The sequence below is a fragment of the Capra hircus genome, chromosome 17 (genome assembly GCF_001704415.2).
Source record: "Capra hircus breed San Clemente chromosome 17, ASM170441v1, whole genome shotgun sequence".
Taxonomy (NCBI): domain Eukaryota; kingdom Metazoa; phylum Chordata; class Mammalia; order Artiodactyla; family Bovidae; genus Capra; species Capra hircus.
Window position 1 is genome coordinate 6,627,067 of NC_030824.1, and position 142,712 is coordinate 6,769,778.

General features: G+C 49.7%; 4 protein-coding genes across 6 annotated transcripts in view; 2 read left to right on the forward strand and 2 right to left on the reverse strand.

The window, feature by feature from the left end:
- FICD (FIC domain containing) lies at positions 62,853–68,052 on the forward strand. 2 transcript variants are annotated; one of them, XM_018061078.1, is made up of 3 exons: positions 62,853–62,947; positions 64,312–64,670; positions 65,495–68,052. In XM_018061078.1, the coding sequence occupies exons 2-3, from the start codon at positions 64,370–64,372 to the stop codon at positions 66,568–66,570; spliced, it is 1,377 nt and encodes a 458-aa protein (XP_017916567.1). In that variant the 5' UTR covers positions 62,853–62,947; positions 64,312–64,369; the 3' UTR covers positions 66,571–68,052. The 2 variants fall into 2 exon arrangements, with proteins under 2 accessions (XP_017916567.1, XP_017916568.1); XM_018061079.1 differs by having other exon boundaries at positions 62,864–62,947; positions 65,498–68,052.
- On the reverse strand, positions 69,269–108,931 carry SART3 (squamous cell carcinoma antigen recognized by T-cells 3). Of its 2 annotated transcripts, none has more exons than XM_018061081.1 (19): positions 108,580–108,931; positions 97,800–97,926; positions 96,589–96,693; positions 94,343–94,527; positions 93,006–93,057; positions 91,657–91,781; positions 84,731–84,886; positions 83,904–84,042; positions 83,338–83,445; positions 82,588–82,665; positions 82,190–82,248; positions 81,180–81,289; positions 76,617–76,729; positions 75,632–75,708; positions 74,845–75,013; positions 72,469–72,923; positions 71,830–71,982; positions 70,943–71,133; positions 69,269–70,329 (listed from the first exon to the last, which is right to left on the reverse strand). In XM_018061081.1, exons 1-19 carry the CDS (start codon positions 108,889–108,891, stop codon positions 70,152–70,154), a joined length of 2,892 nt encoding a protein of 963 aa, XP_017916570.1. In that variant the 5' UTR covers positions 108,892–108,931; the 3' UTR covers positions 69,269–70,151. The 2 variants fall into 2 exon arrangements, with proteins under 2 accessions (XP_017916570.1, XP_017916569.1); XM_018061080.1 differs by having other exon boundaries at positions 93,006–93,111.
- Positions 110,235–116,401, forward strand: ISCU (iron-sulfur cluster assembly enzyme). The gene is made up of 5 exons (XM_018061082.1): positions 110,235–110,404; positions 111,863–111,976; positions 112,780–112,890; positions 114,349–114,427; positions 115,870–116,401. Exons 1-5 carry the CDS (start codon positions 110,291–110,293, stop codon positions 115,953–115,955), a joined length of 504 nt encoding a protein of 167 aa, XP_017916571.1. The 5' UTR covers positions 110,235–110,290; the 3' UTR covers positions 115,956–116,401.
- TMEM119 (transmembrane protein 119) overlaps positions 137,634–142,712 on the reverse strand; it is a 6,442-nt gene continuing 1,363 nt past the window's right edge. Inside the window, exon 2 of the mRNA XM_018061083.1 lies at positions 137,634–139,773. Coding sequence (XP_017916572.1) covers positions 138,892–139,761 — 870 coding nt within the window. The 5' untranslated portion in view covers positions 139,762–139,773 and the 3' untranslated portion in view covers positions 137,634–138,891. The remainder of the gene's footprint in view (positions 139,774–142,712) is intronic.

Here is a 142,712-nt window from a genome sequence, read left to right on the forward strand (position 1 = left end):
GACAGTTTCCCCAAGCACCCAGGCAGTGTACCAAGATTGGCACCTGGGGTGCTTAACCAGAAGTTAAATGCGCTCTAACATCAAGGGAAGAATGCCTCACATTGACTGATTCTCTTTTATCCAAACTTGTCCCCCTTGATCCTGCATGCTCCCTGGAGTCACTCCAAAATATACTCTCCCAATTCAAGCCTTTACAATTCCTCTGGAGTCCATTGTCTCTCCCCACTGAGCAGTTCCAGCATTTTCCTGGTTAAACCTTCTTATAGGCCTGACATCCAAGAGTAGTGGGGTAGGTGGGACAGGTGCTGGGGAGAGGAAAGATTATTTATAGGTAGCTGTCTCATTTGAGATTTCTGCATAAGTTTCAAGCAAAGGAGGGGGGGCTCTTCTGACAAGGAAGAGTGAACTGCTTTTGCAGGCATGGAGGGCTCAGGAAAATCAAGGGATTTGAGGTTCTCAAGTGCCCCTTCTCAGACGTCCTCATCCCAGTTCTCAGGGTCTCTCTCCCTCCCTCCCTATCTATCAGGGTCCTGACTCTGGCATAGATGACCTGCCTAGGCTGAGACTTCAGCTTTCTCTGAAGTTCAGAAACTTTCACAATTGAATCTGGTACTTGGTCTTCAGCTTGGTCTGCCTTCCAGCTGGGGCCTTTTTTTAGTATATAGTTTTATTTATTATCTATCTATTTTTGGCTGTGCCGGGTCCTTGTCTCTGCGTGGGCTTTTCTCCAGCTGCCACAAGCAGGGGCTCTTCTCCAGTGGCGGCCCCTCCTGTTGCGGAGCACGGGCTCTAGGGTGCGCGGGCTTCAGCAGTTGGGGCTCCCGGCCCTAGAGCGCGGGCTCAACAGTTGTGGCGCACGGGCTTAGTGGCATATGGGATCTTCCCGGATCAAGGATCGAACCCATGTCTCTTGCACTGGCAGGTGATTCTTTACCACTGAGCCACCAGGGAAACCCCAGTTGGTGTCGTTAAATTTCCCCAAGGAGATGCTCTGTCTCATGTGGTTTTCCATGATAACAGATCGGAGGCTGTCATTCTCTCTCTTCAATGCATCCAGCGATTCAAGGGAACGGCTACTCGGTTTTCTGATTCCTACAGTTTTTATTTCCCCCATGTTGTTCGCATGCCAGAGACATGTGAACATTGTGTCCTCTTCCTCCCAAACACCCCCCAGATGAAAGTCTTACCAACAGCCCTGCTGTACTCAGCCCGGGTCCATTAATATCCCTTGCCCTCAGTAACGGGTTCCCCACTACCCTTAAAGCAGCAAGTGCTTCAACTCGAGAGTTCCAAGCTTAAAACTGGCTTCTAGGTCCATGCTGTAAACCGGGAGGTGTTTATATATTTACATATTGAAAATGTGTGTTTCTCTTATCTCCCCTACTCAACTGTTAGCAGGCACCAATCTGGGTTTCCCCATATTGCTTCTGCTGAGTTGACTAGCTTTCCCTCAAAATTTATGTCCTCCCAGAACATGTGAATGTGACCTTATTTGGAAATGAGGTCTTTGCAGATGTTACCAAGTTAAGATGAGGTCAGACAGGGTCAGGGTGAACCCTAAACCCAACATCTGGCGTCCTTATAAGGAGAGGGAGATTTAGAGAGACAGAACCACAGAAAAGACGGCAATGGGAAGACAGAGGTGAAGGCTGGAACGAAGCTGCCACAAGCCAAGGAATGCCTGGGGTGATGAGAAGCCAGACGAAGCAAGGAAGGATTCCTCCCTAGAGCCTTCAGAGGGTGTTAACACACTTAATTTTGGACTTGTAGCCTCCAGAACTGTAAGAAAATTAATTCCTGTGATTTTAAGCCAACTGATTTGTAGTATTTTGTGAGAACAGCCCTAGGCAATTGTGCCAGGTAGCTCAGTAGTAAAGAACCCACCTGCCAATGCAGGAGACGCCGGAGACTCAAGCTCGATCCCTGGGTGGGAAGATCCCCTGGAGAAGGCAGTGGCAACCCACTCCAGTATTCTTGCCTGGGGAACCCCATGGACAGAGGAGCATGGCGGGCTGCAGTCCATGGGGTCGCAAAGGGCAGGACATGACTGAGCATGTGCAGACAAAGGCAACTCTAGAGTACTTAACACAGCACCTTGCATATGGTCCATTCTCAGTAAATAGTGAGTGAGAGTGAGTGACTGAGCGAGCGATGAAGCAGTGACATGAATTGGAAACAGAATCTGACAGGGCTTAGCCAACAGCTATGCCAGCCTCTTTGGCAACCACAGCTAATGTTTAATGGTCTCTCCCAATCCAGGCCCATCCATCCATCCACTTACTCATTATTTATCATTCATATTTACTGAGTCCCTGACTTGGGCCAGGTCCTAGGCACTGGGTAGCAATCCCATTGTAACTAAAGCAAGGATATGGGAACTGGCCTTCTTCAGTCCCCACCTCCCCACACACCTCTGTTTTGATCGATGACTCCCCAGAAGCCACCCAACCATGCTCACACAATAAAAGGAGAGAAGAAAATTTAATAAGATTCTAAATTGCCTTCCCTTGAATTCAAATTGCTTCATATATTATGTTCATGATAACTACTGGAGTCTCTATTTTTTTCCTCAAGCCACCCCCCCCATTCCATTTCTTTCTAATACGAGACAAGTTCTTGTGTTAATGAATTCTAGATTTTCATTTAATAAATGTTGTGTGGGAAGCTTCATTATTTGCAACTTCATCCATCTAAAGCAGACACATAAATGCCCCCTCTCTAAGTACCTGGGATCAATAGAGCATGAGTCTCACGTACTGTGGCCCCGCTCACTGCCACCAAGAAGAATTCAGTAATTGAAAAGACCTTATAAATCAATACAGCCAAATTGAAAACTCCAGGAGACCTCCACATCATTCACTGAGGTGCTTGTAAAGACTTCTCTTTGCTTTTAGAGGGGAAAAAAAAGACACTGGGAAAAGGTTGACAAGGGCAGGGGGCAAAAGAAAACATATCTCTGTTTAATCCTAATTACTTGGTAGAGCTGGTGGAGCTTCTATTTAGCACGCGGATCTCATTTAGTTTTGATTACTTGTCCTGATTAATTTTTTTGTCTTTGCCACTGTTCAAATATACGGTTCCTCCATCCAGGCCACGTACGGATGGTTTCCGAATCTTTTCCAGGGAGGCACCGAGAAAAAGAATTCCTTTGTTCACCATTAAGCCGGTCATGTGCTCAACAAGGGGTTCCCATGTGGCTCAACAGTAAAGAATCCGCCTGCAATGTAGTAGACCTGGGTTCAGTATCTGGGTCAGGAAGATTCCCTGGAGGAGGGCACAGCAACCCACTCCAGTATCCTTGCCTGGAGAAGCCCATGGACAGAGGAGTCCATGGAGTGGCAGAGTCAGACGTGACTGAAGCAACTGAGGGCGCACGCACATACTCAACAAATGCTGTGGATTTCCGGTGATTTGCATTGAGCTGAGTGACCGTTACCCTCCAGTCTTTCAAGAGTGGGACTAAAGCAGAACCCCTCTCTCTGTCCCGCTGCACCCTTCCCTTGCCTGACAGTTCTCTACTGCAGCTCCAGGAGTTGAACAAAATGTATCTTGAGTGTCCACAATGCAGTTTCTTCTCTTTTTCCACCCTCATCTTTGCTTCCTGCTTGCAGTGAGAAAATCAGCTTTAGTAATTGTAAATTGCCCACCCTGCAGGGAGGGGAGTAACCTGTCCGTTGACCACCGCACCTGGATGTTTGGATGTTTAAAGATGCCTCGAAGGCAAGCTGCGCAAACCTAACTTGATCACCTACATCCCCACTCCAGACCACCTCCCCCAGCCACGTGCTTCCCTTGGCGGGTCCCTGTCTCCATCGTCCACAAAGCCGAGCAGTTCCCCGCTACACACCCAGTAATGCCCAGCCGAGTCCCCAGCTCCACTCTCCTCCCTCAGTGTTTCCATCCGCCTCTCCATCTCCTTGACCAACGCCTTCTGCCGGTTATAGGATCTCTGCCACTGTTTCCACCCCATCTCCTGCCTCCGATCTTGGCTCCGCGCGCAGCCCACGGGCTCTTCCCAAACTGAATAGCTGACTATGTCCCTTGCCTGTTTTCAAGTTCTTTAATGGCTTTCCATCTTTTTTTTTTTTTTTTTTTTGGCTGTGCTGGGTCTTCGTTGCTGCTTGGACTTTTCTCCAGGGCAGCGAGCAGGGGCTACTCTCCAGGGGTGGTGTGCAGGCTTCTAATTTCTGTGGCTTCTCTTGCTGTGGAGCACGGGCTCTTGGTTGCGCGGGCCTCAGTTGTTACGGCTCATGGGCCCAGTGGTGGCGGTTCCCAGGCTCCACAGCTGGGGCTTATGGGCTTAGTTGCTTCGCGGTATGTAGGATCTTCCCAGATCAGGGATTGAAGCCATGTCCCCTGCATCGGCAGGCGGATTCTTTACCACTGAGCCACCAGGGACGCTCTCCCTTGATTTTGATTAAGGACAAATTCTTTGCACTTTATAAAGTAAAAAGACACCTGGGCCCTGCCCTTCTTTCCTACCTTGTGTTGTTTCATATCCCACCCTCCACACCACCGCAAGCTCTATCTGTCTCTCTCTCACACACAGACACACACACACATACACCACCCACATCCACACCCACCCTCACCCACACCCACCCCTTGCTCATTGCCCGGCAGCTGCACTGGCCTGTTTCTCAGACATGTCCTTCCGCCTCCTTTGTACTTGCTCTTCCCTGGAAAGCCCTTCCTGGCATGCTTCTGCTTGCTAAGTCCTACTCTAACTTGGGTCTCTATTTCATGGTCTCCTCCTTGAGGGAACCCTCGCCTGATCCTGAAACCATTCACTTCTGATTGAGACTTGAACCTCCATGCTGGGACTCACACACAGCCTAAACTCAGATTGGAACTGGAGGGCTTCTCCGATAGCTCAGCAGGTAAAGAATCCGCCTGCAATGCAGAAGACCCAGGTTTGATCCTTGGGTCGGGAAGATCCCTTGGAGAAGGAAAGAGCAACCCACTCTAGTATTCTTGCCTGGAAAACCCCATGGACAGAGGAGCCTGGTGGGCTACAATACAAAGGGTCCCAAAGAGTGGGACGCGACTAAGCTTGTACGCATGTTGTTCTGTGAGTTCTCGTAGGACAGATTGGGATTTGAACCCACGATCTCTTTTCTTCTTTTTTGAATGGTTGCTCTCTGTTGCTGCGTCCAGGCTCTCTCTAGCTGCAGAGAGTGAGTGGGGGCTACTCTCTAGTTGCGATGTGCAGGCTTCTCACTGAAACGGCTTCTCTTGTGGAGCACGCGCTCTAGGGCTCTCACACTCAGTGGCTACAGCTCACAGACTCCAGGGCGCAGGCTCGGAAGTTGTGGCGCATGGGCTTAGCTTCCCCGAGGTATGTGGGCTCTTCCCAGAGCAGGGATCGAACCAGTGTCCCCTGCATTGCAGGGTGGATTCTTAACCTCTGGACCACAAGGGAAGCCCAAACCCATGGCCTTTTAATTGGAATCACTCACCAGGTGTCTGGACTTGAGGCTCAGGTTCTTTGTGTCTCAGCACAGAAGGAATTCAGCAAGAAGCAAAGTGATAAGTGAGAAATGTATTAATATAGGACACTTGTGAGAGATGCAGGCAGGCGAGGGGTCTCTGCACCAAGGATTAAGTGGGCTACAATTTTATAATCAAAGGAAAGTGGGGGAGGGAGGGAAGACCACCTTCTTCAAGTAGATGTCAGGCTTACATCACCAGCTCCTCCTTCATATGGGGCAGGAGAGTGTCTGACCCTATGAGGTAAAACCAGGATTATCTTCGTGCATATTCAAATCCGTAGAGGGGTGGTGACATTTTTCTTTCCCCTGATGGCCTGGATCATATCTCATGCTTTTGTTTATGGCTTTATAGTTAAGCAAATCTGCTTCATTGAACGATGTTCCAGTAGCTTTCTTGAGCAATCATTAACCTACATGGTCTCCCGAAGCTTCCAAGGTTTCCCTTTCTATCCATAATCCCCGGCTGGGACTTCTACAACAACCTGTATGACTATCCCATTTTATCCCTGTCAGAGAGAGGGAGCGACCACTTGTACTTTGCATCCTATACAAAAAAGGCGGGGGGGGGGGGCAGATCTAAGCAGAAAAAAAATACAGAAATAAGGAAGGGAAATGGTTTATTATCAGTTAAAAACTTTCCCCTTACAATGCCATCTCCCATGATAATAAGGTAGATTCGGGGCCTAGTTTTAAATATTCGGAAGGCTTTCAGACGTACGCCTTGCTTTGTCTGCTCTGCCCAGTCCTGAAGCCTGTATCTCCCTGGCCTGCATCCGTTACAGTTTCCCTGTGGGGCTGTGCTTTTCACCACAAGGAGCCCTAAACAGAGAGAAGGTCTAGGCAGAATTTACAGTTACAGTGTGGCACCATTTCCCCCTTGTGTCTTGCAAATCTTTCTTTGTTTTGTTTCCCTTTAAGGGCACATTTTCTCCCTTTCCAGACATGTTTCGCATCAGCTACTGTACCCTTTAAGACTTTCTCAGTTGCAAGGGAAAGAAGCTAAGCAAAAAGTGGAATTTATTTTAAACCTTCAGTAAATGTTGCTTGTTGCTGCTGCCCCTGCTGTTGTTATTAAAGGCAAGACTTGATTGGGTTTCAGGAACGGCTAGATCCAGGAACTGGTAGCTGGATAAATGTCTTTATCTCTGTCCTTTGCTCATTTCTCCTTCTGTTTCAGTGGGGTCTCTTTCACTTGTAAGTGAAACCCAAGTCACCAACTTTAGCCAAAAAAAAAGTGATGTGTGTGTGGGAGGGGGGGAGCTACTTATTGTCTCATATAACTGTGGCTTCAGATACTCCTTCAGTTCAGTTCAGTTCAGTCACTCAGTCGAGTCCGACTCTTTGCAACCCCATGAATCTCAGCACGCCAGGCCTCCCTGTCCATCACCAACTCCCGGAATTCACTCAGACTCACGTCCATCGAGTGGGTGATGCCAGCCAGCCATCTCATCCTCTGTCGTCCCCTTCTCCTCCTGCCCCCAATCCCTCCCAGCATCAGGGTCTTTTCCAATGAGTCAACTCTTCGCATGAGGTGGCCAAAGTACTGGAGTTTCAGCTTTAGCATCATTCCTTCCAAAGGAATCCCAGGGCTGATCTCCTTCAGAATGGACTGGTTGGATCTCCTTGCAGCCCAAGGGACTCTCAAGAGTCTTCTCCAATACCACAGTTCAAAAGCATCAGTTCTTCGGCCCTCAGCCTTCTTCACAGTCCAACTCTCACATCCATACATGACCACAGGAAAAACCATAGCCTTGACTAGATGGACCTTAGTCGGCCAAGTAATGTCTCTGCTTTTGAATATACTATCTAGGTTGGTCAGAACTTTTCTTCCAAGGAGTAAGCGTCTTTTAATTTCATGGCTGCAATCACCATCTGCAGTGATTTTGGAGCCCAAAAAAATTAAGTCTGACACTGTTTCTACTGTTTCCCCATCTATTTCCCATGAAGTGATGGGACCAGATGCCATGATCTTCATTTTCTGAATGTTGAGCTTTAAGCCAACTTTTTCACTCTCCTCTTTCACTTTCATCAAGAGGCTTTTTAGTTCCTCTTCACTTTCTGCCATTAGGGTGGTGTCATCTGCATATCTGAGGTGATTGATATTTCTCCCGGCAATCTTGATTCCAGCTTGTGTTTCTTCCAGTCCAGCGTTTCTCATGATGTACTCTGCATAAAGTTAAATAAGCAGGGTGACAATATACAGCCTTGACGTCCTCCTTCATGTAGGCACAAAAACTATGTAAGTTACACACACACCCTGGAAGCAGAGTGTGGAATCAGTTCTACCCAACCCACAGGAACTAAGAGTGGGAAACAGGTGGTTCCTGCCAAAGCAAACCAGGGCGTTGTCACTGAAAGAGGTAGAAGGGATCCTAGGTAAGAAGAAATAGCACTCCACTGACCACAGATCGTCTCCGTCCTCATTCTCCTTTTCTCACTCTCTTGCTCTGAAAATTGGCTTCTTCAAACACACTGATCTTTATGGTGGTACATATGGCTGCCAACAGATCACAAATCCGCTTGGCCTGACTCTCAAGCCCAAGCCTAAAAGTCTCAGAGAAGGATCTTGTATCAGCTATCTAGGTGAAGGTGAAGTCGCTCAGTCGTGTCTGACTCTTTGCGACCCCATGGACTGTAACCTACTAGGCTTTTCCGTCCACGGGATTCTCCAGGCAAGAATACTGGAGTGAATTGCCATTTCCTTCTCCAGGGGATCTTCCCGACCCAGGGATCAAACCCGGGTCTCCCGCATTGGAGGCAGACGCTTTAACCTCTGAGCCACCAGGGAAGTCCAGGTCAGCTATCTACTGATGCGTAACAAATTACCCCAAAACTGAGTGGATTAATACAACAAAGACATTTATTACTTTGCATAGTTTCTGTGGGTTAGGGATCCAGGGGCAGCTTAACTGAGTGATGGTTGCTCAGGGTTTCTAATATGCTGGAAATCATTTGCAGGTTTGACTGGGGCTGGAGAATCCGTTTTCAAAATAGTTCACTCTAATGGTTGACAAGTCTGCGCCAGTTTTGTTGCAGTTCCTCACCATGCAGGCCTCTCTATGGGCTGCTTGGGCGTGGGGTTCCCCTGAAGAAGGTGGTCCAAGACAGGGAACACCAGGCAGAAACTACACTTTTTATGACCAGCTTCCAAAGTCACATACCATCATGCTACTAACTAAGGCACTAAGTCCAGCCCACGTTCAAGAGAACGGGGATGCTTGAACTCTTGGAAGAATACCAGAGGACTTGTGGATATACATGTAAACAACCACAGAACTGATGAGTCCTTCTTGGGTCCATTTTTCCATCCAGTTTCATCAACTGTGATCAGAGACAATCATGTCATAATATGGCTGCTCCCTCCATAATCTCGTGGAAATGCTGGGAAAGAAGTTTCTAGAAAGGAGAGCTGCAGAACTGGAGAAGAAAGGGCTGTTTCCCTCCAGTTCTAGAGAGAAAAATCCCCAGGGAAGGATTCTGATTGCCTCAGCTTGCATTACATGCCCCTCTCAAGAGCCGTCAATCACAGTTGTCAAGGGGTAGGGGCAGGTGTCAAGGGGTAGGGGCAGGTGTCAGGAAAGGGTCCCAGATGATCACGCATGATGGAGTCTGTACTGCATGACTCTGGACAAGCCGCTTCATCTATTTGTGTTGTAGTTTCAACATCTGCTAAATAGGGTTTGAACACCTTCTGCAATGAGTTGCTATGACTATTAAATTAGGCAATATCTGTAAAGCACGTTTAGCTACATGAAAATCTATTAAGATCCTTACTGCTACAAATACATAAAACTCATCTCAAACTGGCATTTTAAAAAGAGTAATATATAATCAGAAAGTCTCAAGGCCCACTCTTCATTTCTTATTCTCTTGGTCCTTGGATAATGTCATCTGCAAAAAGGCTTTCCTCCTAATAGCAAAATAGTTGCAGCTGTTCCAGCTCTCGTGTTCAAAACTCACACAGTCCACAAAGGAAGAATGTCTTCCTCCCAACTTTACAAGCAAGAGTCTTGGCATTCACTTTGATTGCACTGTGGTCGCATGCCTGAACCAACCAGTGTCCAGGAAAATGAAATGAGCTAATTAGCTTCAGCCAGTCAAAATCCACCTTCAGTGTCTGGGGCTGGAGTCAGTCTCCCAGGAACACAAGAGAGGTAGAATGAAAATCAGGTCCTGTAGAAACGAGGAAAGTGCTGTTATAGGCCAAGGTCAACTGATCTGCCAGACCCAGTCCCCTGCCTGCTTTTGTAAACAAAGTTTTATTGAAACAGACTGACAGTCATTGACCTACATGTTGTCTGATTGCTTTTGTGTTACAGCAGCAAGATTAAACAATTGCCACAGAGCCTAAAGTATTTGCAATCACCTGCAAAGCCTAAAATACTTAACTCTCAGACCCCTTATAGAAAAAAATTTGCAGACCTCTGCATATAAGCAAACAATTACCATTGCAATAGTACTTTAAAAATATATTCCTTTAACTTCCCCCACACCACCCCCCCATCCCTTCTATTTTGAGTAACATCATGGCAAGCCAGCAGAGTAGGCATCTGTAGGCAGGAGAATCCTCCCAGGGTCCATCAACTCACACCCCATTGCCAGCGACTAAACGCAGAAGCCTGTGAATTCAAATCAGGCGGAGGACTGGGTTGAGAAGAGCCTTCAGAGCTGCTGGAGCGTGAGGGCTCTGACTCCATTCATTACCCATCTCGGAACTTCACCATTCGAAGATCAGCAGCGTGCAGCCTGGATGGTGCTGGCAGCCCAGGAGCTGCGGGTTCTGATTTTTCCCCTGTGATAAATGGGGAGCAATCTCCAGGAGCTCTAGCCCAGAAGACAGCCCCAGTTAAATTACTTTATCGCCCAGCTGAGAGATGGCCAGCCTGCAGGAGACGTACTCGGGTAGCATGCTAACTAGAGTCAGTATCAGCACCCAGGCGCTTCCTCGGAGCAGCAGGACCCTCCCTCCTCCTGCCCCGCGAAGAGTAGAACTCCACCCTGGGGTGGGCCTGGAGGAGCTACACTTCAGGCCACTTGGATGGCAAAGAAGACGGGGGGGTCTGCATAGTCAGTGCTCGCCTTACATGCACACGTCCTGCAAGATCACTGCCTTCAAGCTTGTTGAGTGGCAGAGAACTTGAACCTCATGGCACCCTTGCAGACACCCAAAGTGCAGGCCCATAGAGCTTAGAAGAGAGCTCTAATGCTGTGGCTAAGTGCACAGGCAGCAGAGAGAAGCAGGACAGGGTTTCAAAACCCAGCTCCTCCATTTGCTACCTATCATGGGCAAGTGTCTCTGGCTGGGATCCCACAGAAACTTATTCTGAGACAAGGGGGTCAAGTGCAAGTAGCTGATTTGGAAGGTGACCTCTCAAAGCACCAGCCAGGGGCTGGGGAAGAGAAGGAACCAACGCAGGGTGAGTATCAAGGAAGCCATCAAGGGATCTTGTCCAGGGAGCAAATGGTAGCTCATCTAAGGAGCAAGAGGGCCAGGGGACTTATCCTATGGGTCTTTATTTGAGAGCTGCCCCCTGGGGGCATTCATTCCCTGGCACTGCTGGCCTGTTGGGCCTGTGGTCGCTGGAGTCCTGTGAGAGCCTTCAGGCAAAGAGGTGCTCACGCTGGGGGTTGGAAGACCAGTCCAGGAACCCTGAAATGGTAAGACCCAAGGGGTAGGTCCAAAGGGGCACCAGCAACGTTTGCTACAGCAAGCAACCTAACCTCTCTGAGACTCAGCTTCCTCATCTATAAAATGCAATAATATCTAATAGCCTGGGGTTGCTTTGAGGGATGAAGACAATACCATAAGTTAAAATATTCAACACAGTGCCCAGCACTAGGAACCATTCAGTAAGCGATAGCTCTGTTTACAAGACCCAGCCTGCAAAATCAAATATACAATGAATGCTGTGCTTGTATGTTTAATCAACTCTGAGCCCCTTCCTGTAGAGTCAACAAGAAATTCAATCTGTATTTTGGGATGGTCCTTCCCTCTCTAAAGTTACATTGGAATCTCAGAGGCTTAACAGGGAGCTCAGGAAAAAATGCCAGGCCTCTGGTCTCCAGTCCCCCACTGACCCTGACGGTCTGTCATCCAACCCCTACAGAGCTGTTTAAGCTTGACTGTAGGAATCAAGAGCTCCCGTATCCAGGGTCCATCTTTCTTCAGGGAACCCCAGCCATTCTACACCTCCCCATTCTGGCCCCCAGTGGGGTTCCAGCCATCACCCCAGAATTCTGTGTAGGATCATGGCCCCTACAGAGCTCCAATCAGCCCCCTTCTGGTGTTGGGGAATCTCTCTGTTACTCTCTTCTGCCTTTTCCCCACACTTCAAAATCACTACTCTCCTCCCTGTTTTGGAGACATCAGCCAAGAGTGGCCAACTGGAGGATGAACAGAATGGACCGAGTTTCCTCTCTGAGATAACAAGTGCCTTCTTGGAATGAGCTCCCAGCATCATCTGAGCTGCCCATCCTTGACTTATAAATGGTGACAGGATATAGTAGGAAGAGCATCAAAGCCCAGCATTCTACAGCATCCCTGAAATCTCTCGTCAGCCCAGTCCTCTGCCTGAGGTGGGTTCACAGACTTCTAAATATGTATTTATTTATTTGACTGTACCAAGGTCTTTAGTTGCAGCATGCAAGGCCTTTACTTGCAGCATGTGGGATCTAGCTCCCCGACCAGGGATTGAACCCAGGTCCCCTGCATTGGGAGTGCAGAGTCTTAGCCACTGGACCACCAAGGAAGTCTCATCACAGACTTTGTATGTAGGTCACTGGCTACAAAGTAGGTTTGACTCTCTCTAGGACAGTTCTGCCTGCACATGACTGCTCTTGCAGTTTGTCACGGTGTCTAACAAGACACAGGAGAGAGAAATGGAAACAAACCACTTCTGAGCACCAGTAGTAGCAGTCATCACTTATAGGTTGTGAGAGCTGGACCATAAAGAAGGCTGAGCACCAAAGAACTGATGCTTTCAAATTGTGCTGGAGAAGACTCTTGAGAGTCCCTTAGACAGCAAGGAGATCAAACCAGAACATCATAAAGGAAGTCAATCCTGAATATTCATTGGAAGGACTGATGCTGAAGCTCCAATACTTTGGCCACCTGATGTGAAGAGCTGACTCATTAGAAAAGACCCTGATGCTGGAAAGATTGAGGGCAAGAGAAGGGGGTGGCAGAGGATGAGATGGTTAGATAGCATCACTGACTCAATGGACATGAATTTGAGCAAACTCCAGGAAATAGTGAGGGACAGAGGAGCTTGGCGTGCTGCAGTCCATGGAGTTGCAAAGAGTCAGACATGATTTAGCCACTGAATAACAATAAACAGTAGCAGACGTTGTCTGTCTGCCTGCCCATTCGCTTTCCCCCTTTCCTCATAGTATCCAACACAGAGAAGAATTTACAGATAACTTTCATGATTATTTTCCTGTGCAAAACAAAACACAAATGAGTATCTCAATGAATTATACTGCCTCATAAAACTTTGTGCTAAATCCACTATCATCTTACACCAAGTCAGTAGCAAGAGCCAGTGATCTAGCAGGAAAATGATGGAAGGAAAAGCCAAAACTATAAATTCTATTCATTCAGGATTTGGTTGTTTTTTTCCCCTAAGAATTGGAAACAAGTTGATTTTCGTAGAGGGGAATGTCTCGTATTCAGTAAAAGCAGTCACATATGCCATTCTAAAGACACCACCCTGCTTTGAAACAGAGCTGTGTTACATCGCTGAGAGTGGCCAGATGCCTGGCTTCTCAAAACAAAGAAGATAATTTGTTTTCCCAAGAGAATGGGAGAGCGATCCAGGAAAATATCATCTTGCTTCATCTCCATCAAAAGTATCAAATGCATGAAAATTTAGTACGGATAATTTGCATCTATTGGGGGCTTTCAGCATTTCAAAATGGTTTCATCTCAGTTGCTATATTATGCAAGACTGCTAGTGTCAGAAACCAAACTCAAAGTGATTAAGCTTTAAGGAGAATTTACTGTCTGGCATAACTTGGAAATTCAAGCATGTCTTGATCCAGGCACTCACAAGATAGCATAAAGACGTGGTTCTTTTCTATTTGTTCCCTTAGGAAGGTATTTACCAGGGAAGAGGAGTTTCCCTGGTAGCTCAGTCAGTAAAGAATCTGCCTGCAGTGCAGGAGACCAGGTTCAATCCCTGGATCAGGAAGATCCCCTGGAGACGGGAATGGCGACCTACTCCAGTATTCTTGCCTGGAAAGTCCTAGGGACAGAGGGGCCTGGTGGGCTACAGTCCATGCGGTCACAAGAGTCAGACACCACTTAGTGACAAAACCACAACCACCTACCCCAGGATAAATGACAGCAGGAGCTCCTTGCTCTTTACAGTCCCACCAGCTAGGGGCCCAAGAAGAAAAAGAATGCCTCTGTGTTAGTAACTCTTAGAAGTCCTGGAATTCACTCTGATTGGACCAGCTCTGTGGTCACATGCCTTACCTGAACCAATCATTGTCCTGGGGGATGCAATTCGTGCTCTGATTGGCCAGACCTACCATTGTCTATCCAGGAACCTGGAATGGGTTTAATCCAAATCCCATTGATTAAAAGCAGAGATGGCACCCCATGATAAATCAGAGTGATGTTTCCAGAAGAGAGGAAAGTTATGCCAGACAGGCAGTCATGACTGATCCCCCACAGGCTCCCCAGCTATCATCTGATTCTCAAGGGAATTAATGATTCCAAAAAATGATCATTTGAACTTTCTCAAACTCAAAGTCATGTACACTTATTGTAATAGTTAATTTTATAGAAAGAGAAACTGAGGTTCAGAAGGACCAAATAACACCTAAATTCTCAGCCTGTCTGACACCAGAGTGGGGCTCCTTAAACCACAGAGCAGATCTGCTTACTGCCTTTCCTTACAAAGACCATTTACAGGCCCAGGGGTTATTGTCAGGATTGTCCAAACTCTTCTACTTCGTGTATAAGCCAATGGAACTAGTGTTCTTCACCCTTCTCTCCCACAACCCAGGGAAAGCAAATTTCCGGAGGCTGTTTACAGCCACCCACTGAGCCAGCAATTCTGTGTTAGGGCCAAAGCAGGAGAATCACCTGAGCACTTTGTAAAAAGGAGGACCCCTGAGCTCAGCCCACACACACCTGTGAAATCAGGCTGTGACATCCAGCCTCCAAGATGGCCCCCTATGATCCCTGCCCCCCATGGGTCCCTGCTGTTCACATCCTTGTGTGTCATCCCCTTCTACCTTGAATAGGCCTGACCTGTCATCTTAGTCTCCAACAGCTGCTATAACAAGAACACCATCGTAGATGTTCAGTCACCAAGTCGTGTCTGACTCTTTGCAACGTCATGGACTGCAGCACACCAGGCTCCTCTGTCCTCCACTGTCTCCCCGAGTTTGCTCAAATTCATGTCCATTGAGTCAGTGATGCTATCTAACCATCTCATCCTCTGCCATTCCCTTCTCCTCCTGCCCTCAATCTTTCCCAGCATCAGGGTCTTTTCCAATGAGTTGGCTCTTTGCATTGGGTGGCCAAAGTATTGGAGCTTCAGCTTCAGCATCAGTCCTTCCGATGAATATTCAGCATTGATTTCCTTTAGGGTTGACTGGTTTGATCTCCTTGCAATCCAAGGAACTCTCAAGGGTCTTCTCCAGCACCACAGTTCAAAAGCATCAGTTCTTTGTATGTAAGCAACAATTTCTCACAATTCCAGAGGTTGGGAAGTCTAAGATCAAGGTGTCAGGGCTCTCTTCCTGAGTCACAGATGACCGTCGTTTTGCTGTTTTGTCATCTGGCAGAAACAAGCAAGGGAGTCCTCTGGGGTCCCTTATGCAAGACACTGATTCCATCCGTGAGGGCTCCACTCTCATGCCCTAATCATTTTCTGAAGGCCCCTCTTCTATTACCATCACATTGGGGATTAATGTTTCAACATATGAATTTGGGGTGGGATACAAACATTCAGCCCATAACATCTGTGTAACCAGTAGGCTTTGTGGAATTAATGGAGTGACTTCTGAGGCCAGGTCAGAAGAGACATTGCAGCTTCTTCTGCCTTGCTCTCTCTTGGGTCACTTGTTCTAGGGGGAGTCAACCGCCATGTCTCAAGGATGCTCAAGCAGCCTTGTGGAGGTTTCCATGGGCTGAGACACTGAGTTCTGCCGAGATCCAGCACAGACGTGATAGCCGCGGGAGAGCCACCTTGGAAACAGGCCCTCCAGCCCTAGCCAAGCTCTGACCCACACCTTGACGGCAGCCTCATGTGAGACCCAGAGCCAGGACCAACCAGCTCAGACACTCCCCAGTTCCTGACCGTCAAACACTGTGTGAGGCAAAGATTCATTGTTGCTATTTCAGTCATTAAGTTTGGGTGTAACTTGTTACACAGCAGCAGACGGCTGCTGCACAAGGTAAACCTGGGGATCTACATTTATAAACCCTCCTGGGTGCGTGAGATGCACACTCCAGTCGTCTGGCCCTCAGTCCCCAAGTTCTGGGGAGCAAATGCCTAGAGAAGAAAACACACCCTGTCTCTCAGGGCAAATAAGCACGCTGAGACCTGGAGCCACCCAGCTCTCACATTTGGGCCTTTTTCTCCCAGCCTGCAAGGCTACCTTCTGTTAACACGGTTGCCTTTCAGTCCTCTTTAGGATATGTACGAGCTCTAGCTGCAACTTCAGCATTCCAGCTTTCAGCGCCTCCCCGAGAACCGAGAACCGAGAACCGAGAACCGCAGTTTTCTCTTCTGCTCACCACATGCTCACACCCCGAATTAAGAGACGGTCTTTCTCAAAGGTAAACTCCAGGCTTGTTCCCAGAAAGCAGAAAATGAATGGAATGTCTTGCATGAAGGCTTTCCCAGCTTTGATTTGTAAAAATGTGTGAGTTGACTCTACTCCAGGAACACTATTAAATATGCATTTATGTTCCATTAATTCAGCAATATTTACTGAGCACCTACCACATGCCAGACACTCCTGTAGGTGCTAAGGACGTGGGGCTGGAAAAACAGAAGCCAAGCCTATCGGAATCATACTCTGGTGCACACGTGCATAGAAAAAAAGCCTTAAAAAGACTTTTTAAACTGATAATGGTTACCCAGAGGATTGAGATAATAGCAGATCTTTTTTTTTTTTTTTTTTACATTTTGTGTTGTTTATAATATTTGCATTTGGGAAAAAATAGATAGTTTGAAGGAAGGTAGTTGCGGGTGTATGCCCCTGTGAAAAGAATCCGTTACAGAAGAATAGGCAGAGTTTGCTATTTGTGGTAAATATATACATTGCGTGTGAGTGTGTGTGTGTGTGTGCATGTGTGTGTATGTGTTGCTAATGTAATTTTGGACTGGAGAAATTATAGAGGAATGTTATATCTAATTTTCTTTTTGCCCTTCTGTGTTTTCCAAGAGTTACGTGTTGAGCACACAGAGTTCGTTATAAATAGTGAAGGGGGGTGTTATTTAACAACCAGCGCTTGCTGCCTAGCCCTAAGATCTCCTATCCCTTGGTAGATCAGAATCCCTGGAATCTCTCCGAGTCCCTCATATGATTCAGCATTGTGTTCACGGAGGCTCCTGTTAGAACGCTTAGGAGAAACAGCATCCCGAGCTCTTGCCACCTGTGAAAACAGAACATGAACAAGGGAATCCAATACTGAGCTGCTGTTCTGGGGAGGGAGGAGCTCTCCCTGGCTCGGGGAGACACAGGCAGGTAGGGCAGGTGATGGGCAAAGTCTGGACCAGTGTGGAATCCCAGTGGCGAGTCAGGGCTCTCTGTTCTGACAGTAGGAAGGAGGCAGCCAGATGAAAGATGGGAAGAGAGAAGTCCCCCACCCAACCACACCCCTCCACCTACCCCACCAGCACTACAGCTAACAGATATCCTGGGGACAATGTCAGAGCTAATGAACAGACTAAGGAGCAACCCCTTTTGTTTACCTGTCAGAGGGTTTGTCTGTAGTGAACAGCTCTGCCCAAGAAGCAGCAGCTCCATCATCACTGTCCCCCATCACAGCCTCCAGAGCTGGACATCACAGCATCACCATAACACTCATTCACCCATCACTCATTCTAGCAGCAGAATTGTCCACCCAGAGGATGGAGAGGGGTCACAGGAGGAAACTCTGGCCCCTCATCTCCAGGCTGTCAGCAGGCCTTGGCCTGGAGTAGCTGGAGCAGCGGCATGCTGACGTCTTGGGTGGCGAGACTGTTTCATGTTCTATACAAACCCCCCACGAGGAGGTATTCATCAGTTACGACTCCATCGTCTGGGCTCCTGGTTTATTAGACTTTTAAAGACCATCGGAGAAAGGAGATACATAGCTCTAGAAATTTCACTTATCCTCTTTCTCTCATGCATCTAGTATCGTTTCCTAACACCAGGGACTGGGGTTCAGGTGCAAAATTTCCTTGTAGATTTAACAAGTTTGAGAACATCTTGAACTTTCGAAAACACGCAGTCAGTTTTTTAATTGTGAAGTAAACACATGCCTGTTGTAGTGTGCTAGAAGTTTAAAGAAAAAGTCAACAATCTCTCCCGCTCCATTCGCCAAGCCCACTCCCGTGAAGTTACGAATGTTAACAGATTATTGTAGAATTCCTTTCTCTGTGCCTGTTTTCCTTACAAAAAAGGGGATAATACTACACACATGATTCTCCAACTTGCTTATTTTCCACTTCATTTTGTATTAAGGATGTTGCATTGGGGTGACACAGAGATTGACCTTGTCCTTTTCAATGGCTGCATAGTATTCCATGGTGCAGTTGTGATACTGTTTGTTGGACAAGTCCCAGACTGAAGGGCAGTTAGGATGTCTCCAGGTGAGGAGAAGATCCATTAAACATCCTTGGACATAATCATGATTTCATGGATGTTTAAAAAGAGGTTCCCCAGTTGGGACTGCTAAGTCCCAAGTATACACAGCTCACAGTGACAGAGAGTTCCTTGATGCCCCAGCTCAAGGGAACTTTCCCAGGGGCTCTGGTCAGTCGCCCCTAGTTAGAGACCCAGGTTTCATCCCTCGATCAGGAAGATCCCTTGGAAAAGGGAATGGCTTCCCACTCCAATATTCTTGCCTGGAGAATCCCACGGACAGAGGAGCCTGGTGGCTAGTCCATGTGGTCACAAAGAGCTGGACATTCCTGAGCAACTTACATACACTGGTCAGTCACCCCTCGTTAGGGAACAAGATTGCCCTTCTTTCCCTCTCCCAACGAGGTTCCTAAGCCCCCTGCCTTCTCTTTATGGTGCTGAAGAATTGCCAGAATAATTGTGTGGCAAATTATTCCCGAAAGATGGGTCAGAAAGCCAGTCTCCTCCCACCCCGACCCCAACGAGGGCTGTTCAGCACTCAGCCGTGGCCCTCTCCTCCCTGGTCGTCATGCTGGAGGCCGCTCCCTCCCAGGCCCTTCTGCCCAGGACAGCCCTCACAGCCATCTCCCCTCCCTCTGCCCCGTGTCCTCATCCATCCCACCCATCAGTCCACTTTGGTAGCATCAGACAGGGGAGGAGAGGGCCTTCAGAACCACAGCGAGAGCAGGGAGGGAGGGGAGGGACCGGCCAGCAGAGGGACGCAGGCTTGCTGCCACCATCCTGCCCCACTGCTTCCCAAGCTCCCGAAGTTCACATCACCTGAACTCAGGTTATCCTCGAAGCCTCCCTCCGCCAGACATGATGGTCATGCATATTTCACAAGGGAGACCCAGGGACCAAGGTGAGGCGGGCTCGTGATTCACCCAGCATCCCTTAACAAGTCAGCAGCGGAGACAGGGCGACCTCCCAGACCTCTGACATCACAGTCTCCATTGCAGTCGGTTCCTCCCGCCCTCCCGGGAGTCTGAGGCACAGCAGTATTAACCATGATAGAAAGGCTGATATTAAAACAGAACTGGGCCTAAATGAAGACAGACAGGTTCAAATCTATCACCCTTATGCCCCATCCAGTCAACCTGTCAGCAAGTCCTGTTGGCTGTTCCTTCAAAATGTACGGGGGAATCCAGCTCTCTCTTTGCACTGAGGCTACCTAGGGCCCAGGCATCGCGATTTCTGCAGCCGCCTCCTCCCTCTCTCCCAGCTTCTAGCCTGGCGTCTCCCCCAGTCAGCCGCTCCTTTTTGCACGGCAGCCAGAGTCCTCTGTTTAAAATATAAATGGGATCACATGTCTCTCCCCAGCTTGGAGCCTCCAGTGAATGACTTCTGCTCACACTTAAAATAAAACCCTCATTTCTCACCCTGGTCTGCAGGGCAGGACTCGATCTGCCTGCCCTCCAGACCTCTCCCCTGCAGTACTTGCCTCTCTTACCCTGTGCTGTTCCTGCTGTTGGAAACCCCCAGCTCTCCCCACCCCACCCCAGGGCCTTTGCTTGCTCTTCTCTCTCCCTGGAATTCCCAGCCCTCTCCTCTGCACCACCACCCCCTCCCCAGGTGTCTGCCCAGCATGCTGTTTCTCCCCTTCAGGTCGCAACTCAGATATCACCTCTTTCAAGAGGTCCTCCTGGATTCGCATAAAATCCCTCCCATCTTATCAGCTGGGTGACTCTCTCAAAAAACTCTTTACCGCTTCAAATTATCTTGTTTACCAGTCTATTCGTTGACAGTCTGTCTTCCCAGTGCACCGTTCAGATACTGCTTGGATAAGGAGCAGGCCTATTTTGTCCAAGCACCCAGTGCTTAGTAGGTGCTCCTTAAAGACCTGAGAAGAAAGAACAGAAAGACTGGGCCCTGGAGAGAGGAAGAGAAAGGCAGCCCCTGGGGAACGCACATGGCAACATCCACTGTTGCTGCTGCTGTGTTCAGTCGCTCAGTCATGTCAGACTTTGTGACCCCATAGACTACAGCACGCCAGGCTTTTCTGGCCTTCACTGCCTCCTGGAGTTTGCTCAGACTCATGTCCATTGAGTCGGTGATGCCATCTAACCATCTCATCCTCTGTCACCCCCTTCTCCTCCTGCCCTCAGTCTTTCCCAGCATCAAGTTCTTTTCCAGTGAGTCGACTCCTTATCAGGTGGCCTAAGTATTGGAGCTTCAGCTTCAGCATCAATTCTTCCAATGGCTATTCAGGGGTGATTTCCTTTAGGATGGACATGCCTGTCACCAAACACCCAAGTAACAGTCAGTTACCAAATGGGCCAGTAGGCCCTGAAGCTGGTCCCACCCCTCCATCGACTGCGCCCTAGTGGGGGTCGTTTGTCACTTGGCTTGGCCCCCTGGTGAGTCTGGTCCTGGCATATTTGGGACAATCAAGACTTCTCCTAATGAGATGGATGGAGACTCAGCAGCCATTGTCTCTTGGAAGCTTCTAGCATCACTGTGAATGCCTCTCTCTGAGTTGGGTTTGTGGCTCTTCCTTGACTCACATTACATGGCATTAATGAGAAGAACAGCCAGCGCTTATAGACGTCTGTCTCCCAGGGTCTGATCCTGTACTGAAATGCTTTAAACATGTCCCAGCTCCATGACTGCACTGTAAGAGACGGACCATTTCATCCCCATTTTACAGATGGGGAAATTGAAGCTTCAGGTACTTCCTAACTAGTCCCAAGTCACAGAGCTGCTCAGTGGGTGAGTTGAGATTCAGACCCAGGCAGGCTGAGTACAGAATCGGTACTTTCACCCACTACACGGGGTACGTCCTGGCACTGGGGAGGCCATGGGCTTAGTGACATCTCCAAGACTCCTAGCTGGTTTCTGCCTTAATTACATTGACCCCAGAGCCTTGGGTCTTGGGATCCACAGATGGCCATGTCACAGTGAGCTGGGGTCCTGCTTTCCTGTGTCAGGAACCTCTTCCCTTTCCTCCACAAGGAGCAGGGGCCCAGGTCCATCCAAGCGTGGTTCATTCCTGCAAACCCCACTCTATCCCTCCAGCAAGGAGAAGGCAGTATTGATTCTGCATGCTCCAGGGATGGTAAATTCACCCCTGTCAGGCAGGCTTGGCCAGGCAGGGGCACAAACAAAGCACTCCAGGACCTCAATCTAGTAAACCTGGGAGACTTGGCAGTGAGGATTGTTGCCGGGAGGGCGGGACAGGGGCCGGGAGAGATTTATGGGACGCCCGCAAGAGAGAGATGGGGGTAGCTTAGCTCATTCTTCTGCCAACCCCAGATTTACATGCTCCAGACCTAGCTCACTGCCCCCCACGGGACCTCCGGGACCTTTCAGCCTCTCCTCCTGGCCTTGGGACGATTCATCACACACAGAGGAAGCCGAGTGTCATGTATCATTGTGGGTGTGAGTGTGCCTGTGTGTGCTTGAATATGTGTGTGATTTGTGTGTCTTTCTGTGTTGGCCTCAGTGTGTTTGTGTATCTCTGTGTATGCATGCATTCAAGTTTCTGTCTGTGCTCCATCTTTCAAATATATATCAGTATCCCTCAATTTTTTTAAAAAATTTTCTGGCCGTGCCATGAGGACATGTGGAATCTTAGTTTCCCCAACCAGAGACTGAACCTGTGCCCCCTGCATTGAAAGCGCAAAGTCTTAACCAATGGACAGCCAGGGAAGTCCTCTCAAATAGTAGCCTACTGGGCATTTGCTACAAGGCCCACATTCCCCTCCTCTAAGGGACATCGTGAAGCCTCATCTTTCCTTCCTTCTCCTCTGCTAACTTTAGCACAAATCTTGAAAGTGGTCTCTGGTTATATTTGGGGATAGATGAGAACCTGTGTTGTGACATGCCAAGAAAAGGAGCTGGGTGGTCCCAAGCCCCTAGCTGGTGAATACCCTTCTCCTTCCTTCCTGCTAGCTGGTTCTTGTTTAGAGCAAATATGTTTAGATCCTGTGTCTATTGTCATTTTTTACAGCCTTACAGCCCCTTGATTCTCTTTTCCCTGCTTGAATCACCTGGAAGCTACACAGTGAAGTGGCAGCTTTACAAAAATCAAAGCAGCCCAAGTCCTTGAACCTTTGCATGGAAGACCACCACCCTGGTGGGCCAACAGACCCTCGTCAGAATTTGGGGAGAAAAGATAAAACTTTGTTGCATTAAGCCCCAGCTCTTTCTGGGTTTGTTTGTTACTGTAGCCTTAATGAGCTTATCCTGACTAATACAACCCCTAAATCATCTTATATATCCCTGCTGATAGACACAGAAACACTTTGGGATATACTGGGCTTGACTATTCCTGAGGTCCTGTTCATCTCTGAAACTTGAAGATCCTGACCTCTTCTGATGGCCTGATTCTAATTATTCCCCCAGATCACAACCTTGGAGTCTCCGCAAACATAAACTCTCATCTTGACATTGCCACCCAACCTCTGGAGTCTAAGGAGATAAGTCTAAAGATGCTGTCAGGCCCTCCAAGAAAGGCAAAGCATGACTCCAGAGGGGTTTTTTTTGTTTTTGCTTTTGCTGTAACTGTGAGGCTTCTCTATTTCCTGCCTCTGGACTGAGCCAACTTCATGTCAGCCTGTGCTGGGTCACTGTTCCAAAAGGAACCCAACCCAAACCCCTTCTTCCCAGACACCTTTCTGTGATCCTAAATCCTCCTGACTATGGAAACCACTTTGAAATTAATCACAGCAGAGCCCTAGAAGGACCCTTAGGCTTCAAGCAAGCTGAGTTTCTTGAAGGGTTTATCCTGGCTTCTTGTCCAGTTGACCTGGACACACACATGGAGTGTGTGCTCTAACACAACCGGAGTGTTAGTGCATGCGTGCGTGCTCATCGCTAAGTCGTGTGCGGCAGACATGGGTTCAAATCCCAGCTCTGGCATTTCCTAGCAGTGTGAGCTTTGACAGCCTCTCTGGACCTTGCATTCCTCATCTGCAAAATGTGGATAATAATAGTACCTCATAGGGTTGTCCTGAGGATATATAGAACAGTTCTCTAAGGCAATGTGAATAAGAGCAACCCTTCGTGTAAACAGAGAGGGGAAACGCGCCTGCATGCAAAAATTCTTTTCCTCCATCGTCTGGCAAAGTGTCAGTCCTGCCATTGGCGTTGTGACTTTAAATTAGGATGCTGCCTCCAGGAATAAACTTGACCTGAGGCAATAGCTTTTCGATTCATTATCGTTCTCAGGCTAAGACTGGCTTCTGAGACGTGTGATTGCCAGTGATGGGAGTGAGTGCGACCGGGGACTGGTAGGTCTGGATGAGGCAGAGGAGAGTCAGTGCTTGGAGAGTCAGTCCAGTCAAGTGATGAGAAATCCCACACACTGCAGAGAGATAGCACGAAGGTCGTTATACTCTCTCCACATTTCCTCCTGAGGAAAACCCATGGGTTGTCCATATTGAGGGTCTAAAGTGGCTGCCGCAAGTTTTAAACCATGGTGGGCATGTGAAATGTTATCAGTCCTATTGCCTTTTTTTTTTTTTTGGCTTCACTGTGCAGCATGCTGGATTTTAGTTCCCCAGCCAGGGATCGAACCTGTGCCCCCTGCAGTGGGAGCACAGAGTCCCAATCACTGGGCCACCAGGGAGGTCCCTGTGATCGCCATTCACATTATTATGTAGCCTGCTTGTGAAAGTCCCTAGAAAACCTCCCCTCCCTCCAAGTTCTCCATGCCATCTCCTCCCTGGAGCCCCGCACTATGTGGGTGAATGAATGAAAAACCTACTCTCTCCAGTTTCCAGCATCCTCCTGGAATCATCATTTGTTCTCCAAGAGGGTGGCTTTTAATTCCTCTGTAGGTGAGAGCCAGGCTTTCAGTTCCCCCCTCTGCTGTCATGGAAACCAGCGCCCTGGCAACTTGGCATGGAAACAAGAACACTGTTTTCTTCTCTCGCCAACGCATAGGAAGCACTGGAACAACTTCAGGGCAGGCGGAGGAGACCTTCACGTCGATTCAATCTCCTTTCGTAAAGGGACAGCTACCCAGAGGACGCCAACTGGGGAAATTTCTACAAGAAAGCAAGAAAGTTAGTCCAGGACTGACTTCAGGACCATGGAAAGCTCCCTGGGGAGCTAAAGGTTGAGTTGAGAGGGAGGAGGAAAAATCAGGCCAGTGCCTACACCTTATCCTCAAGGGGGACAGTATGTTTAAGAATGCCAAACCACAGGGAGGAAACTTTATTGTTGCTTTCACGGGTCCTCAGAGTGTGTCCCAAGGGCTGCATCAGGCTGTACCTAGAGCCTCAGTCCTTCCAATATCTGAATCAATTTCTGCAGAGCAGAGCCCTGTATTGGGTATTTTAACATCCCGCCCAAAAAACAATTCTGATGTACGTCGGGCTTGAAACCAACTGATCTAGTGCCACACCCACCCACATTTTTGGGGTGAGAAAATGGATTAGGCAAGGTGATGTACATTTCCCAAGTTTAAGAAAAACATAGTTTTTTTTTTTTTCCTTTTGGCTACATGAGGCAGCGCATGTGCTCCCCTAACCAGGGATCGAACCCTGTGCCCCCTGCATTGGGAGCATCCACACGAAGTCTTAACCGCTGGACCACCAGAGAAGTCCCCATGTGCCAAGTTTATACAGCAAGTTGGAACCAGAACTGGACCCATGTCTCCCCCCGTCCAAGATTTCTCTAAATCCCCCAGCATCGCTTTGGGTCCTACCTCCGAGACCTGTGTTGGAGGCCCCAGAGTCATGGAGACGGCCTTGCCTTTGATCATCTCTGAGTTCTCTCCTATGATGCTTATTCTCCTTGGGAGAGGCAAACCATCTTGCTCCCTCATTTACATCCTTGGATCCTAACACACACAAACACTCAAAACATTTTGATGAATTAACTAATCAGTTCATGGACTGATGAGCAAATGAATCAGTGCTGTTCACCAGTGCAGGGTGATCTCTCTTAGCGGAGCTATAATAATAACTCACATTTGTTCAGCAAGTACCATATGCCAGTTACAGAACTAAGAAACTGGCATTCATTGGCTCATTGAGTTTGCGCAATAACCTGATGAGTTAGAAACTATTATCATTCCCCATTCAAAGATGAAGAAATGCGACTTGGAGAGGTTTAGTAGCTTACCCCCTGGGCACACAGCTAGTGTGACAGAGCTTGGGATTCAGACCTAGGTGTGCTGGATCAAAAGGCTAAGTTCCCAGCCACATTCTCTGCCTGAACCCAGGAAAAGTAGCTTGTCCTTATGAGTGGCTCTTGGGTACCAGGAAGAAGGTTAAAACAAATTCATTCATCTGTGGTATGTTTGGTCGACAGCCAGAGCCTCTGCTTGGGGCTTACCAAAGAGAGGTAAAATTTACCCATTCATTTGTTCATTCATTCATTTCTTCCTCCTGAAAATGTTGTCATTGTTGTTCGGTCACTAAGTCGTGTCCAGTTCTCTGCAACCCCATGAATTGCAGCACACCAGGCTTCCCTATCTCCCTGAGTTTGCTCACACTCATGTCCATTGAGTCAGTGATGCCATCCAACCATCTCATCCTCTGTCATCCCCTTCTCCTCTTGCCCTCACTCTTTCCCAGCATCAGGGTCTTTTCCAATGAGTCGGCTCTTTGCATCAGGTAGCCAAAGTATTTGAGCTTCAGCTTCGGCACCAATGAATATTCAGAGTTGACTTCCTTGAGGATTGACTGGTTTGATCTCCTTGCTCTCCAAGGGACTTTCAAGAGTCTTCTCCAGCACCATGGTTCAAAATGTTTGTTAGTTACCTGGTACGTGCCAGACCCTGTTCTAGACACTGGGGTACAGAACTGAGCAAGACAGACAAGGGGCTCTGGTCGAGGGAGATAATCAACACATATTGAACTAACAAATAGGTATTAGAGTACCGGGCAGGGCTGAGTGCTCAGAATACAGCAGGGTCAGGAGCTAGGGAGTGTCAGGGCGCACAGGAAACCAGCAGAGTGCCATTGACACGGAGCAGCTGTGTCTACAAGAACCCCAAACCACCAGCTGAAACATAACACGTCAGGCAACCCACTGTTTGGCATCAAAACCAGCAAACCTGCCGAGTGATCTTCTCCACTGACTGGATCTATGTTGTCTTATCTTTTCTCCTCTCTTTTAACACAATTGTCCATGGGTAGATAGGAATAGAACCTGAGGGCTGGAGGCTATGACTGACGCTCTGTTCCCCGGCCCGGCCTGGGGCTTTCTTCTGGTGGAGACTGTGGCTCTTTGAACAGTGAGGAGTGGCAGGAATGCCCACTCAAGTCTCAGAAGGAAGAACAGACACCTGGCTGTTGACAGCTGTGTTAGCTTTGGGGCTCTCTGGATGCAGGTAACAGAAGCCTTTTACATCTAATGCTAGGAATGAAAGGGGGCTTGAATATAAGGATACAGAAGTGTTTCAAGGAACCCGAGGCGGGACATGCCAGGACCCAGGGGAGGCAGGAAGCCCTCCGGATGTCCAGGTCTCAGGCTGTTCCTCTCTTGGCCCCTGGGCCACCCAGTTTGTGTGATGAAAGAGCAGATAGCTGCCTACAGCTCCTGAGTTTTATAGTTTTGCTCAAAGTCATCCTTCTGACCCTGGACCTTCTTAGTCCTGATCCCAAAATCCCAGGGAAGCTTCATGCTCTAATTGGCCCATCTGGAGCTCGGGTCCCCCGCCCCACTTTGGCCTGCCGGCTCTGCCCAGAGAAGGTAGAACTTCACTGAATAAATATGGCTACTTCGCTCAGTCGTGTCTGACTCTTTGTGATCCCAGGAACTGTAGTCTGCCAGGCTTCTCTTTTTATGGAACTCTCCAGTCAAGAATACTGGAGTAGGTAGCCATTCCCTTCTTTAGGGGGTCTCCCTGACCCAGGGATTGAACCCAGGTCTCCTGCATTGCAGTCAGATTCTTTACCCTCTGAGTCACTAGGGCACCAGGGAAGCATACATGTCCCAGGGACCCTGTGCATCAGAGGAGCAGAGGGAGTGGTTTTCAGGAAAAACGGTTTCAGAATCCGAAGCTATGCAGAATCGCATGCCCTTACCATGGCAGTGATACATCCTGGAGCCTAGAAACAGAGAAAATGTGTATTGGGAGGGTTGAGTGACTTGGTCAGGGAAGAGTACGTTGTGGAAGCCAACAATGGGGGTGAGAGAGTTCAGCTAAACCCATGAACTCTGAAAAGTACCCAAACTCCATTCAGGAGTCATTGAAATGGCCTCCATAAAGCCGTGAGGCAGAATTATAGATCATCATTTTAATTGAGTGCAATTGGCTATACATTAATATTCATGATTATTAGCGCAGCTAATTTTCCTCTTTATAGAAAGTGAGTGGGGGATCATATCAGCTGCTACTTGCTTTCCCTCCCCTCGATTTCTGCGGGGGAGGTGAAACAGAATAAAAAGCAAGGCTCTTGGAACCAGCCATCAGTTTCTGAACACTGAGTAATTGTGAAAGATTTTTAATTACTTTGACCTCTTAGCAGGGGCTATAGAGAAGCATCTTATGAATATAAAAGACAGGCTCCCATGAGCCTCTTGGATGGGCTCCTTTGGCCAGATCAAAGCAGGTTGTCTCACTGGGAGCAGCCCCCATCTATTCCTCTGTCCCGTCGACCTGCTAAGGGTGATCGTAACAACAACAATAATATAATTGCAGTCAGATCCTAAGCAGGATGAGGAGGGCATTGGCATGAGGTTAGGGTGACCAGGACATCCATGCAAAGTCAGTGTGGCAGCTGTGATGGGAGAATTGTTTTGTGGATCAAACAATACCTTGAGGATAAGAGCAGTCAGATTTCTCACCACAAGAGAAGAAAGTCACAAATTCAGAGAGAGAAAACCAGCATGTACTCCATACCGATGGATTAGAATCAGAGGCATTAATGTGACTTTATGGTTTTCAATACATAGGAAAAAAATTCTAGAAACACAGGTGTTCGCAGACATGTACATGCATATATGCATGTGTCTAGAATTTGGGTTTGATCTTAAATCAATGCAAAAATCACGGACATGGTCTAATTCCTTTTTTACATGTTCTTTATTTTTGGCGGCACTGGGTCTTCCCTGCCGCGTGTGGGCTTGCTGTAGTCACGGCAAGTGGGGGCTGCTCTCTAGTTGCAACGTGAGGGCTTCTCATTGCAGTGGCTGCTCTTGTTGTAGACACGGGCTCTAGGGCGAACAGCCTCTGTACGCTTTCATCTCCTGAACTGGCAGGAAGGTTCTTTAACGCTAATGAAAGAGCTCAGTTCGCTAACTATTTCTTGGTCAAAGGAGATGAAGTATGTATCCCCTTCTGCTGACAAGTCATCCACTGAGGAATGCTCCCCTGGTGTCACTCCGAGGCACATGGAATTTCCCGGACCAGGGACCAAACCCACGTCCCCTGCATCGGCAGATGGGTTCCCAACCGTTGACCACCAGGGAAGTCCCGATTCCCGTTTTAAAGGGAACTCCTAACTGTAGAGAGAGATTAGATGGGGCAAAAAGAGCAAAGGTAGGGGCCAAAGGGTAAGTAGAGAGCAGAGCCAGTGGCCCCCTCGCCTCCAAGATCTGTCTGACCTGTCTCGTCGCTTGAAGCTGGCACTCCAAAGTGCCCTCCCCCATCTCTCCACACTTGCCACGTTTGGCCCAACTTCCCTCCAGCTCCTGCATCCCTGCCTTGAGCTTTCTCTGGCTGCCCTCAGCAACTCGGCAGTGTCTGGAATTAATGCTGCCCCGACACCAGGAGAGCATCCCTCGGTGGACGACTTGTCAGTGGTAGGGTGCACATACCCCAGCTCTCTCACTCAAGAGAGAGTTAGCAAACAGGTGTTTCATTAGCAGTAAAGAACCCTCCTGCCAATTCAGGGAGATGTGAGAGACTCAGATTCGATCCCTGGGTCAGGAAGATCCCCTGGAGGAGGGCATGGCAGCTCCAGTACTCTTGCCTGGAGAATCCCATGGACAGAGGAACCTGGTGGGCTATAGTCCATGGGGTCGCAAAGAGTTGGACGCGACGAGCACTTGAGCATGCACGCACACTACCCCATAGCCGCCTCTCGCAGCCCAGGTTACCCTGAGGTTAGAGATTCCATGGGAGGAGGGTGGTGCTGGAATTAAATGAGATCTGGGTTCTAAGCCCAGTTCTTCCACGTCGTGGGAGACAGAAGCAAGAGGTGTCTAGGCTCCTCAAGCTGGAGCCAGGGAAGGTTCTACCTTTTCAAAAATTACTAATTGCTTTTGCCTGCCGCATGATGGTTTTCTCTAGTTGTGGCGGGGGGGGGCTGCTCTCGAGACGAGGCGCCCGGTGCTTTTGCTGTGGCCTCTCTCGTTGCAGAGCACAGGCTCTAGGGTGCGTGGGCTTCACTCGCAGCAACACACAGGCTCAGTCACTGTTGTCCATGCATAGTGTTGCCCCAGAGCATGTGGGATCTTCCCAGACCAGGGATCAAACCCAGGTCCCCTGCACTGGCAGCTGGATTCTTAAGCACTGGACCTCCAGGGAAGTTCAGCCTGTCCTTTTTCTGTTATTTGAGTGTCTTCCATCATAAGCCTCCCTGACAGTCGACACCACAGTTACCCACCAGAACCTTCTGCCGTGATGGAGAGGCAGTGGATCTTGTGCCCCCCAGTATGAGAGCCACTAACCGCACGTGGCTACTGGACACTTAGAATGTGGCCAGAGCAGCCGGCTGACTCAAGTTTTCATTGTATTCCCTTTTACCACTCAGGTATGGCCTAAATCAAATCCCTTATGACTATACAGTGGAAGTGAGAAAGAAACTTAAGGGACTAGATCTGATAGACAGAGTGCCTGATGAACTATGGATGGAGGTTCATGACATTGTACAGGAGGCTGGGATTAAGACCATCCCCAAGAAAAAGAAATTCAAAAAAGCAAAATGGCTATCTGAGGAGGCCTTACAAATAGCTGTGAAAAGAAGAGAAGCAAAAAGCAAAGGAGAAAAGGAAAGATATGCAGACTTCCAAAGAGTAGCAAGGAGAGATAAGAAAGCCTTCCTCAGGGATCAATGCAAAGAAATAGAGGAAAACAACAGAATGGGAAAGACTAGAGATCTCTTCAAGAAAATTAGAGATACCAAGGGAACATTTCATGCAAAGATGGGCTCAATAAAGGACAGAAATGATATGGACCTAACAGAAGTAGAAGATATTAAGAAGAGGTGGCAAGAATACATGGAAGAACTGTACAAAAAAGATCTTCACTACCCAGATAACCACAATGGTGTGATCACTCACCTAGAGCCAGATATCCTGGAATGCAAAGTCAGGTGGGCCTCAGGAAGCATCACTATGAACAAATCTAGTGGAGGTGATGGAATTCCACTTGAGCTATTTGAAATTCTAAAAGATGATGCTGTGAAAGTGCTGCACTCAATATGTAAGCAAATTTGGAAAACTCAGCAGTGGCCACAGGACTGGAAAAGTCAGTTTTCATTCCAGTCCCAAAGAAAGGCAATGCCAAAGAATGATCAAACTACCGCACAATTGCACTCATCTCACACGCTAGTAAAGTAATGCTCAAAATTCTCCAAGCCAGGCTTCAGCAATATGTGAACCATGAACTTCCAGATGTTCAAGCTGGTTTTAGAAAAGGCAAAGGAACCAGAGACCAAATTGCCAACATCCACTGGATCATGGAAAAAGCAAGAGTTCCAGAAAAACATCTATTTCTGCTTTATTGACTATGCCAAAGCCTTTGACTGTGTGGATCACAATAAACTGTGGAAAATTCTGAAAGAGATGGGAATACCAGACCACCTGACCTGCCTCTCGAGAAATCTGTATGCAGGTCAGGAAGCAACAGTTAGACCTGGGCATGGAACAACAGACTGGTTCCAAACAGGAAAAGGAATACGTCAAGGCTGTATATTGTCACCCTGCTTATTTAACTTATGTGCAGAGTACATCATGAGAAATGCTGGGCTGGAGGAAGCACAAGCTGGAATCAAGATTGCCGGGAGAAATATCAATAACCTCAGATATGCAGATGACAGATATGGCAGAAAGTGAAGAAGAACTAAAGAGCCTCTTGATGAAAGTGAAAGAAGAGAGTGAAAAAGTTGGCTTAAAGCTCAACATTCAGAAAACTAAGATCATGGCATCTGGTCCCATCACTTCGTGGCAAATAGATAGGGAAACAGTGGCTGACTTTATTTTGGGGGGCTCCAGAATCACTACGGATGGTGACTGCAGCCATGAAATTAAAAGACACTTGCTCCTTGGAAGGAAGGTTATGACCAACCTAGACAGCATATTAAAAAGCAGAGACATTACTTTGCCAACAAAGGTCCATCTAGTCAAGGCTATGGTTTTTCCAGTGGTCATGTATGGATGTGAAAGTTGGACTGTGAAGAAAGCTGAGCGCTGAAGAATTGATGCTTTTGAACTGTGGTGTTGGAGAAGATTCTTCAGAATCCCTTGGACTGCAAGGAGATCCAACCAGTCCATCCTAAAGGAAATCAGTCCTGAGTGTTCATTGGAAGGACTGATGCTGAAGCTGAAACTCCAATATTTGGCCACCTAATGCAAAGAGTTGACTCATTTGAAAAGACCCTGATGCTGAGAAAGATAGAGGGCAGGAGGAGAAGGAGACGACAGAGGATGAGATGGTTGGATGGCATCACCGACTCAATGGACTTGGGTTTAGGTGAACTCCAGGAGTTGGTGAAGGACAGGGAGGCCTGGCGTGCTGCAGTCCATGGGATCGCAAAGAGTCGGACACAACTGAGCGGCTGAACTGAGCTAACAAATTTGAATGCAAATGGCCACATGTGGCTACTCACTGCCACATTGCACAGCTCAGCTCTACCAGCTGGAACAAACGCAAGGGCACATTCCTCTGGAATGGACACTCCCAGCCAGCCCTCCTTTGCCACGTAACCCGAGCCCCTACCCCCACCCCGGTCCCCAGGGTCACCCACAGGGTTTGTCTCTCTTTGGTCCTGTTAAAGCAGTCCTTCACAAAGATGCACAGTCATTTTAATGAGAACATACAGGGCTAAATTGCATCTCTCTCTTTCTCGTCTCCTGACATAGTTATCACTCTAATAAGATTGTCCCCGGCTAACCCATTTTCTCGGCAGCTGTTCTAAAAAGCCATTTTCTGATGGAGCTCTGTCTTACACAAGGCAGTGGTGTGGGATGGGAGAGCGCGAGGCACAAAGCCAGAGGGATTTAGGCCCATTTTCTCACCTCTTTGGGGACAGCCAGATAATATAATCAAGCCAAAGTCCATTTCCCTGACGCCCACTGCGCGGCCAACTGACCAGCACCTGTCGTGTTCCGTTCTAATCGGTGATGCTGCCAGCCAACAGCCCTGTGACTGTCAGAGGCAGGCCTAGGCCCCTGGCCCCTCCAGAGTGAGCTTTCCCTTGCCTTTTATGAAAAGTGAAAACAGAGACCCACTTCTTAAAAGGTGAGCAGAGTTCATTCTCTAATATGAGACTGTGGGAGGAATCTCCAGCCCAATCCATGGTCTGGAAAGCCCTTCAAGTACAGACACAAGTAAGCCTAGCAGAAGTAATTCTTTCTTTTATCCCTAATATCCATTCGCATGCCGTGGCCTCTTAGCTTCAACCTGCAACTGACCATTCCTTTCTCCTCACCCGGACACCACTATTCCATCCTCTCTCACCTCCAGGAATGAAATAACCTTCTCTAAAGTCTCTTTGCTTGCATTGTGCTCCCTGGCAACTCCCTTCCAGACCACCAGGAGTAACTGTAGCAGGCAGGACAGGCCGCATTATGCTGCGGTAACAATCGATCCCCCAAATGAGTTACACCTAACAGTTGGTTTATTTCACGGTTGTGCCCCATTCAACTAAGACCTTGGCTCCACGTCCCCACTTGCAAGGTGCAGTCTCCACCTCCAGGCAGAGGGGAACTGCACCTGGAGCATGGTTTACCAGCAATCAAATGGTCCAGCCCAGAAACTGCCGCTTCTGTCCTCAACTCATTGGGCAGAATTGGTCACGTGACCCTGCCCAATGACAAGGGATTGGTCATGTGACCCTGCCCAACGCAGAGGGACTAGGAAGTGAGGCCCTATGCTGTACCCTGAGTGCAGAGAATCTTAGCGCTGGATGGCGTCTCGGAGATGATTGAATTCAACCTGCTTGTTCCACGAGCAGGGAAACTGAAGCCAGAGAGAAGCGGATTATTGACAGCCGCAGAGCTTCTGCTTCAAATCCAGCGCTTCTTTCACCCATCGTTAAACATTTATGAACAACCTACTGGGTGCTGGGCACTGCTGGACAGGTGGAAATTGAGGAAGACTGGCCGAATGTCCGCTCTCACCAAGCTCCCAGCCTAACCAGGGAAGCAATACGTAAATGGTCAGTTTCAGCCCTGTGGGATAAAGCTGGGCATACACAGCGTATAACCCTGTTTATGTTAACAGTGTCATCATTTTGCCGAGGATCACATGGACAGTTCATGGACGTTCCGTAAAAGACACACTGCTCAAAGCAAGGAGAAACTACACAGTCACCTCCGTAGGACACCCATGGGCGATCTGATCTCTTCTTTAGTCATTTTCGGCTGTGCTGGGCCTTCAGTGCAGTGCTTAAGCTTTTTGTAGGTGTGGCGAGTGGGGTCTACTCTCTAGCTGCGGTTCGGGCTTCTCACGGCGGCGGCTTCTCTTTATTGCCGAGCCCAGGCTCTAGGGCACTCGGGCATCAGCAGTAGTGCCGCACAGGCTAAGTTGCTCCATGGCACGTGGGAACTTCCCAGCCCACGAATTGAACCCATGTCCCCTGCAGTGGCAGGTGGATTCTTAACCGCTGGACCACCGGGGGAGTCTCTCTCTGATCTCTTAATACCTAGAGTAGGGAGGGGTCCCTACGAACATCTCACCAGCCAGGCAGGGCAGGGCTAATCCAGCTTTCCCTTGATCTGAAAAAATAAAGAAACCAGGCATTCTGTGTCACAGGGCCGATCTACACTCATTTCCAAAGTTTGGGTGACTCACTTTCCCTTCTGGGGTTAAACAAGGTGCTGGGGTTCAAGGAAGAGGATACCCCACATCCATCGCACCCTTTGGTTGCTGGCAGTGGCTTGCCAGGGAACATAGTATATGCTCAGTAAATCCTGGTGAATGAATGAAAATAGAAGGAAAAGCTGAAACTCCAGGCTCCAGAGGGCAGCTCAGGGAGGCAGAAGGGACGTGTCATAAGTGCAGAAACTAATGGGACACATTTGGGTTGTCTCCCGAAATTGAATGAACTCTGGTTGGTGGTATGTTTTGGGTTTTGTTTTTTTTTTTTTTGGTCTTTGTGTTCAAGATCTAAATCCCAGGGAGTCGGCCCCTGTTGCCCCACCTCCAGACCAATATCCCCTCTGTCCTTAATTGATGGTGACAGTGGATGCTCTTGTGGCCACCATAGGTGGCCTGCCCCTGCACGTGTGCAAGGCTCCGCGGCTGTCTCCCATCATCTGCGTGCATTTCTTTGCCTCGGGGGCCTCTGGGCACACATTCAGCGGACAGAAGTACTGAGATATTAGCCCTCTGCCAGGTTCCTCCCACAAGAGGCAGTTAATTTGCCCTCCCCCCCCATCCCCCACCGATAGTGAGCTTGTTCATGTGACTCTGGTGCCAACCGGATGCTAGTGAACACGCCACAGGCAAAGACTTAAAATGAGCTTCAACCATCGGCAGAAGAGGATACCCCTGATACCCTGCTGGTGCCTAGCAGCCGAAGGTGCGGAGCAGCGCAGGCCAGCCGGGCCACAGCTGGCTGCACCACGGGTAATCGGCTTGAGTGAGACGTGGACGGCCAGGCGGTAACCATTGCTCTTCAGCACGGTTGCCATGGATATGGGACTGATGCTTCAGGACACCTGCAGCGGCACATCCAGGCTTCCTGGAAGATGGGGGCCTTCCATCTGGATGTCCAAGCTCTGCCCACAACAGCTGGAACCGCTGGAGTGGTCTCCGAGCTTCAGTCCTGCCAACCCCTCACACCCAGCAGCCAAGCCAGGGCAGTGAGGGCAGGTTTCTGAGGCAGCAGTGACTCTCTGTGCCTCTTGGCAACATTGCATCGGGGTCTCCTCCCACCACCTGCCAGGATGGAGGAGACAGGAGGCTGAGAAGGGCCACATGCATCCCTTGAAGACTGTGGGACAGGAAGGAATCTGAGTACACGACCAGTGCTCCCGAGGACCCATCACTGTCCCCTGGTGAATCTAACAGCTAATGGGTGGGGACCCTGCAGTCAGGATGGGTCAAGGCTCTCGAAGTCCAGAAGGCAGGAGGCAGCTGCCTAGGGTTTGCTGAACATGAGCCCTGGCCACACTGAGCTCTGGGGCATATTAGTGAGCAAGAAGCATCCAGAACCACACCTCCTGGAGTCTACAGTCTAGCGGGGAAGAGTGACCACAAACAAGAAACAGCCAGGTCCAGATTTTGATGAGTAGGACATCGTTTCCAAGAATACAAGCTCTACAACCAGACTGCTTGCGTTCAAATCCCAGTTCCAACTCTTATTATCATGTCACCTAAACTCTCTATGCCTCAGTTTTGCAATCAGTAGAATGGGAATTTAACAACCATGAAAAAGTAGTATTTGTCCCCTAGCAGAGTTGGAAAAATTAAATGAGATAATACATGTAAAGCAGTGAGCAGTGTGCATCAGACATAGTGAGGGCTATTTCAGCCTTAGCTATTCTCGTCACTGCTATTTTAAATGCTGTAATGGAGACAAATTGATGAAGGGGTAAAGAATGAGGAGGAAATGCATTTAGTTAGGGTGATCATGAAAAGCTTCGCCAAAAATTTCCTTTCAGCTGAACTCGGAAGGATGAAGCAGATGGGTCAAAAACCTGGAAGAAAGAGGGAACAGCAAGTGCAAAGGTCCTGAGGTGAGACAGAGTCGGATGCTTCTGAAAAACTGACAGAATGGACAGGAGGGGCTGTGGATGGAACACAGTCAGTTCCTCTACCTCAGGGGCCTTTTCACATGCTGTTTCTTCCCAAAACACTTCTCCCCTCCCTGTCAAAACCCTCGCCTCCAGTTCAAACCCTTTCACCAACTGAACTCCTACTTAAACTACATTTGCCAGCTCAGAAGTCACTTCCTCACAGAAGCCTTCCTTGATTTCCCAAAGCAGGTCATAATTATGTTATATCTATATTAGTTTGCATGGGCCATAACCCCAAACTTGATGGCTTCAAACAGTAGAAATTCAATCACTCACAGTCCTGGAGGGCAGAAGTCTGAGATCAAGGTGTCAGCAGGGCCCTGACCTCTCTGAGTCTCTAGGCAAGAATTCTCGCCTGCCTCTCCCAGCTTCTGGTGGCTCCCAGTGTCCTTTGGACTCTGCCTGCTTCCCTCCACCCTCTGTCCCTACCCTCACGTGCCCCCCTCCCCTTCTCTCATGCTGTCTCTGAGATAGCTACTTATGTATTTATTTAGTTGGCTGTCCCGTGTCCCAGCTGCGGCATTCAGAACCTTTAGTTGCGGCATGACACCTCTCAGTTGCGGCATGTACATAGCTAGTTCCTAGTTGTGTACTTTCCTAGGCAGGGAACTAGATGTCTAGGAAACGAACCTGGGTCGCATTGGGAGCTGAGAGTCTTAGCCACTAGACCACCAGGGTAGTCCCTCCCCTTCTCTCTTATAAGGTCACTTGTCATTGGATTTTAAGACCCACCTGGAAAATCCAGGAAAATCTCATCTCAAGATCTTTAACCTGATTCCATCTGCTAAGACCCCTATTTCTTTCCCCCCAAATAAATTCTCCTTCAGAGCTTCCTGGGGTTAGGATGTGGACATATCTTTGTGGGGTCCCCTATTCAACCTGCTCTTCCTTTCCAGATCATCCGGAACGTCCCCTCACTCCCTTAACCACGGTTTGCACTTGTGTGTTTATTTGCGGAATCATTTGGCTGTGCCGATGAAGAAGCTGCAGGCAACAAGAGAGCAGGTCTCCCAATCTGTGCTGCTCATCCCCCACACCCAGCACCCAGCAGCTACCTGCCAGCGGGTAGCTGAACCCACGGGCCGCTGAGCCCCCCAGCTCCTGGTGGATGCCTTTGTCAAGGACCCAGGCCAGAAGCCATCAGTGAGGTCTCCAGCCCGCACCAGGCTTAAAACTTTACAGCCTCATAAATCCCATGGCTGGCGGCGTGATTAGGATTCAGTCAAAAATGCAAGAAATTTAATTTCCCGATGCTCAGCCTACAGTGCCTTGTAATCTCACCCCCCAAACCAATAGCCATAAATGTTTGATAACCCCACCGTCCGGGTTCCCATTTCCCAGAAATGGTTCCTGGGCCCAGGGAAATAGCCACACTCAGCCCCAGCTCAATGGGACTTGAGCATTGCGATTCATGTTTGGTAGAGTCCTTCTTAACGGCCTGGGCTCTTTGTGGCCGTATCGATACCGAAGACATTCACCCAGCCGGTGCAGCCAGCAGCAGCAGGTTCAAACAACAGGAGGTCAAGGAATGTGACGGTGGGTTTTGTGGCGCTTCAGGCTCTCCTCCCACACCCGTGTCCTGGATCCCACTTGACCATGGCGCTGGGTCAGTGAGAAGAGTGAAGCAAGAGCTGCTAGCTCCATCGAATGGAAAGTGAAGCCCGGAAGGAGAACCTTGCCAACTCGGGGAGCTCATCAAAGCCCTAGGACCCCACCCCACATAGCACATTCGAGAAGCAAGCAGCAGCATTCCCCAAGCACACGCCAGATCAAAATGGTCTCCCACTTCCCATCACGCTGCCTGAAATGCCAGCAGAGAGACCCATTTCTCTGTCTCTCTGTCTGCAAGATGCATCTGTGACAAACGCATAAAGCCGGGGAGGAATTACAGCTGGGCTTGTTTGTAGAGGGGCACAGCTAGAGAGGCAGTGAGCTACCACTGGGTAGCTGTACAGATAGGGAAACTGAGGCCAGGAACGGAACCGTGACCGACTTTTCTACTTTTACAGGGGGATTTGCCGACCGCAGCCTGATCACAGAGATGACTTGTTTTGGGAATGACATCCAAAGGGAAACAGGAGCCCGGGGTCAGAGGGTGCCAACTTCCCCAGTTTGCCTGAACTCGGATAAGCCAGCAGGAACCATGGGACCACAATCTGACCCATACTCTAGACCAGACCCCGCTTCCAGTAAGCAACTAAAGGTTTCAGCAAGCCTTAGTCACTCTCACTGGTGAGAAGGGAAGAGAACCTCGTATTTTGCCCTTAAGAAACAGGTGTTGACATGTCTTTGCGTTATTAGAAAAAAATGCCCAGCCAAAAAATAAACCACCACTTTTATTTACAGTGTATTTCCCAGAACTCAGAGAAACACCATGCTTTTCTGCATAGACCTCAGACCAAAGCATCATTTATCACAATACATCATACTTTATAGTGCATAAAACTCTCCCTACCTTATAAAAAAAAAACCTACAAGGAATTGCTCACTCTTTACATAAATTACTTAAGAGCACCCTGGTTGAACACATCATTTTGAAAAGATTTCCATTACTGGGAAGAGCTGTGTCTACCAGTGGTGGTCTTTGCAGAGGCTTGGGGACCAATTAAAATGGGTACGAGAGAAGGAACAAACCACGCTGTGAGAAACAGCACACCCCAGATCAGCCCAGAACAGAATGTGTTGTTCTAAGTACAAAATAAGTCAACTTCTTATTGAATTCAGTCTTTCAAGGTGAGTGACAAATAGGAGCAGTGTTGTCGACTACCTAAGGGCAAGGACTGTATCTAGTTTTGTTCATCACTGTATTCCTGCCACTTTACAGATACTCAATAAATATGAGCTGAAGAAGGAGGGAGGGAGTCTGCACAGAGTGCAAATATAGCTGTTATCTGCTGCTGTAGTAATGCTGTGTAACAAACATCCCCAAACCCCAGTGGTTGAAAACAACGACACTTCCTGTTACTGCTCACAAGTCTGCAGGTTGGCTAGCAGGTTTGACCTTAGCTGACCTCACCCGTATGTCTGGTGGTCAACTGGTTGTTGGCCTCAGTTGGTGCAACCCACCTGGCTCTCTCCCACGTGCCTCTCACATGCACGTCCCTTTCACACTGTGGCCTGGGCACATTTTCCAGCTAGCCCAGACATGTTCTCACGGTGACTACAGGAGCCCATCAGAGCCATGGAGCCAGGCAAGCACTTTTTCCGGCCTGCTGTTGCATTCTGCTTGCTAACATGCCTGCCAGCGCAGGAGTTACAGGTTCGATCCCTGGGTCGGGAAGATTCCGCTGAAGAAAGAAGTGGCGCCCCACTCCAGTATTCTTGCCTGGAAAATCCCTTGGACAGAGGAACCTGGCGGGCTACAGGCCACGCGGGGTCGCAAAGTGTGGGACACGACTTAGCAACTACACAGCAACAAATGCTAGCACGCTGCTGGCCAAAGAAAGTCATACGGTCCAGATCCAGAGCGGGAGGGGATCGAGCTTCATAAACGAACTTCATAAACACAGGGAGAACGTTAACTGGGACCGTCAGTGCAACCAGCCTACCGCAGTAACGGTGCCTGATCCCCGCAGCCCCCACCTCACCCACATGCAGTAATCTTACTCTCATTAAGAAATAGAAAAGAAAAAACTAAAAATAGAAATAGAAAACAAGACTGTACTGATCCTAAGCCCCCCATCCTGCCCTGTGTGCACAGAGGAAGGAGAACAGAACTAGAAGGCACCATCCGCAAACCCAGGAGAGGGCTGGGACCAGAAGCCAGCCCTGTCAGCACCCGGAGCTTGGATTTCCAGCCTCCAGAACCGGGAGTAAGACGCGTTTCTGTTGTTTAAGCTCCCCTCCCCTCCCCCACCCCCACCAGTCTGTGTCTTTTGTCACAGCAGCCCTGGCAAACTAACATAATACCCAATTCCATTCGATTTAGAACACCGAACAGAGGCATGAAACAGAGAAACCCTTAACCCAGAGAAAGGCAAACAACCTGCGTGTGTGTCGTATTTTACGATTTGCCAAGCCCTGGGCGGCTGGGGAGAGGGACAAATGCTGCCTCCATTTCTCAGATGAGAAGATTGGGGCTGAGAGAGGCTCAGAGACTTGCCCGAGGTCACACAGTGACGAGAGAACACCAGGTCAGTCTGGGATTTTGAGAGGAGCCTTTCCAGTATGTCCCAGCATCTCCCACCTTCAGCCGGGTCTGTACCGGAGGAGGTGGGGCCCTGCTTCCATCCAGTGAGATCCACCAGCCAGCCCGGGCCTCTTCTTTGCAGCCCCACCCTCAGCTGCTGGAGGCTCTCCCCTGGTGCTTGCAGGGGCCAGCACTGCCTGAGCGCTTCTCCCAGGAAGCCCTTAGCTGATGACTGTCAGGGCCGTCTGTGTGACTGTGCCCAGAGATAAATCTGGGAAGCCCAGTTCTCTTCCTGGGACATCACTCACCCGCCTGGGCTCCCCCACGGATCAGGCTGAGGCTTCCCTCCCCGGGGCTTTGCTGAGGTTGTACCTTGTCTGGCGTCCTTCCTGTCCCCGCCCTGCCTCACTCACTCCCCTGGGACACACAGATCCTTGTCTCTGGGCCTTCTGGAAAGCCCAGCCCAAGACCAAGTCCCCTTGGCTTGATTGCCACTTGGGTGCAAGATCTGGACTTGGGCCCCAGTCGTTGTTTTGTATATAGGTTCATGTGTATTATTTTTTTTAGATTCCACGCATAGGTGATATCACAGAGTATCTGTCTCTGTCTGACTTGTTTCACTCAGCCTATACTAACCTTTAGGGCCATCCGTGTTGCTGCAAATGGCAACATTCCATTCTTTTCTGCGGCTGAGTAATATTCCATTGAATATACACAGATCACATTTTCTTAAGCCAGTCGTCTGCTGATGAGCACTTGGGTTGCTTTCCCGTATCTTTTCAAATTCGTTTTCACTTTTTTCCTGGATGCATATCAAGGATTGGAATTGCTGCTTCATATGGTAATTCTGCTTTTAGTTTTTTTAAGGAAGCTCCAAGCTGTTTTCCATGGTGGCTGCACCAGTTAACATTCCCAGAAACAGTGTACAAGGGTTCCCTTTCCTCCACATCCTCTCCAACACTTATTATTTCCTTGGAAGAAATATCTATATAGGTCTTCTGCTCATTTCTTGATTGAGTTGTTTGAGATTTTTGATACTGAACTGTTTGTATTAATGTATTTTGGAAATTAATACCCTCTCAGTTGCGTTGTTTGTAAATATTTTCTCCCATTCTGTAGGGTTTTTTTTTTTTTCATTTTGTTGATTGTTTCTTCTTTAATTTTTATTTATTTGGCTGTGCCAGGTCTTAGTTGTGGCATGCGGGATCTGGTTCCTAACCAGTCCGATTAGATTGCATCTGTTCATTTTTGTTTTTATTTCTTTTGTCTTGGGAGACTGATCTAAGGAAATATTGCTACGATTTACATCAAAAGAATGTCTTGCCTCTGTCCTCTCCTAGTTTTGTGGTGTTGTCTAACATTAAGGTCTTTAAACCATTTTGAGTTTGCTTTTGTGTACAGTGCAGGGGAATATTCACATTTCACTGTGTTCCAGTAGCTTTCCCAGCACCACTTGTTGAAGAGGTTGTCTCTTCTCCATTGCATACTCTTGCTGCCTTTGTTAACTGCCTGTAGGTGCATGGATTTATCTCTGGGCACAGTCACACGGAGGGTAGCCTGCACTCGATCCCCCAGGCTGGTGTGGGGACACTGCAGCTGCCCCATCTTAGAGCTGACCAGGTCAGAGGCGAGGGAGCTGAAGTATTTACGCTCCACTCCTGGACACCACACCCCTGCGTCATTGACTAAGGGCTGCCCAGGGGTAGGGAAACTTAAGTCCCCGGCAGAACGGATTCTGGCAGCATGAGGCTGGTATGCCAGTAAAGAGCACAGCTGCTGGTCGTTGGAGACTTTTGGAAGGCAGTGCATCTGAAAACAGGAAACCGGCCCCGGAGGGGCACAGGGCCCTGACTGTGATGGCTGCGGAGGCATCAGGAAATGTGCACAGGGGTTCTGGGGTTGGCGGTGATTGGGGTTGGTGGGGGGGACTTGGCATATGACACCCAAGGACCCAGGATGCTAAACACTATACGATGTCCGTCCTAGTCCCACACAGTGAAATGTCATTTCACTCCAAAGGTCAGCCTCGAAGATGAACACATATTTACTTCCAACCCCTCATTTGACAGATGGAGAAACTGAGGCCCAGAGAGGGAAAGTGACTTGCCCAAGGCACACCGCCATGAAAGATGCAAAGCTGGGGAACCGGAACTCTAACTCGCTTCCCAGTAGCCCTCGAGTCTTCATTCCTCCTGAAACGTAAAAGAGAACGTTCTAAACCCCACGTGCAGAAATCCCTTCTGGAATTCTCGCAGGGGCAGCCAACCCCTTGTCCTGCCTGGGCGCAGTGAGGAGAAACTAAACTTGAAGACCTCAGAAGCTAGTGCCCAAAGCAGATGTGCAAACACAGATAAGGGAGACAGAGCTTCCACCAGACAAATTCACACCCTGCTCAGTTTAGACATTAAAATGAACTAACTTAATTTCATGCCATATGCAAATCCTTACCAGCTGTCGGCTCTGTAATCACAGGAGACTTAATGTAATAACTAAACAAGAACAAAAATGCAGCGAATGCAGGCTCTGGGCAAGTCCATTGACAGCGGGTTTTATGTTCCTGGAAGCTAAGCAAGCACACAGCATTCATGGGGGACAGCTGGAAGCAGCGACGTGCCCGAACTCCTGCCGTCTCTTTCAAAACAGTGCCTGCAACGCTAAAATAGTGGCCGAAGACTGGTCTGGCCGCTGTGTACCCTGAGCCCTCGTAGACCGTGAACATCCCCATCAAGATCTCACGGATGCTCTCCCGTTGTCAAGGTTCAGCGCAGTCCAGCCATCCAGACCGAGGGCTCAGAGGAAACAAAAGTTGCCTCAGGTTCAGTGGATTTGAGTCCCACCTCCTTCCCCCCTTCACCAAAGGGACAGGAAGATGGCTGCTGGGGGCTGGGGGCAGGGCAGCTGGGCTTCCTGCCCAAGGACCCCGGTTCCTCTGGCTGTCCCGGCTCACAATCATTATCGCCAACATTTATCAAATGCTCACCGTGGGCCAAAAGCCAAGCACACTTCCTGTGCACGGCCTCCATGTTCCCCGAAGCACAGAGGATGATTTAAGGTCATTTGTTCATTTATTCATTCAACAAACCTTTACTACGCATCTGCAGTGTACCAGGCACTGGGCTGGAGCTCTGTCAGAAAGCAAAATACGCAAAAACTCCTGGCCTTGTTTAAGAAGCTTAATTTCTGGGACAATCACTTTTTAAGTACCATTATAGTGTATGTTAGGGAAAACCCCTTTGAACCTCGTGATGTCGCCAGTATCATTGCCTTAGGATGAAACTCTGTGTTTAAAGGATGATTTAAAGAGACATGTTGGAAGAGGTCCAATGGTTAAGACTCTGCCTTCCAATGCATGGGGTGTGGGTTCAATCCCCGGTCGGGGAACTAAGATCTGACATTTCATGGGGTACAGTCAAAAACTGGAGGGGAAAAATGTAAATCATAGAACAGATGATTCAAGATGGAAGGCAGGAGGAGAAGGGGGCGGCAGAGGATGAGATGGTTGAATAGCATCACTGACTCAATGGACATGAATTTGAGCAAATTCCAGGTGATAGTGGAGGACAGGGGAGCCTGGCCTGCTGCCGTCCATGGGTTCACAAAGAGCTGGACACGACTCAGTGACTAAACAACAACTACAAAATCATAAAACAGATGATTCACAGATGGGCTAAAAGCATGATGGGGTTTCTTTTCCGGTGTGTGTGTGTGTGTGTGTGTGTGTGTGTGTGTGCACGCTTAGTTGCTCAGTCGTGTCTGACTTTTGCAACCCCATGGACTGTAGCCCACCAGGCTCCTTGTGCATGGGATTCTCCAAGCAAGAATACTGGAGTGCATTGCAGTTCCTCCTCCAGGGGATCTTCCCAACCCAGGGATCAAACTCGAGTTTCTGGCATTTCCTGCACGGGCACACAAATTCTTTACCACTCAGCCACCTAGGAAGCCGATTATTTTCACATGCAATCCTGATATAGGTGTTATTGTTAGCCCCACTTTACAGCTAGAGAAACTGAGGCTCAGGCAGGTGGAGTCAGTCGCCGGAGTTGCATAGCTGGGACATGGTGGAGTTCAGATTTGAACCCAGGTCAGTGTTCAGAGTCAGTGTTTTATCCACCAGGCTGGGCCAAGGCCATCCATCTGTGGCCTGTGTCATTCTGACACTCAGCTCCCTTCTGCCAGCAACCAAAAGTCCCTTCACACGTGGCTTGTATCTCTCGAAGGGAAACCTCATGGACGAACATGAGGGCCAGGGTTGGCGGCCTCGGAAGAACCTGCCTCCTTCCATCCATCTCCAACCCCGGTGGCTAATTTGGCAGCTGTACCTCCAGACACAGCGAATTGTTCTTAAAGAGAATGGAGACGCCTTTGTCAGAGAAACCATGGAGAAGCTTAAGGAAGCAAAGAAGAATAAAAACGCTGAAAGGAGCCAGTCACAAAAGACCACATATTGTATGATTCCATTTCTAGGAATTGTCCAGAATAGAGAAATTTACACAGACAGAAAATAGATCACCGGGGGCTGAGGAAGGACAGTGCGGGAGAAATGAGAGTGACTGCTGAAAGGGATGGGGGTTTCTTTTCACGGGGAGTGATAAAAAGTCCTAAAATTGACTGTGGGGATGGCTTTACAATTCTGTGCTCAGCCACCTCTGACTCTTTGCAACCCGATGGACTATAACCCGCCAGGCTCCTCTGTCTAGGGGATTCTCCAGGCTAGAATATGGAGTGGGTTGCCGTGCCCTACCTCCAGGGATCTTCCTGACCCAGGGATTGAACCCAGGTCTCTGCATTGTGGGGATGGCTTTACAATTCTAAGTGTATTAAAAAACCATGGAATCGCATACATTTAAATGGGTGGACTGTGCTGTGCAAATTATATCTCAGAAAGCCTTTTTTTTTTTTTTTAAGTTGCCTTGGCTCTAAACTGATGCCTCTAATTCCTCTAAGAGTTCCAAACCCTCCACCGTCTCCCTGATTAGGGCTGCACTCATTTCACAGTAGTTTTTAACAAGCATTTCCTCAACACCTGAAAAAGACGCTTTGATGTCCCTCCAAAGGCCTCCTAGGAATTCTTATCTAAAAGCTTGGCTTTCTTGGCTAGCAAGGGACCCAGGTTAATTTCCATGTCAACACGTTACTATGGCAACAGGAAGCTTTCACCGAGAGCTTTTAGGATGCACCCAAAAGGCCTGCTTTCTGGACCCAGGTGGTCTGCAGCCTTCTACCCAGCATCTCCCAGGCACCAGATGCCTAGCCGATGGACGTGGCAGGAAGGGCAACCTGGAATCAGGTGAGGCGGGGAAATCTGAGGATGCATGCAGTGGCACCTCAGGGTCCACACTCCATGCTGGTTAGTGGTCACCCTGAGTCGCCAGCACCGTGTGGGAAGAGGAGAGGGTGTCAGCTGCACCTTTTAGAAGCTGTGGTCTAAAGCAGGGTCTCGAGTATCAGAGCCGGTCTCCACATCAACATGACCATATTTTCAGGCAGGAGTAGGCAAGGCAGCTCCTGGGGCCAATGAGAGTGACATGGCTAGAAAGCTTTCATTAAGCAACTGGAGGAATCGCAGTTGGTAACTGGGAGCCCACCGTTCTCACAGGTGGAGAAACTCAGACCTGCAAAGACTCCCTGCCCGGGGAACCTGCAGTCCAAGCTGCCGTGCTGTTGGGCAGACCTCTTGGGACCGAGGAGGGGCAGGGGCCGTGGGTGTAGGGTCAGCAGCTTCCCAGATGGTCCCCAGTGATTTCCACTTCTCCATTAACCTTAGGTAGTCCCCTCCCACACTTTTTACCAAGTTTGGTCTGTGTTGTGACCAATACAGCCTGGCAGAAGTGACAGTGTGTGACTTCCGTTAAGCTGCTAAGTGTGGGGGCTATTTGTTATGGAGCAATGGATAACTGAGGTAGAACAGATCCAGATGCCCCTCGGATAGCCAGAGATTGTCTTGAGAATAAAAGATGGCTCTTGAAGAGTTTTCCCTCCTTGCTCCTCACTCCTTTTCCCAAAGTGCTTTGACCTGAGAAAGTGTTGTGTTGGCGGATAAGGAATCTAGAGACTTGGATATGTGTCAGGGCTCCGTCTTTCCCATCAGCCTCAGCTTCCACCATAAAACTGAGCAGTTCAAGTGTGACCTGTTGGCTCTGAAATTGTAGCGTCTCCTAGTGGTTAAAGGGCCTCCCTGGTGGTTCACATGGTAAAGAGTCCGCCTGCAATGCAGGAGACCTGGGTTCGATCCGTGGCTTGGGAAGATCCCCTGGAGAAGGGAAGCGCCATCCAGTCCAGTCTTCTTGCTTGGAGAATCCCAGGGACAGAGGAGCCTGGCGGGCTACCGGCTGTGGGGTCCCAAAGAGTCGGACACAACTGAGCTACTTTCACTTCCACTTTTCACTGGTGGTTAAAACTGTAACTTCTGAGTCAGGAAGACTGCTTGCAAACCTTGACTCTGCCACATGCTTGCTGTGTGACCTCAGGCTAGTGCCCTAACGTCTCTGAGCCTCAGCTTCTCCTTCTATAAAGTGGGTTTAAGGATATCTACTTAATGGCATCATTACAAAACTCCATTAAAATAATACATATAAACTACTTAGCACACAGTAAGTGCTTAACGAATGGGAGTGGCCACTACTAATGATGAGATAATGTGACAGCTACAATTATTTCCTCTTCTAGTTAAGAGGAGATGATTGATGAGATGGTTGGATGGCGTCACCGACTCGATGGACATGAGTTTGAACAAGCTCTGAGAGTCAATGATGGACAGGGAAGCCTGGCATGCAACAGTCCATGGGGTCACAAAGAGTCGGACATGGCTGAGTGACTGAACTGAACTAGTTAAGATACAGAGAGGTTGAGCGGTTGCTTCTGGTGGGGGATAGGGGTAGGTACAGGGATTGGCAGCTTGAGAGGGAGTTCCAGTAATCTTCTCTATCTCTAAAGGAGCTTGCATTACACTAGAAAATACACTAGTCGAAATCATCAATGGTAGGCCTAAAGATTTGTAATTTTATTGTATTTTTTAAGTAAGCAAATATTGAATCCTACATAATAATAAAAATCTGTTAAGAATTAAGGGGAGTTTTGGAGGACTTTATTGGTCTGCATATGAAAAAGCAGAGACATTACTTTGCCAACAAAGGTCCACCTAGTCAAGGCTATGGTTTTTCCAGTAGTCATGTATGGATGTGAGAGTTGGACTAAAAAGAAAGCTAAGTGACAAAGAATTGATGCTTTTGAACTGTGGTGTTGGAGAAGACTCTGGAGAGTCCCTTGGACTGCCAGGAGATCCAACCAGTCCATCCTAAAGGAAATCAGTCCTGAATATTCATTGGAAGGACTGATGCTGAAGCTGAAACTCCAATACTTTGGCCATCTGATGCGAAGAGCTGACTCATTTGAAAAGACCCTGATACTGGGAAAGATTGAAGGCCAGAGGAGAAGGGGTCAACAGAGGATGAGGTGATTGGATGGCATCACCAACTCAATGGACATGAGTTTGAGTAAAGTCCAGGAGCTGGGGATGGACAGGGAGGCCTGGCATGCTGCATCCATGGGGTCACAGAGTCAGACACGACTGAGCAGCTGAACTGAACTGATTGATCTGGAGCAGGCCAAGGTAGGGGTGCTATTTATTTATTTATCTGGCTGTGCCAGGTCTTAGTTGCAGCATGTGGAATCTAGTGCCCTGACTAGGGATCGAACCCAGGCCCCCTCCACAGGGAGTGCAGAGTCTTAGCCACTGGACCACAGAGGGGTCCAGTCTTAGTAGGGGTACATCTTTAAAAGTTCCCCGGGTGATTCTTTGAGAAACTGCCAGAGAGAAACTTCAACACATGCGCCCTGAAAGTTATACAAGAATCACACTGCAGTGCCACTTGTAATGGGGAAAGGTTACTTGTAACAGCGAAAGATTAGAAGCAATCCAAGTACCCACGGATAGGTAAGTGGAAAATTGCTGAATATTATTTAGAAATACATATGTATGAATGAAGGCAAGAAGCCATGCATGAGTATAATAAGCTTTGAATTCAAGATAGTAGTTATCCCTGGGAGGGGAAGGGTGTGTGTGGGAGAGGGGGCTTCCTTGGGGCTTTGCACGGTGCATTTGTGATATGACATGCTATTTCTTAAACTGGGTGGCAGGTATGCAGGTGCTTATTGTATTATCCATGCATTCTGGGTGCCTGAAATCTTTCTTAATTTAAACACAGATGGGCATAGAAAAATATCAAGGGCAATTGTGCATGGGTGATTTTCTTCTTATTGCTTTTAACTTTTTTTTTTTAACTTTATTATTTTTTTTTAATTTTTTAAATTTTAAAATCTTTAATTCTTACATGCGTTCCCAAACATGAACCCCCCTCCCATGCTTTTAACTTTACCAATTTTCTTACCTACCATCTTCCTCCCTTTCTTTATTTTTTTTTTAAGTTTATTTATTTATTTTGGCTGCACCAGGTCTTAACTGCAGAATGTGGGGTCTTTCAATTATGACATGTGGGATCTAGCTCCTTAACAAGGGATCAAAACTGGGCCCCCTGCATTGGAAGCATGGAGTCTTAGCCACTGGACCACAGGGAAGTCTCTTCTCATTGTTGTTTATTTGTGCCTTCTGTTACATCTATAATAATCCCATCTTGCTTTTAAGAAATAATGTCATTGATTTGTTAACAAGAAAAAACAGGTTTAATTTTTTGAAAGTAGGACCTATGGCTTCCCCAAGTGACTTGCTCTGAGAATACTTCCTTGCATGCCTGAGATCCATTCAGTGGTGAAAATGAATCTGACACCCCATGACCTGAGATGCGTCCTAAATCCAGGGCATGAGCCATCAGCGCAGGGACACCTACACGGGGTCTTCAGACTCCTGTCTCTGGCGTAGGAGGGGAATGCCTCAGAAACTGGGCCTGACCACACTGAGCTTAATAAGAAGGACTGATCAGTAATCAGAGAGAAGGCCTGCTGGGGCCTCTTCAGCCTTAGGTTGTGTTAATCACCCAGTCGTGCCCGACTCTTTACGACCCCATGGACTGTAGCTCGCCAGGCTCCTCTGCCCACGGGATTCTCCAGGCAAGGATACTGGAGTGGGTTGCCATTTCCTTTTCCAGGGGATCTTCCCGACCCAGGGATTGAACCCAGGTCTCCTGCATTACAGAGTCTTTACCACCTGAGCTACAGGGAAATGAAAAAATCCAGGCAAAGGAGTAAGAGTGAGGAAAGAGTCCCAGAGCAAGAGAATTTTCCTTTAAATGAAGTCGAGTCATCCGGATTTCACCTCTGCCAGGAGGAAGCATTTGACTGCTGTTTCTTAAAGATGCATAAGGGCTTTCTGGTTTGCTTTGCTTTGCGTAATGGACACATCTCCCAGGCAGCCACTTCCCAGGTTCTTTGTCAAGAGTCAAGGTAAGCGTTTAGAAAACCGCTCCGTGGACCACGGGGAGGCAATTTCCACCAAATACAGAGTGCTTAAGATGGAGAAAGCCCGCTTTTCAATACCGCTTCAGGGACCATATTTTGTGCACAGCTGAATGTAGACAGAAAATTGAGTGGGATCTCCTGACCAGGGATTGAATGGAAGAAGCGATGACAAGTGAGGTACTGCCCCCTGCTGTCCATAGACAGTAGTGCCTCCATTTGCTAAAAAGGTCTTGTGTGTTACCAGTAATTCTGTGTTCTCTACCACTATCTCCGCATACGTTTTAAAAGCCTACAACAGGGATTACAATCTGGCAGCCCTCTGTAGCCAGTGGGCAGACAGGCCAATTGTTTAAAACAAATAAGGACATTCTGCTTTAAAATCTAGGCCTGACGTTTCTTTGGAGAAACTGGAAAAATCTGTCAACTTTTGGGCTGCACCCAGCATCATCAACATAGGCGAGATGGGATTTCCCTAGTGGCTAAGGCCCCAATGCAGGGGGCCTGGGGTTCAATCCCTGGTCAGGGAAGCAGAAGGCTAGAGCTGAGAACCGCTGCCCTCTTTGGACTACTGTTCTTTCTCCACACTCCCCACCTCTCCCTAGCGTCTCAATCCCAGGCAGTATGTCTCATTATTGGTTCTTGAATGGCTTCCAGATTTGCTACCACGGTCCTAGCTCATCAAAGAGTTTATACTTGGTGTTCCAAGGAAGAGAGAGAGGACGATGTCTTTAAAAGCAGGTGATTACATCCCCTTATGCCAGGCAGGGGATGGGGTTCACAAGCTCCATGATACCAGCTCAGCGACAGGGTCAGTGTCCTGCTCAAGGTCGTCCAGCCAGTACATGGAGGACCCTGCACTTGAATACACACATCTGTCCAGCCCAGAGCCTCACCGCTTTCCACTCCATCTGCTGTCCTCCATAATTAGCTGGCCGAGAAGGCCCTCCTCTGGGGAGGATTTCTTATAAGGACGTCACTGCTTGCACCATCCAAAGTGAGATTCAGGGGGAGGTTAATAATATTTATGGTCTTTGTTCAAAAGAGAGAAACAAGAAATAACCACCATCCTGATTGTGTTTCCTAAACCCTCCATGGTTTGTCCTGCTTCCGATATTTCTTGCTCAAGTCCACAAGATCTCTCAACCTCTGCTAAGTGCTCCGCCCCACGCCAAGGGCGGGGAGTTGGTGGAAACGGGGCCAGTTAGCAGATATAAACAGGGACGCAAAGGGCCAGGGTCAGAGCTGTTGGGTCCCTCACCTTGCTGTGCCCCCCTTTGTGACAGTGACCTGGATGCTTCCCACTATGCTCTGGGTCAATGGCTTCCCTAAACTAGAAACAGACTGACGCCCACAAAAGGCCAGTGGGCTCTGTCCCCACTGACCGGAGCAGCCAAAAGGGAAGTCCTTGAGGCCAAGTCAGTTGCTTAATGCAACTCAGTTCCCAAGTAGTAGATAGAGCTGGGATTTGAACCCAGGGCTGGTGACTCCGCTGGTGACACAACCACTGCTGGAAACTGGTTCCCGGGCGGGGGGGGGGGGGTTAGTCACGGAGGATGGAGGTCGGATCTTAAAGGGTTCAGTTCAGTTCAGTCGCTCAGTTGTGTCCGACTCTCTGCAACCCCATGAATCGCAGCACACCAGGCCTCCCTGTCCATCACCAGCTCCCGGAGTTCACGCAGACTCACGTCCATCGAGTCAGTGATGCCATCCAGCCATCTCATCCTCAGTCGTCCCCTTCTCCTCCTGCCCTCAATCCCTCCCAGCATCAGAGTCAACTCTTCGCATGAGGTGGCCAAAGTACTGGAGTTTCAGCTTTAGCATCATTCCTTCCAAAGAAATCCCAGGGTTGATCTCCTTCAGAATGGACTGGTTGGATCTCCTTGCAATCCAAGGGACTCTCAAGAGTCTTCTCCAACACCACAGTTCAAAAGCATCAATTCTTTGGAGCTCAGTCTTCTTCACAAGTCTAGCTCTCACATTCATACATGACTACTGGAAAAACAATAGCCTTGACTAGATGGACCTTTGTTGGCAAATAATGTCTCTGCTTTTGAATATGCTGTCTAGGTTGGTCATAATTTTTCTTCCAAGGAGTAAGCATCTTTTAATTTCATGGCTGCAGTCACCATCTACAGTGATTTTGGAGCCCAAAAAAATAAAGTCTGACCCTGTTTCCACTGTTTCCCCATCTATTTCCCATGAAGTGATGGGACCAGATGCCATGATCTTCGTTTTCTGAATGTTGAGTTTTAAGCCAACTTTTCACTCTCCTCTTTCACTTTCATCAAGAGGCTTTTTAGTTCCTCTTCACTTTTTGCCATAAGGGTGGTGTCATCTGCATATCTGAGGTTATTGATATTTCTCCTGGCAATCTTGATTCCAGCTTGTGTTTCTTCCAGTCCAGTGTTTCTCATGATGTACTCTGCATAGAAGTTAAATAAGCAGAGTGACAATATACAGCCTTGACGTACTCCTTTTTCTATTTGGAACCAGTCTGTTGTTCCATGTCCAGGTCTAACTGTTGCTTCCTGACCTGCATACAGATTTCTCAGGAGGCAGGTCAGGTGGTCTGGTATTCCCATCTCTTTCAGAATTTTCCACAGTTTCTTGTGATCCACACAGTCAAAGGCTTTGGCATAGTCAATGAAGCAGAAATAGATGTTTTTCTGGAACTCTCTTGCTTTTTCCATGATCCAGCGGATGTTGGCAATTTGATCTCTGGTTCCTCTGCCTTTTCTAAAACCAGCTTGAACATCAGGGAGTTCACAGTTCACGTATTGCTGAAGCCTGGCTTGGAGAATTTTGAGCATTGCTTTACTAGCATGTGAGATGAGTGCAATTGTGCGGTAGTTTGAGCATTCTTTGGCGTTGCCTTTCTTTGGAATTGGAATGAAAACTGACCTTTTCCAGTCCTGTGGCCACTGCTGAGTTTTCCAAATTTGCTGGCATATTGAGTGCAGCAATTTCACAGCATCATCTTTCAGGATTTGAAACAGCCCAACTGGAATCCCCTCACCTCCACTAGCTTTGTTTGTAGTGATGCTTTCTAAGGCCCACTTGACTTCACATTCCAGGATGTCTGGCTCTAGATGTGTGATCACACCGTCGTGATTATCTGGGTCATGAAGATCTTTTTTGTACAGTTCTTCTGTGTATTCTTGCCATCTCTTCTTAATATCTTCTGCTTCTGTTAGGTCCATACCATTTCTGTCCTTTATCGAGCCCATCTTTGCATGAAATGTTCCCTTGGTATCTCTAATTTTCTTGAAGAGATCTCTAGTTTTTCCGAATCTGTTGTTTTCCTCTATTTCTTTGCATCGATCGCTGAAGAAGGCTTTCTTATCTCTTCTTGCTATTCTTTGGAACTCTGCATTCAGATGCTTATATCTTTCGTTTTCTCCTTTGCTTTTCACTTCTCTTGTTTTCACAGCTATTTGTAAGGCCTCCCCAGACAGCCAGTTTGCTTTCTTGCATTTCTTTTCCATGGGGATGGTCTTGATCCCTGTCTCCTGTACAATGTCACGAACCTCAGTCCATAGTTCATCAGGCACTCTATCTATCAGATCTAGGCCCTTAAATCTACTTCTCACTTCCACTGTATAATCATAAGGGATTTGATTTAGGTCATACCTGAATGGTCTAGTGGTTTTCCCTACTTTCTTCAATTTCAGTCTGAATTTGCAATAAGGAGTTCATGATCTGAGCCACAGTCAGCCCCTGGTCTTGTTTTTGTTGACTGTATAGAGCTTCGCCATCTTTGGCTGCAAAGAATATAATCAGTCTGATTTCGGTGTTGACCATCTGGTGATGTCCATGTGTAGAGTCTTCTCTTGTGTTGTTGGAAGAGGGTGTTTGCTATGACCAGTGCATTTTCTTGGCAAAACTCTATTAGTCTTTGCCCTGCTTAATTCCATATTCCAAGGCCAAATTTGCCTGTTACTCCAGGTGTTTCTTGACTTCCTACTTTTGCATTCCAGTCCCCTATAATGAAAAGGACATCTTTTTTGGGTGTTAGTTCTAAAAGGTCTTGTAGGTCTTCATTGAACCATTCAACTTCAGCTTCTTCAGCGTTACTGGTTGGGGCATAGACTTGGATAACCGTGATATTGAATGGTTTGCCTTGGAAACGAACAGAGATCATTCTGTCGTTTTTGAGACTGCATCCAAGTACTGCATTTCAGACTCTTTTGTTGACCATGATGGCTACTCCATTTCTTCTGAGGGACTCCTGCCCGCAGTAGTAGATATAATGGTCATCTGAGTTAAAGTCACCCATTCCAGTCCATTTTAGTTCGCTGATTCCTAGAATGTCGACGTTCACTCTTGCCATCTCTTGTTTGACCACTTCCAATTTGCCTTGATACATGGACCTGACATTCCAGGTTCCTATGCAATATTGCTCTTTACAGCATTGGACCTTGCTTCTATCACCAGTCACATCCACAGCTGGGTATTGTTTTTGCTTTGGCTCCATCCCTTCATTCTTTCTGGAGTTATTTCTCCACTGATCTCCAGTAGTATATTGGGCACCTACTGACCTGGGGAGTTCCTCTTTTGGTATCCTATCATTTTGCCTTTTCATACTGTTCATGGGGTTCTCAAGGCAAGAATACTGAAGTGGTTTGCCATTCCCTTCTCCAGTGGACCACATTCTGTCAGACCTCTCCAACATGACCTGCCCGTCTTGGGTTGCCCTGCAGGCATGGTTTAAAGTGTCCAGCCTACTACAAATCCCAAACTTGATGGTAAAAGTAAGGAAGGTTGTCTCCATTTTGCAGATGGAGACACTGAGGCTTGGAGTCACTTGCCTCAGCTCACATGGAGCAGAGAGAACACAGGCTGAATTTGAGCCCAGGTCTCCCTGACTCCAGAATCTGTACTGCTAACAACAACTTAATGCCTGGCACTTTGGGGCATGTCTTGGAGGTTTGATTTTAATATTTGTGAGCTAAGATGGAGATTTCCACTCTCTGTTTGCTGTCAGATAGGAAGATCTAGATGCAGGCATTAAACAACGCTACTCTAGGACACTGCTTCCTGAGGGGGTTAAAAATTCCTCCCATGAAGTTTGGAGAAATTCTGGCAAAAGATTTGAGGGGCCCTCTGCCAAAGGAGGAAGCCCTGCTCCAGTGCTGTGGGCGGTCCTCTGATGTCCAATAAAACAAATACCTCGGACCAGAATAGAGTATCAATTTTGAACTTTTTTGATTGAAAGAGGCTGTTGGGGGGGGTGGGTGCGGGGGGCAGTCCAAGAGAAAGGCAGAGTTCTCAGCCCTCTGTGAAATACTCGGTTCTGAACCCTCACGGGGATAGAGAGACTTGCTCCCCAACAGAAAGGAAGCTCTAGACCCACAGGGATTCCTGAGGGGGTGGCCGGGTTCTGCCACATTCAGATCTCCAATTTTGGACTTATAGTGAAACTCGTTTAGGAAGCTCTTAGAGGAGACAATGAGCCTCTAGACTGAAATCTTAAAGAATAAACATCCAGAAAACCAGCTCCATCCTCTCTGGATCAGACCTTATGAGGAACATGATGGGGAAACACAAATCGTGCTCGCCACAGAAGGAAAACCGGGACTGAGATCATCTAAACCTTGGCTGGTTCCAGAAGTTCCACTGACTTCTGCAAGGGGGCAGTGAGCCCCTTATGGAATCTCAAGTTTCTTTTCAGAAAGAAGCTGTGAGAAAGAAGTTAAAGTGAACACAATTGCTACAGAGGTGGCAATTGCCTTCTGGTAATCCTCAGAGGGCAATTTGCTTTTTTCTTTAACATCTGTTTGTTTATTTGGCTGCACTGGGTCTCGGTTATATCAGTCAGTATCTTTCATTGTGACCCGGGGGCACAGTAGCTGCGGAACGCAGGCTTAGTTGCTCTTAAGCATGTGGAATTTTAGTCCCCCAACCAGGAATTGAACCCATGTCCGCTGCATTACAAGGCAGATTCTTTTTTTCTTTTTGTAGATTTTATTTATCATTACTTTAAAATTGTATTTATTCATTTATTGGCTGCACTCTCTTTGTTGATGAGCACCAGCTTTCGTTAGTTGCTGCAAACAAGGGCTACTCTCTAATTACTGTGCATGGGATTCTCATTGCAGTGGCTTCTCTCTTTTTATGTTTTAATTAATGTTAATCGCTTCCCTGGTGGCTCAGAGGTTAAAGCGTCTGCCTCCAATGCGGGAGACCCGGGTTCGATCCCTGGGTTGGGAAGATCCCCTGGAGAAGGAAATGGTAACCCACTCCAGTATTCTTGCCTGGAGAACCCCATGGACGGAGAAGCCTGGTAGGCTACATACAGTCCATGGGGTCACAAAGAGTCAGACACGACTGTGTGACTTCACTTTTCACTTTCAATCACTTTACAGAATTGTGTTGGTTTCTACCAAACATTACTATCTCCTGTTGCTGAGCACAGGCTCTTGAGCGCACAGGCTCAGTAGTAGGCACATGGGCATTGTTGCCCCGAGGCATGTGGGATCTTCCCCAAGCAGTAATCAAACCCATGTACCCTGCATTAGCAGGTGGATTCTTAACCCCTGGACCGCCAGGGAAGTCCCAGAACACAATTTAATTAACTTGTTAGTGACAGCTTACAGTGAATGATGTTGGATTCATGATCTCCGAAGATTTAACTTCAGGACGAGGGACCAGGCTTGACCACTCAAGAGGTTTTGTGTAGCAGAGTTTTATTAAATTATAAAAAGGGACAGAGAAATCTTCTGACACAGACATCAGAAGGGGGAAGGAGAGGGCCCTGCTCACTAGTCTTATCAAGGCCTGATACACTTTTACCAGACCCACTCCCACAACAGACATCTTAAGATAACAGCATTAGTCAGAAGTTTCTTGTCAAGAAGGTGATATGTGTCCTTGAGCAAGATATATTGTTGTTATATAATCATTAGTCCAGAGCTTAAGGAAAAACAAACCCTTGAGCAAGATGAGTTGTTTTGTTGTGTAATCATGAGCTCTGGGCTTAAAGCAGTTCAGTTCAGTTCAGTTCAGTCGCTCAGTCGTGTCCGACTCTCTGCGACCCCATGAACCGCAGCACGCCAGGCCTCCCTGTCCATCACCATCTCCCGGAGTTCACTCAGACTCACATCCATCGAGTCCGTGATGCCATCCAGCCATCTCATCCTCGGTCGTCCCCTTCTCCTCCTGCCCCCAATCCCTCCCACCATCAGAGTTTTTTCCAGTGAGTCAACTCTTCTCATGAGGTGGCCAAAGTACTGGAGTCTCAGCTTTAGCATCATTCCTTCCAAAGAAATCCCAGGGTTGATCTCCTTCAGAATGGACTGGTTGGATCTCCTTGCAGTCCAAGGGACTCTCAACAGTCTTCTCCAACACCACAGTTCAAAAGCATCAATTCTTCGGCCCTCAGCCTTCTTCACAGTCCAACTCTCACATCCATACATGACCAATGGAAAAACCATAGCCTTGACTAGACGGACCTTAGTCGGCAAAGTAATGTCTCTGCTTTTGAATATGCTGTCTAGGTTGGTCATAACTTTTCTTCCAAGGAGTAAGCGTCTTTTAATTTCATGGCTTAAAGCAAGTTAGTCTTAAAGACTGTTGTCATAACAACTCAGAGTTTAAGAAAAAACGCTTTATGAGACTAATACAAAAGTGAAGTGAAAGTGAAAGGTGCTCTTTGCAACCCCATGGACTATACAGTCCACAGAATTCTCCAGGCCAGCATACTGGAGTGGGTGGCCTTTCCCTTCTCCAGGGGATCTTCCCAACCCAGGGATCGAACCCAGGTCTCCCACACCTCAGGCAGATTCTTACCAGCTGAGCCAGCAAAGAAGCCCAAGCAATGTAGGAAAAAAATGTCCTTTTCTCCTCTTTGAGAACCCCAGACCCCTTTCTCCTCCTCAAGGGCCCTGGACTCCTTATCAACCTACCTTAAGAATTAACTCTCTCATTTGGTTACCAGGATGATTCTTCTCTTGTTATGCCTTCTCTTGGCTTCAACCCTCCCAGGCCTGGAAGGACAATTCAGCCACTACCTACTTGTGCCAAAGTTTGAAAAGTGCTCATCTCTCTAGCTGTTGGACATGTCATCCAAAATCTTCTTTCTGTATTGGACCATGCTGACTCCTTTATTGTGCCTCTCATTCATTTTCTGACTCTCCCTAACTTCACTTTGTCTTCACAAGCAAGGCTGTGCTAAGTCGTTTCAGTCATGTTGGACTCCTTGTGACCCCCATGGACTATAGCCGTCCAGGCTCCTCTGTCCATGGGATTCTCCAGGCCAGAATCCTGGAGTGGGTTGCCATTTCCTTCTCCCTTCACAAGCAATAAATTGGGCTAATAAAAAATTTCCTGTCCCTTTTTTTTCTTGACTAAGCTGAAATTTGGTCCTCTCCTTGCGTTCTTAGATTCTAAAGTCATGTTTCTGTTTTTGTTTTTTAATGTGGACCTTTTTTTTTTTTAAACTCTGTATTGAATTTATTACAATATTGTTTCTGTTTTGGTGTTTTGGCTTCAAGGCATATAGGATCTTAGCTCCCTGACCAGGGATTGCACCCACACCTCATGCATTAGAAGGTGAAGTCTTAACAACTGGGCCACCAGGGAAGGCCCTCTGCTTGGATTTGTTTTTTAAGACCCTGGTGTCTGCCCCTGGCAAGGTTCTACTCAGTCAAGATATTGTAGAAAGTCTACTCTGCTTTCCCAGGCTATGTTCCTTCCACAAGAACTTCAGTGCAGTTCAGTCGCTCAGTCGTGTCCGACTCTGAGACCCCATGGACTGCAACATGCCAGGCTTCCCTGTCCATCACCAACTTCCAGAGTTTACTCAAACTCCTGTCCATTGAGTTGGTGATGCCATCCAACCATCTCATCCTCTGCCATCCCCTTCTCCCCCTGCCTTCCCTTTCCCAGCATCAGGGTCCTTTCCAATGAGTCAGCTCTTTGCATCAGGTGGCCAAAGTATTGGAGTTTCCAATGTCTGCATTCTGTGCTCCCCTCAGGCTACGTCTTTATGGTTTCAGTTACCAATCTTGGGCCTATAAATGCCGACAGCTGGTACGTAGGTGGTGATTGTTTATTGGGATCAAAATGTTAACTTGAATCTGGGAACAAGAGAATATTTTCAAATGAATGGTGCTAAATGGTTTGATTCATCAAGCTACACCCCTTCTCAGCAAGGAGTCAGAACGGTTGTTGCCTTTATTCCTTAAGATTAAGGAATGATCCAAAAATAGGGGCAACCGTGGGTTGCATCTATTTCATCTGCCTCCGCTAAGGTCATTTTAAGAGTTGTGTGTCCCCCAAGCGTAACTAAAAGTGGAGCATGGACTGTTCGCTGCTCAAAAGCTGACAAAGAAGCAGCGCTAATGGAACAAAAATTTGCTTTATTTTTGTTGCCCGCAGCCAGGGTGGTGGAGGAAGGATTTCAGTCCACAGGCTGACTTCTCACCCCCACCCACCATAAACAGTGGGAAAGAGCTTCTATAGGTGGGGGAAGGGGGCTGCACGTAGAAACAGCACCGTCAGCTCCGACAGTCATCTTGAAACTGGTTGTATGGCAGTCTGACCCGCATTGTTTTGATGGTTTTAAGTACAATTAATCTTCAGGTCCAGGGTAGGTTTGTCCCCATTTTCTTGAGGCCCGTTCTTGGAATCGTGGCAGCTTATGTCATGGACATCATGTAGTTAACTTCTTCCACTGGTGGGGGTTTCAGAATCTATCAGACAGCTCACAAGATATGACTTAGAATAGAATCTATAGCCCACGAAAGGTCCTTGACCGTGCATAATGACAAAGCTATTATTTAATCTTGTTGGACTCTCTTCCTCTGTGTCTGTATTTTCTCACTTCTCCGATTAAACTCATTCTTGGTGAAAGTTTCTCCACAGACAAAAGGCAGGCCGGGGGCATGGGGAGAAGAACTATAGGACCCTGCTAGTGCCCATAGCTAAACAATAAGATGTTTACCAGAGTCAGAGTCAGTTGTGTCTAGATTGAACTGAGCTGGTTGAGACGGGTTAGGATCACCCACCCTTTACCTGGGCATGGTGAGGGTCCCTCTGTGACCTTTTGAATGTGTGGAGGCCTGTAGCTTAGTTATGCCTGCACAGAACCATCATTTTCACGCCTTCTTCCAGTTACCTGCCCTATGGTCCCCATGCCTCCAATCACACAGCAGCTTTATTCATCTCGTAAATACCCTGAAAGTGAAAGTGAAATTGTTTACCACAGATTGGGACTCAAACCCATGTGCTGGGACTCAAACCCAGCCTAAACCCAGTTTGGGACTCAAACCCATGTGGCTGGGACTTGAACTCAGCCAAAACCCTGCTTGGAACTTGAACCCATGTGACTGGGACTCAGTTCAGTTCAGTTGCTCAGTCATGTCTTTGCAACCCCATGGACTGCAACACGCCAGGCCTCCCTGCCCATCACCAACTCCCAGAGTTTACTCAAACTCATGTCCATTGAATCCGTGATGCCATCCAACCATCTCATCCTCTGTCATCCCCTTCTCCTCCTGCCTTCAGTCTTTCCCAGCATCAGGATCTTTTCAGATGAGTCAGCTCTTCACATCAGGTGGCCAAAGTATTAGAGTTTCAGCTTCAGCAACAGTCCTTCCGGTGAATATTCAGGACTGATTTCCTTTAAGATGGACTGGTTGGATCTCCTTGCAGTCCAAGGGACTCTCAAGAGTCTTCTCCAACACCACAGTTCAAAAGCAACAACTCTTGGGTGCTCAGCTTTCTTTATAGTCCAACTCTCACATCCATACATGACTACTGGAAAAAACCATAGCTTTGACTAGATGGACCTTTGTTGGCAAAGTGATGTCTCTGCTTTTTAATATGCTGTCTAGGTTGGTCATAACTTTTCCTCCAAGGAGCAAGCGTCTTTTAATTTCATGGCTGCAGTCACCATCTGCAGGGATTTTGGAGCCCAAGGAAACAATATTTGGGACTCAAATCCAGCGCAAACCCTGCTTGGAACTTGAACCCACATGGCTGGGACTCAAGCCCAGCCAAAACCCATGGTACCTGGTTTCAGGACCTAATGAAGTTCGGGTTCTTGATGTCTCATCACAGAAAGAATTCGGTGAGCGACAAAATGATAGGTAAGTAGTGGATTTATTCAGATATAGAGATAAGCATATTCCACAGATAGAGCATGGGCCATCGCAAAGGGCAAGTGCAGCACAAAATGTGGCAGGGTTAGTTTTTATAGGCTGGGTAATTTCATATGCTAATGAGCGGGAGGGTTATTCCAACTATTTTTGAGAAGGGGTGGAGACCCACTTCTTGGTCTTTTGACAGTGCCTTGGAACTGTCAGGGCACCTCTGGGTGTGTCATTTCACTTGAGGATTGAGGATCAAGGTCTAGTTTTGTCTGCCATCTTGGTCCCACTTGATTCTAATTGGTTTATTTCCTGTCCTTGGGCTACATCATTCTTTCAAAAGTTGTGCCCTACCCCTTTCCCTCCTGTTAAAAAAGTCGCTCAGTGTTTGCAACCCCATCGACTATACAGTCCATGGAATTCTCCAGGCCAGAACACTGGAGTGGGTAGCCTTTCCCTTTTCCAGGGGATCTTCCCAACCCAGGAACTGAACCCAGGTCTCCCACACTGCAAGCAGTTTCTTTACCAGCTGAGCCACAAGGGAAACCCAAGAGAAACTCAAGTAAATACCCTGAGCCCCTGGCTTTCAGAGAGAAGGATCTGAGATTTGTTCTCCTGTCTCCTCACTTGGCTGCCTTTTGAATAAATCCTCTTTGTTGTAAACCTCAGCTTCTCAGCATTTTGGTGTGCTGTGCATGGGATAAGAGGAGCTTGATTTGGTGTCAGGGCTTCTGCAAATCCCAAACTTCAGGGCAAAAGCGAGGCAGGCTGTTAGCCCCCATTTTACAAATGGGGGAACTGAGACTTGCCCAAGGACACACAGAGTGGAGGTGACAAAGTCTGAACTTAAGCCCAGGTCTCTCTGACTTCAGAATCTGCAGCGGTAACAATTTTTTTTTAACCTCATGTACTTAGAGCTTAGCATTTCCAGATGCATCCTGCATGTTTAATGTCAATATTTGTGAATTAAGATGGAGGTTTCAACTCTCTGCTTCAAGGAAAATTTCTGTCAACTGAAGGGGAAAAAAAAAAAAAAACCATACAACCTCAAAGTTGTTTTATTCGGGCACATTACTGAGGGCTATATGGCCCAATACAGTCTCTCAGCTCTGAAGATCTGTTCCAAACAGGGAAGGAAGGAGCTACGATGAGTTTTTGCTGGGGCCCTGTGGAGGGTGGGGTGGCGGAGAGATAATTGAACATCCAAACATGACCGTTAATCACCAAAACAGACATCTCAAGTTAACTTTAGTGCTCTCCTATATATGAGAAGATGGAAGAATCTAGGCTCACTGAAATTATTCTTTTGATCGCATCTGAATTGTCTAGGCCTCCTATATCCTATTTTTCTCCATCCTGAATTCCCCTCAGGACACACCCTCTGGGCAGCTGGTTGATGGCTTCTGGGATGGCCAGTCTGTTTACCGGAATGGCAGCAACATTCTTTGTTTACTAAAACGGCAGGCAACATTCTTTGTCCACACCGGAAGGCAGGAGAACCAGGCTGGCTCTTCTCAAGAGTATGTAAATTTAAAACTTAGGAGGAAAAGGTGATAGAGAAGCCGGCAGCCCTGGCAGCAGAGACCAGGCTGTGAATGCGGGCTGGGAAGTCAGACACAGGTTTAAACCATCAGCCTCCTCACTTTACACCTAAGGAAACTGAGGTTCCCTCCTTCCCGGGGCCCCTTTTCATCCTCCGCTGGGCCTAAGAGAAAGGCAGTCGGAACTTCGTTTCCCAGTCGCTACCCAGAAGGCCCCAAAACCGCCTAGGCGGGGGTTTTCCCCGTGCCCAGGGCTCCCGCTGGTCGCCCTGGCCCCGCCCTCCCCATTGCTTATTGGCCCTTTCGAGCACGAGACCGATACAGGAGTCAGCCAATGGGAGTGGCCCACGGCGCGTCTTTCCCGGGAAAGCGGAGGCGACGCGGAAACCCGGAAGTGCGAGACGCCGACAAGTCGAGGAAGCCAATCCGCTGCGAAGAGGCTGATGGGCCGACCAATGGCGGGCCGCCGAGGGCGGGGCCACGGGCCGGCGGCGGAGGTCCCGGGAGCCGGCCGCCAGCAGAGACTGCGAGCGCTGAGAAGGCGGCAACAGGGCCCCGCAGCGGCGCGAGGTGAGAGGGGGTGGGCGGGGAAGGGTGCAGCGGGGCAGTGAACCCTGGATGGGGTTCGGAAAGGGGCGGGCCTCCAGGATGACCTTAGTTCAGTGTCCTCTCAGGTCCCCTCAGGTTCCCTCTTCCTAGCTAGTGAGCATTGAGATTCGTGCCTCCCAGGAACGCCACTTCCTCCCTGGCAAGCTGCAGCCCGGCCGCAGAGCCCCGACCACCTGGACGGAGCAGTGACCCGCACCGTCTTCTGTACCTCCCCGCTAGAGTTTGTACCAAGCCTTTTCAGATGTTCTGTATCGACCAGCCAGGCTCCTCCTGAAACGTCATCAGTTCTGGGTCTTGGTCTAGTACCAGGAGTAGCTGCTTGGGCCCTGGTTGTGAGTTAAGACCTAGGTGCTCTAGACACAGATGCACTGGGGATTCGTTCCTGATGCCTGTTTACTTCTTGTGGGTCGTCTGGGTATTGACTTATTCAGTGTGTTAGTTTTCCTCAGCTGAAAAGTTAATGCCAGGGGCAGCTTACCTCGGTGGGATAATGAGTGAGGAGATAAGGTACAGCTGGTACTCAGCTCAGTGCCCAGCACACCATAGTTGCCTAATAAATGCTTACTGTTAGCATGATGGTGCTTGCAGACTGGACCCCTCCACTCCCACTGCCAGCCCCAAGCACCTGCTCATTGTCACAGAGAGCAATCACAGCCTCAGACCCACAACCCGAGTTCCTCTTAAGATACTCAGACTGCGCAAACTCTAGGCCAGATGCCTGCTGGACAGGCCAGAAAAAGGTGGCCAGAGCAGGAACCAGTATCGTGGGTAATGTCAGGGCCAGGGCAGGGGGAGGTGGTTGCCCAGGCGGCAATAAGTCAGGCCCCTGAACAGTTGTACTTCTCAAACAAGCCTCAGAACTGCCTTAGTTGTTCTGGACCTGTGTCTTGTGTGTCCAGAACACCCAGTGTTGGGTCTGAGGCCACAGAGATTTGTGCCCAAGTGGGGAGGCTAGAGCCATGGGTTCCGCACTCAGGTCCCAAGGCCATCACTTGCTGTCCAAGTGCCTCTGGGCAAGGTCCTTCACTTCCCTGAACCTGTCTCAGCTGCAGAGCCAGGCTTCCACTTGAATACCACAGGAGAGGTTGTCAAGAGGCTGCCACCAGGGTTCAGCATGGGGTCTGGCACACAGCAAGTGTTTAGTGTTGAGCGGCAGCAGTGTTCCTTTTCAGTCGCACCACCCTGGACATGGCACCCATCTTTGCCTTGCCCCCACCCCTGGTCATCAGTTAGGAGGCGTGGGGGCAAGGGGGTAGGTCTCTGAGACTCTGCTGAAGCCAAACCTGTGTCCTGAAGGTGCTGTTCCCCTGCTTCACCTCCTGCAGGTCCTGCTCTCTCCCAGGGCCCTGTGGATGTGTGTAAGGGGCCTGCCCCTGGGCCCAGATGACACTCATGTCGATGGCTTCGGTGATGGCAGTGACTGAACCAAAGTGGGTCTCGGTCTGGGGCCGCTTCCTGTGGGCGATGCTGCTGAGCATGGTGCTGGGCTCCCTGCTGGCCCTGCTGCTGCCGCTGGGGACAGTGGAAGAACACTGTCTGACTGTGCTCAAGGGCTTCTACCTGCTCAGGAGCAAGCTGGAGCGGGCACAGCCCGCGGTCACCAGGTGCACCAGGCCGTCCACGGAGCTCAGTCTCACCTCCAGGGGTGCGGCGCTGCTGGCGGTCAAGACCAAGGCCTCCCCAGGTAAGACTGGCCATCTCTCAACAGTCGTTGATCCCACAGGTGTTCAGAGGGCCTGCTATGTCCTGTGTGCAGGGCACGTGGTCGCCCTGAGCTCCCAGCTAGACAAGGTGATAGGTGGCCCAGATAGGGGTGGTGCTATGGAGCAGAGGCAGCCAAGGGCGCACGCCAGGAAGGCTCCCTGGAGGAGGGGGCGCCTGCGGAGACCTGAGGAAGAAGGGGCAAGAGGAGAGTGAGCCAGGTGGAAAGGCTAGGAGGGCGCCGCACCCTTGGACTAAAGGCCACCCAGTAGGTGCGGCTGGCACTGAAGGTGGGAGGGCGGCAGAAAAGGGCCAGGTGTAATGGAGGGTCTAGTTGAAAACCATTAGGTCAAAAGGTCCAGGGATGAGGAGGCCCCCCAGGGCCTAGCAGCAGTGGGGAACCTTTCACAGTCAGGGTCTAAAGGGGCGGGGGGTGGATGCAGGGAGAAGGGACCCGCACCTCCAGAAGTCACTAGAGTGGCCGCGAGCTAGAGCAGCTGTAGGGGAGGGCCTCCTGATGGGCGCTGTGGCTGTCCAGGAGCACGACCGCTCAGAGGGGGCCAGGGCACCCAGCTGATGCCCGCACAGTAGAGAGTGGCTCAGGGACTGAGTGGACAGTGACCAGCCCGGGGCCCCACGGGACTGCAGGGAACAAACCTGTCTGCACAGACAGACACACGGAAGGGCAGGTGTAGCCTGGCTGGAGGGGGCCCTGAGGCTGTGGGGGAGACAGCCCAAGTGACAGCCCCTCTGAACATTCTCTGCCTGCCCCCATCCTCCTGACCCGTGTCTCTGGCTCTTTCCTAGCAGGCAAGTTGGAGGCCAAAGCAGCTCTGAACCAGGCCCTGGAGATGAAACGGCAGGGCAAGCGGCAGAAGGCCCACAGGCTCTTCCTGCACGCCCTCAAGATGGACCCGGGCTTTGTGGACGCGCTCAACGAGTTCGGCATCTTCTCGGAGGAGGACAAGGACATCATCCAGGCGGACTACCTGTACACCCGCGCGCTGACCATCGCGCCCCACCATGAGAAGGCGCTGGTCAACCGCGACCGCACGCTGCCGCTGGTGGAGGAGATCGACCAGCGCTTCTTCAGCATCATCGACAGCAAAGTGAAGAAGGTCATGTCCATCCCCAAGGGCAACTCCGCGCTGCGCCGGGTGATGGAGGAGACCTACTACCACCACATCTACCACACGGTGGCCATCGAGGGCAACACCCTCACGCTCTCGGAGATCAGGCACATCCTGGAGACGCGCTACGCGGTGCCGGGGAAGAGCCTGGAGGAGCAGAACGAGGTCATCGGCATGCACGCGGCCATGACGTACGTGAACACGACGCTGCTGTCCCGCGTGGGCTCCGTCAGCATCGGCGACGTGCTGGAGATCCACCGGCGGGTGCTGGGCTACGTGGACCCCGTGGAGGCCGGCCGCTTCCGCGCCACGCAGGTCCTGGTGGGCCACCACATCCCGCCCCACCCGCAGGAGGTGGAGAAGCAGATGCAGGAGTTTGTGCAGTGGCTCAACTCGGAGGACGCCATGAACCTGCACCCTGTGGAGTTTGCGGCCCTGGCCCACTACAAGCTCGTCTACATCCACCCCTTCATCGACGGCAACGGCAGGACCTCGCGCCTGCTCATGAACCTCATCCTCATGCAGGCGGGCTACCCGCCCATCACCATCCGCAAGGAGCAGCGATCCGAATACTACCATGTGCTGGAGGTCGCCAACGAGGGCGACGTGAGGCCCTTCATCCGCTTCATTGCCAAGTGCACGGAGACCACCCTGGACACCCTGCTCTTCGCCACCACGGAGTACCCGGTGGCACTGCCAGAGGCCAGACCCAACCTCTCTGGGTTCAAGGAGACACTGCCGGTGAAGCCCTAACGCTGTAAATCCCTCCTTGGTGGCAAGGGATGTCCCAGCGGAGGAAAAAAAAAACACATTTCTAGAAACCTAGTCATCTCCCAGAGCAGAAGGAGATGGGTAAGAAACTGAAAACATTCTTTACCTCCAAATGTCTCTTTAAAGAAGAAAACTAAATTATTAAGCCTTGTCCCCAAGATAACTTATAACTGAGCCAAGTTATTTATTTTCCTTTGAGCTGGCACACGTGTGGTGTCTGCTGGTGGCCCTGACCCCTGGGGTGGTCCCAGCGGCTGTGACCAGAACCCAGGTTCTGGAGCGAAATTTGCACTAAGGTGAGGAGTGTGGGCTGAGGCCTGGAGGAGTAACTCCTCCCAGCACTTTCTGGAACCGGCTGAGAGGGTCTGTGCCTCCCTGGGGCGGTCGCAGTTGAGAAAGGGCTGAAAGCTTGCTTTCTTACAGGCATTGGCTCCCCTACAGAGAGCTTAGTGTTGTGACTGATCTTACTGGTAGAGCAGACTTCTGAGACAGGAAGCGAGCGTTCACCATGTCTCTAGTTAGACACCTTGCTTAGTCCAAGGAACATGCTTTGAGCCACAGTTGCCAAACGCTGGTACCAGAGGTGGCTGTTTTCTGATTAAGAACAGGGGTGTGGCTAGCCTGGTTTCTATTGATGTTTCTCGTATTCGCAGCAATTCAGACCAGATGTTTTAGTCTAAAGGTTCTCTGGGTTTGTCACCCGACAGTTAAATCCTGCTGCAAATCAAGTGTTAGGATCCATTGAAGACAGATGGCAAGTCAGTGCCAGACAAGTGTTTGTGATGAGTTAGGACGCCGCTCTGTAGGAACCAAGAAACACCCTTGACCGCAGCCAGGAAGCATCCCTCTCGTCCACTTACCTGCCCCACAGCCCCTGTCCCCTCGGGGGAAGCAGCATAGATTGCCTTGGCATGGCCTTATTTTTCTAGCAACTTGTAAAAAGATGAAATGTTACATGTAACACACCCACACTGTCGTTATGGAGGCAGAGTCTTTTCAATCATTACCTGGCACAGATGCCAACACAACTGCTGCCGCTGAGCCCTGAGGGTGGACACCATCGAGCCCGTTTTGCAGGGACCGAGCTGGTGGTGTCCAGCCCTGGACTGTCAGCGTCTGAACGAGGGTGAATGCCCACTGAGTGTTGTGTGAGGAGACAGTTCAGATCCTGACGGTAATGAGGACCCTCTTCTGATAACAAGCAGAGCAGTTTTCTAAAAGATAAGTGAAAAGATGTACGAAATGGCCCCAAAGGAGTTATTCTGACCTTGATAAAAGATATTTTTCTATTGGTATGCCATGATATTTCTTAAACCCTAACTCTTCTGCCGTTCTGCGTTTTGTAAGCACACCGGGGAAGCGTGGCTGAGGGCTGGCTCTGTGCTGGAGGGAGAGATCTGCACTTTAGCTAGATGTGAAGGTGTTATTTTAAGACATTACTAATAAAGTATTTTGTTACATTAATGCCTAAGACTTTGCTTCCTTCCTCAAGAGATATTCCCCTCTGTCCTAGGGATGAAGGAGGGACTCTTTCAGAACTTTAGCCCTGTATTGTTGAGAGAGAGAAAAAAAGAAAGACCCAAGATGGTAACGTCACAAGGAGGAGACAGAACTGGTTGATTATGCTAACGGGGCTGAACCACTGACCTCGCACTAAGACTGAAATAACTGAAATGGTCTTTCATCTATCCGTTCCCCATCCGTTCACCCTCCACCCCTCAAGCCAGGGACAACACAAACCCACTCCTATGTTCCTGAAAATCTCTTTCTAGAACAGTCGACACCCTGCACCCATTAGGGTCCTGCTCAAGTCTGAAAGGCCCACCTCTAACGAGCTCTGTGTATGCCTGAGAGGACGAAGTGCGGTCAGAGGACTGGAACAGCAGGAGAACACCACCATTCCCTAGCGCCCCGCGACCTGGATTGAGAGCAGAGGTTCACAGCCCCTCGGTCCCACCTGACCCGCAGCCTCTCACCCACAGAACAGGCCTCTGCAGGGGAGCGGACAGCCAGCCACCCCCAGAGAACACAGGCTCTTCCGACAGCTTTAAAGCTGCTGCCTGAATTCAAAAACACCTAACAAGTGTTCTGTGCAAAGGATGAGGTACAGAGAACCTACAGATTAAAAGGGTTATTATGAAACAATAGGAAATTGACAATTTGTCTGGATGGCTGACATTAACACTACTCATGTTTCTAGAAATAACGATAAAACCATGGTCTTCAAGTCCGTAGAGACAGGTGCTCGAATAGTAGGGGCGCTGTGATGTCTGGGGTCTCCCTGTGGGACCCAGGGGGTACAGGAGAGAGGTGGAGACGAAGACGGGCTGAGCAAGGCTGGAGCTCGATGGCAGGCGTGTGGGGCTTAGTTTAGTATTCCGTCTACTTACCTGTTTCAAACGGCCCATTAAAAATGTTACACCAGAAAGTACAGTAAAGCCTGACTGATGCATAGAACCTTTAAAAGCAGATAAATGAGCCGATTTTTCATCACAAAGGAAAGAATTCCAATATTTTCCCCCAGAGTGCCTTTATAAAGTCAGTTTTCCTACTGAACTGGCAACATCACTTTCAAAGGAATAAATGCCGGATAAAAGATGAGGGGTAGAAAAGCTGTAAGCGCCCAACTGCTGTAAACTGGAGGTCTCACAGCTGAAATGGTTAAAGCAAAACAGCCGGATCCGACTTAAAAAAGGTCTATTTACACATCTATCAGGTAAAGCCAGCTACACCCATTTCAAAATACATATTTGAACACACATTTGAGTACCTTTCTGCAAGAAGTTTTTAAGAGAACTTCAGTTTAATAAACAAAGCTAAATGGAGAGAATTTTTAAGTTTGCACTTGACATGGTATTTAAACAAAACCAAAGGGCTGAAACTCAGTATTTAGACAAAGAACACAGTTCACTAGTCACTAGGCAAAGAAAATGGTCCATAGCAGATGGCGCGCAAAGTTCCTACACGAAACAAATGTCACAAATATTTTGCTTTGAGGAAACAAAACAATGGGTTGACAAGTCATTTACAAATACATAATATAAAAACGCACAGCCCCCGTGAACAAAACTCCATCAGATGTTTTTTAAGTGATGTCCCCTCCCCACCCCTTTACTAAAATAGGCCATTCTGGTGAATTACTAGCATCTGCCATTTTGTCTTTTAAAAATTAAAAGAGTGACGGGCACATGTGCTGTGCAGGGTGTACGGAAGTGTCTTATAAAAAGGGACCAGAGTTGGCCAAAAATACTTGGACAAGTGGGTCTCAGAACAGTGTGTTCGAGTTTCACTTCTGTTTCTCAGCTCTTTCAAGACACAAAAGTATCTCAGAACACTACACCCTGCACCCAGCCTGTGGAGTGGTGGTTTTCGTCCTCTTGCCCTCAATATGAGGGAGCACTCACAACCTCTTTGCCTGGACACCCTTTTCCAGTCCTGCCTAAACCAGAGCAAGCGTGTGGCTGTGCCCTGCACCTGGCCCTGCATGGCCAGGGCCCTGCTGGGCACCAGGCGTCTTCCCGGCCAGCGTGAAGTAAGGCATCTCCCTTCTCGCACCGTCCCACTCACTTTCTCAGGAGCAACTTGGCGAAGTCGGCATTGGACATCTTGGGAGCCTCAGTGGTGGCCGGGGTGGCGCCTGCCGGCGGGACGGCAGGGCCGTTCTCAGCCTGGGCGGTGGCGGCGCTGGGGCGCTGTAGGGCGCGAGGCAGCAGAGAGAGCTGGGTCCTCCCCTTCCCCCGCCTGGAAGAACAAACACTGCATGGACCTCCCAAAGCGACAACTGGTGGCGTGAGCCAGGCCGGTCCTGGGCCACCCCAACACAAAAGGTGAAAAGCAACACACAGGGAGACTGAGACGGGCCCTGAGCCCCCCGACTCTGGCTTTCAGAGGATAGTGACTTTTAACAAACTCCACCTTTTCCACAGCTTTTTGGCCAGGGCCACGCATGTGCAACACGGTCACACGCGCAGGGTGGACGGAACGGCTGTGACCATACAGACCTCACCAGACAACCTTGCAACCTCGCTGCCTCATGCCCATGGCTGAGGACACAGCTCTGCTGGGGTCACAGTTGGCGAACACTCGGCTGTCAGGTTTGGGACCCACACACATGGATCCACCTGCCAAAGGGGACTTCAGAGTGACCACCATCTTTAAAAAAATCTTTTAAAACTTAAATAAACCACTGGTGTAAACCAGCGTAGACGAGAGAGGGCCCACTTCTGGGCTGGCCCTCGGCATGGACTTGGTGGGGAACCCCTGCCCCGGGACGGAGCAGGCAGGCCTGACCCTCCACCTAACTCACTGCCCTAGAGGGAAACAGGGTCACCGTGGTGCCACGCACGACACTTACGCCCCGTAGACCTGCCGCGGCAGCAGGGCACTCCCCGAGGCTCTCCTTGCCTCCGGCTTCTCCGGAACCTTCCTCTGCGGCGGGTTGCTGATGGCCACTTTGATGACGTTCTCCCTGATGGTCATGCCGTCCATCTTCAGGACGGCCTGCGACGCCTGTGATTCGTTCTCATACTCCACGTAGGCCAGGCCCTGAGGGCGTGTGAGGCCCGGCCAGTCAGCGCTGCGAGCCAGGACGCGGCTGCCCACTCAGGGCCCCAGGCCGCTTCACAGAGCCCCTCCCTTGGCCTATAGGTTCCTTCCCTGCCCTAGTCTCCCCTATTTCTGCAACTGACCACAACCTCAGACAACTCGTCAACTTCTATGCACCAAGTGCCAGAGATGGGCCAGCATAAACCCAGCAATGCCCATATATTCGTCAGCTCTCAATTAACCTGGACAAACATGAAGGGGCCCTCTCAAACCAAACTCTTCTTAAACAACTACTCAAAATGTGGTCAAGGATTTCACAGGAAGTTGAGGAACCAGAGGGGAGAACACGGTAAGGAGGACACCAGGGCAGGGATTCGGGGAGATGCCGGAGGCCTCGTGAAGAGGGGTCCGGGTGGGAGGAAGCAGACTGCAAAGGGGGGGCACCACACCCCAAGGCCCCACAGCCTGGGGCCGCACTGGAGCCCCTGCTAATTCGTGGTAGCTTTTCTTGCAACGCCTTTTTCTTTTCAGTATAGTTATGCACATACAAGTTAACCTGACCCCAAATGGAAAGAGCCTAGTGCACCTCTCCTTCTGCTAACTTCTTGTCTGTTTCTTAGCAGACAAACCAGAAACCACTCTAGAACCAAGTAATCTGAACAGAGGCTCCCCTGGGCTCCAGGCTCAGACACCGACCTTGGGTTTCCCGGCCCGGTTAGTGACCAGCCGGATGTCCTTCACGGTGCCATGGGCCTTGCAGATCTCCTCGAGTTCTTCTTTGGTGCAGGAGAAGGGCAGGCCCGACACGAACAGCTTGTGTTTCTCCAGGGCAGTGCTGTACCTGAACACCTGTGGAGGAGACAGAGGACTCACACCCCGGGCCCAGCCCAGCTCCCCACACCGCAGGGTCAGGCCTCATCCACAGGCTGGGCCAGAGCTGGCTCTGGGTGCGAAGAACTGCCCACTCGCCCTGGGCAAGTCCCTCACTTCTTGAAGCCTTCACTTCCTCCTCTCAAAAACAGCCAGAATAAAGGCCGCCATTCTCCGAGTCTGGGTGAGGGTCGAAAGGTAACACACCAGACGCTGGGCGCAGCCCCGTCACTCCTAACCACCCCACGGTAAGGAGCCGTTACACGGCGCCTGCTGTCAACATCAGCTGCTCAAGTGACCAGCCCCAAGTACAGACCTCAGCGAACCAGCTCTGAATGGACCCAGTTAGTCAGGCATTTCACTCCAAACAAACATTCCACTTAGATTCTAAAGACAGGAGGCAAAGAGCATTTAGTCTGTCCCACTGCAACCTATGGAAAGGCGGGCTTACCCCCCCATACCAACCTTGAAGTCGGGGTTTTTGCTCTTGTCCACACAGGGGGAGACGAACATGGGCCGGCCCTCAACACTCTGCCGGTCCAGCTGGAGCGCCTGCAGAGCCGCCGCCTCCTCTCTGAACTCCACGTAGCAATAGCCGCGGAAGTCGCCGCGGTTACTGAAGATGGGGCGCACCTCGACCACATCCCCGCAGGCCTCAAAGAGCGGCCGCAGAGTGGCGGCCGGCTCCCCAAGCCCATAGGGCAGGTTGCTGACAAAGACGGTGACGCCGTCCTTGCTGCTGTCGTGCGGCACCTTGGGCACGTCCCTCCGCCGGGCGCCCACCCGCACCTCCTTCAGCTCCGAGGGGGGCTCTGTGGCTGTGGGGGCGCTGCTCCCGGAAAGGTTGGCTTCAGAGCCCGGCTCCGCTTCCCCGGCAGGAGGAACGCTATTCTCCACCCTCCTGCGCTTGGAGGGCTGCTCTGTGGGTCATCAGGGGAAAGGATGGTTAGGTAATGATCTCCTGGCACTCAGCTGAGCCAGGGTGCACCAAGCAGGGAGACAGCTCTCCCCACCAGACACCGGGACCCACGCGGACGCTAGGGTGCACGCCCCCCACCCTCTGCCAGGTCTCTCCCAACCCTCCCAGCACATCACGCTCCTTGCCTGGCCCCAGTGACATCTGGGGGAGGGGACAACTCAGGCGCAAGTGACATCCTAAATGCTCATCGTCCATGCTCAACCATACAAGAGGTCAAGGTTGGAGGTCTCCACACTGTCCCAGCAAATCCCTAGGACCCCTCCCGGAAAGCCCAGGGCAGAGATGGGGATGGAGCCCAGGGGCCACATGTACACAAGCACCTCAGTGACCCGGAAGTGCATACTCCCCGGGCCAACCCGGAAGTGGTACAGAGCACTAGCTCCTCCCCACATTCATGACTGTCCCATGTCCTTCCACAGAGCTTAACAACAACACTCTACTCCAACCAACACTCCCCAGTGCCGCCAGCGGGACGGGACTGAAACCAACCAGGGTGGGCCACCTGCTGCCAGACCTTTCTGTCAGTTCCCCACTGCCCTCCAGATGGGGCCTACCCACTGCACTCTGCATTCTAGAGCACTGATGGGCGGGCTGCTGGCCTCACTGACCCCAGCACCCAGCCCCCACCAGGATCAGGCCCAAGGCTGCAGGGAACAGTGGGCCACGCTGTGCTCTGCGGGCCCCGGCCCCCTCTCTGGACACTCGTCGCCCTCCCCTGATGCCCAGGTGCAGCACCACTGCCCACGAGGGAGGAGCCTCACCATCTCCGGCAGCCCACGGGACCCAGTGCTTTCCCCGGGGGGCCCAGCCCCCTCTCTGGACACTCGCTCGCCCCCACTGATGCCCGGGTACAGCACCACTGCCCATGGGGGAGGCACCTCACGGTCTCCAGCAGCCCGCTGGCCCCAGTGCTTTCCCCAGCCTCCACCGTGACTCTCACCCACAGCTCCCTGAGCCCCCAGGACACGTCACTGTGGTCACAGGTCCCCTGTGCCTCCCCTTGCTACACCAGGACCCCGAAAGAGAAGTGAGCTACCCACGATCACTTCTGAGGGCCCCAAGAAATGAACGAAGACTCCGTCACTTTTGACTCCGGCTGACAGCTCCGCACTAGGAAAATGCTGAGCCTCCTTTTGCGTCTAGAGACGACTCTTTACCTTGACCGAGTTTGCTGAAATAAATCTAACCCACAACTGCCCACACGTGAAATGGCAGGGGTGACAGAAATACAGTCCGGAAAATTCAACAACTCAAACCACCAAGTGGGAGTCAAGTGTCGGTGGCGGGATGGGGGGAGGACGGGAGGAGGGTACAGTATAGGCGCAAGGCAGGGCTGCAGCCAGGTGCCAGGGCCTGTGGGCACAGAAACGTCCACACCTGGTGAGGAGGGGAGGGAAAGTCCACAGCGGGGGAGAAGGCAGGCGCCGCTCAGGAAGGGGACGGCGGTGCCCGGTGTGCCGGCAGGGGTGGCACCTGGTGCAGGCCTGGGAGCCGAGCAGGGGAGGGGGGCGCCACCAGGGGGAGGGGAGGCAGTGGCAGGGAAGGCGGCGGGCACTCCGCGTGTTACTCGCTCTACTGTGTCCTGCTCTGTGCCACCCCATGTAGCCCGCCAGGCTCCCTGTCCATGGGGTTCTCCAGGCAAGATACTGGAGCAGGTTGCTCCTTCCCCAGGGATCTTCCCGACCCAGGGACCAAACCCACACCTCCCACAATGACAGGGCAATTCTGTATGATCTGAGCCACCAGGGAAGCCCGCTGGGACCTTATCCTCAAACGGTTCCAGAATGAAGTTCTCTGTGCTGTTCGGCACCCTGTCTGGAGGTCTAGGATGTCCCAGGTATGAAAGTCCTGCCAGGCCTTACCTTCCTCATCGTCGCCCCACTCCTTTTCATCATCCTCGTCGGCTCTGTGCTTGTCCGCCCCTCTGATCTTTTTCTTCTTCTTCAATGCTTTCTTCTCGGCCCGGGCCCTCTTCCGTTGCTCAACCTTTTCTTCCTCTTGCTGGGCAAGGGCTGCTTCCTTCTCTGCAGCCTGGAAGGTCGGGACACGACGTGTCACTGGATGTGGCTGTTACACGAAGTCCACTGACTTGTGACAGGAGAGGTGGGCACACCAGGAGGTCGGCCACCCCCAGGAGACCAGGAAGGGCGCGGGGCGGGGGCGGCGGGGCAGGGGCTAAGTTCCACCTTTTCAGGCCCTTGAGGAGCTGCATCTCAAGTCTACAGTTTGTCTCCCAAGATCCCCAGGAATGACTCACCAGTAAAAAGAAAAACATCTATAAAACGGGCCCTGACTCATCTGGGGGCACTCACGCTCCAACCACTAGGCTACACCAGTCAGGCTCCTTTTTTATCTTCTTCATCTATTTCAGTAACCTTTAAGTACCCCACTACCTAAAGGATTTACTATTGGGGTTAACATTTTAAGCCAATCTAAAAAAAAAAAGATAAGTCTTAAACACTGATCTCATAGTTAACACACTGAATAAAATACACTTCTTAGAGGATGACCCCAAAGGTTTTAACAAGGAACATTCATACCAAACACAGTCAAAATCACTATCAGAATTTTAAATCCACTATACTCCAATAAGAAATTTAAAAAAAGCTTTCAGAGGTTCAAAGACTTGAAACAAAGAGCATTCGTTACCTTAATTCTCTGCTCGTTAACTCGAGCTAGTCGCGTTTCGGTTTTCTGAACAGCTATATCCCAGTCTTCTAAAGTACCTTGAGGGGAAGGAGAAGCAAAGTTTCACTTCTCTGGATTTTGAAGGATATAAAAATATAGAATTGTCTCAATTTCCCCACACCTCCAGGAGAGAGCTCTTCCATCAAACAGTAACAACTGGAGAATTGGTTTTCCATTTTAAGATTTCATTTGTGTAGGTTTCAAGTTTCAGAACTCAAACAGTTCTTCCAGGTGTGTTTAGATCACTCCTTCTCTTAGAAAAGAGACTTGAAACCAGACTAGATTCTATTACAAGCTCTCAGTGGCAAAGATTAGTGAAAACGGTCTAATGCAAAAGGTACAAAACATTTGTACTAAGATCCAAAGATTATTTTAAGAGCTCCTCAGATGATAAAAGCTGAGGTGTTTTTCTTACTGATGCTGCTGTTTAGGTGTCTATTTCCAGTTCTAAGGGAGTCACAGTACCCAAAATCAGACTAATGCCCGTGGAAACTGTATACGGAGGCTCTGAAATTCACCAGGGAGGCACACGTGATCAGAAAGCAGTCTCGCCATGGGCCTCGCCGCGCTGTGCTGGAACACAGGCTCTACTGATCCGAGGGAGCTCTTGGCAACGTCCAGAGACGGTTCTGCTCGTCAGGACTGGGGGCAGGAAGAGCATTCCTGGTACCCAGCGGGGAAGAGCTGGTCCAGGGAAGCTGCGCATGACAGCAGTGCCCCGTCCCCCAAGAGGCCTGTGCTAGAGCCCCGTCACGGGTCCCTCTGCACGTGGAGAGTGAGAAGGGCGCGGGACTCCCCTCTCACTGGCAAGCCCCGCATGATGGTCTCATCGCAGAGGCCCCTAGAGGGGGAAGCCGTAAACACACGTGTCCTAACACCTACAGCCCTGCAACCACACTGGCCTCAGGAACAAGGCCCAAGCCCAAGGCAGCGCTGAGGTCCCCACCTTCTGTCCTCTCCATGGTGAGCAACACCTCACAGACGTGCTCCGGGTAGTCGCTGGTGCACTGGACGGCCCGGTGCAGAGCCTTCCTGCAGTGCTGCGTGTCACCGTGGGCCCTGGGGCGGGAAACGGAGTTGGGGCCACAGGGACCCAGCGGAAGGCATGGGCGGGGGGCACCCTCGCACAGCTGACGCCACGGCAGCAAAGCCTAGCGTCACCTTCAGCTCTGAGGAGACACCACGCTCTTCGTGCCAATGGTTTTAATGCTTCCTCCTTGTCCCAGAAAGCTCCCTGGTCAAACCTGAAGGCTTTCTTCTAGACCACTCTTCCCCTCAGAAGCCAGGGCACCTGCGAACAGCGGTCCACAGCCAGGCCTTCTGCTTTCACGTGTGCAAGGTGTGTGGGAGGACCCAAGAGCTGGGGTGACAGGGGAAAGGCCCCAGAGAGACTCTAGGATGCCATCCCCCTTGAGGGGAAAGCCACCAACACAGCGACTATCAGGTTTTGTGCCCAGGGTCACAAAAATCTTCCCACACTGACATGAAATGAGATACCGCTCAACACAATAGCTACAAAACAATACTCCCTTCACCCCAACCGCTATAAGACACCATATTCTCCTGTTTAAAAAACAAACATACATAAACACTGTAAGCACACATTAGGACACTAAGAAAAAACTCAGGGCAACGGTTCTCAAAGTATGATCCATGGACGCCTAAGGGTCTCCAAGACCCTTTCAGGAGGTCTGCAAAGTCAAAACTCCTTTCATTTATATACCGACATACTTTTATCGGACTTTTTCGCTGTGCTGACATTTGGACTGAGGATGCCAAAGCCACAGTGGCCCTTGGCACAAATCAAGACAGTGCACACTGATGATATTCTGGGTGACAAACGGAGAGCACACATTAAGCACCTCTTCACACCCAAGTACAGCGGTTGGAGCAAAGAAATATCAGGTTACTGTCTGAGCTGCAAGCTGGACTACTTCCTTTTTTTTCATGGAACATCATTTTCACTTGAGAGAACAGCTGAGTGACAAAAACTACAGTGACTCAGTCGTGTGTATTTGGCAGACATTTTCAATAATTAATGAAGTGAGGCTGTCGCTTCCAGAAAAACCACTGAAGAGTTTTTGTTGACTGATAAAAACTGGGGCTTTCAAGTGAAAATCACAACTTGGAAAACCTGCATCTGCCACTGTGAGTTTGACAGCCTCCTGCTTTAAAGACCCTTCTGTGAAGATCAGTGCAGATATGAACAAATGGGAAAATGAGATGCGTCAGTATTCAGAAGAGCCGCAGAGCTCGATGGGTCAGCATTTTCTACACACAAGACGCATGTCAAGGAATCCTGCTGGGGAAAAAGGTCTGCTCAGGGCAAGACAGACCACTGGATGTTAACAGAACAGTCTCACAGTCTCCAGCAAAAGCGTCACCACGGAGAGGGTGCAGGACCAGACGGGGAATCCAGCTGTCTGCTACTGAGCCGGATTAGAGAAATCTGTAAAAAGTCTAAAACCAGGCCACTTTCTCACTATGTTACTTTGGAGTCTGGAAAGCAGTCATTTCTTATAAAAACACATTATTTTTGTTTAATGTCTTTACAGTGAACTTTAAATGAATAAAAGGTTTTTTTTAATTTTTCAGTTTCATTTTCTAATATGGTAAATGTTAATAAATATACCTCACATAAACAAAAGCTCTTGAGGTGGTCCTGAGACCAAAACATTTGAGACCCACGGATCTAGTGGAATACTCAACAAGCTTTAATTATGGTCATCTCTGGGGAAGGATTTTAAGAAACTTTCTATCTCACATTCTGTAAATGTTCTATTTTAACTTGAGCACATATTATTTTTTTAAATCGGGGAGGCAAAATATTCAAAACAGAAAAAAAATGTTTAGTGACATGCAACACCCAAGAGTTGGACAGGACTAAGCAACTAAATAACAAAACACAAATGAACATACAGTGGAGGTGATGAATAGATCCAAGGAATCAGATCTAGTAAACAGACTGCCTGAAGAACTATGGACAGAGGTCCATAATACTGTACAGAGGCAGCGAATAAAACCGTCCCAAAGAAAAAGAAATGCAAGAAGGCACAGTGGTTGTCTGAGGAGGCTTTACAAGCAGCCGAGGAAAGAAGAGAAGTGAAAAGCAAGGGAGAAAGGGAAACGTACACCCAACTAAAGGCAGAGCTTCAGGGAATAGCAAGGAGAGACAAGACAGCCTTCTTGAAAGAATGATGCAAAGAAAAAGAGGAAAACAGAAAGAGTAAGAAGAGAGATCTCTTCAAGAAAATTGGAAATATCCAAAGACCATTTCATCCAAAGATGGGCACAATAAAGGACAGAAATGGTAAAGACCTAATAGAAGTAGAAGTGATGAAGAACAGATGGAAAGAATACACAGAAGAACTGTACAAAACAGACCTTAATGACCCAGATAACCAAAGTGGTACACTCTCTCACTCAGAGCCAGACATTCTGGAGTGTGAAGCAAAGCGGGCCTTGAGAAGTACTGCTGTCAATAAAGCTAGAGGTGGTGATGGAATTTCAGAAGAGCTGTTTAGAATCCTAAGAGAGGACTCTATTGGCTGCACTCAATACGTCAGCAAATTTGGAAGACCCAGCAGTGGCCTCAGGACTGGAAAAGGTCAACCCTCACCCCAATTCCCAACAGAGCAGTATTAAAGAATGTTCAAACCACAGGACAACTGTACTCACTTCCCATGCTAGTGAGGTTACACTTAAAATCCTCCAAGCTAGGCTTCAGCATTATGTGAACTGAGAACTTTCAGATGTTCAAGCTGGGTTTAGAAAAGGCAGAGGAACCAGAGATCAAATGGTCAACATTGACTAGATCATAGAGAAAGCAACGGAATTCCAGAAAAACACCTACCTCTTGTTTCACTGATTATGCTAAAGCCTTTGACTTGTGGATCATAACAAACTATGGAAAACTCTTAAAAAGAGATGGGAATACCAAACCATCTTACCTGTCTCCCGAGAAACCTGTCAAGAACAAACAGTTAGAATTTAGAACCCTGTATGAACAAGTGACTGGCTCAGGATCGAGAAAGGAGTACAGGACAGTTGACCGTCACCCTGTTTATCTAACTTTTCACAGAGCACATCATGAGAAACGCCAGGCCGCACTGAGTTACAAGCTGGAACCAAGATTGCTGGGAGACGTATCAACAACCTCAGATGCAGACGACACCATTCAAATGGCAGAAAGCCAAGAGGAAGAACTACAGATCCTTTTGATAAGGGTGAAGAGGGAGAGTGAAAAGGCCGGCCTGAAACTCAATTATTAAAAAACTAAGGTCACGGCATCTGGTCCCAACACTTCATGGCAAACAGAGGGGGAAAAAGGGAAGCAGTGACAGATTTCCTCTTCTTGGGCTCTAAAAAAAAAAATCACTGCAGATGGTGACTACAGCCATGAAATCAGACGCAGCAGCTTCTCGGCAGGAAAGGTATGACAAACCTAGACAGTGTGTTACAAAGCAAACACATCACTTTGCCGACAAAATTAAAAATAATCAAGACCACGGTCTTTTCATAGTCCTGTATGGATGTAAGAGCTGGACAATAAAGAAGACAGAGCACCGAAAAATTGATGCTTTTGAACTGTGGTGCTGGAGAAGACTGTTGAGAGACCCTTGGAAAGCAAAGAGATCAAACCAGTCAATCTTAAAGGATATCAACACTGAATTCTTTTTGTAAGGACTGATGCTGAAGCTGAAGCTCCAATACTTTTTAGAGTACCTGATGCAAACAGGTGACTCACTGGAAAAGCCCCTGATGCTGGAAAAGACTGAACGCAGAAGGAGAAGGGGGCAACAGAGAATGAGATGGTTGGATGGCATCACCGATTCAATGGACATGAACTTGGACAAACTGCGGGAGGTGGTGATGGACAGGGAAGCCTGGCATGCTACAGTCCATGGGGTCTCAAAGAGTGGGACAACTGAACACTTGGCAACTGAACACCACCACCATCTAAGATATACTGAATTTAAAAGCTGATCTTATTTTTATATCTTCCCTCATGCTATAAACGAGTTAAAATAATTTTAGAGACTGAGAATATGTATACTGTAAGTGCATCACCATTTCTTAAAAATTTAAGCACAGGAAAGTCTCAAACAACATATTCAAACTATTAGCAAACTGGTTTCATGTGGGTCTGTCACTGAAAAAAATCTGGGGGCTTTTCCCCTCTTTGCTTTTCAGTATTTTTAACTATAGACAAAGCAAACATGAAAAAAAATATACAGCTCCCCAAGAAGTCAAATAAAATATTCATGTCCCCAGATCAAAACAAACCAATGTAAGTGGCAAGTAACACATGGCCGTAAGAAGAGCCCAGGCACGGAATATCATGTGTGGTTCTCTAGAGCCCACCCAACAAGCCCAGGCACAGAGAGGCAGGACCGTAAAGGGAGCAGCGCCCATGAGCAGCAGTCTGAGCTGTACGGGCGGGGTTGGGGCACGAGCGCCGAGGACGGTCACACCTGACAAGCGCCTCCCCTCACCCCGGGCCCGTTACCTCTCCAGGTTGTAATACTCGAGCCACATGTTGGCGAACTTGGCGTTCCCTCTGGTCATGATGCTGTCCCAGAGCTCTCGTGCTTTCTGCATGTTGTTGCAGAGTCGAGCCTGAACGCATGAACAGACCAAGTTAGGAAAGGACTCCGGCCTGACGACGTCAATACCCGTTACAAAACATACTTCAGACACTGTGCTGAAAACCTCCCACCCCAAAACTATTTGTGCTACTCAGCTCCTCAGACACTGCCAGGCGCCGCGCCCGCCCCCCATGGTAACAGCCCGGCCCAAGCACCCGGCCTTTCTGCAGCGTCAAGCCTCAGGCTGTCTGCCTACGTTCACCGTGAGAACCACACGAGCGAGCACACAGGACAGTGCTGGCCAGGCATCTGATTTTATTTTTATCAAGCCTTAACTCTACGTGTTTCATCTGAAGGCCCAGGCAGGGACAGAAAGAGCACCAGGAGCTGACGCTGCCTTAACTTCTGCGCCTCGGCTGCTGCACCCTTAACACGGTTCAGCACAGCCATCCCATCCACCACCAACTCAACACTAGACCCCCCTCAGAGAAGAGGACACAGGGGCCAAGTCCACGTCTGACTCACCGTGGGGTCCACGATCCAGCAATAATATTCAGCTCATCATATCCACTATCACCTGTCTTCCACATTAGTTTCAAGTCTTTCTAGCACAGGGACAGGGTCTATCTCATCCCCGCCCACAGTGAAAGGCCTGGCAAACTGCTCACACCTAGAACACGCTCATCACTGGGGCCCGGAGCGGGAGAGAAGTAACACACGAGTGAGCACCTGGCGTGCAGACAACTGCTGCGCAACTTGGCTGGGAGCCTGGATGCTGCCAGATATCAACAAACGCGTCAAGCGAGGTAAACAATGCAGAGCCCTGCAGGGCCTAGGTGGTCATCTGGGACCCCAACTCAGCTTCAGCCACGCTATCGGACAAAGGTCCCACAAAGGTGGATGAAGCTGACAGGTCTGTTAAAACATTTACCTCAATCCGAGCCCAGTTCTGCATGATGAGGCAGCTCGGATCTCCACTTTCATTGAAACCTTGAAGAAGAGTAGCAGACAAAATTAGAAAGTAACCGAGGGACTTCTCCCTGCTGGTCCAGTGGTTATGAATCCATCTTGCAACGCAGGGGACATGGGTTCAATCCCTGGTCGGGGAACTAAGATCCCACATGCTTCAGGGCATCTAAGCCCGAGGTCCACAACTAGAGTCTGTTATGGACTCAACACATCGCACAACACAACATGTTGCAACTAAGATCCGACACAGGCAAACATTAAAAGCAAAGAGAATAGCAGAGAGGCAAACCGCCTTGGCCTGAAGAGACCCCAGGACCAGACGAGGAAGCACGGGCGGGCAGGGCAGGAGGACGCACTTACGCTCCTCCACCTCCTGCTTCAGATACTCCAGGGCGCGGGCGAACGCGGACCGCAGCTCCTCCAGCTCTTTACTCGAGTCTGTGAGAAAGCACAGGGCAGGCTCAACTCTTCGACACCACATACCACGTCTTCTAAGTGCTGTCCAATCCCATACTGATAGCCCCTGAGCTCACGCTGGGGACGCCGAATATAACACTGCCCGTTCCTTCCCTGATCACACACAGGACGGGGGGCAGACCCATGACAGCGCACGTCACAGACGGTGCAAGAACAAAGCGGGCCAGGGGGCCAGGTGGGGCCACAGCGGAGGGGTCTTCCCTAAGCCGGCAGAAGAGCCAAAATCCACCTGCATGCGTTAAGCAAGCACCAGTGGGGCGGGAGCACGGCGGGGCTCTGGTTGCTCTTCATTATTTTCTTTTCGGGAGGGAGGAAGGCAAGGGATCCCACGGAGGCAGAGGTTCAACGACTTAAAGGGAACACAGCCGTCCCACGTAAAGAACTATTCAGGACACACAGACGGGAGAAACGAGACTGAAGAGGTTGGCAGGGGCCAGTGTAAAAGGCAAGGACATTCCTCTCTCCCTTTAGCGTCTATGGCGTGACTCAGCACAGACTGAAACAGCTACAGTGTCTACCAGTGGCTGGTCTACATCGCTTGCCCCATAGTGAGGTATTCGGGCCACTGTCTCCTCCCACCAAGACATGCGAAGAAACAGTTCAGTTCTGATAGAAACACAGGAACTTTAATACCTTGTTTGAAGTCGACCCTTCTCCTCAGGTAATCAAGGTATGCCTGCCAGATCTCCACATAGTCGGTGGCCTGAATGAAGCCAGCACTGAGAGCTTTCTCAAAGGTCACTAGAGTTGAAGAAAAAGCCAGGATTTGTGGTCACTTCAAAAAGAAGCTACTATAAAATTACCAAGATTATAAAAACCTCTTATAAAACACTATATGGCTAACAGTAATAATGGGATGCAATCAAGTGAAATGAGCTAGAGAAATATTCTGAAGAAAGGCTACCACAGCGGTGCACAAACTTCGTGTTTTGTAGACAGGGCAAGTCCCACAGGGGGCCGTGCAGTAAAGTGCTCCAGGTCAACTGAGCTGGAGAAAAGACGATGACTCCCAGGAAAATCGTGACGAGTAAAACATTAAAAGGTTTTAGGAAGTCAAAAATACATCTAGTTTATCTCTCACTTAGAGCCATTTTTGTCATAACACCAAATATTCCAAAAGAACAATGACTCTGTCACAGCCCAACGTTCCTGACTTGGGACAAAAAGCTTAGACGTCTTCCCACAGAAACAATCCGCACCTGAAATCACGCGGTGTTCAACTCCGTGTCTCTCCAGAGCCAGGAGGTACCGACTCCACAGGGCAACCGTCCACGGGCAGTTTCGAACAGCACGACTGTGTGCAGACAAGACTAGGTCCTTGACTTTCAGCTGCCGGTCCTATGATAAAGAATGCCAGCGTCAGCAGACAAAGTTTCATTCAGGCGCCACCATTCAAGAGACACTCTCAGCAAAACCAACCAACAGAAGAAATTTCCTTAACGTGACTGGTGTCTTCAACAAAGAATCTGCCAGGGGTTTGAGGGGAGAAGAGAGAGGTAGAGAAAAACCTACAGATCAAAGAGCTTTAAAGAGACATCAACCAATCCTAACGTAATTGAGATCCCGAGTCAACCTCTTAATACACGTGTACTGAAACAGTTACCATCAAAATGGGATCTCTAGATTTGCTTCAGAATAACATGGAAGGGGGGAATAGGTAAGGAAACAGATAAAACTGGTTAAGATTATAGATCAAATTAGACTAAGCCATTAGTTAAGTGTTGAAGATGGGTGATGGGTACTTGTCATTTCATTTTACTAACCTGTCTGTATTTATGTATTTAATTTTTCCATAATAACACGGTAAAAGAAAAATTAATCTGTTATAAAGTCCCTGATAGTAAGACTATGCCAACTTTTTTTCACAGTTAGGGATCAGTTTACAATGCAACACGAGAAGACTTCCTTAGTGGATCAAGCAGAGAGTGGCAGCACATCGCCAACTCCTGGCACTCTTTCTGACTTTAAGTAGAACCTAAATTGGTAAAAAAAAAAAAGTGAGATTAGAACAGGTAGGTCATCTTACTAGGTACTGACTGTAACGGATCCATAAGTCTGGAACAAGGCAGTTCTCAACCAGGGCGCGCTCAAAGATCAGCTGAATGCGGGCGGGGTCGCCAATTTTCATCTCAAAATCGATGTACGCTTGATACTCGGCCAGCCTGGGCGCTTCAGCTTGCAGCTGGGGCAAAGGAGAATGGCAGTGAAGTTGCAATGGGCTATGTGTCACTGATGGAGAGCACACACATGTCCACAGTAAACCATGGCGAGAATAGCCACAATAAGATAAGGACCCCACCAATCCCCACTCTCAGAACCTCTGCACATCAGATCTGCAAGTCTGACAGACAGAATGTGAGTCCAAAGCACCACCTCATGGCAAGAGTTACAGAGGCTCCATAATTCCTTTTCTAAGTCTACTCCTAGATCACAGAGAACTGAAACCACCCATCAACCAGGAATTGCATGAAAGAGAAATACCTGGCCAATGACCACTGCTAGCCCTCTTCCGAAACAGATACGGCTTTCTTGGCCTACTGAGTGGGGTGAACGCAACCACACCAGAGTGGCTTGGCGCCCTGCGTCACTTCACGCCTGTCATTCCAAGTATTGGCTCCTGCCAGAGCACAGGCACACACAGGAGACGGAAGAGGCTATGTATGGCCACTGTGCACTGGCCCAGAGACAGCCAGCCAGAAGTCTCGTTAGACAAAATCCTCTTGTTCAGTTCATTCTCTCCTCAGCCACTCCCTGCTGATGGTCAAAACAAAACTCAACTGGCCCAGGGTTTCATGAATGAGGCTTTGTGAAGTATAGTGGTGTTGTGTTAGTCGCTCACTTATGCCCAACTCTTTGCAAACTCCATGGACTACAGCCTTCCAGGCTCCTCTGTCCATGGAATTCTCTAGGCAAGAATCCTAAAATAGGTTGCCATTCCCTTCTCCTGGGGATCTTTCTGACCCAGGGATCAAACCCAGGTCTCCTGCATTGCAGGAAGATTCTTTACCATCTAAGCCACCAGAGAAGCCCTCTGTGAAATACACCTAAATGCCAATTATCCACATGTGAAAAAGAGAGTGCTCATGCGGGCCAGCTCTGATCTTAAAAAGATGATACTGGAGAGGCTCAGTTTCTACTAAATAATGCCAAAAATCAGTTACCCAGACAAACTGTGCCACTGAAAATGGCAGAAAGTACTAGATTGAATATTGAAAAAAAAAAAAAATTCTTGCAAATCAACCAACTGGGAAAGAAACAAGAAATATCACAAACAAAATCTAAATGAAGGTGGTTAAGCTAAGAGAAGGCTAAGCTTTTGCCAGTTTAAGAGATAATATTAAGAATTTGATCTTTACAACAATCCCAGGAGGCAGTTATCATTTCAATCCCATCGGACATTTGAGGAAACCAAGTCACAGGAGTAAAGTCCTAGCCCAGAGCTAAAAGCTGTGTTCTCACTCACCAGCCCATTAAAGATACCAAAAGCAGAGGCAAGAAGTTCAACAAACCTTAAGCAGAATAAATACAAAGAAACCCACACACCTGGCCCTACTGTAACCGAACTGCCAGACATCAAACCAAACCAAAGACGTCTTGGGACTTCACTGGTGGTTCAGTGGTTAGGACACTGCTCTTCAAACGTGAGGAAAGAGGGTTTGATCCCTGCTCAGGGAACTAGAATCCTATATGTCCAGTCAAAAAATAGAGAAATAAAACAAAAACAAACAAAAGACAATGACATTTTAAAACTGGCCAGGGTACAAACAAGAATTTCCTTTCAAGAAGCAGAAGTTCTTTAAGACAGTTGACTTCTCAGCAGCACAACAGAAGCCAGAAAGACATATTTAACTGCTCAGAGAACAGAACTGTCAGCCTAGAATTCTATATCCTGAGAAATTAACTCTCAAGGAGAACAAAGACCTCTTAAAAAAAAAACAGAAAATGTTACAAATAAATATCCAAGCACACGACACTAAGAGTGGACTTGAAGCAAAGAAAAGTGACTCCAAGTGAAAGATCTAGGGTGTGGTGAGAGGAAGCCGAGAAAGCTGGAAATGTGTGCAGCAAGCGCGACCACACAGGTGCTGCAAAACGCAGCATTAACAGTGACCTGCAGGTCAACTGAAAGACAAGAAACTCGAGAAAACAAAAGCAGAAGTCTGAGGAGTGGTGAATGAAATAAAAAATATTCTAAGGCCAAGAAAAGGGAATAAAGGCCATTTATAACTAATACCATGTGTGTATTACTGTCAACACAGAAAATTCCCCCAAATCTATACATTACCAGTATTAATAAGGACTGAACAAGTTTGATTAAAATACCACTAAAAATTACATTTAATATACCAGGAACAAACAGCTAGAACAGAAAATCTTTCAAAAGATATTGCTTACAACAGTATTAAAAACTTAGAAATACATCTAAAAATGTGTTCAAGGCAATGGATAAATTTATAACACCTCAAAGAAAGATAAGACCTCAACAGCAGAGGCCTATACCATGTTCATGAACTAACACCAAAAGATGTCCTTTTCATCACAGGGGACTGGGATGCAAAAGTAAGATGTCAAGAGACACCTGGAATAACAGGCAAGTTTGGCCTTGAAGTACAAAATGAAGCAGGGCAAAGGTTAACCCAGTTTTGAAAAGAGAATGCACCGGTCATAGAAAACACACTCTTCCAACAACACAAGAGATGATTCTGCACATGAAATTCACCAGATGGTCAATACCCAAATCAGGTTGATTACATTTGCAGCTGAAGATGGAGAAGCTCCATACAGTCAGCAAAAACAAGACCTGGAGCTGACTGTGGCTCAGACCATGAGCTCCTTATTGCCAAATTCAGACTTAAATTGAAGAAAGTAGGAAAAACCACTAGGCCGTTTAGGGATAACCTAAATCAAACCTCTATACACAGGAAGTGACAAATAGGTTCAAGGGATCAGATTTGATAGACAGAGTGCCTGAGGAACTATGGACAGAGGTTTGTAAAATTGTACAGGAGGCAGTGATCAAAACCATCCCCAAGAAAAAGAAAGGCAAAATGGTTCTCTGAAGAGGTCTTACAAATAGCAGAAAAAAGAAGAGAGCAAAAGGCAAAGGAGAAAAGATAAATCCATCTGAATGCAGCGTTCCAAAGAACAGCAAGGAGAGAAGAAAGCCTTCCTAAGTGAACAATGCAAAGAAAGAGAGTAAACAAAAGAAGACTAGCGATCTCTTCAAGAAAATCAGATACCAAAGGAACATTTCATGCAAAGATGGGCACAATAAAAAATGGTATGGACCGGACAGAAGCAGAAGATACTAAGAGGCTGCAAGAACTGTACAAAAAGGTCTTAATGACCCAGATAACCACAATGCTACGATCACTCACCTAGAGCCAGATATCCTACAGTGTGAAATCAAGTGGCCTTAGGAAGTATTACTACAAACAAAGCTAGTGGAGGTGATGGAATTCCAGCTGAGCTACTTAAACTCCTAAAAGATGATGCTGTTAAAGTGCCACACTCAATATGCCCAACAAATTTGGAAAACTCAGCAGTGGCCACGGGACTGGAAAAGGTCAGTTTTCATTTCAATCCCAAAGAGAGCAATGCCATAGAACGTTCAAACTACCACACAACTGCACTCACTTCACATGCTAGCAAGGTAATGCTAAAAATCCTTCAAGCTAGGTTTCAACAGAACGTGAACCGAGAACTTTCAGATGTTCAGGCTGGATTTAGAAAAGGCAGAGAAGCCAGAGATCAAATTGCCAACATCCGCTGGATCATAGAAAAAAAAAGAGAATTCCAGAAAAACATCTATTTCTGTTTTGATGACTATGCTAAAGCCTTTGACTGTGTGAACCACAACAAACTGCAGAAAATTCTTCAAGAGATGGGGATACCAGACTACCTTACCTCCCTCCTGAGAAACCTGGATGCACGTCAAGAAGCAACAGTCAGAATCAGACATAGAACAACAAACTGGTTCAAAATTGGGAAAGGAGTACGTCAAGGTTGTATACTGTCACCTTGTTTATTTAATGTATATGCAGAGTACATCATGCAGAATGCTGGCCTGGAGAAATCGCAAGCTGGAATCAAGACTGCTGGGAGAAATATCAGTAATCTCAGATATACAGATAACACCACCCTAATGGCAGAAAGTTAAGAGGGACTAAAGAGCCTTAATGAAGGTGAAAAGGAGAGTGAAAAAGCTGGCTTAAAACTCAACATTCAAAAAACTAAGATCATGGCATCCAGCCCCATCACTTCATGGCAAATAGATGGAGAAACAATGGTAACAGTGACAGACTTTATTTTCTTGGGCTCCAAAATCACCGAAGATGGTGACTACAGCCATGAAATTAAGACGCTTCCTCCTTGAAAGAAAAGCTATGACAAACCTAGACAGCATATTAAAAAGCAGAGATATCACTTTGCTGACAAAGGTCCTTATAGTCAAAGCTATGGTTTTTCCAATAGCTATACACAGTGCTAGTTGGGCCAGAAAGAAGGCTGAGCACCAAAGAATTGACGCTTTCAAACTGTGGTGCTGGAGAACACTCTTGAGAGTCCCTTGGACAGCAAGGAAATCAAAGCGGTCTATCCTAAAAAAAAATCAACCTTGAATATTCAATGGAAGGACTGATGCTGAAGCTCCAATACTCTGGCCACCTGATGCGGACAGCCAACTCATTGGAAAGAATCCTGATGCTGGGAAAGACTGAAGGCAGGAGAAGCAGGCGACGGAGGATGAGATGGTTGGATGGCACCATCAACTCAATGGACATTAAGTCTACACAAGCCCCAGGGGATAGTGAAGGACAGGGAGGCCTGGCATGCTGCAGCCCACGAGGTCACAAAGAGCCAGACACGACTGAGCGACTGAACAGCAACAACAGACCATGTTCACAGACTGGAAGGTTCGATGTTTAAAAAATGCAAATTCTTCAACAATTCACCTACAGATTCAATGCAATTCCCATCAAAATTCAAAGGAGTCCCCTGGCAGTCCAATGGTTAGGACTCTATGCTCTCACTGCCAAGGGTCCGAGTTCCACCCCTGGTCAGGGAACTAAGATCCTACGTGCCGCACAGTGTGGCCAAATAAAAAAAATAGTAACGATAATATTATTAAGTAGAACTTGAAAAATTGATTCTCATTCTGAACGGAAGCATTAACAGCTAAAGAAAGCCAAGGCCCTCTAGGAGAGGAACAGCATGAATGGGACTCATGCTACCGAAGATCAAAACTTAATTATAAAACCATCACATCATTGCAACAGTGTAACATAAACCAGCAGGGTGGAGCAAAGAGCCCAGAAATGGACCCACACAAGAAATGGACAGCTAATCCCTGACAGGCATGGGGCAACACATGAGTGAGGGCCGGGGAGAATTACCAAAGTCAGCAATGAACAACTGTTTCTCTACATAAAAAACGAAGTTAGCCCACACCTCAGACCATGCCCAAAGATCCATTCCAGATGAAAGCTGAGAAACAAACAAAAACAATAAATTTTCAGGAGAAAAACAAGAGCTAAGTCGATTAGTGACCCCAGAGTACGGAGAGAACTCTTATTCACAAATTCTAAGAGAAAGAATGATAAATGCAATTACATTACAATCAAGACCTGTTCACTGGGCTTCCCTGGTGGCTCCGTGGTAAAGAATCCGCCTGCTAGCGCAGGAGTTATGGGCTGGATCCCTGGTCCGGAAAGATCCCACACGCCCAGGAGCCACTAAACCTGTGAGACGCCACCACTGAGCCTGCGCTCCCGAGCCCGGGAGCCACGTGCCCTAGAGCCCGTGCTCCGCAATGAGAGAAGCCACCGCAATGAGGGGCCCGCGCACCGCAACTCGAGAGAAGCCCCTGCAGCGACACAGACCCGGCGCAGCCAAACTAAGTAACATCACTTAAGAACAACTAGTCATCGAAACACGCCACTGCGGGGGGGGGGGGGGGGTGGCAACAACAGGCCACCGCCTTGGGTGGAAGAAATCGCAATACATGCAACCGAAAGTATGCATGAAGACCCAGGACGCCCAGATGTCAGCTAGAAAAAATCTGACAAACCGAAAGAAAACCGAGTCAAAGACTTTAACGGCTACTTCAAAGACTTCTTTAAAAAAGGAAATCTGAGGTGTGAACAGACGCTCAACTTCATTAGTAATGAAAGAGAAATGCAAATTAAAACTGTACTTTCAAATCCATGAGACTGGCTGAAATGTCAACATCCCAGCTGGCAGGGCAATGAGAACGCTAAGATATTGCCGGCAGAAGCAGCGGCTACAGCCTGGAAACAGTTCAGCTCTGCCTCAGGACTCAGCACTTCCTTCCATTGTGACATAGGTACCTCAACAATTGCTACATATGTGCCTAAAGAGACTCTTTTTCACGTGTACCAAGAGATGCGTCTGAGAATCATCAGAACAATTCTCCTCCTCCTAGCAAAACACTGGATACAACCCAACTACCTACGAAAGGGATAGTTTATACACAGACAACCTTACAGCAAACAAATGGACTGTAACTATACTTATCAACGTCAAACTCAAAGACATCTTGAATGAAAAGAAAACATACAGTCTGATTCCATTATACAGAAGCTCAAAAACAAGCAAAACGCAACTACACATTAAGGATACGTCCATAGGGCATAAAACTATAAAGAAAAGCGAGGGGATGATGGTGACAAGTCAGGAAAGTGGCTGCCTCTCGGGAGAGGGAGGAGGAAGCAGCCGGAGAGGGCACAGAGGAGACTCCTGAGGGACCGGCAATGCGCTACTTCTTAACCTGGGTGGTGGGCACATGGATGCTCACTCTCATCAGGATGGAAACTGAATGTGCACATTCATCCACTCTACACATTCCATGACAAAGATACGGTTTCACTCGCAACTGTTGATGTAGGGAGCAGCTGGGAGAGAGACATTTAATGCAGAAGGGGCCATACTCACCAGGGCTTCCTCATAGGGCTTGTATTTCTCCAGCTGCTGCAGTGCTTTGTTGTAACTCTGAATTACTGACTCTGGAATGGGGTCTTCAGACCATTCCTCATACTCTGCAAACGTTGCTTCCATATCTATTGAGAGATGGAGTCAGCCCTGTGGGTCTGGCCGTTGGGTTTTATCATCTCAAACACAGAGTAAACTCTGAGACAGGTGCCCCGGGCCCCTCCCGCATCTCTGGCCATGGGCTCTTACTGACTGAACCCTGACCTCTTCTGCTGAGCCCTGTATTGGCCCCAGACTCTGTCTTGAAGCACCATCCTGGGCAGCCCTACCAGCTAATCCAACCATCAGTAAATGGAACTAACAGCAAGGCTAGAACCACACGTACGTACTGCTTCCTATGTTCTAACACTTCACATCCATTACCTCACTCAAGCCTCACAATTCTGCAAGAGAGGTTCTACAGTGATTCCCAAGCTGCGGCTGAGGAAACACAAGCAGAGGGTCACGTCACCCGGCCACAGTCAGTGGCAGAGCGAGGCTCTGAACCCAGGCAGTCTTCTGCCTCAAGTTCACGCTCACTCACCATGCTGCACTATCTCACACTGGTATGTGAGGTGAAATGTACAAGCCAGCTCCGCTCTGGACTTTTCTGCTTGTCACCCAAGGATTCAACTGAAGAGCCACTTTATAATTTGTCAAATCAAACCCAAATAAACCAGGGAAGTAAAAAGAGAAGTAACACCTGGGTTTAAGTAAAGTCGCTCAGAGGTTCCCAAGGTGTGCGGTGCATAACCGCACCCAGGGAACACATAAGACAGTGGCCTCGAACCCTTCCCACGCTTGGGAAAGTCCTCCCAGTGCTTCTTGCATTCAAAAAAAGGAGGTCTGGCTTGCCAAATCACGTTCACACGAAAAAGAATCTTTCCCAACCCCCAAAAAATTCGGACAGAGCTACTCCAATCAACTGTGCTCATGAACCAAATCACCTCCAAAGCCCATGTAAAATATCCACCCTGTAATGGAGGTTTCTTCTGAAGGGAAAATGCTTATGACAGAACTCTTATTCCCCCAGAAAATACAGGGGGTCAGCTTCCCCAGTCCTTTCAGAGACCCTGTCTCTGCCCACCCACGCACCACGTCTTAACATAGGAAACTGGGAGTCCCACCTCTAACCCTCACAATTCTCCTGAGCGTTAACAATCCAAGATACATTTTTACCCAGGGCCTTGTCAACAGTGACATTGTCCAAAAAGAAAACAAACGCCAGCCACATCTGCCTCATGAGATGCTGGGAAAGGCCTAATCATGACACGCCCCAAAGCGCCGACTGCTGACGGGGCAGTTTCTCTTACCGTAGAGTGGGATCGCCAGCTGTCGCCGGAAGAGACTGTGGACTTTCTCCAGCTGTGAATCAAAGGTTTGTTCCCAGTCAGAAGGGGAAAGGAAGCCAGCCATGGGCTAAAGAAGCAAACCCGTAGTAAATAACAAACTTTGGTTCTGCCTACTTCAAAAATTATTTTAGCACATTTTCAGCTCACACTAAAAAAAATTCATAGGACCCCTTACACATGAAGTGTTATGCCAAAGTATTAGGCTCAAATGTCAATGTTATCTCTACCAAGTGACGGTGATGGGGAGAGCAAGAAGGAATCTAAGAAATGGACCCAAAAGACTATCATGAGATAGGACAGAGGCATCTCAAGCATCAAAGGCTCGTGGCTTGCTTCAGGCTGGTTTTTAGGGCTGTCTGCAGCTCTCAAGGGAAGAGTCAGGAAGGACTCCTGGAGGAGCTGGCACTGGGGACACGTCTGCAGGCTCCCCAGAACTAATGAGACAGAAACAGACTCCCCAGGGAATGAACAGCATGAATCAAAGCACAGAGGCAGCCACTGCAGGAACACTGAGGGGAGCGCGGGACCCGAGTCCACATGGGGTCACGACTGACACGTGTCAGCCAGAGGCTCGCCCCGCGCCTCAGTGAGGGTGGGGGGCAGGCACCACCGCACGTTCTTCAACAGGGACTCCGTCCAGAAGGGCCTGGGCGCTCGTAATCATGACGATCTAAGTGATACAGGGCTCCACTGCGCACCAACAACAGTGCGGTCACACACGTCGTGGGGGAGACACCGGGGAGTGGACTCTAAACCCTATAAATCATAGTCTAGTCTGAAAAAACGCAATCATGGTGAGGTCAAACCTCACAGTTACTGTGGGACACACTCTGTATGTACAGTGTACAAGGACAACCAAGTCACCCCTTCAAAATTATATATATGTTAACATATAATTTGAATGAACATATTTACATTTTAATATAAATTATATTTTATATTACATTAGTAGATAACATATGTATATATTAATATAATCTATATTCACGTATTATACTAATATAATTTGAATGTCATATTAATACATAATTTGGGGGGGGTGACTTGGTTATCCTTGTATATTCACCGGGAACCATAACTAAAACAGCAGTATTTTTAAATACTACAAAAAGCTTGTAGGGAATCTGCTTTTTAGTCAAGGAAGACATTCCTACTACTCCACAAAGATACCTGATTTTATTTACTTTACTGCCCGCCCACTAAGGGATGGGCAAAGACCGTTTTGTTAACTGTGTTCTTCCAAAACCACTAACGAAGACTGGTAAGCGGCTGATAGAAGGCAAGCACTGGGCACTCACCCGGGCAGCTTCCGCGATGGCACTTTCAAACTCCCGGTACGCCTCCCAGATGGCAAGTCCCTTGGTCATGTGTAACCCAACGGACGAGAGGGCCCTTTCAAACACAGAGCGGACTTTCTCGAGGCCACCCTTCTGACCAATCCCGCCGACTGAGTACTGGCCGTACTCTAGCCAAATGTTAGGACCTAAAAACGAGAGGTATATTCAGGATAGGAAATGCCCGAATGTAAAAACTTTTGTTCTGAAGCAAACAGAAGAAATGAGCCCACTGAAAAAGTGCTCATTCGTGGAGAAAGAGCACAGCATCACTGACAGGCATCCCAGGTCACCAGGTTACCTACGTCTACCCGACGTGCCTACGAAGCCTCATCAGTGAGGCCTGACCGCATAGGCAGTACACGCCAGGCGGTAATATGTAATCTTATGACCGGTTATCAAGCGGATTTATTAAAACTGAAGGAACCCTTAACAGATTTCAAAGAAAATAGTTAGAAATCTGAGTGAATTTTCAGAAAGACTGCAAAGCCTAGACTGTTCCAACTTTTAAATCTTGATTCATCTTTAAGCCTCCTGATTGAAATGAAAAAAAAAAAAAAAAGTATCCAATCCTGTTACCAAAGATTTTAAATCTCTAAAATACAACAAAGAGACCTGGCTGCCTTGTTTCTTTCCCTCTTTAATAAACTTTCTATATGCTCACTCCTGCAGCTTGAAAACTAATGAATTAAACGCTTGATAAATGCATTGTTTTTTACCAAACACATTTTGCCTATTAAGTCACTTTTCAGAGATCTGGAAATAATTTGATGCTTATACACTAATCTTCGAAAATAAAAATTCTAAAAAGATAAAGCTAACATGAGAATTCCTGCATGTTTTCCTGAGGCTTGCTTTTCCAAAGAAATAAATCTATTTCAAAAAACTTAGCTGAAGTTTGTTAGTGGCTCTGTTTCCACTCACCAGTACAGAGCTGCCACATGGGCTGTGAAATACAAAATGAACTAGCTCTCTGAGGCAGAATGCTCCTTCAGTGAGGGTTAGTCAGGTTTACAGGGGGCTCTACGCTTCTCACAAGGGGAAATGGGGAGTGAGGACAATTAGACAGGGAAAAGGGATATTTACTGAACAATGGGGACTTTTTTAAAAAACATTTTATCCACAACATTGTCTGATATCTGATACAGTCCTCAGTGTCTGCAGAGAAAATATTTTAGAGACTTATATACCATCAAACTGGATTTAAAGAGAGATAAAGCGTTCACAATTCACTTTCACTGAAGTGAAAGACCAGCAGACCAGGCAGATCTCCGTGGTGATGGAAGATTCTGTAGCTCGAGACAGTGGTGAAATAAAATATCACAAAACTATATGCAGACACTGTATGTACCAAGGTCCATTTCCTTGAGTTTGTCCTACAGTCATGGGGCTTCCCTGGTGGCTCAGTGGAAAAGAACCTGCCTAGAGCGCAGGAGACGCAGGTTCGATACCTGGGTTGGGAAGATCCCCTGGAGGCGGGCCTAACAACCCACTCTAGTACTCTTGACTGGAGAATCCCATCAACAGAGGAGCCTGGTGGGCTATGGTCCATAGGGTCGCAAAGGGTGGGACACGACTGAAGTGACTGAACACGCATATACTACAGTCATAAGATACTGGTGGAGACTGGATCAAGAAATTACACAAGATCTCTCTGTACCATCTTCACAAACTCCTATAAATCCATAATAATTTCGAATTTTTTTAAGTTTTTTAGTATGAGATGGCTGGATGGCATCACTGACTCGATGGACGTGAATCTGAGTGAACTCCAGGAGTTGCTGATGGACAGGGAGGCCTGGCATGCTGCGATCCATGAGGTCACAAAGAGTTGGACACGACTGAGTGACTGAACTGAACTGAGTATGGGGGAAAACAAGCATCCTGTCCAAAGCTTCTAAAATTCCATTCAATATGTAAAAGGTAACCTTTAGTCACCTGGAAATAGCAGCTAAGTTCTCCCTGGAGATAAATGCTGGGGGCGAGTCTATTCACCTCCTCCCTTCAACTGTGTCTTCCACGCGCATTGTGAAACCAAAAGCCTCAACTGAAAACCACAGACAGTGATGATAATAACTGCACTCCAGTCCTTCCCACTGCTGGTCGAAGGACTTTCCTGGGGGCAGCGCCTCATGGTGTGGCCCCGGCAGCCGAGAGGGACGCGAGGGGAGCCTGCCAGACCCGCCTGGGCCGGCCCGCAGGGGACTCACAGATATAATCCTTCACTGCTCTCTCGAAGAGGTCGTACACGTGCTCCCGGTCCAGGCCGTCCATGGCCATGCTGGTCTCGTCGTGCAGCCACTCCAGCCAGAGCTCTGCAAGACACCCGCGCCCCGCGTCACTGCCCATCCCACAGCCCCCGCTCCGAACGCGGGCAGAGCAGGCGCCGCACCCCGAGGCGTCAGCACACACAGGCTTCGTCTGCCTCATACACCCTGGCCCAGTTCACAGAAATTCAATTCTTACGACCTGCGCTAAGCACACACGAGGCTGACGCTTCCAAGAAAGATCAACTCACTGGAGTCATAATATCCCTCCAGCTACGGGGCGTTTCATTTTCTGCAAAGTACTTACACACTTTCTCTTTCAGTATCTATCAAAATCCTGTGAGGCAGGCAACAGTGACATTAGTAACAGTGGCATCTATCCAAGCATTTACGACACGCCAAGCACGTGTTAAGCAAGGCACACAGAATGCCTTGTGAGCAGAAACTACTGTTATCCCCATCGTACTGCTGGGAAAACTGAGTCTTAGAATGCTTATATAGTGCACTTAATGTCACACAGCCAGAAAGACATCTGAAAGGCAATCGGATTTCAGCTTTTACACTCCACAGTCATGCTTTGTGGGAGGCAAAGGGGGACAGAGCTGGATCTAGAATGTGTAACCTCACTTGTCCCTAAAAGATCAATTACGTATACGCACAGAGATTTAACTACAGAGGTGCTTGGCGTAATCACATTTCAAATAAGCAACTTAAGTAGAAATAACTTAAATGCCCAATTACTGTGGACCAAATAAGGTATGAAACATTTAAATTTAAAAGTGCTTATGAAAGTTTAACTATACTACAGTTACAATTATCTGTTTCTGAGAGAACAGATTAAATACACAAATACCAGAATGGGAAACAGAAAGGGAATGGGGAAATTTTAATTACATAGAAATATTTTATCGTAACATTACGAGAAAGAAATCAGGATTTGAAATGTGACTCAGTACTGCATGACCACAACTATGTGTAGCAAAACCCTAGAAGATGAGAAACTAAAAGTCACTGACTTTGGATGGATTTTCTTCTTTCCACTACACTTATCTATTCCGAATTTTTTATGAGGAGCATGCCCCACTTTCAGCACGGGAAAAAAGACCCTTCAACTCTCTGCGTTTGTGAGAGCAGCTGGGCTGCGGAAGCACCACCTTCGGTCAGAGGGAAGATCTCGCTCATCTTCTGGCGCGCCATCCTCACTTTGGTCAGCTCCCCTTCCAGCCGGAGCAACCGGATCAGGTCCACGTGGCAGTTGTAGTCGTAGACGTTGATAGACAGCTGGAAGGAAAAGGAACATAGGTGGAAACTTAGAATGCGATCATCAAAACAACTCAGCTTCTGTCACCACCGGCGAAAGTGCACGCCTGCTACAAGCACAAGATATGTGTTTTCTGGAAGAGTCACAGAAGCAGCGAGGCAACATTTCCCTCAGGAAGATGGAGAAAAATACACAAGAGACTTTTTGTTTCTTCTGAGCACACCACTCGGCGAGTGTGACCTCACTTCCCTGACCAGGGGTTGAACCTGGGGCCCTGGCAGAGTCCTAACCACTGGACCGCCAGGGAATTCTGAGAGATATTTTAAAATAAATGGAACACTCCTTCAAATCTGTTACAGGTCCTGTCGGAACACACTTAGTTCTCCCAGAAACACAGGAAACAGCCTAATGAAACAAACACAGAGTGACCTGAGGCAAATCACTCACTTTTCTAAGCTCCCCTTCTCTCATCTGTAAAGTAGGATACACCACCAGAGGGTGAGAATTCTGAAAGGTAGCTCAGTATCACACTGTAGCGCAGGCCAGCGACATGGACGAAGAGCTCTTTTCTTTTACTGACAAACAAATGAAAACCCCACCAGGAGAAACAAGAATGGGGACAGACTGGTACCAGATGAAGGTGAGTGACAGGCACAAAAAGATTTATTTTATAGGTACAAAAAGATTTATTTCAAACTTTCCAAACTAAAAGTTTAATAAACTAAGATCACTGCTTCCAAAGATGCGGGACATCTGAAACGAAGGGAAACTAAAAGCACCTGTCACTAGCAGGCTTTTACTCTTAAACAGCTAGAGGAACCTCTTCAAAGAGAAGGAGAATGGTAAGAGAAATCTTGGAGCATCAGCAAGAAAGAGCAGAACCACAGGTAAGCACAACAAACGACCCTTCTCTTCCTGACTCTCCTAAACTGTGTGCGATAACGGAAATACTTTAAGACTATCTGATACCCGAAACGACGACACTAGAAAGGAAAAATGGTAGAGACCTAAATGGGAGGAATATTTCAACACTTGACTCAGGGATAAAACACAGATACCATGTAAATCAAATACACTGAAATACTCAAAGCAACTACTAAGAAACTATACAGAGCAAGACTCTAAAAATTGGTATGAGTAACCAAGCTGGAATCCAAAGAATGTCCAGGTAACCCATACAAAGGCAAGAAGAGAGAACGCTGGGAACAAGAAACACAGGAAACAAAAGAGAATAAAATGTCAGGCTTCAGACCTAATATATCGGCAACTGCCTTTAAAGGACCTGGTCTAAACATGCTAGTTAAAAGGCAGAGAATAGCAGAGCGAATAAAAACACAACCTACCTGAATGCTGATTACCAGAAACTCACTTCAGATTCAAGTGAAAGGATGGGGGGCTTCCCTGGTGGCCAGTGCCGGAGACGCGAGGTTGAGCCCTGATCCGGGGAGATCCCACCCGCTGCACAGCAAGCCTGCTGCTGAGCCTCTGCTCTAGAGCCCGGGCAGCCACACGACCAAGTGCTCCTGCCGCAATTACTGAAACCCATGCGCCCTAGGGCCTGAGTCCACAACAAGAGAACCCGCCGCAATGAGAGGCCCACACGCCACAAGTAGAGAGCAGCCTCCACTCACCACCGTAAGAGAAAAGCCTGCAGGGCAACAAGACCCAGCGCAGCCAAACATAAATAAGCAAATAAAATTATACAAAGCAGAAGCATGGGAAAGATCTAGCACGCAACCAACAAAAAGAAGCAGAGGTGGCTACACTAATATCACATAAAACAGACTTCAGCGCAAAGAAAATGATCAGAGATAAAACAGGACATTACGTAATGATAAAAGGATCAACCCATCAGGAAGACAAAACAATCCCAAACGTGCAGGCACCAAACAACAGAATCTCAAAACAGAGGAAGCAAAAACTGATAGAGCTAAAAGAAGAAACAGACACACCCACAGTTACACTGGGAATTTCAAAGCCCCCACTCAGAAACTAAAAGAACTGTCAGATTATCAGCAAGGTTATAAAAGAACTCAACAACACCATTAACCAACATGATCTAATTGCTATATAAAGAACACCCTCCCAACAATAACAGGGTAAAACAGTCTTCTGCAGGGCCCAAGGAACATTCACTGGGACCATATCCTGGGCCGTAAAACAAACCTCAACAAATTTTAAGAACATTGAATCACAGAGAGTATGTTTTCTGGTAAGAAGAGAAGCAAACTGGAAATCAGTTACTGTAGGAATCAATCTCTCTAAACACGTGGAAATTAAGCAGTTCAGTTCAGTTCAGTCGCTCAGTCGTGTCCAACTCTTTGCGACCCTATGAATCGCAGCACGCCAGGCCTCCCTGTCCATCACTATCTCCCGGAGTTCACTCAGACTCATGTCCATCGAGTCCGTGATGCCATCCAGCCATCTCATCCTCTGTCGTCCCCTTCTCCTCCTGCCCCCAATCCCTCCCACCATCAGAGTCTTTTCCAATGAGTCAACTCTTCTCATGAGGTGGCCAAAGTACTGGAGTTTCAGCTTTAGCATCATTCCTTCCAAAGAAATCCCAGGATTGATCTCCTTCAGAATGGACTGGTTGGATCTCCTTGCAGTCCAAGGGACTCTCAAGAGTCTTCTCCAACACCACAGTTCAAAAGCATCAGTTCTTCGGCACTCAGCCTTCTTCACAGTCCAACTCTCACATCCATACATGACCACAGAAAAAACCATAGCCTTGAAAGACGGACCTTAGTCGGCAAAGTAATGTCTCTGCTTTTGAATATGCTATCTAGGTTGGTCATAACTTTTCTTCCAAGGAGTTAAGCGTCTTTTCATTTCATGGCTGCAGTCACCATCTGCAGTGATTTTGGAGCCCAAAAAAATAAAGTCTGACACCGTTTCCACTGTTTCCCCATCTATTTCCCATGAAGTGATGGGACCAGATGCCATAATCTTCGTTTTCTGAATGTTGAGCTTTAGGCCAACTTTTTCGCTCTCCTCTTTCACTTTCATCAAGAGGCTTTTTAGCTCCTCCTCACTTTCTGCCATAAGGGTGGCGTCATCTGCATATCTGAGGTTATTGATATTTCTCCCGGCAATCTTGATTCCAGCTTGTGTTTCTTCCAGTCCAGCATTTCTCATGATGTACTCTGCATATAAGTTAAATAAGCAGGGTGACAATATACAGCCTTGACGTACTCCTTTTCCTATTTGGAACCAGTCTGTTGTTCCATGTGCAGGTCTAACTGTTGCTTCCTGACCTGCATACAGATTTCTCAGGAGGCAGGTCAGGTGGTCTGGTATTCCCATCTCTTTCAGAATTTTCCACAGTTTCTTGTGATCCACACAGTCAAAGGCTTTGGCATAGTCAATAAAGCAGAAATAGATGTTTTTCTGGAACTCTCTTGCTTTTTCCATGATCCAGCGGATGTTGGCAATTTGACCTCTGGTTCCTCTGGTTTTCTAAAACCAGCTTGAACATCAGGAAGTTCATGGTTCACGTATTGCTGAAGCCTGGCTTGGAGAATTTTGAGCATTACTTTACTAGCATGTGAGATGAGTGCAATTGTGCGGTAGTCTGAGCATTCTTTGGCATTGCCTTTCTTTGGAATTGGAATGAAAACTGACCTTTTCCAGTCCTGTGGCCACTGCTGAGTTTTCCAAATTTGCTGGCATATTGACTGCAGTACTTTCACAGCATCATCTTTCAGGATTTGAAACAGCTCAACTAGAATTCCATCACTTCCACTAGCTTTGTTCATAGTGATGCTTTCTAAGGCCCACTTGACTTCACATTCCAAGACGTCTGGCTCTAGATGAGTGATCACATCATCATGACTATCTGGGTCGTGAAGATCTGTTTTGTACAGTTCTTCCATGTATTCTTGACACTTCTTAATATCTTCTGCTTCTGTTAGGTCCATACCATTTCTGTCCTTTATCGAGCCCATCTTTGCATGAAATGTTCCCTTGGTATCTCTAATTTTCTTGACGAGATCTCTAGTCTTTCCCGTTCTGTTGTTTTCCTCTATTTCTTTGCATTGATCGCTGAAGAAGGCTTTCTTATCTCTCCTTGCTGTTCTTTTTTTGGCCACATCCCGCAGCACATGGGATCCTAGTTCCCGACCAGGGACTGAACTCGCACACCCGGCAGTGGAAGGCGGAATCTCGACCACTGGGCCGCAGGGAAGTCCCAAGCGATACGCTTCTAAATCACCTATCGATCAAGGAGGAAATCTCAAAGAAAACGTAAAATACATAGAAGTGAATGAAAATGAAAGCACAGCAAATCAAAATAAGCAGACTGCAGCGAGCACCACATGGAGAGGAAAACTTACAAAGCTACAGTCAATGTACAGAAAGAATCACACACCGTGACTGCGTGGGAGTCAGTCCAGGTGCACAACGCAAGTTCACTCTGTGAAAACTAAATCACTGGATTCCACTGTATCACAAAGAAAGAAGCAAAATTCATGGTATTGATTAATACAGAAAACAAGCATTCACAATAAACACTTTCAACTGTTTGCTCTGTAAAAGACTGTGCTCATGCGTGCTCAGCTCCTAGTCACGTCCGACTCTTTCAGCCCCACGGACTGTAGAGCCCGCCAGGCTCCTCTGTCCCTCGGGTTTGCTAGGCAAGAATTGTGTCTCCCGCTCTGGCAGACAGACTCTTTACCACTGCAGCACCTAGAAAGCCCCGTAAAAGACTGTTAGGAGGCTGCAAAGACAAGCTATAGGCTGGGGGAAAAAAAATGTATAAACAAGTATCTGGCGAAGTTAACATCTAGAAAACGTAACTCCAAACGAGTTAAAAAACAAACAATCCAAACAAAAACTGGCGAAAGACATGAACCAGACATGTACATCCGAAGAGGACACAGATGGCCAGCAAGTGCAGTGGACAGTGGTCACCATCACGAGCTGTAAGGAGCACAAACTGCCACTGCAATGAGCTATCGCTGCACACCTGTCAGAAGGCCGAAAGGGGACTTCCCTGGGGGTCCAGTGGTCAAAACCCACCTGCCAACGCAGGGGGCACAGGTGGGGGCCCCGGTCCAGGAAGATCCCACGTGCCGCGGGACAACTGGGCCCGCCTGCCACCCCACTGAAGCCTGCACGCCTAGAGCCCGAGCTCCTCCCATGAGGCCACCACAAGGAGCCCACACACCACGGCTAGAGGGTGGCACCCACCTGCCGCAACTAGAGAAAGCAAAGATCCCAGCACGGCCAAGACTACATTTTTTGAAAGAAAGGAAAAAAAAAAGAAAAAAAGAAACAAAACCAAGAATGGCCAGAAGGGAAAACGGGGGCACCACCAAATGCTTGAGAAGAGGTTAAAAAAACCAGTTCCCTTTAAAATTCAACATACAACCACTGTACCACCCAGCAAGTGCACCCTTGGGCATTTTTCCAGAGCAATAAAACCTAGGTTCATACAAACACCCGTACAGGACTGTGCGTAACGGCTGTACTCCTAACCACCACATCCGGAAAGAAGGCAGAGGTCCTTCAGTGGGTGAGTGGGTAAACGAGCCGTGGAACACCCACGCTATGGAAAACTACTCACCCATGAAAGGAACAAGCTAATATACACACACAACTCGGACGAATCTTGAGGGAACTGTGCTGAGTGAAAACAGCTCCTCCCCAAAGGTTACATACTATATATTCCACTTATGTAATATTCTTGAAATAATAAAACTATAGGAGTAGGGATCAGCTTAGTGGGCGCCAGAGGTCAGGCTACGGCTCCATCCGGGTTGCAGGAGGGGCCTGAGGTGGCAGAGCCCATCCGTGTAATGACTCTGGTAACGTTAATACGAGGGCTGGGAAACTGTACTGCAGAGTACCGCTGGGGGAACCTGGATAAAGGGCACACAGGATCTGTCTGTATTATTTCTTGGAACGGCAAGGAAACCTACAATTACCTCAAAATGAAGTTTCACTTTTTAAAAAAGCTTTCAGATGAGTTAGGGTATGAGGTTACATTAGGTCTATACACCAAAGGACTTCTTGATGGTCCAGCAGCAAAGACTCTGCACTCCCAATACAGGGGGCTCAGGCGTGATCCCTGGTCAGGGAACTAGATCCCACATGCCTCAACTAAGACCCCGAGCAGCCAGATAAATAATTAAAAAAAAAAAGTCTAGGGACTTCCCTGGCGGTTCAGTGGTTAAGAATCTGCCTGCCCATGCAGGGGACACAGGTTTGATCCCTGGTCCAGGAAGGTCCCACACACGGAGGGGCAGCTACACCCGTGCACAACTGCTGAGCCCACAATCTGCAAAAAGCCACCGCGCTAAGGCCACGCGCCACAACCAGAGAGGAGTTCCTGCAACTAGAGAGGACCCGCTCGCAGCAATGAAGACCCAGCACAGCCAAGTGAGTCGTTTTTTTTAGTCTACACACTGAGACTGGTTAGTACCTACTCTTCCAACATCTGCCACAACATTTCAGCAATAAATATTTCCCTCTCCAGAGATGACAGATGAATGATAATTCATTCAACTAACACTGCCATCTGACAACGCACTCTTAGTAATCTAGACACTAGCTACTGCATTAAACTGCACATAAGAGGATCTGTCTCAGCAGATAATGAGTTAGACCGTGGAACAGACACAGGACAAACTAACCAACAGAACACTAGAGTGCCCAGAAACAGACCCCCGCACACAGAAAGGGACATCACAGAGGGACACTGGGGTAGCCACCGAAACAAATTCATGACCCATGACCATGAGCCCAGTTTGAACAATACTGACTCTTACACAGCTTCAAGAGTGGCAGTTTATCAGAAACAATGTTCGTTGTAGCTAGTCTTTATTAGGGGAAAAACTGCAGGCAACTCAAATGCCACAACAACTGATAAGCTGTGTGCCACTCACACCCTGGGGTACTGAATACACAGCAGTCAAAATGATAACTCGAAGGAACATGGTGGAACCTCAGAAACACCTCTGAGTGGAGAGCACTCCCAGATTACATACTGCAGGATACGCTTTCGTAAAAGCTCAAAAACAAACAAAAGTATCTGCTCAGGGCTGCAAACTTAGTGGATAAAATTATACATTTTAGAAGAGAAGGAAGCAGAAGTCCATGAGGTTTAAGAAAGCAGTCACCTGGGTTTGGGGGTGTGGGGCAGCGGTGAGCATCGAAGCAGGGCCGTGGGAACGGGAGAAGCCATCTGGACAGGCAGCACCAGTGACGAAGCCCCCACTCTGAGAGTGAGCGGCAGAGCAAGGGTGTGCATCTCTTTACCACCCTTCACAATTTACAGACGTGAACTGCTCTGTATACACCGAATTACACGTAAATCGGGACTTGGTGGCTTAGACTCCTGGCTCCCAGTGCAGGGGGCCCAGGTTCAATCCCTGGTCAGGGAACTGGACCTCACATGCGGGAACTAAAACAAAAGATCCCACGGATCCGGCGTGCTGCAGCTAAGACCCGGCACAAGCAAACAGATAAACTACATGCAAACAGATAATAAAGAACCAATAACACAGAAGCCCACGACCCGGAATTTTTTACAAATCTTTAAGCAACCGCCTCCTGCTCATGACTGATAAAACTTGACAGGCTGAACCCGCCCCATGATTACGTGATGGGCTGAAAAAGGTCAGAATGCGGTCAGGACACAAGTGTTCCAACGCCCACCAGTTGTTTCCCTACCTGTCCTGGAAGGCACTAAAGTGCACCTCTGGATCTCAAGTGGGCTCCCGTGACACAGCGATGTCTCAAAATCAACATTCAAGTGCGTCAACAAGTAACAACAGTGAAAGAAGAGAAGATGGTGGGAGGCGCACTGTCCTCATGGAGGCGCAGGCATGGCTCCCCAGGTCACCCCAGCACTCCCACTCCCCCGGGTCTCTATGTGTTCCCTGAGCACAAAGCGGCGGCGAGTCCTGGGACTAGCATCTACGCAAGCCCTCCTGTGACCACCACAGGGAGGTAAGGACTGAAATGCACAAAACCCACTGAAGACATGACTCTAGGATGGTTTTCGGTCTACATTTCTGATTTTCAGGCCCAAATGATGAAGATACTGTGTATAGAGAGGCACTCTTTAATACACAAGGACATGCATTGCAGAGGCCGTCCAGAGAGTTAAACCAGAGCTGACAAACGCGCACACGTGCCGATCTAGTCCGGTCTCAGAACATCGCCAAGGACAAAGGACGCTTCAAGGAAAGAGGCGGCCTAGCCACCGTGCAAGTGCTCTGCAACAGGTTTCCTCTCGCCCTGACAGCACGACCTGCACAGAGAGGTGACAGAGGCGCCTGGTGGGACCACACTCGGCCCAATCACGGGAAGGGACCACGAGGTGCCGCTCCTAGTTTCAGCCACGACCACACACACAGCGGGACATCTCCGCTTCTGTTATCTGGACAGATTTCACAGCTGACTGTGAGCGTTCATAAAAACACTTGGGGTCAGAAGTGGAATTCAAACACGACAAGGCCGAGCACTTCGCGGGCCTCTCTGGAAGTTACTGACCATCACGCTCCACCAGGAGAGTCGTTACAGCAAGAACTAGAGGCTGGGATTAAGAGGACATGGGAGGGAGTTTTGGGAAAACTGGAAAAGTCCATTTCTGGACCCCAGGAAGAGGATAAAGCCAAAGGCTCTTCAGTTCACCATCACCTGCCGGATCCCATCCTGTGCGGTGGCCTGAGGTAGGGTTGGCAAGTACACACCACCAGTGGCCAGGACACCTCTGCCCAGACCCGTCCTCCACTTTAGTAAGCAAAATACCCTCACTGAGGGTTTAATCGCTCCGCTTCCGAGCCTCCCCTTCCCCTCAACAGGTAATTCTATTTCCCCAACTAAGCAAGATAAGGGCTCCCTGAAAGGCCAAAGGCCAGAGAGACAGACTGCCACCGGGACAGGGTCACAGGCGGCCTGCCACCTGACATTACACTGCAACTGCCAAATGAGTAAGAGAATGAAGGGACTGCGGCAGGCTTGTTTATAGAAGGCAGGAAGGGTAGCCACCGGCCTGCCCCTGGCTGGTTCAGACGGGATGACAAATGAGACAGATATACCGAAAGAAGACACAGCTATTTCACAACTTAGCAGGAACGTCACCACCAGAGAGGACATTATAAGGAATCTCACACCCAGCCAAGTTAACTGAGAAACCCAGGCTACCAACCCCACATCACTAACTGATTTCACACCCACTGTGGCATTCGGTCTACAGACAACCTTGAAAAGTTCAAATGCCCTTAGGCCTGACTCTGACCAAAACACTTCATCAGTCCTTTTGAGACTCCGTGTCCTGGTCCGTAAAATGAGATGGAGCTCCATCTCTTCCCCTCCAAGACTACTCCACTCTCTCCCCTCCCTGTCCTGAGACCCACCATGTGGACCACATCCATGGGGTCTCTGGGTCTCGGGGTTCCAGCAGGATTTGCCCAACAGGCCATGTGGAAGCGAGGCACTGAAGTAGGTCAGGGTACTTCTTGCCCACCCTACTTCCTGATGGGAAACGGGGGCTACCTCCCTGGAACAAACATCTCAACTCCTCTCAGGGATCCTCTCCACAAACTATCTAGAAAACCAGTCACTCCATCACCTCTACAGGACTAAAGTGGACACCTAAAGGTCCTGCTACTACTAGCCCTGGGAAACCAAACCTTTGCTCCTGACTTCCCTGCCCCAGACTCAACAGTCTCTCCATTGCTGTGCTGTGCCCAGTCTTGTCCGACTCTTTGTGACCCCACGGACAGTAGCCTGGCGGGCTCCTCTGTCCACGGGATTTCTCAGCCAAGAATCCTGGAGTGGGTTGCCATTTCCTTCTCCAGAGGATCCCCCTGACCCAAGGATCGGATCCATCTCTCCTGCACTGTCAGGCGGATTCTTCACCACTGAGCCACCTGGGAGGCCCAGTCTCTTTATGGACCTTTACTCCAAACTCTCCTAACTTGAATGTGCCACCTAACTTCCTGCTGGGATCCTAGATTACATAGGAGACACCAACACCTGTACCTTCTAAAGTTACAGATTAGAAATCACATAGCTACTATTGCCAGGCCCCGAGCCCTGATTACCGTTACGACAATTCTCTGGGCGGGAACCGTTTGTCCCAGTTTACAGAGTGGAGGATGAGAGACGTTAAAATATTGGCCCCAGCACACACGGGTGTGGAAGAGCTAGAACTGGGGCCTTAGCCTCCAGACGTTATTCCGTTTCTATTATCACCGTCACGGTCACTATTTTCCCTACCACGCCAGAGCTCCTTATCTTCGTCATTCCTACAAGCAAACAACTCTTCTTGGAGAAAAAGAATCTTATTTCTAGGCCTGGACACAGTTGACCCGTATGGCTAAGAGCGGGAGTTGCGGAGTCGATTCAAAGTTCAAAGCCTGACTCGCCACTTGCAGGAAGTGTAATGGTGACAAGAGAATTCCCTCCACCGGGAGCCTCAGGGTCCTCCCACAAAACGGGAAATACAGCAATTCCCTCGCCGGGTTCTGGCGAGGGTTCAATAGGATAACACTTGCGAAGCCCCTGGCGAGCAGTAAGCGCTCCGAGGACCGGAGACGCGCTGGGAAACTGCGATTTGGAGGCTTTGGCGCTTTTTATTACCTCCGAGGACCACGGAGGTGGGCCGGGGCCTGGGAAGCCGAGGGAGAGAGCCCGCCGCCGCCGCCCACGCCCGCGCCCACCTGCTCCTCCAGCCGCTCTATCTCCAGCTGGTTCTTCTCCTCTTCGTCGTACCCCCACTCGTACTCCCCAGGGGAGCTCTCGGCCGAGGAAGCCATGGCGTACTCCTCATCTCCATCGCTCTCACTCACGCCTTCCTCCTGCTGGTCCCACTCTGACCCCATGGTCTTGTACGTCGCGGCGGCCACGGCCCGCGATAACACCTTCCTCCTCGCCCGAGCCGCCTTAGCCTCATCCTCCTCTCCCTCAGCCTCGGGCCCGGCCTTGGGCTCAGCCTCCGCTTCAGAAGCCGATGCGGCGGCCGCCGTCGCCATCTTGGACTTCCAGAGACTCCCGGGTCCTCACTTGGCCGCCAAAGACCCGCAGTAGTTGGAGCTGCCCGCGGCGCGCGCCTGGTCAAAATCCCGCCCGTCTGCCACCTGAAGAGAAACTATGCGCCTCGGATGACATGGAAATCTCGAAATACACGAGATTCATGTTATTTTATATACTTTCAGTAGCTCTTGTTCGAATAAAAAAGCTCACCAACAGGGCATGCGTTTCGGCACAACGTCGGACAGCAGTTGGGTCCTTAGGCAGGAAGTGGAAGCCATAGAGGCAGCCACGGAGTGAGCGTGATGGTTGTAGTTAAGGGTTTGGCGCCATCTTGAGAAGGTCAAAAATGATTCTTGGAATAAATATCTTACCACCTAGTCTGACCTGGCGCGTGAGTCAGTCTCCCCAGCAACTGAGCCTCAAACGCGCAAAAAAGTCTTAAGTCCTCAGGGAAGGATCGATTGCACCATTCATGAGAATAACTCATTTCCCAGAGATTCCTTCTCTTTATCTAATGCCTGGCGCCTAGCACTTAAATACACGTGAGTTTTGATTTTATAGGATCATATTCTGCAAACCAGTATCAATAAATTACATTAATAAACATTTACTTAGAACCTCTTCATTGCTATATCTTGTGATTTAATCTGTGCCAGTTTGTTTTTTAATAGAGACATAAACATATACAATTTTTAAAATCAGAGCAAAGTATTCTTTCCTTTAGTTAAGCTTCTCACTTTAGTGGTAGAAAAGCCTTGGAGGGTCTATTTATTGCCTTGCTCCCTCAGTAGCAAACTTAATTGTGTCGTCTTGGGTTGTTTTCCCAAAGCACCCTGACAAAAAGTAGATACTCAACACAAGATTTGCTCAATGGATGAAGAACTGTCCTTGAATTAGTACAAAAAAGATCGAGGTTTACAATGACACTATGTTTCACTTAGCAGCACACAGCCAGTTAGGAGCAGAAATGAGATTCTAACTCAGGACTGTTCAAGTCAGAATCCCAACTGGGCCCCTCTGGGCAACCTAGGGCAAGTTACTAAACCGTTCTGATCCTCAAATTCCTAAACTGCAAAATAGAGCCAAGAAGGGTGGACTGGTTGAGCCTCTGCGCCGAATTAGGCGGTGGGACTTTGTGAACGCAAAGCTGGGTCCTGATTTCCAGCTCAAGGATCCTCAAGATTCAGAACCCAGCTCGGTGGACCAGCCCTCGAACGATTTCAAACCTTTAGGCTCCGCGCCCCGGGAACAAAACGGGGACACGTGAACGCAGCGGGAGGGCGCAGGCGCAAGGTCGCCGGTACTTTAGAGGGTGCGCGCTCCCAGCTGGGAGCCGTCTCGCGCACGCGCCCCTCCCCTCGGCCGCGCGCTCCACCTGCGCAGGCGCAAGCCTTCAAGATGGCGGCGGCTGGAGCGGGCCGTCTGAGGCGGGCGGCGTCGGCCCTGTTGCTCCGGCCCCCGCGCCTGCCCGCCCGGGAGCTGTCAGCTCCCGCTCGGCTCTATCACAAGAAGGTAAGAGCGGCCCGAGGGTCCGCACCGGGCGGGGGGCGGGCGGGAGTGCGAGGACCCCCCAGAGGACTTAGGGGTCCTAGCGGAAGCCCAGCCTAGTGGCCCTCCCGGCTCTGCGCGGCCCTGGAACCCCGACTGCAGCCCAGGGCCCTGGCCGCCCCCAACCCTGGATGGAGGGGCCTTCCTCTCAAGAGGCCGCCTCGAATGGCCTTCCCTCGCTGCGCTGGGGCGACTAACCGCGCCTGAAACAAGAATGACAGCTCCCGCTAGCCTAGCGGCAGCCGCCCTCAATCCGAAACATCCATCCAGCCTTTAAGCCTCTCGGCTGCCCAGGAAGCAGGGTCCTGCTCTGTCCGGGCTCGCCGGACACACAGCGGCCGAGTGACCTTGGGCGAGTCACTGCCCCGCGCTCGTCAGATGGGGTCTGGGCAGCGCCCCCGTACGCGAGTCCATTGCCTGCGGAGTCCTGGGCAGGGCGCTTGGCACAGGGAGGCCGCTGAGGGTCGGTGTTACTGTTGCAGGAGCTCAGAGCCTCCGAGTGGACATGGACGTGTAACCAACAGTCGTCACGTTTTTGTGTTTGTTTTGGTTTGGTTTGGGGGTGGTGGGATGCTGTGAGTTAAGACAGGTTGGGTAGTTGGCAGCCACATGAGACGTGCCTCGCTTGGGAACCGGTTAAGTAAAAAAAGAATGCGATAAATCAACCCCGGGGCAGAAAGTCGAAACTGGGTATTATCTTGCAGATCCTTGGACTTGGAAGTCAAAATCCGTGGTCGGATAGGTCGGGGGAAGGGGACTGGAAGTTCGGAATACTTAACGACTAACTGGGAAACAAACCGCAAGGTTTTTAAAGCCTCGCATGTGCCAGTTTGAATAGATGTCTACTCTGTTCTGGCTTCCACGCGTTTGCGCACAGACCTCACTCCCCGCGGACCCAGGGCTGTATATTGTTGACCGTACACGCGGAATGACCTGGCGCGCGCAGCCTTTCCGCCACCAGGGCGCGCTGCGGCACCGCAGATTTCAGGGCCCCGAAATACAGTCATGCTGGTTATTTATCACCACACACAAATGGCCGTATTCCATAGCCTTGTTCCTCCTGTAACAATCTCCATGAGGCTTCTGGGACCATACAGACGTATAGGTTTTTGAATAGTAATCATTCTTTTGAGAATGGATTTTCTTCCGAAATTACACAAGTGCTGTTTGAGCCCAACTCTGTGACTTGGGTGGTTAGAGGTCAAGTAATTAGTTGTGGTTCAAAACCCCACAGAATTAAGACATGATTTTGCTGATTTTTCTCCAGGATTCCCATATCTCTTAAATCCTGCCCAAGTGAAATTTGGTATTTAGTGATGGCCTGCCAGGTCCAGCTTGCTGACTTGAAGGAGCTTGCCAGCAAAGTCGGGGAGATGAACAGCAAAAAAGAGTGACTGTGATTTCTCTTCACTCTCATTTCAGGTTGTGGATCATTATGAAAATCCCCGAAACGTGGGGTCCCTTGACAAGACATCTAAAAATGTTGGGACTGGATTGGTGGGGGCTCCAGCGTGTGGTGATGTCATGAAATTACAGGTACCCCTGGTTTCCATCTTTACTGGTGGTAACGGTGACCCCTTTGCTTGAACAGTGTTCTGTAGTTGACAGAGCATTTACATGTCCAGCATTTCCTCTGGTCCCCATCTTGATTCCTGTGAGGTGGGAGAAGTCAGTGTTACAAATGATTCCAGCAGGGGCTGAATCCTAGTCCTCCTGGTAAACTGTGCTGACCCCTTCTGACAGAATAAACAGATCTCACGGTCATACTCACTGTATCAGTTAGCTATCCCCAGAGGGACGGGAAATGCCATGAATCAGACTCTGCCTGCCCCCACGGTGGAAGCGCCCGGCACGCCGGTAAACCATAGCTTTCTCCACATCTCCTTCGTCACTGTGGTGGGAAGCTGGCCAGGCGGCTTCATGCCTATCTTGGAGAACAGAAGCAAGGCAGGGAGGAACACACTGCATGCAATGTGACGTCAAAGGGGAAAGCACCAGCCGGTGACCTTCACTGCCAGCTCTGGCAGTGCTTAAAGGCGCACACTGACCCAGCAGCTGGGAAGCCAGAAGTCAGGCTTGGGAGTGGGAGGAGACTGGGCAGGACGCACACTTTGTGGCTGATCTTTGCCAGCGAGGCCCGTATAATTCTATATAGTTGTTCCTGCTTGCAACTTTTCATTGCTGAACTCTTTGAAACAGAGGGGCCTCAATAATCAACGCCCAAACTTTTAAGTATGGAAAGCGGGAGCAAAACTCTTAGGCAGTGCCCTGCGGGCCTCCCTAAGTGCTGGGCTCTGCAGGCAGTGCCAGAACCCTGCTAACCCCTGCCTCTTTTCCAGATTCAAGTGGATGAAAAGGGGAGGATCGTGGACGCCAGGTTTAAAACATTCGGCTGTGGCTCTGCCATCGCCTCCAGCTCATTAGCCACCGAATGGGTCAAGGGGAAGACGGTAAGGCTCTTGAAAACTGGAATTAAGTCATATCCCCACACACCTGCCTCTTGGTTAAGGAAAGGTTTTAAACAAACACACACTATAATTTTTTTCTAAATATTCCAAGGATTTTCTTCTTAATTTTGCTTACCCAGATTTTTATCAAATTCTTCTCCACATTGGGAATTATGGATAATCTTAAGCGTTTTTTTAGTTTGGGGTTTTCTGTTGTTGTGGACCATTTTTATTTGTTTGGGGGTTTTGGTGGTGTTTTAACTAAATCAAAAAAAGGTCCCCACCTACTCCTAGAACACAACAGAAGTGGAGAGAAATCTTTGGCTTTCTCCAAGGACACGGATGTTATCATTTCTTAGAAGTCTAAGTCTGCTCGGGGGTGGGTGTACCATGGTTTGTTTTGTTTATTTCTTCCCATCTGGTTTCCGGAAGGATTGCAGGTGGCCTACAAGGATTCATGAGATAACTGACTAGCCTTTCGAAAGTCCCGTCCTCATTAAAACCTCTCAGAAAGGCCAGACTGTAGGTGCTCGTCCTTGCAGCCCCAGCAGCCGGAGTTCAGCAGGCTGAGTCACAGAGGCCTGTGCCGGGCAGCTCTGCAGCCAGGCCGCCTGCCAGGCCACGTGCCACCAATCCCCTGTGACTCAGCGCCTCCTGGCCAGCAGGCTCCTCAGGGCCAGGAAGCAAAGACCCAGCTTGTGCTGGCCGATCTGTCCAGAACGATCCTCAGGGGGAGAGGGCATGAGGAGACAGGGCACCTCAGAAAGTGGGGAGAGGGCGTTTCTCTGACCTTGAGAGCCTCCCATCTGAGTTTGCAGGAACAGAACTTGAAGCTTAATTCAGTAGAGTTAGCGGACTTGGGAGACTGGGGAACAGGCTCGGGAAATGCTTTCCTTAAAGCAGCAGGCCCTGCTCCACAGAGGCCTGCCTCTGGCTCTGCCCTTGGCTTGAGACAAAGTCCAGGTGTTCTTTCAGTCCACCTGGAGGTGAAAAGTCCTCCTACAGGCCGGGGATGTGCCCCAAGGTCTCCTCCTAGGAGCTGTCTATGCTGCTGGCCCTGGCCCCGCCCACCTCGCTGACACCATCCAGCTCACAGAATCGATGGACATCAGAGAACTCATAGTCACACAGCCAACGCAGGAAATCACTGCCTTTCGGCAAACAGGCTCGAGGGGACTTCCTGGTGGTCAAGTGGTTAAGACTCGGTGCTTCCACTGTAGGGAACGCACGTTCAGTCCCTGGTCGGGAACTACACTCCCTCATGCCATTTGGCCGAGAAAAAACAAAAAATCGGCTGGAGCTGCTGGCCTCAAGGAGATCCCTCCGAGCCTCCCCGGGCTCTGCTCCTGGCTGTGACAGTGTCTCTGCAGGCTGGGCTCACCCCAGCCCAGCAATGTTTGCTCTTTGGCCCCACCAGACGGAGCATCACTAAAGCTGCCCTCTGTCCTGTCTGCCTCTCAGGTGGAGGAAGCCTTGACCATCAAAAACACAGACATCGCCAAGGAGCTGTGCCTCCCGCCTGTGAAGCTGCACTGCTCCAGTACGTGTCGCCTCCAGCACGCCAACAGGCTTGGGCTGGGGGCGGGGGTGGGACTGGGGTGTTTCCGTAATGGTGTCCACGTGCATCTGGACAGGTGAATGGTGAGTCCTTTGGGGTCGCGGAATCCACCTTTATAACCTCAGAGGATTAGAGCTCGGGTTGTCTTCACAGCCTCCAGAAGATCAGGGCCCCAGGGTCTCCCGGCGGGTGCTGTGGGTTGGGCATCATGCCAAGCTGGTCTCGGCCTCACTTCTGACCCTTCGGAATGTCCTCCAGTCGTGTCCTCACCTCCCCCTCACAGAGCAGGAAATGAGGGCTCAGGTTCAAGCCGCCCAGCCTCACAGCTCCTCAGGAAAGGGCCAGAGTCTAAAGCCCAGACTTTGATTCGGAATCTGTGCTGTTCCCACCCCACCGTGGTGAAGTTGGCACCGGTGAAGGAGAAGATGCGGCTTCCACCATGATCCCATCTGCCGTGCATTTCTTCACTTCCTTTCCAGAGGCCTTTACTCTCGGGGTCTGCATCTGTGTATGTGGGATGACTCAGCCCAGCTGTGCAGTACCCTTCTCTTCACTGTCCTGAGAGAAAGCCCAGATGCCGAAGGCTTTTACTTGGCTTTCCCGTTCAGTCTAAAGCCTTAAAAATCTCACCCTTCTAGGGGAAGGAGGGAATGAGACACAGTAGCCTTAACCAAGTGACGGAGGTTTACTGACCAAATTAGTTAAAAATCAGCAGAGAGCCAGGCCTCCTGCCAGGGCAGGACTCACAGGGCAAGACATGAGTGCCAGGGCCCGGACGGAGGTCTGCTGAGACCCTAGTTCTTTCCACTTAAGCTGGAGTCTCAAATACCCGAGAATAAAGGCCATAGCTTGTAAACATTTTCACGTGGTTTCAGAGAAACCCCTGCCTTTTCATCAGGCCTTCATGGGCGCTGGAACTTAGCCAGTGCTCTCCACCACCACTCCAGCTTTCTCAATGCTTATTTCCCCAAAAGCCTCCCTTTTAATACCGACTCCAACATAAAAGCTGCCAAACTTGGGATCACTAGAGTGAGCCGGCAAATGCCATCCCACCCCCAGACTGACGCGACCCGAGTTATGCCAGCCAGCATCACCGACATCCACCGTGTTATCCCGACTTCTTGTGAGCAGCTGAGAACTAACATCTGTTGTGTCGTTCCCTGCCCACCCCTCCCCCAGTGCCCCAGACACTTGACGTATACAGGCCTCACGCTATCCCAGCGAGAGGCTGAGCTAACGTAGAATCCCAGGTGTGTGCCCCCCGGTCTGTCCCAGAGCCGCCCCAAGGGAGTGGCTCAGGAAAGGCCAGCTTGCTCCTGACCCTGCACCCTGGTGAGGGGACTGTCAAGCCCGTCCCAGCACCACTGTCTCAGCTCTTAAAGATGTAGAAACCTACAGGCTGTGTTTTGTTCCATTACCTGCAGTGCTGGCTGAAGACGCCATCAAGGCCGCCCTGGCTGATTACAAGCTGAAACAAGAGCCCAAAGCAGGAGAGGCCGAGAAGAAGTGAGCCCTGGTGACGGGGCCTCAGCGCCCCGCAGGCCGCCAGCACCCCCGCCACGCAGCCACAGAGGCATCCCGGAGCCCTCGCACTAAATAAAAGCGCTCTGAGGTCCACACAGCCTGTGCTGCTCACCTTGCGAGTCTAACTCAAGCAAAATACACAGCCTAGTTGTTCTGAACCCTGGGGTTTCCTGCAGCTCACTTGCATCGCCTTAACCTCGCGCGTGTCTATCTCAATCTGTGTGTATGACCCCAAAACTGAAATCAGTAGCGAAGTCTCAGGTTTGGGGAGTCGTGAAGTGCACAATATCTAATTCTACCTGAATCTTTTGGGGAAAGATGACCAGTAGAATGCCTTGGTAAGATTATTTGGTAGGACCAAATAACATACAAGTATTGTACATAAAGCAGATTTTGCATCTATATAATAAATAAAGGAATGTTGTAAGAGTGTCTCTCTGGTAAGCCTTGTCGCTGGGGCCCCTCCCTCCCTTCACAGGACTGCCTTCAGCCCCACGGGGTTCGTTCGTAGATGCTGGATGGGGTGATGACCGAGGCTCCTCTCTCAGCAAGCCAGGTGGCAAAGACCACGCGTGAAGGTCTTCACAAAGCTGATGTCAGTGACGTCTCCTGAAACGAGCAGGGGAAGGATATGGCCATTACTCTTCACTGGTCTTTACAGAATAGCAGGCTGGCAACTCAAAGTGACTCCAACAAGAGATTCTTTCTGTAACTCCCCTGGTTTCTGAAATCTGAGGAACTCTGGCTTGGACTCTACCCTAAAGCTGTGGACCGAAAACAGATAGAGGCCTGAGGAATGAGCTTTAAATAGCAGTTTCTAGGCCCAGGGTCTGCTCCAGGTCTGGCCAGGCAGTTCCAATATCTGACTTTTTTTTTTTTAACTTTTTATTTAATGGAGTATAGCCAATTAACAATGTTGTAATAGCTTCAGGTGGACAGCAGAGGCCCTCAGCCATACAAATATACGTATCCATTCTCCCCCACGGCCCTCTCCGGTCCAGACGGCCACACAACGTTGACCAGAGTTCCCTGTGCTGTCCAGCAGGCCCTCGTTGGTTATCCAATTCAAATATAGCAGTGTGTACATGTCCATCCCAAACTCCTTACTTGTCCCTTTCCCCATCCTTCCCCCCCAACCAGCAGCCATAAGTTTGTTCCAATACCCGACTCTTGAGAACCTCTTGGGTGGTTTTGTGTGGAGGCGATGAACCAAGCCATCAGGAAGAAACCTCTTTGGTCCACACCTGCACAGCTGTGATACTTAAGTAGTTCGTTCTGAACAGTCCGTATGTGTACGGTGATCTTAAGTTTTAAAACATCCACCTCTGACTCAGGGACAAGTAACAGGCACCTCATCTCTGTCCGCCTATCCCATCCTCCCCCAGGGTAGACAGGCGATGGGTGGGGGGTCATGCAGAGATGCCCTCGGTCACACAGCAGCTCAAAGCCCCACTATAGGAGGTCCAATGGTCTAGTGAAAACATGACCTCAAAATACCAGCTAAGACTCAGATCTCCAACTTCAAAAGTAAGATGTCCTGACGTTCAGGCATAGGCTGGCTGGGTCTTCTCTTAAACATACCTCCTTTGTTTAAAAAAAAAAAAAACATGAAACGAAACTCCTCTGGGTTCTGGGGAAGGGCATGGAATTTCAAAGGCCCTTCCCCACACCCAGTGGGGAAGGCCACAGAGCAAGGCCTTCATCAGAATCTCAAATTAGAGCAGCCGGGTGGAACCATGTCACATTGTCCCGTGTGGCGTCTCTGCTGTTTAATTCACGGTCCCTCTAGGCTGCGCTTGTCTCTTCATTATATGTGGCCGCCCTGCAATTCCCCACCACTGTTCTTTGCAACTTTTTTAAAACGAGACATTTTTGTCCCAGTTACACCCTTTGAGAGCCAAGCCTAAATTCTACACATCAGAAGCTCTTCATAAACAGCCACGGCAATAGCCCAAACCTCAAAATATGTGGTCATGTAGCTGAAAGATGAGAACATTTTGGTTGAACTTCCATGAGAGACTGTCCTTGGCCCAGACACAGCTAGTCTGAACCACAGGGGGGCACCATGTCCCCGTGGATGAACTCAAGTCTACAGATGTTGACATCCCAACAATCCGCATCTCCACGTAAACTCTTCCACGGGAGATACCAGCGTGTAAGTGACAGAAGCTCTGTGCACTCCTGCGTCGGGCCAGGCCCTCACATTTGTAATCCCCTCCATCCTCAGCACAGCCCTCTGGGGTGGGCATTGTTTCAAACAAGCAAACTGGCTTGGGAGGTCAGCTACTCCCAGGCCACAAGGTTGGGCTTGGGCTGGGAGACCTCAGAGGCCAAGATTCTCCTGCCCTGTTTGCTTCCTGCAGAACTTGACACCACCAGAGGCTTCCCTGTGCCTTGAGCATCAGCGGGAGGTGACCCCCAACACAGAGTGAGCCCTAATCCATTCATTTGGCCAACTTGCCGCCAAGCACTGTGCCTGGCCCCAGCCGTGCCTCAGTCATCTGGGAGCCCAATTTAACCCCAACATCCGATTAAATCTGATGCTTTGTGGGTAGGGCCTGGGCACAGACGTTTTCCCAAAGCTCGCCGGGAGTTTCACAGAATGCAGCCCTGAGAGAGAACCACCGTGGAGTGCTCTGCACTTTGCCAAGCAGTTTGCTGAAATTATTTCCATGGAGGCTGACACTCCTATGAGAAGGTGTCCCTTTCCACCTCCAACTCCCTATCTGCCCCTCCCACCTCATGCATCTGCCTTGGTCTGGGCCTCTATCACCTCTCTTCTGGCCTCCCCACAGGCCTCCCTGCCTCCAGCCTCACTGCTGGAATCCAGTCCCTACTCTGACCCTGTCCCTCCTCTTGAAACCTGTCCCTGGCTCCCTATCACCCTTCAAACAAATCCAAACTTCCTACTACATTGATCCAGCTCTTTGCTCTGGGCCCACCAAACCTTCCTTTCAGCCCTGTGCTACTCCCCCCACCAGTAAGAGCCCAGCCAGGCACCTTCCCTTAACTTCCACTCAGCCTGGGAGCCTCATCTCAGACACTGCCTCCGCAAGGAAGCCGATCCCGACTCCCCCAGGCTGAGCTAGGCGCCATCGCTGCCCCCAGAGCACCTGCCGTTCCCTGATCCCATACATATTATGGATGGTTTTTGTACTCCACTCTTGCCTTGTCTTTCTGTATCATTACTCAGAAACTTGAGTCTTTTTTAAACAAATTTTTTTTTCATATTTAAATAGGTAAAAATAAATAAATAAATAGGTAATATACTTTTTTTTTTTTTTAACTCAGGACTTCCCTGGGAATCCAGTGGTTAAGAATCCGCCCACTAAAGCAGGGGACATCTGTTTAGTCCCTCGTCTGGGAAGATCCTACATACCATGGGGCAACCAAGCCCGAGCTCTAGAGCTCAAGAGCCACACAGCTACTGAGCCTGAGCACTCCAGAGCCTGTGCTCCACAGCAAGGGGAGCCGCTGCAACGAGAAACCCCTGCACCACGGCTAGAGAGCAGCCCCAGATCGCTGCGGCTGGAGAAAGCCCACGCATGGCAGAAAAGGCCCAGCATAGCCAAGAATAAACAAATAAAAATGTAAAAAATAATAATAATAAATATAACTAACTCAATTCAAACAGCCTGAAAAGGAACAGAATGATAGATAAGCTTCCTTACCACCCCTACTAATTCCCCAGTCTCCCTCCTCATAGGCAATGTCTGATCTCTGTTTCTTAGCTGAGAAATTTTTATGTGGATATGCTTTGGAAATGCCTGTTCATTTTTTCATTTTTTACACAAATGGTAGCATACTACACATACTTCTGTATCTTTTTATTTTCCTCTTAACCATATTTCTCCATTTCAATTCCTGTAGACCAACCTCATTAACAGCTACCCAGGATTCCATGTAGGATGGTTCATGATTTGGCCTTCTATTGATGACAGTAATATCAGTTATGGCTTCCCTGAAAGTGAAAGAGGAGAGCGAAGAGGTTGGCTTAAAGCTCAACATTCAGAAAACTAAGATCATGGCATCCGGTCCCATCACTTCATGGCAAATAGATAGGGAAACAGTGGCTGACTTAATTTTGGGGGGCTCCAAAATCACTACAGATGGTGATTGCAGCCATGAAATTAAAAGACACTTACTCCTTGGAAGGAAAGTTATGACCAATCTAGACAGCATATTAAAAAGCAGAGACATTACTTTGCCAACAAAGGTCCATCTAGTCAAGGCTATGGTTTTTCCAGTGGTCATGTTTGGATGTGAGAGTTGGACTGTAAAGAAAGCTGAGGACTGAAGAATTGACGCTTTAGGACTGTGGTGTTGGAGAAGACTCTTGACAGTCCCTTGGACTGCAAGGAGATCCAACCAGTCCATCCTAAAGGAGATCAGTCCTGGGTGTTCATTGGAAGGACTGATGCTGAGGCTGAAACTCCAATACTTTGGCCACCTGATGTGAAGAGCTGACTCATTTGAAAAGACCCTGATGCTGGGAAAGATTGGGGGCAGGAGGAGAAGGGGACGACAAAGGGTGAGATGGTTGGATGGCATCACCAACTGGATGGACATGAGTTTGGGTAGACTCTGGGAGTTGGTGATGGGCAGGGAGGCCTGGCATGCTGCAGTTCATGGGGTCGCAAAGAGTCAGACACAGCTAAGCAACTGAACTGCACTGGTGGCTTAGTGGTAAAGAATCCCCCTGCCAATGCGGGAGATGCAGGAGATGGAAGTCCAATCCTTGGGTCGGGAAGATCCCCTGGAGAAGAAAACAGCAACCCACTCCAGTAGAAACCCCATGGACAGAGGAGCCTGGTGGGCTACAGGCCATGGGGTTGCAGAGAGTCTGACACAACTTAGCAGCTGAACAACAAATGTCAATTATGGGACCCAGCCTCTGGTCCAGCTCTTGTCTTATAAGGGGCTTCATGAACGCTTATTTAGTGAATGGATGGAGGGAGGAAGGATGTGTGAGTGGATGGATGGGTAGATGGAGGGGGTGGGTGGAGGGTGTGTGAGTGGATGGATGAAGGACAGATGGAGAAACAGAGGCTCAGAAAGGTGAAATGACTTTCCTCAGATAGCACAGTGAGGAAGTGGTAGCTTAGAGCTCCAGCTGTGGTCCTCTGCCCACCTCCCACCCCCAAAGCACCACACCGTGGCCATGACCACATCTGTAGTCTAACCTTTCCTAGATGTTAGTCCTGGATTCCAGCCACTTGGGACCACATCGAAATGCACTTTTACAACTTCCCATTAAGCACTGTCCTGCCAAAACCGGCTATCTGTATCCTGGAGTCTTCTTAAAAAGCCAAGCAACTGAGAGGTGATCAAGGCCCCTTGAACTTGAGACAAGAAGAGAGCAGACTCTGTGTCCATCTTCGTGATGGGACAGAAGATTTCTGGGTCCCACTGAATCTTGGCAGAGTTAGGGGGACCCTGTGAATGAGCTCCAGCCCCAGCCAGAAGATGGATATGAGTACCTCTCTCATTGGTGGCTTTGTGGCCTGTCTGCTTGCTTCCTCCATCCCTCAAGATGACATCAGCTCAGCCCTCAAGGAGGGCTCCCCAGAGAAGACCTTCTCCACCCAGGGAGCAGCAGCAGGACAGAGGGGTGAGCTCAGAGCCTTGGAGTCAGAAACAGTGGCTTCAAATGCTGCCTAGCCCTGTGTGACCCTGAACAAGAGACCTCAACCATCCCAAATCTCCATTCATTCATCTGCAAAATGGGGTGACAGTAGGACCCACCTGGTCTGGTTGACGTGGCCATTAAATGAGAGGAAGCGTGTGAAGCACGCGGCACATAATGCTCACTGTTGTCACGGTTGCATGGCTCTTTAGCCGCAGAGACACACCCGGCACAGCTGCTGGGTGCTTTATACAGATGGGCTCATCTACTCTGCACAGAAATCCTAAAATTCTATGATCATCCCATTTTCCAGAGGAAGAAACTAAAAGGTAAAGGCATGTGTCCAAGGTCACAGAGCCAGGACGTGGCCGCAGCGGGGCTCCAGCCCGAGAGCTCAGACCGTGACTGGCCTATTCTCTCTTACGGCCGTTTTTACTTCTGTTAACATCGGTCTCATTACCATGACTCGTAGCAACGGTCACTATTACAACCACTGTTACCATCACTGCTGCTATTACTATTTTTAAAATACTATAAGGAATTCCCTGAGATTCAGTGGTAAGGACTCGGCATTTTCACTGCCGGGGCCCAGGTTTGATTCCTGGTCAGGGTATTCTGATCCCTCAAGCCATGGCAAAAAACTAGAGTCACATGAAATAAAAATTAATAAAGTAAAACAAAATACTATAACTTCAGGCTTCCAGCCTATGGTGTCTTCGCCTTGGAATGAGCCCTCAGAGCGCGGCCTCCAAAGTTACACAAGTTGTAGTCTGCCTGCCCCTGTGCAGGGGACACACAGACGTGACTTCTGTCACACCTGGCTTGACTGGCAAGCTCACTCCACTGTACTTGGTCAGCCACAGAACACAGCTACTCCCAAGGCCCGGCCTCAAATACCACCGGCACCCTCCCTGCCCAGCTATCTTTGGAAATGTCCTGTTGGGCACTCCAGCCTGCGGCCTCACCTCAGGGAAGCCCACATCCCAGAATAACTCCTGGAGGCCCCCTGGGTAAGGACAACGCTTGATGCCCTGGAGCTGCTGGTGCAAAAGAGGTCCTGGGGGCCTCCATCCCCCCGCCCCACCGCTGGGGCCTCAGGCTGCTGGAGCAGAGGAAGCCCCAGTGGGGAAGTCCGGCTGGACCCCTCCCCACCAAACATCTCTCCACCACACACAGCCCCTTTGAGCAAGACCACAGGATGTGAGCGAATAACCTTGGATGGGGATCTAGGGACTTGGGTTCTAATCCCAGCTCTGTCATGATCTCTCTATGTGACCTTAAGCAGGTACTTAACCTCTCTGAACTTTGATTTCCCTTCCTGAAAAATCAGCAGAATACTAGCTCCTAATGGCACCCCACTTCAGTACTCTTGCCTGGAAAATCCCATGGATGGAAGAGCCTGGTGGGCTGCAGTCCATGGGGTCGCTAAGTCGGATGTGACTGAGTGACTTCACTTTCACCGTTCACTTTCATGCATTGGAGGAGGAAATGGCAACCCACTCCAGTGTTCTTGCCTGGAGAATCCCAGGGACGGGGGAGCCTGGTGGGCTGCCGTCTATGGGGTCGCACAGAGTCAGATACAACTGAAGTGACTTAGCAATAGCAAGTGATAGATGTGTTGTAAGGATTAAAAGAATGATCACAAGTGGAAAAAAAAAAAAGCACATTACCTACCAGGCATGCAATAAACACTCAATGAATGTTAGCCATCATCACCATCGCCATCATCATCACCCCCATCACTATTATCATCACCCCCATCATCACCATCATCATCCCCATCACCACCATCCCCACCATCATCATCCCATAATCCCCATCATCATCCCATCATCCCCATCATCATCCCACCAACCCCATCATCACCATCATCATCCCCATCACCACCATCCCCACCATCATCATCCCATCATCCCCATCATTATCCCATCATCCCCATCATCATCCCATCAACCCCATCATCACCATCACCATCACCCCCACCATCCCCATCATCACCATACACAACATCACCATAACCATCATCCCCATCACCACCATCCCCATCATCATGAAAGGTTGTTGCTGAATCACGCAAAAATGCCAGGATTCTTGGCCTCCGGAGGAGAAGAATTCAATCTGGGGCCAGAGACAAGGCTTGATCACTCAGAGCTTTTGTGTAATAAAGTTTTCTTAAAGTATAAAGGAGATAGAGAAAGCTTCTGACATACACATCAGAAAGGGGTAGAAAGAGTACCCCCTTGCTAGTGTTAGCAATGGAGTTATATACTCTCCAATGAGTTGGAGAAGACTCTTGAGAGTCCCTTGGACTGCAAGGAGATCCAACCAGTCCATTCTGAAGGAGATCAACCCTGGGATTTCTTTGGAAGGAATGATGCTAAAGCTGAAGCTCCAGTACTTTGGACACCTCATGCGAAGAGTTGACTCATTGGAAAAAACTCTGATGCTGGGAGGGATTGGGGCAGGAGGAGAAGGGGACGACCCAGGATGAGATGGCTGGATGGCATCACGGACTCGATGGACGTGAGTCTGAGTGAACTCTGGGAGATGGTGATGGACAGGGAGGCCTGGCGTGCTGCGATTCATGGGGTCGCAAAGAGTTGGGCACCACTGAGCGACTGAACTGAACTGAACTGAACGAATCCAGAGAATGTCTGGAGGTTGTAAAGATCTCACCAGACCTACTCTCATAACTTACATTTTAAGATAACAGGATTAGCCAGAAGGTTTAATCCAGAGACTGTCCTCAGGCAGGATACATAATCCTAAGGAATGTAGAAGGAAAAAAAATGTTTGTCCTTTTTTCCTCCTTGAGAATTCCAGACCCTTCTCTCCTTGGGGACCCCAAGACTTCTTATCAACCTGCCTAGGAAATGACTCTGTCCATCACCATCCCCATCATCCCCCTCATCCCCATCATCATCACCATAATCATCCTCAATACTATCACAGTTATTCTTGTCATTATCATCACCACCATCATCACCACCGTCAGCAGTAGTGACAAACGTCCCATCACGGTCACCGCCATCGTTATTGTCACCATGACCGTTGCTACGGACTATACTGCGTCCCCTCTCCCAAAATGCATATACTGAAGGCCTAACCTCACTGTGACTATATTTGAAGATAGGGTCTTTCGGAGGTAATTAAGGTTAAAAAAGGTATAAGGGTACAAAGGTACACTCATGCTCAGAGGATAGGCCATGCGAGGACAAAGGAGCCATCTAATAGCCAGAAAGCTCCCACAGAAATTGAGCCCTACTGGAAATCTGATCTTGGACCTTCCAGCCTCTAGCAGTGTGAGAAAAGAAATTTCTATTGTTCAAGCCACGACATCGGTGGTGTCTTATGGCAGCCTCAGCAGACTGGCACATCGACCATCATCATCACTGCCAGCATCAGTACCAACGTTTCCACCATCATCGACATGACTCCATCATTATCACTGTCAGCAGCAGCATCAACATCACCACCATCTTCAACACCTTCATCATCACTGTCATCATCAGTACCAACATTATCACCATCACTGTCATCATCCACATCGACATTATCACCATCACCAACATTATACCATCATCACCAGTATCAATGTTACCACCAGCATCAACAGCCTCATCATCATTGTCATCACCAGTATCAACATCATCACCATCCGCATCAGTGTCATCTTCAGTATCAACGTTTCCACCATCATCAAAACCATCAGTATAACCGTCATCATCATCAGTATCAACATTATCGCCTTCATCATCAACATCACCGTCATCATCACCTTTATAACCATCATCATTACCACCTTCCGTATTCCAGGTCAGATTCCCCAGAGGGTTGACTCTCAGGTGGAGTTAACAAGCCGGGTGTTGATCCAGGAGTGTTCCTGGGATTGACACCTGTGGAAGGCTGGCTAAGAAAGCAGGACTGAGCAGAGGGAGAAGATGGGTGGCAGGGTAACCCCAACAAAGTCTCCAGTGACCCCATGGAGAAAAACAAAACAAAACTCTGATGGTCCCTCAGAGTTGTTCAGCACCTGGGCCCCTATCACTTACAATCTCTAAATTTTATCACAATATTGGGTTTGCGACATCATCTTCTCACTTTTCTCCAAAGGAGATTTGCATCTTACAAGAAGAGAAGCCAAAAGGAAGGCTTGATAACACCACCAAGTAAATCACTGGTGGAATTCCAGGCATCTGCTGGGCTTACTATCTTGGGGCAAAGAGCCCTTTGGGAGTTTCTCACACTGTCCCATTTGCCCTCCAGCTCGAGATCCTCACTTTCCCACCACAGCAGAGCCCCTGGGGACCACCGCCCTTCCAGTGGGTGCGCATCCATTCCAACCCCAAAGGCTCAGGCCAGCATGGCCCTGCTTCCTGGCAAGTCTTCTTGGGCGGCCGCCGGGATTGGAGTCTCCTCTCAACCTTTCCCACTCTTTTTCTTCAGGAGCTGAACCAAAGGACAAGCTGCTCACGCAGGCTGGTCCTTTCCCGGCTGAGCTAACCAAGCAGAGGGTCTCAGTGAGGGGCAGAGCCTGGGCCAGGGATGCCTGCGTGGGCCTCTCCCATCTGTCCTCCTCCAATGGTCAGCCTGGGAGAGACTGCCACATGATGAAATGAGACCACGTGGACGAAGGGCCCAGGACAGCTCAGCACACAGTAGGGGCTTACTAAATGCTCATTCATGCACAGGATAGGCCCTTAGCAGGCAACACGGGGCAGGAGAAGGGGTCACAACAGGGATCACGCCCCTGATGCAGGGCAGGCAACAGCTTCCCACTGAACCTCTCTCTGGTCTCCAAGGCTCTGCCTGTCCTCCTTATGCCTCCCTCAGCCCCCTAGTCTCCCCGCTGTGTCTCAAACTCACCAAACTCATCCCCACCACAGGACCTTTGCACAGACTGGCCCCACTGCCTGCAGCCCTCTTCCCAGAGCTTCTCCTCCAGCATCTGCAGCTCACTTCAAATGCCACCTCCCTAGACAGGCCTCCCCCCTCCACCCCAACATCACACTGTCCATATATTTGTCTCACAGCGTAACACTGAATTTTTCTTGCTCGGGGAAAGCGAGTCGAAGGATTCACCATGAAATCTCGGTTACCTAGAACAGTAACTGCGTACAATATAGGAGGTGGTGCCAAGGGCTTATTTTGGCCACCATCCCAGGAAAAAGCTACGAGGCAAGAGATCCATTCCTTACTTTCTGGGCAAACCTTTCTCCCTCTCTGTATTTGCAGTTCCTCTGTCTGCAAAATGAGGGGACTGGACCCGATGAATCCATACTCCCTTCCAGCTCAAACAACAAGATTCCATATCCTTGGATAACTTCTCATTTTAGCCCATAACCAGCTCCCGCCAGGACATGATTCATCTCTGCCGATTCTGCCTAGCAACCAGCCCTTCTCCCCACATCCCGAGCCAACCCGCCCCCCCTTTCAAGACAAATTCCTCCCCCACCACACACCCGCCCGGCCTCCCCCCTCCTCCAGCATCCTGGGGAGGAATGCCAGGCTTCAAGATCCTCCCCTGTCTGTCTGCCACCAGTATTTTAACGCAACCTCAGAATGTCTCGGGCTATGTCTGGAACCAGATGGGGGGGAGCTGGTCCCCCCGGGATTAGTACAGGAAACGGCAGCAGAAGTCAGGCAGGCGGAAAGCGCTGACCCAGCACGGGAGATCATTTCTATTCTGATGCCTCGCCCTCCTCTACTGTCCAGCTCCCTGGGCCTGAAAAAGTGTCTGTGTTTAGGTAAAGAGAAAGAAGGGACAGAGAAAGTGGATGAGAGAGAGAGAGCGAGTTTCCATGCTTGAGACAAAATCAGTTCATTTGGACTTTCCCAGGGAGGTCTTCATACAGTGCCCCACGGTGAGAAGAAAGAACCATCTCACCTGCTAGCTCAGTGGTAAAGAACCTCCCCTGCCAATGCAGGAGATACAGGTTCGATCCCTGGGTCAGGAAGATTCCCTGGAGAAGGAAATGGCAACCCTCTCCAGTGTTCTTGCCTGGGAAATCCCATGGACAGAGGAGCCTGGTGGGCTACAGTCCATGGGGGTTGCAGAAAGAGTCAGACACAACGACTCAACAACAATATCATCTTCATAGATACTGGAAAGCGTTTGATAAACTTCACTGTCCATCTGCAACTCAAAAATCTTGGCAATCTAAGAATAGAAAGGAATTTCCTTAACTTGAAGAAAAGACATTTACCAGAAAACTACAGCAAACATCACGGGAAAACTTTGGAAGCACTCCCATGAGGATCAGGAACAAAGCAAAGATGTTCACCACCATAGCCACCTCCACACTGAGGTCACCAGCTCCAGCACCATCCATCACCCACCCACCCCCCCACCATCACACAAAAAACAAATGGCATGCAGGGCACAGACTGAACGTGACGAGCCTATCACTGATGGATGGACCATCTCCCTAGAGATCCTTCTTGAATGACCATTGACAGTCGGCCTACTTGGGGACCTGCCTCGATCTTTTCTGGGCAACTCTGGGTCTCAGTTTCCCCACTTAGACCTGGAGTGGTGGGACTATACCAACTGTTTGCAAACTATAAGCCCTAGGGGCTGCTGAAGAGGGGGAAGAGGGGCAAACAGGTACCTCTGGGAATCCCACCCCCTCCTCCAGGAGGCAGCTTTGCTTTCATTCAACTTATGTTAGGATTCCTAGGAAGAGTTGACTCGAACAAAGGATTTTATGGCTCAAAAAATGTTGAAAACCAGTACATACCTAATCAATCAACACGTGGAAACTAAGGCCAGAAACAGGTCATTCATAGGAGAGGAACTCCATGGGGTTAAAAGCCCCCTCTCTCTCACAGATAATCAGAGAACCAAATTGAAAACAATGAAACACCACTCCTCATCTCTCTGATTGGAAACTCACACTGCTGGCAAGGGTGTGGGGACCCTGAACCACTCTTACACCTAGATGGTGATGGAAACTGGTGACGCATTTTGGAAAAGTCGTCTGGCAGCACTGCTGAAAACGTGATGCTTCTATCCCTGGCCTTGGAAAGGCCCCTCCAGTAGGACCTGGTATCTGCAAAGACACCCACATGCAGGATGGCCTGGTGACACAGGGCCCTCCAGCTCTGCCGCCTGCGGTCTCCCTTTGTGAGCTCACCCAGGGCCTGCTCTGCCCCCATGCCTGACCTGGAGGCACCCTGAGATGGTTCCATTGTTGGGGTGCCCGAAGCCTGCGTGGTGGACGTCTGGGTTCACACTTCCAACAAGTGACTCACAGGCGTGAATCCACCACGCCAGGGCTGCCCTTTCCCTCACGTAAGACAGACCACAGACCATAGGAGTGATGAGCTGCCAGACCAGACCCAGGAGCCCTCTCCCCAGCTCACCCATGGTGTGACAAGTCCCCTCGCCCCTGGGGTTACCACATCCGTCAACAATTCTCTGAGCATGGGTGCTTTCCTCATTAGCTCAATGAAGCTGATGGAATCGACTTCACAGTGATCTTTCAACATGAAATCATTCACGTGAAAAACAAATTAGGATGTGCTGACGACAGTCCTTACGTCCAGACCCTGCTCCCAGAAGCGAATTCTCTCTGAATATCCTCTTGAACTCGACAGGGCCGCCATCTCCCTAATCCTCCCCCAGCGATGGGCACTTAAGTCATTTTCCCTTTTCTCATTTATTCGCATCAGCGCTAGCGTCAACCATCTTTGTAGGCCCATCTCAGGGCCCATGTAGAGGTATTTCCATAGTACCTTCTGGAAAAGAATCTCAGGGGCAAACACATGGACAAGCTTGGTCGATGTGGCCCCACCACCTTCCAAAAGCCTCCTTCTATCTCTTTCTGAAGTCTACTCAAAACCAGACAGTGCGGGGATCAGATCCGGACAAAGTTGAGATGTTCTTATTTCGTGAGAGGCCAGGGGAAAAATTCAGAAGAGTTTCTAACTGGCTCGCCCATGGCTGGCCCTGTCCACCCAGCCAGAGCTTGTGCTAGGGCCTCTGCTGGGGAAAACTGGCCCTTGGGCCAAGCCGGTTCAACTTCCCTTAGGTGGAAAGTGGCTTCTGAGAGGGTTTGTTCGGATGCTGGAGAGACCGTCCGAGAAGCTGGGACACCTCTTCCAGGGGTCTCTTAAGGTGGGGGGGTGGTTGCTCTCCCCACAATGGATTCAAGGGGGTAAAAAAATGCCAGGTTCTCCCGAGATGTTCTCATCCAAGAATCAAGCGACTCTTTTTACTTCAGGGAAAATGGCTTTCTGCAGCCCTTGTCTCAGCTGCTGACAATCGCTGCCTCACACGGGTACAGTTCGAGGCCCACCAGCTGCCTGAAATGTAGATGTTGCCTCCTTCTTTCCTTTGTGGGAGAAGCAGCTGAGGGCCAGGAGTGAGTGACTTCCCTCAGGAAGCATAACAAGGAAAGGGGCAGAGCCAGACCTTCACCCCGGGGCCCCAGACCCAGAGTGAGTGACTATCTTTGGCCCCTCACCTCCAAGTTCACGCCTCCCCTCCGGAGAGCTCAGGGCCCGTGGGCTAGGCCCCAGAGACCTGGTGGACTCTCGGCGTCGACCGCATGCGGCATCCTGGGCAGGGTCAAAGCATTGGTTGGAGCCTAGCCACTAGCTTGGTCATTCCCCGGCCACGTGGACTGGAAGGCCACTTCAGCTACACTTGGTAACACCGGCAGGCAGGCCCCAGGTGGTGGTGGGAGGCGCAGGGACGCCAAGCTCCGCCCCACACCCAGACCCCGCCCCCAGGCAAGATGTACGCAGGCGCAGTTGTTGCATCGGCGACCTCATGGACTGCAGCACGCCAGGCTTCCCTGTCCATCACCGACTCCTGGAGCTTGCTCAAACTCAGGTCCATCGAATCGGTGATGCCACTCAACCATCTCATCCTCTGTTGGTGCGTAGGCGGGGCCTGACCCCGCGGCCAGTTACGGTCATCGCACTCTTCGCTGCCTTTCTACCTCGTAGAACCGCAAGGGTGCAGTACCAACAACTGCGATGACGCCCCTGCCACCAGCTGAGCTGCGGAGGTCACACGGAAGTCTGGACATTTCGGCCTCGGGCCCCATCAACCCCGTTATCCTGCATTCACGCGCGCATTCATTCACTCCTTCATTGACGAGTAGGCTTGCAGGCAGCGTGGAGCTGTGGTTAGAGCCCTACTTACAGGATCCTGGTGTCTTCCCAGGTGGAGCTAGTGGTTAAGAGCCTGCCTGCCGTTGCAAGAGATATATGAGACACGGGATCGATCCCTGGGTCGAGAAAGGCGTGGCAACCCACACCAGTGTTCTTGCCTGGAGAATCCATGGACAGAGGAGCCTGATAGGCTACAGTCCATGAGGTCTCAAAGAGTCGGACACGACTGAACCAACTTAGCAGGCACGCATGGGATCCCTACAAGCCCAGGAGGTTCAAAACCCGGCTCATGCTCTTTCTGGCTGTGTGACCTTGGGGGAGTGACTTGGCCTCTCTGAGCTTCCATGCCTCCCTCTGCAGAAGGTGGATCATGCCCTGCCACCCTCAGCTTTGTGAGAACCCAGTGTGTAGAAAGTCCTCAGTGCCACTCTTGCTACACAGTGGGTGCTGAAGAAGAGATGGAAACACCCTCATGGTGGGATTTAAATCCTGAGGAAGGCACAGGTGGGGGACTTGGGGGTCTCCGAGGTGGGCCACATGCTCAAGTAGCATTGTTCTCATCTAAGCCTCACAACAGGGCAGGACCTGTGGTTTCACAGGTGAAGTGCTGAGAGAGAGCAGAAACTGCCCAGGGTTGAGCAGCCTGGAGGTGGGATCCGAATGCTGGGATCTGAACCCCAGGCTTTCCAGGATGCAGACACCTTCTGCCCTTCCCCCACCGTGCCTAGAGAAATTTCTGGCCAGTCTAAGCATTTGGTTTGTTTCATACTGGATACACAGCAGAGAGGGAAGGAGAGATATTCCAGACCACCTGGCAATTAATCCCACTGGGTCCCCTTCACCTTTCCAACCCCCCAGAAATAGCCCCAGCACCTGCCCCGCCCGAGTCCCTGGGCTCCCCAGCCCATATCGACAGCCACGTCTCCAGCTGTACCCACCAGACAGTATCCAAACCCTGGCGGGGACACCACACCCCAGAGGGAGACGGGGAACAGCTGCCATGTGACCCCTGGCCCCTACTGGGAGCCAAGCCCCTGCAGAGGGGCACATGGGGTGGGGGTGACTTTTCACCCCCAAACGGCCACAGCACCCTGTTGCTGACTCTGGCCGCATCTGTCGCCCTCTCCCCAGGGTTCAGAGGACTTTCCTGGCTGCCGGTGGTGCTCTGAGTCCACCAACCCTTCTAGCACCCTCTGCCCTGCCCCTCAAGAATAGATGTTTAAAATGTGAAGTTCCAAGCCTCTAAAATCACTGATTTTAGGATACTGAAGCTTCTAAACCTAGACCTGGAAAGAAGTGACTCCCAGAACAACCAGACATTTAGAGCCAGAAGTTTCCCTCTTTTCTCTTTCTGAGGAATGGCACTTCACAGTTTACAGCAAACAAGAGCTCACATTCAATGAGCACTTGTGGGGGATTTGTTCTACGAGAATGAACTCAACTCCCACCTCAACCCTCCGAGGTTCTGTTTCACAAACGAGGAAACTCACTCAGGCCCGGAGAGGTTAAGTGACTTGCCCAAGGTCACGCAGCTGAGAAGTGGCAGAACTGAGATTCCAACCCAGGTCATCTGAACCCCTACCCACCAGGCTACCCTGCCCTGCACAGTGTAAAGTGCATTCACATCCATTAACCTCACAGCATTCTGAGGAGATAGGGCCCCAGCTGTACAAGTGAGGAAACTACAGTTCAACAAGTTGACATGCCCAAGTCACACATAAGAGGACCCTAACTAGGTCTCTGTTTCTCATTTCCATGTCCACCACAACCTTCTCCCCTCATTGTCCCCAGTCCGGCCTGTGCAATCCTAGTCTTTTCCCCCTCCAGGCCCTCCAAGCTGAGACCAACTCTCCAAACCCTTAGTGAGAGGCCGCAGGTGACCACTCTAGACCTGGACCCTCCAGCCTTCCCGGCACCGTCAGCGTAACTGCAGGGCCCCCGTAGGCGGGGAGGGGGAAACCATGCTGAGCATTGCAGAGGCCTCTGGCATCAGGGACCCTGGCAAGAGCGGATTTACGAGCAGAGCTATTTTATACTTTGCAGCTGCCACCATAAACCCTGCACCCGCCTGGGGAGGGGGAGCAGCTGCGGGGGAATCTCCCGGGCCCTGGAGCCAGCACCAAATCCTTCCTGCTATTTCTGAGCAGCCGGAGGAATCCCGAAATTAAAACCTCCTGAAAAAATGACAAATCCCTGTCCCACTCCAGACAGATCCTTCCCCCAAACCAGATGAAGAGTCCGGATAAAGCAGAGTGCAGCTGGATACCGTGCAAGACTGCCCAGCAGAACCCCGAATTCTCACCCAGCTTTAGACGAGACCCAGCCCGTCTGGTCCTCAAATGACCAAGTATAAAATGAGGGCCTGGTCTGAGTCTCTCTCAACTTTAGAGGTTCTCTAAAGTCACTTAGCTCAAAAATTCTCATTCTTTTAAGATTCTGTGCTCCAACTACTGGCTGTGTGACCTTGGACAGGTTACTTGACCTCTCAGAGTCTCCATGAGTCTCATCTGTAAAATGGGGAGCACTAACAATCGTCTCTTTAATAAGGTTGGGAGGAGAGATAAAATAACATCCAGTAGTTCATAGCTTTTTTTGTAATAGCCAAAGCCGGAAACCACACGAACATCCATCAACAGGAAAATGGATAAGTTTTCATATGTATATACAAGGGAATACTCTGTGTGTGTGTGTGTGTGTGTCTGTGTGTGTGTTTAGTTGTGTCCAATTTGTTGCAACCCCTTGGAGTGTAGCCTCCCAGGCTCCTCTGTCCATGAAACTTTCCAGGCAAGAATACTGACTGCTGCTGCTGCTGCTAAGTTGCTTTAGTCATGTCCGACTCTGTGCGACCCCATAGACAGCAGCCCACCAGGCTCTGCCGTCCCTGGGATTCTCCAGGCAAGAACACTGGAGTGGCTTGCCATTTCTTTCTCCAATGCATGAAAGTGAAAAGTAAAAGTGAAGTCTCTCAGTCGTGTCCGACTCTTCACGACCCCATTGACTGCAGCCCACCAGGCTACTCCATCCATGGGAAATTCCAGGCAAGAGTACTGGTGGGTTGCTATTTCCTACTCCAGGGGATCTTCCCCACCCAGGGATCAAAGCCACGTCTCTTGCATCTCCCACATTGGCAGGAGAATTCTTTATCACTGTGCCACATGGGACGCCCACAAGGGAATACTACTCAGCAATAAAAAAAGTGTGAAATATTGGTAGATATAATAACACTAATAAATCTCAAAATATTTATGTTGAATGAAAGAACCCATACATAAAAACAGAGTACACACTGTATGGTTCCACTTATATAAAACTCCAGAAAATAAAAGTGATGGAAAGCAGAATAATAGTTGCCTGGGGACTGGGGTTGGGGTGGGGAAGCAGTAAGGAGAGATTACAAAGGGTGATGGGTATATCCATTATATTAATTGTGGTGATGGCTTTAAACACGTGTCAAAATTATCAAATTGCACCCTTGAATATGTGCATTTTATTGTGTGTCAATTACACCTCAGTAAAGCTCTAAAAAGTAATATGGGTAAAATGCCAGACACGTGCATAACAGTCCACTTATAAATGGTGGCTATTTCCGTTATTAATCATTGTGGTTGCATCTGGATGATTCTTTGATGAAGTTTCATTTCCTCTGCTAGAATGTAGCCTCAGATAAGTTTTGCTAACTGTTCCTCCCCAATACATGGCACAGAGTAGGTGCTCACAAAGAACTGTATTTGGGAAACAGAAGCTCTATGACCCTGCTACACACTTCTGGGCCACCTCGGAACTCAGAGGGTTACATCATCCCAGGCAAGGAAAAAAACTGGATGATTCCAAGAATCTATGAATGAAAACAAAGACAGGCAGTTGGCAGTCACTGTCATCACCCCAGGAGGAAGGGTGGGGTCAGAACAAGGAAGGAGGACTCAAGATGAAATGCAATGGATACAAAATGCTCGGGCCCACCCCACATCAGGGAAGGGGCTCGAAGTTCTAAAATGAGGTGGGAGGCTCGGCACTGAAGAGTCCAGGCTGAGAAGCCAGACAGACCTGGGTTCGAAGACCAGCTATGCCCTGTTGTGTGACTTTAGGTAAGTCACTACGCCCCTCTGAGCCTCAGTTTTCTCATCTGCAAAATGGGGGGAGGGTAATGATATTGCTCCTCTCTCCGTGGAGAGTGTAGGAAGGATTAGATGTGGTTATGGATGTGCCGGCAGCATCTCGCCTTTGCCTTACACGCATACGCACACACAGAGCGCTCGCTATGTGCCAGGGGCAGTGTTGAGTGCTGGGGAGACAGTGGTGCTCAGACCCCCGGCCCCTCTCCCAGGGGACTTGCATCTTGGCTGTGACAACTGCCTGGCTGTAGCCTCAGACACTCTGATTTCATTGGTCTGGGCGGGGGCCAGGTAGAAAGGAGTTTCAAAGCTCCCAGGTAACCCTGCTGGGCAGGTGGAGAACACTGCGGGCTGGAGCAGGTTCATCTTCTGTTTATCCACAGAGGCCCAGAGAGGCACAGAGAGGCGAGGCGACTCCCTCAAGGCCACACAGCCAGGAGAGCAAGCGTGAAGCTGGCACTGACTCAGGTGGTCTCGCCAGAGAGCCCAGACCACGGTGAGCACCCCAAGTGGTAAAGATGATGAGCCCAGCACAGAGCAGCCCGGCAGGCGTGGGTTCTGTCCCTCCTGTTCTCAACAAAACGCCAGCCAGAGTACGCCCAGCCTGGCAGATGATCAGAGCAGAGCGGGACACGGGGAAGGGGCTCTTCAGCACCCCAGCCCCTCCTCGCGTCACCTGAAGCCCCATTCCCACACCAGCTGGGGTTCAGTCTCAGGGTGGTTTTGCTCGCCCTCCCCCTCCCCCTCGAAGGCGGCTGTGGGCTGGCCCCGGGGCAGACTCCCTGACTGGGGGCAGCTGCGGGGCTTTACAAGGCCCGGGACAGTGGGGGCCTGTTTCTGCCCTGGCAGAGCCGGGATCCCTGGGAACGCTGGAACCCCTCACCCCAACCCGCTCCCTTAAGCCGTGCTGTTTCCCCCTCCCTTGGACTCGCCACACACACCCCCACCGTGGTCTCCCTCCGCGGCTCACTGCCCGCTGATGCCGGCCAGATGCGAGCCCATCAAAGGCCTCTCCTGGGTGACTCCATCACAGATGCGGGGGCAGGGTGGAGGGGCTCCAAGCCTTGGAGGTCGTGCGGCCGTTCTGTCCTCCCCAAGGGCGTCCTTCATTCAATCACCCGCTCATTCATCGAAAAAGCAGGGGAGCCCGGCGGAGAACTCAGACTCCGGGATCAGACCGCACGGCTGGAATCCTGGCTCTGTGATCTGGGCAGCGGACTTCCTCTCTCTGGACCTCAGTTTCCCCAGCTGTGATATGGGGATGAGAACAGTGCCTGGGTTGCCATGAGCTGATGGTGTCCGCAGCTTAGAGCGGTGCCTGACACATAACAGATACTCCTTAACTAAGCGATTATTGTCATCCTTGAGCCCACAGGACTGTAGAAGAGAGACTGGGAAGGGGGGAGGGGGGAGGAGGGTGTCAGGGAAGACTCCTGGGAGGGAGACGCTAAAAGATGAGAGTTAACGGGAATTCTCTGGTGGTTCAGTGATTAGGTCTCCGAGATTCCACTGCAGGTTTCAATCCATGGTCAGGGAACTAAGATTCCGCATGCCGCACTGCATGGCCAAACAGAAAATTAGAGTTAGCAAAGCAAGGCAGGGGGTGGAAGAGTGTCTTAGGCAGTGGGAATAGTAGTTGTAAAAGCTCAGAGGTGAGAGAGAGGTTGATTCCTGCACTGGGGCTCAGACCCCCTCCTTAAGCTCCTCCCCAGTCCCTGGGGAAACAGGCTGTGGCTAAAACCGCATGCCCCACGTCCTCTGGAGGGCCCAGTGGACAATAATAGGAGCCACTGGCCAGGCCACTGCTGATCGGAGACCCAGCCCTGCCTGCTCCCCAGGGATCTCCAATGTCTGCTGCTGTCTTACCTGGGTTTTGCCTGACTTGGGGAAGCTTCGTGTACTTCCTAGCCACACCCCTGCGCCTAGGACCCCGCAGGAGCTCAGGAACAAGCAGAGGGCTCGTCACACCCAGAGAGGTGGAATGACTTGGTCCTAGCCACACAGCATCCTGGTATTCAGTATTCGTATTTCAATTCTCCCTACGTCCTTGGGCGGTCACCTGTCTGGGCTGAGATAGGGAGGGTCCTTCCCCACTGAGTCAGACAGTGGCCATTGTGTGTTTTGAAACCCAAACCCAAACCCCGGCCCCCTCCAGATGGATGTGGGGTCAGAGGAGGAGAGGGGCTGCAGGGGGTGGGGTTGGGGATAGCCTCCTGCCCCCATCACCCCAGGGATTCAGCACATGCTCCCAGCCCAGCCATGTCTGGATTCCAGCTGGCAGCTGGGGGAGCAGTGGTCACAGGAATTACCATCAAAGGCAAGGAGGAGCCTGGCGGGCGAGGAGACAAAAGGCAGGGACTGCCTTCCACCCCAGCACCGCAGGCCAAGGGTGCGGCCAGTGTGCCGCTGTCCGTGAGACCCAGACCGGCCCTCAGCCATTCTTCAGGGAGAGGGGGAACTAAAACTTTGGCCCCAAGCCCCTCCACGGTCCCTCTCTCCTGGGGGAAACGGAGAGGTGGGTGGTTCTCCTGCAGACACCGTAAGCCGCAGAGGCGCGCATGGACACTGCCTTGGTGGCCATGAGCCCAGGGCTTCTGGGGCACAATCTCTGGACCCTGTTCCCATGGGGCATCCACCCCTCCCTCCATTTCCCACACCCATCCGGCCCCCAAGGCCAGGTCGATGTGTCCCACCCCCCAGAAAGTTGCCCCACCCCCACAGAACAGCCCAGAGGAAATGCCCCCCAACCTCCCAGCAGACTCCTTCTCCCCACCCCCAGAAAACCAGGATGCTCAGGCCTGAATAAAGGTTTATTGTGCTGGTTTATTATATTCCAGCACCTGGACAGCTGTGCAGAGGTGGGGGAGCCTGGATGGAGGGATAGAAACAAGAACCCCCTCACAGGGCCTCCCCAAATCCTGGACGAAGCTCAGGCTCCCTTGTTGAAGACTAAAGAATGCTGTGGGCACAGGCTGCCAGGTGTGTGTGTGTGTGTGTGTGTGTGTGTGTGTGTGTGTGTGTGTGAAGGGTGGGGGGCCATTGACCCCTGCTTCCAGCGTGGATGTCGGAAACCCTCCCCCATACCTTCAGACCCGTCCTAGAATGGGGTCCCCTCACACACAGCACCTCCCAGCCAGCTTTTAGGTTGCTTGGAGTCCCTGGCAAGAAAGGTGAACTTCATTTGCCCCATCCCCACAGCAGTAAGTAGCAGGATGCGAGGCTGAGACCCCAAACCCTGCCACCCTCACCCTGGACCATCTGGAAACTGGAGAGGGGGCACCCCGTGGAACATTTAGAGCAGTAACTTCCAGAGTGTTCTCTGCAGGATTTTACTCTGTAGCTGTAAAACAAAAACAAAAGTACTCCACGGTCAAAAGCAGTTTGGGAAAGGCTAAGGGAAACCGGATTCCATGGGCGCCTTTACTGCAGGACTTGTCAAAGCCTTGGAGGACTTCAGTTGGGCGGGTTGGGGGAGAGGCGGTGCGCAGAGCAGAGAAGCAATGTTTTGTCGACTCGTTCATTGGCCCTCAAAGTCCTTCTTCCAGGGAAGCCAGTTTGGGAAATGCTCGCGCTGCGTGCAGGGGCCCTCACAGAAACCTCCTGATGGATCTTCTGTGGTACCTCCAGGCCCCTGTGCGTCTCCCCATTCATTCAACCTCTTCCAAAATGTCGTTATTCCGTTTCTCTTTCCTGCCTTGATGGAAAGCAGCGGCGTTGCAAGGGACTGTCACAAGGGACCTGAGACTTCTGTTTCTCAGCGGACATGTCTGTGACTGGGACACCCGCCTCCCAGCGCCAGCCCCCAGAGGAGCTCTGCCTTTCGGATGAGCCCCTTGGGGCTGCGGAGAAAGATGTTCTGGAAGTCGGTGAGATTCCTGAGGTGGGACAGAGACCAGCATCTCCGCCCACTGTGGTAGGGTCAGACACGCTGGGATCTGCAGCGGGGAGTGGCGGAGGAAGCAGGGTGGTCAGAGCGCGGTGGGGACCAAGGGCCTTTCTATGCCCAAGGAGGTGACCGCTAGGGGTCCAACAGTCAGGGCCCGCAGTTCGAGAGGGGGCAGTTAGATGCTGGGGGGGACACTGCCGCAAGCACAGGGGCTTTCGGGGGGACCAGCTGGGCCCCCGGCTTCCTGGGCGAGTGAGGGAGCCACGTCTGGCTCTCCTTGACCTTCAGTGGCTGCCGCCGCACCTGCAGCTGCGTCCATCTCCACTGAGCAGGGCTCCTCTGCCGGAGGAGGCACCTCGGGTTTCTCCGCCGGAAGCGCACGTCCCTGGACTTCCAGGTCCGCCTCCTGGGGGCCTTTCTCCTCTTCCTCTGACCTAACCTCTAGTGCCCTGGCTAGGTCTCCACTGCTTGGGGCGGCCCTGGAGGGAGACTTGAGGTTCTGGGTGGCGGCGAGGATGTGAGCCTGGAGCTGCTGGGAGGAATCCAGGGTCTCCTCGGGCCGGCCGTCGGGAGCCCGGTCGGGGACCTCGCTGAAGGCCCGGGGGCCCCCCGCGCGGTCGCTCTGGTCTACGTACTTCTTCTTAGGGAAGGACGAGGGGTAGTAGGCGGAGGCCTTGTGCTTCTGGCGGGTGATGAGAGCCGCACAGACGATGAACATCAGCAGGAAGACCAGGGAGCCCACCACGGCGATGAGCATCACGTACTGGCGGAAGAAATCCACGATGCCGTCCAGGAAGTTGGTGGGGGGCTTAGGGCCCGCCAGGGGCGTGGGCTCGGGCCCCACCGACGTGGGGCTGAGGGCCGGGGTCTGGGGCGGCGGGAGGCTCGGGGAGGAGGCCGACGAGCCCTCGGCCTCCCCGCTGCCCCCCGTGTCCTCCAGGAAGCCAGCCTGCAGGGACATGGAGTGGGACGCCGTGGGCAGGGCCCGCAGCAGCAGCAGCAGCAGCAGAGACACGGCGAGGCTGCGCGCCGCTGCGGAAACCATGTTGCTGGGGACCTGTGGGGAAGGGAGGCAGGAGAGACGTCAGGGTGGGACCCCGGGGCCTCAGGGGACCCCGAGGAGGTGCAGGGGTCACAGAACCTCTTCTAGCAAATCGCTTCCCCTCCCGGGCCTGAGCCTCCCCACTGTGCAATGGACCCCATCCCGGGGTTCACGTCGGTTCTCCCCCGCCCCCAACGACTCACCGCAATCTGAGCTTATAGAGGGCACAGGCGGAATCTTACTCGTCTTGGCAACTTCAGGGTTTTGCATTGTATCTGGGTCCTGGACCCCACAGTAAGCACCCAATAAATGCATCTTGATGGACTTGGCTCAACGAATAAGAAGAACTTACTCTTTCATCGCTTGCCATGTGCCAGGCCCTATTTTATCTTTCTTAGATGAAATTTCTCTTCACTCCTGGGAACCGCCTGCTGGCGGTAGTACTACATTCTCCCCATTTTTTCAGGTGAGGAAATTGAGGCTCAGAGGGATTCAAAAACTTGCTAAGGAAGAGCTGGAGTTTGGATGCAGGCACCGAGGGAGGGCTCAGTGAGTAACTGAGCAAGCTGACCCCCTCCTCCAGGAAGCCCTCCCCACTGCCCCTGGCCTATCTGCTGTCCTGTCACCAAAAGATTCATAAGTTTTGAAGCATCCAGATTCTGAGCTCAGCAGGGGCCTGAGTGAGCATGTGCCCCACGGCTAACCGCCACCTCAAAGTCCCCCAGGGAAACCCTTGTGCCTGAAACAAAGCTGGAGCTGGAGTCCTGTGGCCGCCACCAAATGGGATCCAGATGAACTCCGCACCTCCCTCCCCCACGGGAAGGCTGCTCCCGACATGAACCCCCAGACCCTCCCTGGCCCAGACAGCCCGGATGACTAATAAATTCCTTATGGCCCAGCTTTACGGAGGAGCCTGGCTTCCAAAGCATTAACTCTCCCAACTGGTGTGAGTTGGCCTGGCCTCTCAGACAACCCAGGGACCCCTTCTATGCCCCCAAGGCCGCCCCCTGAGAGTCCCTGCCTGGCCCAGCAGAGGGCCCAGGACCCTGATGCTGGATGAGGCTGCATGTGCCAGGATGGGAAAGCCTCACACGCCCCTGACTGTGGTACCCCCTCTCGGGGATGCAGTTGGGAGAGACAGAAGCCCAGAGAAGGCAAGGGGCAGGACTCAGGCCACACAGCGAGTTCCTGGGCTGAAGGAGTCAGGTGCCCAACATCTTGCAGCAGGTCCCCATGAGAGCCCAGGTCTCAGGCCCCGCTCTGCAAAGCAGGTGATGGTACCAACTCGTGGTGACTTGGGGATTCAGGAGGTGATGTAGGAATGACATGGGGCCATTGACTGGCTTGTTCCAAGTGACCTGGTGCCTCCCAATATGACATGAATGTAGACAGACTGGCTCAGATAGCAAAATACAAAAGAAATTCCCAGGATATCAAACAAGGCAACACTCACCCAGAGGCTCTTTTAAAAAAATTGTTGGGGCGGGGGGGGCTCCATGGCATACGGGATCCTATTTCCCTGATCAAGGATCAAACTCGCATTGGAAGCAAGAGTCTTAACCACTGGACCATCAGGGAAGTTAAGAGATTCATTTTAAATGAGTAGGTCACCATGTACGTTTACCACAGTTGCTCATCTGAGCCCCTTTTGTGGGTGCAATTCCAAAGAAACCCAGAACACTAGCATTGTCTTCATTTCTCAAATGAGGAATTGGAGGTCCAGAGACAGACAGTGACCTGCCCAAGGACACACAGATGCTAAGTGTTAGAGCTGGGATCTGAACCTTCCTTCTTTGTGATTCTGAGAATCCACACATACACTCACTCACACACACACACTCACACTCCGATGTGCCCCCGGCTGACCCAGGAATGGGCTCACACTCCCTGGTTGACTTGTCAGCTGGGACCAGGATTTGAGCAGTTCCATGAACTTCAGGAGCCTTCCCCTGGTACTTGTTAGCCTAGGTTCCTACAGACAGCCTTGATCTTTGGCGGATTTGCCCCTCCCTCACCAGTCACCTCCCTGCCTGCTGCCTCGAGTAAGCCCCGGAGTGACCTCTCATAGTGGCAGCTGAAACTTCTCGCTGTAAACTGCTGGCCGGGTGGGGCCTGAAGACCAGGGTCTTCCCTGCAGCGGCGGCCGTCAAGGTTCCGCCCTGCAGCTCTGCAGGCACCGGACTGAGAAGGCCAGTTAGGCCGGGATTAGGATCCTGGTTCCGAGTCTGGCTCTGCTGCCCGGCTCCTCTGGGCCTCACTTTCCCCATCTGTAAACTGGGGGCGGGGCAAGGAGGTGAGCACAGGGCCTGCCTCTTGGAGCTGTTAGGATCAGATGAGACCACAAGTTCAGAAAACGCCTGGTACGGAGCTGCTGCTCTGTTGGAGGGGGTGGGGGCGGGGGCGGGAGGAGATGGAATTCAGAAGCAGCCGTATTTCTACCCCAGCAGAGATCCAAGACCAGCGGGCACTCTTCCACCTCGCCCGTGGACAAATGATGATTATCCTTGCCTGACATGTAAATGTGCTCACTCTTTCCCCCATCGTCCAGGAAAGACCAAATTTGTATTAATACCTCATTGAGTGAAATCTCCCCAAGCTGTAGCCAACGAGGAATCTGGGACCAGACACACACATGTACACACTCACACATACACACACGCACAGCAATGAGTCAGACAGAGTAAAGTGTTCCTTTCCCCAAGAGCCTTGGGGGCTGGGGCAGAGGATAAGGAAAGAGGCCACGCAAACTACTTCTGGCTCTTAAAGACTGAGACCCTGACTCTCTGAGTCCATTCATACGCCCCTCTCACCGGGGCTCCCTGGGAAACATGTAGGCTGAGTGCGGGGAGCCAGCGGGGCTTCACAGGAGATGGCTGTGTGACCCTGCTGGACAAGCCCCCTGACCTCTCTGGGCCTCAGTTTCCAGTCTGTAGAATGGGTGCGCTGACCTGGGC

Excerpts from the sequence above, each read along its gene's own strand:
- FICD (XM_018061078.1), top strand. The coding sequence starts at position 64,370 with ATGACACTCATGTCGATGGCTTCGGTGATGGCAGTGACTGAACCAAAG. Across the intron at positions 64,671-65,494 it reads CAAGACCAAGGCCTCCCCAG|CAGGCAAGTTGGAGGCCAAA; the intron begins GTAAGACTGGCC and ends GCTCTTTCCTAG.
- SART3 (XM_018061080.1), bottom strand. The coding sequence starts at position 108,891 with ATGGCGACGGCGGCCGCCGCATCGGCTTCTGAAGCGGAGGCTGAGCCC. Across the intron at positions 81,290-82,189 it reads AGAACTGGGCTCGGATTGAG|GCTCGACTCTGCAACAACAT; the intron begins GTAAATGTTTTA and ends TCATGCGTTCAG. Across the intron at positions 71,983-72,468 it reads GCAAAAACCCCGACTTCAAG|GTGTTCAGGTACAGCACTGC; the intron begins GTTGGTATGGGG and ends TCTCCTCCACAG.
- ISCU (XM_018061082.1), top strand. The coding sequence starts at position 110,291 with ATGGCGGCGGCTGGAGCGGGCCGTCTGAGGCGGGCGGCGTCGGCCCTG. Across the intron at positions 110,405-111,862 it reads CTCGGCTCTATCACAAGAAG|GTTGTGGATCATTATGAAAA; the intron begins GTAAGAGCGGCC and ends CTCTCATTTCAG. Across the intron at positions 111,977-112,779 it reads GTGATGTCATGAAATTACAG|ATTCAAGTGGATGAAAAGGG; the intron begins GTACCCCTGGTT and ends CCTCTTTTCCAG.